Below are 134,722 nucleotides of genomic sequence, written 5' to 3' on the forward strand. Positions count from 1 at the left end.
GGGGCGTTTTGACTACACATGGTCAGATGGTCTTATAACTTTTTGTCATAAATTTTGCATTAGTTATGATTACACTTCTAAGCAAAATATTTGGAGAGAGACAATGAATTAGGAGGTTGTATGCATTATAACTTTTTGTGCATCAAAAAGCTTAATTTGTCTGTCATCGAACTTGCATGGAATTTATTTTGCATATGAATGTTGTATGTCAATATATGCAAGTTTTGTTGCTTGATATAATTGTGAATCATTGATTCGTTGAGATAGAATGCACTGCGTATTGCATGTGCAAAGTTTTATTCATGGTGAACAAGTTGTTTGTCATTCCTACATGTGAATTAAGCCTCGCCAAGTAACATGTTAATACGTGTTCCAACAAATATGGTTGGACGGGTTGTTTTTAAAAAATATCAGTTTGGTTCTGATCAAAACAAGTTCTCACCAAAATGAGTCGTAATAGATTGTTTTAAAAGAAACATCAGTTTGGTTTGGTCAATACGGGCTCTCAAAAATATGGGATTGTCTTAAAATGGTTTGCAGATCAAGAAAAGTATTACATTACACCTACAATAGTGTTGGCTTTATTGTCTATTGAGCTTACACCTAAAATTTATAATATAAACCACTACTATTTAATTAACATGATTGGAAGATTGTATAAAATTTATAATATAAACCACTACTATTGGTTTTATAAAATTTAAAGTTATTTCTAGGCAAATATTTTTAGATGCCACGTCAACTATCATATGATTACAAAGTATTCATTTTTCCACAATGGACGAAGTTCTTTAACCTGATCCGAACACATTTAATTAGTGTGGACCCCACAATCATCAGCTTATTTTGGATCATCATCGTTAACGCAGAACGTAGTAGTGTGAACACCCGAAGCTAATATGATATCTTCACATGAGGTTGATGTGTTTGTCCCTCTTTGGTTAGATGTTGTCTGACTCAAGCCACTCGCGACTAGTCTTGACAATCCACCACACATATACGAGGCTGAACATTCCTTGGTATACTCATTATTAATTTGTGTACTTGGTCATCAAAACAACCACTTATGTCTTGTGCTCTAGTGTAGTTTGCATCCTATCACACACACTTAAAAGAGGCTGGACGAATGATTAATAATTTGTATCGGTTTTGTAAATACATCAGAGTTTAATATGTTGCAGCGGGAAATTTCTTATGATAAAATATTTCTTTATATAAACAAGGATTTAAACACCGTTGGTAGTACGATACATTTGTTTTGCATAATCTTGTTTGCTAGGAAACAAAATGAGCTCACAGATTCTTCTATATCTTCAATGAGTTATCTCCTTGTTATTCAATCATAATTTACCACTGACTACTACTGATTACCTGAAAATGTTGGAAAAGTAATACATTAGCGAAAAGCTAGTGAATAACATTAGCAGACACAAAGTCTTTTATGTTGGCAAGAATTTAAAACTCGTTTAACCGTAATTTGTATTAGTATATCTACACACTCAGCATAAATGTTTCACCTGAGTGTACAACCACATATCACACTAGTATTTTTACTCATATTAACCGTAGTTTTGTGTATGCCTACAACTGAGTCTCTTTACTAGCCATGTTACTGCCTTTTATCCGTGGCACGTGTATAAATTGGATCCAGCTATACGTGCACTTAGCGCCTGAATACTTTTTAGTAGATTCCTTTACGCATCAAACGTTTTGAAAACGATTCAAGCCATGTGTTTGGTTTGTAAATAATAATATGTAAAATGCTTAACGCCTTTGCGTTAGTTGTAGAGTCAATGTGTATTCACCATTGTTATGATCGGTATGTATAAATTGATCTATGTTGTGCACGTTATCTCGAACCTGTAGTTACAAGAATAACTTTGTATGAATATTTAGATCAACGGATTTAGTTTTAGACCTTTAGTCTAATTTGTAACTTTAAACCTTGATAAAATATTTGTTTTAATATAACAACATGATGTGGGTGTTGCATGCTTTCGCCTAATAGGTTCGAACACTTTCATCGAGATCTATAGAAAATTAAACGGGTCTCGTGGTTGATTGGGATTTATGTGAATTACTTTCCTTAAACAAGAGTCTTAAGCACTAGTGTTGTCACCTTTCGAGTTACTACATGGTCGTCACTTTCATCTGTTTCATAAATCATCTATATTATAAATATTTTTTGTTTAAAAGATTTATGTTTCTTTCTCTAGAAGAAACTTCAATTGACAATGACTTTTGTATGTAAAATTTTACGTTTCTTAATCATAAATAAACGTTTATTTTTGTAAACATTTATATATAAAAGCTTAAATATATTTATAATAAGTTTTCAAGGTTTAAGTTATATATTCGACTAGGATCTAAGCTATTTATTGAAATGACTTAAAATAACTCCTACCTCAAAATGTGTAGCACTTTGACTATACGTAGGGTGTCGGGGTATGAAACTATATAACTTCAGAGTGGCGTCGGTATGGCACAGACTTGGAGAAAATGAGAGTGGCTTGGTGTTGGGATGAATAGAAATGAACTCTATAATTTTCTATTTATAGTGTTAGGAAACTTAAACAATAATCATGAGGTGTTACTATAACTCAACATGTGTTGTTCTTGTTATGACTCGCGTTATTCTATGACATGTCATTCCATCCGATTAGTCATTAGCCATGTGTCATTCCAACTGATTAGTCATCAGCGATGTGTCAATTTCATCCTATTAGTTGTCAACAATGTGTCCATTTTCTATATTTATTTTAGCTAAATGATTAACCGGTCCTTTAACTTTCGAAATTGTTAAAGTTGTATTGAAATTTTTCTGTATGTTACACACACACCACATAAGTTAGTTACCAACCTTTCAAAAAGGTGAAAGTGTGATCGTAAGTTAATGGATTGTCGAGCATCGTAATGCTAGCTGCACTATAAATTCTTGTGGACATGCCTTGAGAAATCATTCTTCGTTTGGTTGTTTCTGGTATTAGTATCAATATATATATGAATGTTAACTTTTGAATTGTGAGAATCCACATTTAAAATTGTGCGAGCCGACATTTTGAAATTGATGAAAAAACGACATATTGAAATTGTGGGAAAATTTATGAAGCATGAGATTTTGAAATTGTGAAAATCGGGGTTTGGGTTTGAATTCGGTTTTTCCTCCCTGACGAGTTGTTGTTTAGCAACCGCATAACAAAACATTTGGTTTCGCCCGAATAAGCGCAATCTAATAAAGATTAAAAGCTGAAAACAGATTTAAGCTTTGGTTGATTGATAATCTTAAGGGAGAATAAGATATGATTGACGAAGGATAAGGGTTATTTGCATGTGACCTTGTTTGGATTTGGCGAGTTTCATTTGGGCCATGCACCACAAATAAACTCGCTCACTTGCTAACGGGACGATTAAAGAACTCTTGTGATGTAATTTGATGAGCATGTTGTCGTTAAAGGCTGTCAGGTTAGATTCATTTTCTTGTAGTGTAGGGATATAAAACGAGGCATGTTCGCGGGTTGGTGGATAAAACCCATAATTTTTACATTATCCTGAAAGTCGTATCACACGTATGAACTTGAACACTACACGTTTAACTCGAAAGAATATACATATTACCATTTTTTTTCATATTAATGCTTTATAATTCTAAATTTACATATTATTATTATTATTATTATTATTTTGAAGAAATTGTGTTTGAACTTTTTAACACTAAAATCTTGGTATAAAAAACCCAAATAGTTTAATTAATTGCATAAAACACAATAAAAGAAAAGGTAAAGAAGCAAGCATATGAGTTAAACGAGTAACTAGTTAATTCATCGGGTTGAAAAAAACACAATTTGTAAAGCTAAACATCTCTCCACGAGGATTCATTCTGAAACTTATCCAAGCCAATTAAAATAAACATAACTCTCTCATTTCGTGTTAGTTTCATATTGTATAAAAAATTCACACATATAGTAAAAGTCTTGGGAATTCAGGGGATTATTGACGGTTTGCCAACATGTTTTGCTTCAGCCTGGTCGGGATAGACGATAGAGTAACCTGGTTTGGAGAGCCTTCGGGAGAATTCACAGTTCGTAGTGCCAAAGAATTGTTGGTGGAAAATAGCTTGGATAGGCCTGACTCGGTTTTTGAGTGGAATAATTGGATCCCGAAGAAGGTGGGTTTCACTTTCGTAGCTTGGAGAGTTGTTATCAATAGACAACCTACTTTAGATGCCTTGGTGAGAAGAAACATCTCGGTAACGTCTACGGTTTGTCCGGTATGTGAGAAGGAGGAGGAGTCGGTCGAACATGTTTTTGTTTCATGTGAGTTTGCTCAAATGACATGGTGTTTGATCTACCAATGGTGTAAGGTACCACCGATTTTCGCTTTTTGTGTTCGGGATTTGGTGGAGCTTTATAAATTTTCTACATTTCCTAAAGCAAAAACAAAAGCGTTCCATGCGGTTTGTTTAATCACGATGTGGTGCCTTTGAAAGAAACGGAACGCCTTAGTCCATAATGGGAAGCCGGTTAACCTTCTTTGTTTGATTGAAGAGATTAAAGCTCTTGGTTATCTCTGGATCAAGCATAGGTCTAAAAGGAAAGGTTTGACATGGGAGGATTGGATCAAGTTTCGGTTGTAATTAGTCGTTGGTCTTGTTTTTGTTGTCTGGTAGCGGGCCTTGGTGATGTCAAGCCAAGTTGTTTTTTGTAACAGTTATTGGTGGTGCTAGCTTCTTGCTAGTATATTAATAAAAATTTTGTTTGCCTTTAAAAAAAATACGTTTTTAGATGTAAAATGTCAATACATACATTATGCATTCATTCACTTTTAGTAATGTATCATGTATAATTATATGATTATGAAGCCTCAATATGAATCTATCTAGATAAGTTTAAACTCATTTTACTTATCTAATTTATTTTGTATCAAGCTTCATTTTAAGCCAATAAATTATAACTTCAAACAACGACTAACTAACTTGTTGCACATAGTAAGTCCGATCCTTTTAAACACTTTTAATAACTTGAAACGTTTTAATCATATTCTAAAGTTACAATGAAATAAATATTCCAACACAAATAATATTGTAGAATCACTTATTTATTAAACTGTCACGTCAACCAATTTTAACGTGTAAATATTACGCGGGACGACTTTTCCAAAAATCCGTACAACAATCCGACGGAACCCTAACCACCGTCCCGTCGGTCAAAACATCGTCGCCGGCAAGTTCAAATCAAACATAAACACCTTCTTCTCCGTCTTCAATTTCCGATCATCCTCCTCCACAACCGCGTCATCACCGGAACGATAAAACCTCACCGGAAAGCTACTAAACTCGCCATTGTTCTCAGCAACCGGCGGCGTAAATCCGGCGAATCCGAAATTCATCTTCGCCTTCACGCCGCGGAGGCGGAATGCGGCGGCGTCGTACGCTCTTGCGGCGTCCTCCGCCGTGTCGAATGTGCCGAGCCATAACCGCGTTTTCTTCGCCGGATCTCGAATCTCCGCCGCGTAACGGCCCCTCGGACGCTTACGGACGCCGCGGTAGTGGAATTCCTTTGGCGGTTTGGTTGACGGTGGTGGTGGTGGTGGTGACGGTTGTTCGGTTGGTATAACGCCGGTGAAGTTGTTGGTGTTGCCGTTACGGCGGTTAAGTGTGTTGATAGCCATTTGTGTTTTGAGTAGAGAGAATATGAGTTTCAGGCTGGTTAAGTTCCAACGTGTATTTATACTCCGTTAGGGCTTGCCTTCTGGACGGAGACATGGCTGTTTTATTTTAAGTTTAACACCTTTAACTTATTATTATTGTTAAGTTTGCCACGTTAGTTTTAGCTGTTGCTAAATCGCCGTTTAAACGAAAACGTGAATAAAAATTAATATAAACGGAGTGGGCCGGCCTCAAAATTTCAACTGAAAAAAGGTAATTTACACCGCTGGACAAAAAAAAATAAAAAAAGGGGCCGGCGTCAAAATTTCAACTGAAAACGGGTAAATTTACATCGTTGGACAAAAAAAAGAAGGGGGGGGGGGGGATCCATGGCCCTTGAGAAGCTTCGCCATGATGTTAATTAAACTATTTTCGTAAATACAATTATAAGATATGTGAATTTGCTATATGCGTATCCAGGGTCAGCTCAACGAACATGGATGCCTAAATTGAAATAAAATTTTGAGGCCTTTTTATGACAATTGTTAAAAAAAATATTTGCTTACTACAAGTTTTGAATTCATGTCCTGTACTTTGAATTTACTTTACATATTATAATATATCTATATAAAATGTTCTTTTGAACTTGGAGACCTTAATTAAGTATAGGCCTAAAGCCCTAACTTGTTTTTACTGACCCACGGGCCGACCTTGTACGTGTCTACGTTTGCGCAACGACGATAACGTGATATGTGAATTTGAGGTGTTTGAATTATGAATAAGCTTGCGTTAATAATGTTACGTGACCGAAAAACCATCAATGAATTGGTATCTTTTATGCGAGTATAGAGATACATGGATATAACAAATCCGCGTATGTTACGAGTATGCATGTGAAATTATTCTAACATTCCCGAGTATACAAACTAAAAGTATAGCTACTTTTGTTAACATTCCCGATCGAGTATCAAAATTAAAAATATAGCTACTTTTGTAACTGTTCAATTTAGTGCATTTTCCATCACCTTTTATTTAATTTAATCAACTCCAAATATAAAATAATATTTTATTTGTAAGTTTAATCGTGCAAACACATCTGCAGAATGCTTAAAACTACTTTTTATACTTATTTTATAACTAATATTCTTTAAATATAAATAAATAAGTTTTTAAACATTTTTTATGCTAACTAAACTTAAGGGTTGAAACTGTATCAACAGAACCACCGTATCATTATAGTTATAGTTTATTTTTCCTAATAGGAAAATTGGATTTTAATAATCCCAACTTAATGCAGTTGGCTGATAATAATCCCAACTTTGAAAGTAGTTGCCACTGGTCCTAACTTTCACGCTATTTATTTCCATTGGACATCCGTTAAAAAAAAACTTAACGACGTTATGTTTTTTTCCAAATTTCAAATTGATATTTTAGGGTTTTTGATCGGAATGAGAATACGAGTTGATTGATGTAAAACTTAACTCGAAACGACGCTTCAAACAGCTTGGTTTTTGTTAATTAAAAGTTTAAACACCGAAATTGAAGCTTCCTTTAGTCGTTTGGACCACCGTTTGGAAGTAAGCTTTACATCAATCGACTCGTATTCTCATTCCGATCAAAAGCCCTAAAATATCAGTTTGAAATTTGGAAAAAACATAACGTCGTTAAGTTTTTTTTAACGGTGGTCCAATGAAAATAAATAGTGTGAAAGTTGGATCAGTGACAGCTACTTTTAAAGTTGGAATTATTAAAACTAATTTTCCTTTATAATATTATGATTTTAGTAATAAAAAAAGTAAAAGCATTGTGTACGCGCGTGGTGTTGTCTAGCGTGTTTGGTAAGGTGTGAGACCGATTATAGTCTTCCAATATTCAAAAGTGTCATGCTTATTAAGAGAGAAAATTGACTTTATCTGAAAACTCTAATTTAAGTGCCAATTTTTTTCGGCCTTTTAAATTTAGTTTTTGTACGTATTACAAATAGTGACACAATTAGTTTAGTAAAATATAAAATGTACGGCTTATAGATATGACGATAATTGAATCATGATGTATATATAATTAGAGAAGATTCATGTACATTTTAATCTTAACATGAGAACGTAGGAAAATCATACCAATTTATAAAAAAATATGAACGTAAGAAACAATAACAACTACAATACCAATATACAACAATGATTTGTAATAACAAAGAAAAAAAACTAAAAATTACAATAAAATAATCAAAATCAAGAACAAAATAATAACAGCACATACCAACAAATACTTATAACAACAAAAGAAAAAAATATAATAATAACAACAAAATATAAATCAGCAAATACTTATAACGTCTCATACTCGAAAATTAGCAAATACGAACAAAAAATAACAGCAAACACCTATAAAAATAAACCTAATAATAACAACAAATTCGTTCTCACTGTTTTCATGTTAAGAATAAAATGTATTTGATCTTGCTTCTATATAATTGTTCATCCTCAATTTCTCATGTCAGAAGGCACATACTTCATTTCCAAAGTAGGTATATATACAACTTTAAGTAAACATCGTTTATACATGCCGAATAAATGCGAGCAACAGAAATGAACTCATCTGAACCGGTCGCTCGATTTAGATAAACAACGTTTGGCACCCATGAACTCCCACGCTACTTTGTCAAAAAAAAAAGAGTTTGATCAGGTTCTCAGTCATGACAACAGTATAGCCGAAACTTGGACGAAAACAATGTTTAGGGAAACTAAACTGGTAATTAGGATCATCATCCATGGATAACATCGTAATTTAACCCAAACCGGTGAGGAAAATTGTGATTTACTTAAAAAATTTAAATTCATGGAATGAGAACATGTTTATAAATATTTTATATAATAATCGATTCTTATATTTTTTTAAGAACTCATTTACGACCCAACCCACCTAACATGTTAATATTATGAGATTTGAAACATCGATCTCTAAAGAGATTGCATTACACCACCATAAGACTATGTATCATTGTGTTAAATACCCTTTGGTAATAGTTCTTATACTTCTACATCGAAAGTAATAACTAGACGTGTTATTAATGAATGCACGTATAGATGTTGTAAGTTGTAACTGACTTGGCGACATCTCAAGTAATAGAACTACGAAGCCATGAAATATTGGACTTCACTTTTTTATTATCATTTATTTTGTACTTTAATAGTTTAATGAATATACAGTATATTAAATATTACAAAAGAGACCCATATTTAATAGTCCTTTATTCTTTGAACAAAAAAGGCCAAATCTTTTGAACAATACAGTTTTGGAAGGTGTAAGGTTTGCAATACTCTTGACCCATTTCTATATGTTTAATTTATAGTAATTAATATTGACATCACTATCTTGTTGGCTGGACTTCGATCCTATATAAATATATCTTGTTTTATACTTTATCAGTTTGTTGAATTTTTTATTTTAAGATACTTCTAGAATATAATTAGAAAGAATATTTCAAACACATATTAATATAAAAGGAAGTCACAGAAAAAGATATATACACATTATAACTTTGAAGTATGTACTTTTAATTGATATATAAAAATAAAATATTCTCTTTTTTTAGGTCTTTTTTTATACTTAAAAAAATGATTAAGTTAATGAATCTCTTTAAATATTAAATGGATATAAAAATGTTGGGGAGCCAATGATTTGGATCGGTGAGGGACACGGTTTGTTTGAAAAATAAGGTGGCGGCTGGTATTAATTGTTTGGATTCTATAGTTGACTCCGCGCTGAATAACACGGTGGCTATACCCTCTTATACTAAGGCTGAGGGTGTCGGGGGCTTTAATGGGGGCTTTAATGGGGGTTCCAACCAATAATATTATGACGTGTGGCAGAGAGAGAAACTGGATAAGGGGGTGTTGGAGCCCCCGTTGGAGCCCCTGGCCCTGGTGTGGAGGGGCTCCAGCAGGGGCTCCAGCGAATTTTTTTTTTTATTTTTTTATAAATATATTCAAACAACGTATTATTAAAAAAACTCATAAATTATTAAAAAAAACACACATTAATAAAAAAAACACATTAATATCTAAAAATAAAATAAAAATTAAAGTACTAAAAAAAAACATTATTCTTATTCTTCGGCTTGGTCTTCTTCGATCAACCTCTTCCGGATACGTTTATTTTGCATTTCCATTAGCATTTGATCGACCGGATTTAGGTTACTGAAGTCTCTAGTAAGAAAGTCCAAATCTCTCATTCGAGTTTTTTCCTTTTTGTCATAAGAGACCACCTCCATGGTTTTGTTGAATTTATTGAGGGATTCAACAAGATTGGCGATATTTATGGCTTCCCCCTCAGCCGGTTTTTTCCCCTTAGCGTCCCTTCCCAATGGCCGCCTCCTCGGTGGTGAAGACGTTTCCTCCTCCGCAATGTTTAGGTCGAATCCAACGCGGCAATCCGACCCGGTTGAAGTGCTATACGCTCCAGACGAACTAGTTTTAGTCCGTTTCGGCCCTACTTCCGCATCAAAGTCCGGCGCCAACAGCTCAACCCACTTGGAACACTTTTTCAACATGTCCCACAACTTTAAATCGTCCCACGTCTTCACCATCCCATACCTCCGCAAACACTCCTGCTTCCACTCTTCGACCGTAAAATTGTAAACCGCCAAATCATCACTGCCACTTGGTCTCATACGACCTTTTCAACCTGTCCCACAACTTTAAATCGTCCCACGTCTTCACCATCCCATACCTCCGCAAACACTCCTGCTTCCACTCTTCGACCGTGAAATTGTAAACAGCCAAATCATCACTGCCACTTGGTCTCATACGACCGCTGTTCCTGTTGAAAAGATTAGTAAACAAGCCGACAGATTTTCTGATTTCGGACCACCGACCCGAAATCATATCGGCGTTCCGCTCTGTACTCCCAACGAGCATGTAGAACGTCTCCCTAACCTTTGTCCAAAAAATCTTTCTCTTTTGGTAGTCGGCTGCAAAATGAATAAATAAATTAGATTTCCATTTAACTTTTTTATTTAACTTTTTTATTAAAAATCTTTTTTAAAAACGTTAAAACAATTACCGCAACGCCGATCCTCAGAAATGACTATCCAAGCCCGACACAAGGCTTCCTTCTCATCCGATGACCACGGAGTGGCTTTCCGTTTCGTCCTCGGAGTCGAAGCCGGTCCCGACCCGTCCGTTGCAACTGGTTTTTTCCGGTGGACGCGTCTTTTTGGTCCCGTAGCTTCACCTTGTGATTCTTGTGTTTCCGGAATAACAAAGTTAGGAGACGGTTGTGTGTTGGATGGTTGAAAGCCGGATGATTCTTGCGGCTCCGAATAAAACATCGGTTGGTGCGGTGACGACCATAAATCGTCGTCAAGATAATCTGAATCAAGGTTTGGGTACCAATTTCCAGCCATTTTTTTTTAAAAAAGTTGAGAAAATGAATTGATTTTGGGTGAAGGTTTGAAGTTTTGGTATAAAAATGGGTGAAATGGAGTATAATTATATATAAAATATATATATATATATATATATATATATTTTCGGCTACCAACGGTCCAAAATACCTCAAAAGGTGTGCTCCTCTCTCTCTTCTCCCGCTAACCAGCTCACGCCTCTCTTTTTTTTCCCGCTAGCGCCCCGTTCGCGCGCCTGGTGGTGTGGTGTTAGCGCCTGGGGGCGCGAGCGGAGGAGCTCTAGCGCCCCCGTTGAAGCCCCACACCCCTCAGTCTTAACTCTCCTACTCGCTACTACTACAATACAACGTTCATTATTGTACTATTTTTCAAAAGAGAAAAATAAATAAAGAAGACCTAGCCAACCAACCAGAAACATAGCAAAACAAAACTTCATACAAGTGAGAAACATTAAACTTAAATCATTTTTTGTCACACTATAGAAATTTTGTTCAACCATAAAATTCCATAGTCTTTATTTCTTTAACTACCTGACACATTCGTTATGTTGTGAATAAACTTTATTGTTACTTGCCTTCCAAAATGTTCCGGCTTGTAGTATATAAAATGAGCTTGTATGTAGAAGTTTTGTTGGTTCCGGCTCATGTTTATGAAATTGTGATATCTCATTATGTTTGTATTAAAGATTTAAAGGTATAGAAGGATGGAAGATCGCACCAATCTCCAATATTTTGCCATATTGTAGAGGACCAAGTCACCAAACACATGATAGAATTGTATATTGTTCTACCGATTTTGGTACCTGCAAGTAAAAAGGGCATGCCTTCGAGTTAATTTGAATGTTCCTTTTCACAAATTATCTTGTGTTGGTAACCTTTCCAAGATTTCCATCCAACAAAAAATATTTACTTTTTGGGAATCCAGTCCATTTGTAGCATGACTCGTTATCAGGACTCTGGTTATGATTATCAATTTTGGCCCAAGCATAAATGAATAGAGAAGTTTTCATCAGATTCCTCGGTCCAGATTCAGTTGTTAACGCTACGAGAAATGTTAACTTGGATCAACATAGAATAACACTTGTCTAGCCGTTGAAAAATGTTGTCCGAGATACGTAATTAGGCGCCTAGCCTCAAATTAAATTAGGCTCAACAAGCTTGTATCATTCCTCATATTAACAATATATATTTGTGACAATTGCAAAGAAGGCTCAGAAAATTTCTTTCAAGATCAACGTATCAATCCAAACGTCCAACCAAAAATTAATTTTCCTTCCATTGCCGAATGCCAACCACCCCCTTTACACATCTATTTATAATTATACTCAACATATCTAATTTGTTAATTGACCACACCAAACACTTGAAGCCACTCTTCTTGAAATATGATCCCAAGATTGAGGAATCTTATGAATTGCACATTCCACCATGCACCATAAACTTTGATCACTAGTGCGTATTCTTCACCACCATTTCGACAAGAGAGTTAAGACCATCCGTAGTGGCACTTTGTGAGCAGCGTTTTGAATGATAACGCCACTTTGTGAGCAGCGTTTTGAATGATAACCCCCCCCCCGGCGTTTTGGGTTTTTTTTTTTCCGGTGTTTCCTATATAACGTGAGAAATGACACAACTTTCAAAAACTATTTTTCATTTGGTAATACTTGATTGTCTAGCAATGGCTATTTTGTACAGTGGGTGAGTTGCAGCAATGGTAGAAATATGGGTGAGTTGTGACTACACCTGTTTTTGTAAAAAACCATAACTCTGACTAGGCGTCAAGTGACACATAATGCCTGAAGGTGAAGAGTTATGACTAATCATGGTCTAAAAAGTCATAACCCACCCCTACCAATATTTTTAAGATATCATAGTTTTCCACGCAACCTAGTTAAATGTTTTTTCTATGAGTGACCTCCACAAAAGAATATCCTTCTAAATCTTTCTAATTGATGTTTTAACCTAAGCTTTGTAGATAGAGAAGTCATATATTGGAAGGCTATCTAAGATCTATTTTGACAGTGGCGGAGTCACATTATCAACACCGGGTTCAGCCGAACCCCGGTTATTTTTCGGTTTTATATATAGCCTATAGTGTTAAATTAACGAGCGAATCATTCTTTTCGCGAACGAACCCAGTATCTTTTTAAAATAATATATTCGAACCCAATGATTATAAACAATATAGTTATAATTTTTAGTAGTGAATATTCTTTTTACAAAATATAAAAAACATTTAAAAAAGCTATAAAAATGATGAACAAACATTATATATGGGCCACTAATAACCTATATATAGACTATTAAAAAACCCAAAATTACTCATACAATGAGTCAATAAGTTAACCCAATTAAAATTCTTACACATAATATCTAAGTTAAAAAACAAACAAACAAACAAAAGCATCGACCATTGCCTCAACAACCGATCAACTTCTTTTATCGACCATACGACCAGTGTCTCGTTGCCTTCAGCAGTTCACCTAAAGGTTTCAACCATCGCCAATAACTAATAGTTTTTATATCTATGAAGCATGTGAAGACAGATTTGTGTAATCATTTGTGTGACGCTTATATGAATGATGTTTGTATTTGTTATATTGAAAATGAGTTCTTTCAAAGTGGCGATTCAAGATATCGTCTTCAAAACATGAAGCGTGTAGTGAACAATTATAATATGTAATAGCTTTTTATTTAATACGATTTTGTATTTTATTGAATGCTAATGATATATATATATATATATATATATATATATAATTGTCATAACAGTGATGTTGCATTTTATTTATCTGACCGAATGATCGACCCGACTTGATCCATTCGGGCTTAAAAACTTCGACACCGGAAAAAAAATGAAGCATTGAAAAATCCCAAACCCATAGAAAAAAATTCTCGGCTCTGCAACTATATTTAGATAGTGTTAACTGTTAAGCGATCGCAAATGGACAATCTCTTTGCATTCCATAATCATAACTTGTCTTCAAAAGCTTTTGTTACGGGTCCCCAATTGTTGGTAAATTCATATTTACCCCAACTTTCAAACCCAAGTACTTGAATGGAAGTGTTCATTTGTTACATTAATGAAGCATAACGTACGACCCATAAGTCTAGCTCAGTTAGTCTCGTCCTATTATGAATAAAATTCATTTGTTCATATTTCTCTTTAGACATGAAGAAAGAAAGAAACACCGTAATAATCGTGATTGGCGTGACCAATCATCCAAAGAAATAGCGTCATCCACATAGAACAGGTGTGAGACGACACAACCGGCTTGTCGTTTGGAGTTTTTATAATTTCATAAACACCTATTTTGACAGACATTAAATATTATTCGATGGAGGGCCTCCATTGACAAAATAATAATGAAAGGTGAGAGGGGTCCATTGTCTCACTCCCCAATAACATTGGAATTTTAGTGTGGGACAACCATGATAAAAAATAAATTGTCGCACATAGGATAAATAACCCTTGATCCATAATCGTCATTTACTTCGGAATTGCATTTGATTATTCAGAAATTCCCAATCCAAGGAGTCAAAAGCTTTTCAAAGGCGAGTTTGAAGAGCTTCGTCTTAGTGTTGGACTTATTTACCCACAAAATTAACTCGTTGATGATAAGAGGGTCATTAAAAACGTTCATGCTCGTAATTTAAGCAAACTGAATATCTGAAATTACCGAGCCAATCACCAATTTTAGTCGGTTTGCTAGCACTTTGTAGACGCAACTGATTAGGTTAATGGGCTAGAAGTCAATTAAACATTACGAAAATGGTTTTCAACAATTTGCGAGATCGTCACGTTTTTTGGTCTCCGAGATGAATGTCAATTAATTTTTTTTATGTTAAACTTTATAAATGACAGTAGTAAGATTTCACTTAACCAAAATAAAAGTGATCAAAATGTTAGAATTTGAAAGAGTAAACAAAAAATAAAAAGTCACCATTCTCTTTTCTTCTCATACGTGCATCACACACTTCGTGCAACTTTTTTCTAATCAAAGGGTATCTAGTTTTCAACGAACTCGAAACTCAACCTATCTTCAGCTTCACCATTGTAAACACCTCAAAACGCCGGATCGTCACTTATTAAATTTACACTTTACACACTGAAAGATTTTACAAATTTACACACGTAGTCATAATATCATTATTAGAAATTTATACACGTACTCATCCAAGACCACGACAGATAAACTCAAATCTACAAACTACGTTAGCGGCGATAATGAAACAACAAGTAAAATCCTTCCACACATCAATGACCAATTCATTTCCAACAAAACAACACCACATATTTTTATACAACACGAAACAAACTGATACAGACCGAGTTTCCGCCACGTCCCCACCACAACACATGAGTTTAAAACAACTAGTTTGGATTACCAGTGAAAAGAGAGGTCAATTTTCAATTAAACACAACACTAAAAAGACTAAACTACCGATAACTTCATATAAACATAAACATGACGAATATATCAACTATACCTAATAATAACAACCCCAAGTGACGGGGTAAAATAGATAAAAATGATAAAAGTTATCTGTAGATAAATCGCTATTCTTCTTTTCTTCTCTACAGACTCTCACAGCCAGCCGCCTCTCTCCCGCTCAATCGAATCGAATTCACTTGTAAGCTCACCACTAATTATTTATAATACGCTTTACGTACGAATCTGTATATTATAATCGATACTTCCTCCTTTATTGCTGGCAATTTTGTATGTTAATTACCGAATTACCTGTTGTTATTATGTTATACCCATTTTTTCCGTTGATTTGTTCAATTTGTTAGATCTAGACCTTGAATACATTACTATGCTCTTGTGTGTTGATAAATTGATGTGGTTTTTGGCTTAGGGTTTGTGTAATTGTTTGTTAAATTGCAAACACTAGCTTTTTAGGGTTTTAGAGAATTTGTGTTTTTAGGGTTAGGCTTTGGTTGTTACAGTTTATATTCTGGTTTGTAGTTAACGGATATGAGTTCTTCTACATTGTAGCACTAGGCCTGCAAACGTACCCGAACCCGAACCTGATGTTCAGTGAACCTTTTGATAGGAAGTTAGTTTATGTTTGTTTATTTAGTAATCATGAACATAATTATTTGTTCATTTAGTTAAGCGAACAAGACTCAGTTTCTTTACGTTCATTTATGTGTTTGTTAGTTTACGTTGTTTTAAGTTTGTTTGGTTTTATATTTATTTAAACCATTTTGGCATATTACAATGTTATCTAGTTTTATAAAATTATATTATCACCCATTATACACGAACATAAAGCAAACACGAACATACTATTTTTTTGATGAACGGACATGAACAAGATAGCTCTGTTTGTTTAACTGTTTGTGTTCATTTGTTTGTACTTTTAAAACTACACTAACACAAATGTGCTCTGTTTGTGTTCGTTTGGGTTTATTTACAAGCTAAGTAGCACTTGCTACTTTTGTTATTTTCTATTAACTTTATCTAAAATGAATTATTTTAGGTTTTTTGTTCTATCTTTAAATAATATTTTTATTCGCTGTCTTATAACAATCTTAAAGGACACGAGCTAAACTGATTTCACTTTTTTATTTTATAGAACATGTCAGAAGATAACACTAATATACATGACACCGAGGCGTTGACTGAGAACTCTGTTCCAGTTGAAGCTCAAGTTCTTGAGAATGAATATGTGGAAGAACACGGTGATGAAGAAGTAGAGCCTCAAGAAAATGATGAAGAAGAACAAGGTGGTGCTGAGGTGGCGGAGGGTGGTCCTGTTGCAGAAGGTGTTATGGAACAGAAATGGCCAGGGTGGCCCGGAGAGAATGTTTTCAGGATACTGGTTCCCGCGCATAAAGTCGGTGGTATAATTGGTCGTAAGGGAGAATACATAAAGAAAACTTGTGAAGAAACTCGGGCTCACATTAAGATTCTTGATGGTCCTCCTGGTACTAATGAAAGAGCTGTAAGTTCATCACATATTATGTCTGGTTATTGCATTTATAGATTTTTATATTTTTTGTTGATTGATTTGTTTTATTTCATGAATCTATGTGTGATATATGTCTACTAACAAAATAATGTATCATAACAAAAGAAAGATATAATTATTAACTATAAGAAACTGAGATATAAAGAGTTTAAAATTTAACACAGTAACAGCCAAAAAAACTTGAAATTAGTGAAGATTAAAATCTACAACTATCAACATCTAACAAAAATGAGGCTAAATATAGGTAAAAAAATTTATGTTATCCCAATAACTTAAATGAATGTGTGCAGGTTTTTTTCATTTTAAAGGCAACATTACAATTGTCAAAGTGGCTCCATTTAGAAGAGCCCAAGATCCAGATTGCAGGTAACTTCAGAACTGGATGGATTGATGTCTTGCCACTTGTTAATAGTCAAACAAGTCAACAAGTCAAACAAGTTAACAAAACCCAAAAATCTTATTTACATTAAGAATAAGAAATGTAGAGAGAGACTAGAAGCAGAGTATGTAGAGAGAGAGAGAACAATAATCTTGTTTGTTATTATTATATTAAATTACAAGATTAGTTCTTGTGAGAGTAAAATGACTAAACTACCTTCATGTGCAACACACATAGCTGGATTTAACAGATAAATCTAGTGTTCGTTAGATCAAATGACAAAAAGCGTGACAACAATATTAACATTAAGGATAATTTCTGTTATTTTTTTAGTTGAAGGATGAAAGGTGAATTTGCTATACACCTAAAGGACGAAAACTGTAATTTTTTCTAAACTAAGTAGTATTCTATGAAAGTTATTAATGTTTATTTTTGATGCAACTATGTGACTGTAATAAATGTTTTTTTGATACTAAGTTATTAGTAAATAATTAAATGTTTCTTTGGTAGGTGTTGATATCTGCAAAAGAAGAACCAGAGGTTCCTATATCTCCTGCAATGGATGGTTTGTTGAAGGTTCATCAGCGAGTCCTTGATGCTGACAAGGATTCTGCTCATGGCCCACCTGGTGGGCCCGCCTCTATTTCTACAAGGCTACTTGTGGCGGGTGCACAAGGTGGAAGTTTGATAGGGAAGCAGGGTGCCACCATAAAGACCATCCAAGATTCTTCAAATTGTAAAATTCGGGTTGTTGGAGGTGATGAAAGATTATTTTTTTTAATCTTCAAACTGTTTCAGAAGCTCGTAGCTCGGCTCGAAAAAGCTCCTTTGTTTACGAGCCTAACACAGGGTTGGATTGGCTCGTGGCTCGCTTGATAAGTGGCTTGTGGCTTGCCTGATTGGCTTGTTTAAATTAAACCCCATGTTTTAATATATATAATTAGTAACATATAAAAATATTGAAAAGAAAAACAAAAATAATACATGTTATTTGAATCTGTATTTTGATTTTTAAAAAACTGAAAAAAAACAAAAATAACACACATAATGTTAAAATCCTTTTATAAAATTTTATTGTGTGTATGCGAATTTTTGTTGTCTTTTATATATACATTTGTGTAGAATTTTTTTTTTTAATAATCTTTTTAACAAGTTGTCTTGGCGAGCGACAAGCTGGCTCGAGCTTGACTTTTAATGTTATTAAATTAAAGTAATTAAAAAGCTAACATGTCAGCTCAACAAGGCGCGAGTTGGCTTGAGGTTTTTTTGTGCTGAGCTTGAGCTAGACTTTTCAGTCAGTAAATATAAATGGGCCAGGTTGAGCCGTATCTTTTAAATTCGAGCTCGACCCCAACTTGCCTTCGTTCGGCTCGTTTACAGTCTTATTCTTGCTTCATCCACTCTACAGTGACCCACATACTAATAACTGGGTTAATTAGCATATTATTCTTTAACGTATCAAACATTTAAATTGGCAAAAAAGTAGCAAAAAAAGAAGTCGCCTGAACGTTTTAAGTCATCGAAGTGTAATTTTTAATACATAAAACTCCCTTAAACCAATGACTTCAAAAATTTAGATTATCACTGACCAATAGTAATCAGATTTGAAATATTAACTTATTGATATGGTTTTAATTTTATTTATTTTTGCAGAAAACCTCCCAGTTTTTGCTCTACCTGATGACAGTGTTGTTGAGATACAAGGGGACCCGACTGGTGTGTGCACGGCTTTGGAACTAATCGCAACTCATTTAAGAAAATTTTTAGTTGATCGAAGCGTTATCAGTATATTTGAGTCGCAAGTAAGTAATATTTCTAAGTAATAAAACAACCTCGTTTATCTTATTAAAAGACTATAATTTTGTTTGCCATTCGACAGATGCAAAATGCTCGTCCAAATCAAGAGATGCCACCTCACCAACCTTGGGGAGCTCCATCACCTCAAGGTTTCCTAGGTGGTGGCCCTAGTTTTGGGCCAAATTTTGGACCCAATCAGTTTATGCCACCTCAGCACCAGTTTGACAACTACTATTCACGAGCAGACTTGCCTCCACCAATGGATAAACAGCCTCGTCAGGGTCCACCTTATGGTAGGGATCCAACCACCGGACCGCCTCATTCTTCAACCGTGCAGCCACAACAGTCGATGGTTACAAAGGTATTATTTATGTTAAATTGGGGTTTTATTATCTTAGAGAGGGCGGGGCACCCATATGGGTAGAGTGTATGGTTTCCAAACCACATGGCAACACCGCCGCCACCCTATGTGGTAGGGTGTATGGGTTCATTTCATGGCAAAGGTTTGCCACAAACTAGATTATTTATAAACGAACCGAGTGAACACAAATGGAGCTTATTCATGTTTGTTTACTTAAACTTTAAGCAAGCCGAACAAACACAATTAGAGCTTGTTTATGTTAGTTTGTTTCTTTAAACGAACCGGATGAAAACATATGGAGCTTTGCGTGTTTGATTGTTTAACTTACACCAAACAAGGGTTTTGTTTGTTAAGAAAATGAATGTGTTCGTGTTCATTTATGCTTGTTTGTTAACAGTATAAACGAACGGATCAAAAGCGTTAATGAACGAGCCTAATCGAGCTATAAATAAATTAAAGTAAATGTGAACAACAATGTGTTGGGCCTAGACTGTTATAAAAACTAGAATAAACTATAATGGTCCTAAAAATATAAACGTTTATATTAACAAACGTATACAAACAAACATAAATAAACGTAAACCAACAAACAGAAATGAACGTTTCCGAACATAAGTGAACGGACATGTCTGCATGTTTGTTTATAGAAACTAAATGAACAAATCTTTTTGTTCTTGTTGATTTCTATATTTAATAAACGAACTTTCCACCAAACGGTTTACTGAACGTTTGTTTTGTTTACAGGCTTACATAGTTTTCAAATTATGTTGATTACATATAATCATGTATGATGTTTTCTTTTAGGTCTCACAAAACATGCAAATCCCTCTTTCCTATGCTGATGCTGTAATTGGTACCTCGGGGACTAATATTAGTTATATAAGACGGGCCAGCGGGGCTACCATTGCGATACAAGAAACACGGGGCGTTCCTGATGAAATGACAGTTGAGATTAACGGGTCAGTGTCACAAGTTCAGACAGCTCAGCAGTTGATACAGGTATTATTTCGTAGTTCATTTAGTGGATCAAAATGTTGGGTTGGGTAGCAGGTCAAAATGGTCAATTTTTCATACGGTCGAAATGGTTCAAATGGGCTTGACTGGAAGTAAATTTTTAGTTAAAATATGTTTTTTTTAATAAAAGTGATTTAGGAAAAAGTGAAAAATTACTTTCTTTTAAATTATAATTTTGCAGTTCGGGTGACTTGTTGCCCGTTTGGCTCACTAAAGAAAATATAAAATTATAATAAACATATTCAGGTCTAATGGGGTGCGTGGGTCGCATTTCGGCTTGAATATTTGGATGGGGATTTTTTTGTTTCAAATAATGAATTTGGGCGAGTTTTTATTTGGGTTAATTTTTTGTTTCATGTACACCCCTGTTCGGGTTGCATGAGTTGCAACCGTTAAGTTTTATTAAATACTGTGAAGATTTTCAATTTGGTTGATTACTAATAATATTTTTTTGTTCAGAATTTTGTTGCAGAAGCTGCAACTGCGGCTCAAAATGCTACCGCAGCACCACCTGCTCAAGGCGGCTATAATGCTCCTTATCCTGGCGATTACCAATCTCAACCGCCTCCTGCCACCCACGCACCGCCTGCTGCTGAGTATGGTGGAGCCGTGTACGGAGGGAATTATGGGTATTGAAGTGTGTTTTGAGTGAAATGCTCTTGCGCAATTTTCTTTATGAATGGAGGTAGCAAGGGTAATGTTGTAACAAGAAATAGTTCGTTATTAAAACACACTGGCTTGTTTGGCCTTTCGTTTCTTAATCTTAGCCTGTGCTGTCTTTTGGATAATGTTTTGAGAAAACGACATTTTTTTAAACTTTCAAATGGGACCTTCTTTATGTTATTTCTAAGATAATAATTTGAATGCCAGGTTAAAAACTTACAAACTTACTATCAACAAAATAATCAACTTTATAAATCTGATAGCTAAACGTAATAAACAAGTTTGGTGGTGCTAGTTTTGTTGCGGTTGGTTTAGGAATGAGGCATAACTAAAATAGAGCCAAAGCCGAAGCGCCAGCTAGTATGATTTTGGTTTCAGATGATTGTTTTTTTGTTCACTTTCATTGTAGACTTGGTATGTAGAGAACATGACATCAAAAAATCCGCTAAAGACTTGATTAATATTTGACCTATATTTTTGAACTTGAAAAAACTTGTGCCATACTTTAATTAACCGTCAAGAGGGAGGTAAAAAATGCATAACAAGGTATGACAATGCTATTAAAAGAGAAAAAAAATAAAAATTTCATTTATAGGGTAATGACAGGTCTAAAGTGCTGGTCATCTGCTGCTAATTCACGGAGTCTGCTAATTACTTTGTGAGCTACATCACGATATGCTTTTGAAACCGCAGAATTCGGATGAGATACAACTACGGGAACACCTTCATCGGACCCGCTTCTGATCTCTTCCTCTAGTGGTATCTACATCCATAATGACAACTAATTAGTAAAAACACATGAGCTGGTCAACACGATTAAGTTGGTCAAAGGGAAAAAACGCACTTCACCAACAAATCCCAGTCCCATTTCTTCGGCTGTTTTACGTGCTCCGCCTTTTCCAAAAATGTAAGAAGGGTTGCCGCAGTGTGGACATTTGAAGTAGCTCATGTTCTCTATCAGTCCCAATATCTGCAAATTAAACAAACTTAATACTACTTTTTTATGATTAAATGTATTATACATACATAAAGTGAGGTTTCGTCAACGAACACTAAATTATTGCGAGAAAAAAACATCGTTTAACTTTTTCTCGAAATTTCATACAAACATCTATTATATACCAACTAAATTGTTCGTATGTTTTTTATTTTTAAAGTTTACATACACATGTGTAGGCTTTTAAATAAATAAAATTTATTTATCTTTGTTTTTGAATTTCAGGAGAGATGAGCAACATTGCATTACAGCCATTTTCTTATATTTAGAAAAATCTAGATTGAAAAAATAAATGACTTTTTTCTTCTTCTAGTTCTCATGAAAAAACTGTTTTTTGCCCAGAACCCTCCCCTATATATACGTATGCATGTATTATGTTTGTATATAGCGCGTAAAGATATGAAAATTATCATTACAGGAACAGAGACTTTGGAGAACATTTTGACTCCTCTTCGAGCATCCATTAACGCAACATCTTGAGGAGTTGATACAATCAATGCTCCTGCCACCAGACAACAAATGATAACATGTTAACGACTTGAACCTTTAAAAGTACGTTGAAGGAAAACCGTGGATAGTATATTTGGATATTTGGAACATATAAAAGAGCACTATTCTATCTGATATGGTATATTGAATATCACCATATTCATTAACACTTGTTGCGTTCTATATTAACATGTTTAAGTCCATAAACAAATTAGTTATTCATTAATATATATTTTTACATCGTATACCTGATGATTGCAACCTCTGTGACATAGAGATCTGAGCATCACCAGTGCCAGGTGGCATATCCACCACGAGAATATCTAACTGGCCCCACTCGACTCCTCTCGTCAATTGTTCAAGAGCTTTCATCACCTATAAACAATGCTTATAAGTTATAACTTAACGGCAACACTTTTGACCGTTTATCTATAAATGGCCTGGTTTAGGTTTCACTTTTATCACCAACGGCCAACCCCTCCCAATCTAACCTGAACAACAAATTATTAATAGTAGGGGTGTAAACAAGCCAAGCCACTCATGAGCTACTAATTGAGACCGAGCCTAAAAATAACTTGTTTTGAAAAACTAGCCAAGTGGCTCATAAACTACTCGAGATTGGCTCGCTAAAAGCTCAATTGAGCCCGAGGTTCACTTATCAAGCTCAAAGCTCGGGATTCAGTTATCAAGCTCAAGCTGCCTAACGAGCCTAATATTCTTACAACTATTAAATATACTAACTATTATTATAATATAAATATAAAATGATTATATGAAAACTGCACATACATACATACCATAGGACCTCTCCAGACAATCGGAGCATCTTTGTCAACAAGTGATCCCATTGATATACACTTCACTCCATGGTTTTCAATCGGAATCATTTTGTTTCCTGAAAATCAACCAATATTCGTTAACATTATCGCTAACCGGGGGGGGGGGGGGGGGGGCGCAAATAAGTCATTTGATGCTCTAAGATTACATTGAAATATCATCATTACCTTCACTTACTTGAGGCTTCCCATCTAGTTTCATCACTGTAGGAATTGACGGTCCATACACGTCAGCATCCAGCAATCCAACGGGAAGCTGACACGTATTAGCCAATGAAACAGCCCAGTTGACTGAAAATAAAAAGTCAAAATTAGGGCTTTGTTAAACCAAGATCTTAATAAGAATACAAAATGAAATCAGTTACCGGCGGTGGTTGACTTGCCGACACCGCCTTTGCCGGAGGCGACGGCTATAATATCTTTCACGCCTTCTATTTTCAGATTATTGTTATTCGCACCACCACCACCACCAGCGGCAGCAGCAGTAGCATAGGCTCTGAAAGCTCCGAGCTTTTTCTTAATTTGAAACAAAAGAACAAATTGTTGTTAAATGAAAATCGAGGTAATTATTATTAAATGATTAAGGGGAAGAAGGTAGCTTACATTGATGATGAATCGATTCATGGGTGTTCTGAATTTGATTGAATAAGAGTAATTGGGAATTTTAAGCAGCTTCGTTGGGGATGGAGAACCCAGAAAGTTTTAATAAAATAACTTGTCACAGTCTATATTAGTACGAGTGTTTACTGACGATGGCAGTAGATAGATGGTTTTCTCTTTATCAAAATAGATCGAAAGACGAGTGTATCGTGTGGAAAATTTGTTGGTAGTTTAAAAAGAATAACAAAACTCATTTAATTGTGGGATGATTATATAGCATCTATCTGACAAAACCCGTCAGTCTATATCGGTTAGATTTGCTATGATGACATGTATCGGGTTATAGCATTAGAGCTAAACAAAAAGAAGTTTGTCAAGACAAAAAATACAAGAAATTAACAGTCGAATCGTATCCTCATTCGATCAAAAGTCCTAGTATATCAGTTTGAAATTTGAAAAAATTAACGTTGTTAAAGTTTTTTTAACGGAGGTCCAGGAAAACAAATAGTGTGAAAGTTGGGACCAGTGACAGCTAATTTCAAAGTTTGAATTATTATCGTTTAGCTGCATTAAGTTGGAATTATTGAAATCTAATATGCCTTTTAAAAAAACAACACGTTACAGTGGGGAGTCAAGAACAAATTCAAACCATCGAGTAAAACCAAACGTCTAGTTATTTGTTGTTTGAGTTCACCGCGAACATGTTCAAACTCAACATCATCCACAGATTTTAAGCCAAATGTTTTTATGACTAAATGGAATTCATATAAATCATATTATTGCCCAATGAGTTTAAAGTTTACACCATATTTGTTTCCATCACTAGCGTTGTGCAAAATCTCTTTATCGACTGCTCTTTTTAAATCTGGTTTCAAAAAAGGTATCAGTTTGGTCTCGACATCACTTTTATCCAAATAACATCTATACTCATTGATATCAGTATTGGTGAGATAATTTTTCAATTTTCCTTTTTGAATCGAATATCATCATCTCTATGCTTTGATCGCAAGATATGTTTATGCGTAACAAATATCTGAATGAATACCGACTTCTTTATACTATACATTTAGAAGATTTCCGCATGCGTGAATACATTTGGTATTTATTTTTGTGGATTCCCAAATATTAAACGAATATTACGTTTTGCTATCTATAATTGTGGCATTAGTTTGATGTATATGCTTAACATATATATATTTTTTTATTAAATTTTAATTAGATATTAAGTTTTTATTAAACTTTAATATAACAAAATTGTGGTAATTGACTCTTTTGTGAGTTTCTTAACATGTGCAAGGACATTTATATAACAAAACCCATTGATGATGAAACAAAACATCATAAACAACGATGGAACCAACCAACAGACAAGTGCTTTGGATTGGTGTAAAATTGCAATTTAAAAAAACCCAAAGGTACTAGGTAAAACAAATTAAAACAAAACAATACTTTAATCACAAAATCGACCTTTCAGTAAAGCATATTATTGATCTCCTGTGAAGAGGAGAGTTGAAGCAGAACCAACAGCAAGGAGAAAAATATACGAAATCGCAATTGATGGTTGGATTGAGACAAAAGGGCGTATACGTGTTTGTGTAAAACAAAAAGGAAGGTGGGTGTTTATGAAAGAAGGGGGATTTTCTTTCTAACGAGAAAAGATTCTGGATATTGACCAACGGACAAACAAACATGTTATTTGAGCAACTAAATGTAAATTTTGACATGCCTAGGTTAAGTTGAATGAAAAAACAAAACAAGGGGATGTCAATGATCCAAAACATAATAAACAATGTTCAAAACACCATAACTATTAGGATGAAGAAGATGTACATCAAAAACTTATTTACATATAAAAAAATAAAAGATTATTTACAAAAATGGAAAATGAAAACTCTTAAACAAATCCAAGGTCGTGTTGTTTATCAAAATAATCATGTATTCTGAACAGCCACGTGTCCAACCAACATATAGGTGCTTTGCAGTGGCGGATCCATAACATAATTTCAGGGTAGTAGAATTTTATTTGTCATGACGTGTTAATGAAAGAGGTTGTCGGCTCAAGTTTTTTACATCTGATAGTCGATGCTTTTGGTTTTCAAACATGAGTGCGCCAACACGATTTTCAAATAGTGACTAATCGAAGGAGGAGAATAAAGAACATGTCGGTCTTTGATTCTTAGGTAAGAAGATATTGTAGTTTGTTATGGAAGCTAGTCGATTTATTGATTGACAAGTAGTATACCCAAAATTAATGAAAGATATTTAATTGCTTATAATTATATATGCACAAAATTTTGTGGTGCCCTTAAAATTTTCATTTTCACATTGTTTTTCCCACTTGGTTATCTCAATTCTAAAGTTTATGCCTTTTTTTAAATTTCTTTAGTAAAATAGGAAGAGTGGGTATCATCTTTTGTTGGGCAAGTTTTCGATTTAATAACAATATATATTCTTGGTGAATAATACATAATAAATTAAATAACATGAAAAAAAGAATAATGGTTGAACACAAAGGTTAAAGTTAAGTAAATGTGAGAAGTATGAGAAGAATTTGTGACAAGAAAAACTTAAAAATTAATTCAAAAAAATAATAATAAAAAGTTATAAATCAAAATATAAATAAAAAACGAAAATAATTAAAAACTAAAATGTTTCTGCCATAATTTCCGTTCAAAAAAAATAAAAAAATACCAAAAAATAACAAAAATTGATGAAAAGACACAATGACGAGGTCAAAGACACAATGACGAAAATGAACAAAAGACACAATTATAATTAACAGATTATAAAATATAACACAATGCCGAACAAAATATGACACAATATTGAGTAATATAACACAATATAAGTAAAAAAAGACACAATATCAAGGAAAAAAACAAAATGATGAAAATAAACACAAAACACAATGATAAACAAAAAGACAAGACGACTTTTTCACTTACCATTATGTTTTTTTATGAGAACGAGAAAGACGGTGAAAACATTTTTGTGTTTTTACTTTTTTCATTTTTTATTATATTTTGAGTTATGATTTATTTATTTTAAAATTTTTTTTGGGTTTTTTTTTGTCTATAAATCATTCTCATCCTTCTCATTTTTGTTCCCCTTTATATAATAACTTGACCATGAACACAAATTCAATTATGCATGTGTCAACATTACTGAAATCTTTACTTATTTAAAAAAATCTCTTTACTACACACCTTAATACCATACGATTAAAAGCACTTTGTTCTAAAAAAATCAAAATTCTAATATGTTGACACAATCCGTTCCCTTGTTCCTTCTTATTCTATTTTATTGGTAGAAAACTTACCATTTTACTTGATACCCACACCTATCGATCTAGTGACAATTAGACACTTTTTATGTTATTGTAGCAACAAAGTTTGTTGTGGTGTTTTATGATGTTGGAAAAATGTATATCGATCACTAGGCTCTCCACAAGGGACCTGACCCTATTTATATGCATCGCTTCTGGTTTGGATTGATGTTAAGTTTAAAGAAGATAAAACACTAATTACTTGTTACTGGGGTATGGTATGCCTGCCAACGTATCATAGTCATACACATGTAAGACCCAACACCAAGTGATGAGTTGTGGTACACCGATCATACGCCGAATTGGTAAGCATGGAGCAACAATTTTCGGATAATTGATAAAACTATCCGAATCCGTATCCAAAATTTCGGCTATCCGAATTCTAAAAAGAAATTGCTTACTGTTTTAAAATTTAAAACAACAAATATCATAGTATCTATTGCTCAAATATTCTAACAGTTTCCAAAGATTAAAAAAAAATCGATTTTATGGTTTTTGGTTCGGTTTTACCCCAACCCAAACCGAACCATGCATACGCACCCCTATTTCCATATTTATGCATAGAGGTGGCAATATGAATGGTTGGGTTAGATTTGGGTGATGGGTTAGAATGAGTTTGAGTCGGGATGAAATGTGTCATTGTGAATTTTTAAAATAAAGGGTTATGATGAATATGTGTGAAGGTAGGTAAAGTTAGTCCATCTTGACCAAGCAACGGTTAAAATACAAAGGGTTTCAAAAATCCCTCAAAACTATTTCAAAAAATTAATAAAAAAATAATAACTCGAAATACATATAAAAAAAACAAAATGTAAAATAACTAAATTGTTTTCTCCATCGTCCTCGTTCATTAAAAAAACCACGGTTTTGTCTTAGTTCAGGTTCGATTTTTTCTTTTTTTTTTCCAGTTCGGTTTTGCTTTTTTCTAGTTTCGCGGTCGGTTCGTTATCCGTCCGGTTTCAATTTCTCGATTTCTATTCGGTTTCGTGGGTTTAGTTTGAAATAAAATTGGATAGATCTTGTTTTAGCCCATTTAACTCATAAACAAAATCATCCTAACCTATAACCAAAAATCACTAGAATTTTCCCAACCATCGGTTTTTCTTTTAAAAAACTATTGAAAGGTTTATTGCTCTTTTCATACCCAAATTATTATTATCTTTTTCAAACAAACTGATGCTTTGTATTCCTAGAGAGTTTGTCAACCTTGAGTTTCTTGTATAATTATTATTATTAGGGAAAATCCCAATATGTCTACTCATCTTCTTCAACTTAAAGATTTGTCCATACCCAAGAAAAGTTCCAAGATTGTCCATCCATAATACCGGCGGATTCTTACATATTCTCCGACGTCCGACGTTTTTTCCGACCAACCGTCAAGCACCACCTGTTACTTTTAAGGGAGGATCCGAGTGTAACTTCAAATATACGTTTGCCGGTGACTGTAATTATTTTCGTATGTTCCCGTCGTTACGACGATCAGAGCCCGTGTCGGCGTCGAAGTCGAAAACGGCGGTATGGGCAACAAACACGGATCTTCCATGTTTTCCGGCGACCGTGCTTATCTAAATCCAGTGAAAATATTTCGCCGGAATATCAAAACTTACGGGTAGGCAAAGATAAACACGGTCGTCGGAAAACATGGCAGGTCTGTGTTTTTTGCCATACCGTCGTTTCCGACGCCGACAAAGGCTCTGACTGTCTGAAACGACGGGAACATACATATATAATTAAAGTCGCCGGCAAACTTTATTTGAAGTTACACTCGGATCCGCCTTTAACAGTGACAGGTGGTGCTTTATATACGGTTGGCCGGAAAAAACGTCGGGTGTCGGAGAATATGTAAGGATCCGCCGGTATTATGGATGGACAATATGAGAACTTTTATTGGGTGTGAACAAATCCATGAGTTAAAGAAAATGAGTAGACATATTGGGGATTTTCCCTTATTATTATTATTATTTCTTTATTTTTATTTGTGATGTGAGTGGGAGATGGAAAAAAGAGAAAATCCTCTTATTGTATATTGTTCTCTTAGGCTATGCGGTATGGAAACTATTTTGCCGTTGAAAAGCTGAGGTGGCAGGCGGTGCCGCTGGCAAATACCACCCCGCCTTTGTTGGTGCCGCCCAACGGTGAAGAAAGTGGTGAAATTTCACCGACTAAAACACTCTCAAATCATAGAGAGAAAAGAAGATGCATGTGGTGGTTGAAAAAGGTGTTAGGTTATATATGAGATAGTAACCAGATCTTGTTTTTTGTTTCGGCTGGATATTTAGGGTTGGTACCTGTCAAGAGTGGTAGCGAAGAGATGAAGAATATAAAGGTCTCATTTGGGCTGAATAGTAGCATGTTTTGTAATTTCACTTAGTTTTATTTATTAGTTAATTGGGCTTTGTATTTAATCTGGGTAATATGGTTGGTAGAGGATTTGGGTTAAAATAATTATTTGTTTTTTTTAGTAGTTCTAACAATATATTTTTATTAGTTATAATATCATATATTTTGATTGCGGCGATTCAATTTGAGTTGGCTTTAGACTAACACCGTATAAAAAAAGAACTTCGGTTTATATATCTTAGCTATAAATCATTGTTTTTTTATCAGTTAGTATTTTTATGTGATATTAGCTTAGTATATTAAATGTTAATTATATTAAATTAATTTTTGATATATAAATATTATTATTTTATTTGAGAATAGAGTGAAATGGTGAATTGGCGACCATTTCCATTGTATAGTGGGATGAGATAGGGTATGATGTGACGCTGATGTGACACTATAAAATAAAAAGCAAAATGACAGATTGTCATACAAATCAATGATTTGTCCATCAGTTAAAAAAATTCCCAAAATGTTTACACGTATATTGTCGTTCACAACCTTTTTTTTCCTTACACCCAACCTTATACTAAGCCAATAATGATTCACCATTTGGCATTTGACCTTGTAAGAACACATGGACCCACTCAACCTCCAACATGGACCCACTCAACCTCCATTTTGTTCTTTTCTACAAAACTTCCACTGCACATTGTCATCGGTAAACATTAGAAACTAACGAGCGAAATTATTATTATTATTATTATTATTATGCAGCACGATCTGAACTGAACGTCTATCACTTTTCCGACCATCCGGCAAGGGAGCACACCCTCATCTTAATCGCAATGGCACAAGAATTCCGACCAACATATTCAAACCCTTCTTTACCCGACCACATAGTCACATACGTACTATTCATAAATATACTTACAACTTCAACACTCCTCGACCATCACCACCGCACCGGTACAAATGTGTAAGTAGCAGTAGATAGGGGCGTCGAACATGGTAGATTCGACTTTATTGTTGGTTTAGAATACATGCGGGTAGGTGGGAAATGGAACTCACCGTCGGAAAAAAAATGGCAGATTCGAATTCATTCAAGAACAACTTAAATACATGTGGTTCCGACCGTGACACGGTACTGACCGTCAGTTCCGACCGGGACAGACTCCTCGGAACCGGAGCACCTCCTCACTTTTACTAAGACAACACCGTCGGATCAACCATTAACAAAACACGTGGTGCTTGATGGTTGGCTGGAAAAAAACTCGGATGTCGGAAATTAAGTATGGGAACGACGATGCTACAGTAGACATTTTTTGAAACTTTTTAAGTCATAGACAAATCTTTGAGTTGTCATATAACAATAGACAAAATGGGTATTTTCTCTAAAAAAAATACATTTAGTACTCTTTTAACATGTCAATCAACCCTTTATTTGTCGATGAATGTAATTTGCCAATGGAGATGATATGATGGAAAACATTAAATGTACCATAAACTTTGTAGGCAGGATTGTATTCTAATACTCTCTCCGTCCCATTTTAAATGTCCATTTTTCCATTTTTGATTGTTTCAATTTAAATGTTATTTCTATACATATAAATTCAATTTTCAATTGTGCCCTTACTATTACATATACAAAAAGTAGTTGATTTTTTAGCCAAGGAAGAAAAATGATTTTTAGCCACAATAACTTAAAGGACGTTATTGTCATTTTACAGCTTATAAAATAAAATTATCAAACATTTCTTAATTTGTGTGTTTTGGGTACAATGACATTTAAAATGGAACGGAGGGAGTAGTATCTAATGAATTACTCTCCCCGTCCCTCTACAAGTGTCATGATTTGAAAAATACAAAATTTAAGAAAATTTGAATGATTACATTTTTTGTTTAACAAATGACTATAATGCCTTTGACATATATAAAAAGATAAAATTTAAAAAAGGGAAAATTCTCAAAATAAGCGTTTATGAAAACGTTTTTCAGGTTTTAGGTGTCATTTGTAAGAAATTCACAAAATATGTATTATAAACTAGTCGTGCCGAGTAGTTTATGATTACACATAAGTAGTTTGTAGAACCAGTTAAAACTTGCCACGTGCCCTTAAACTAACCGTAACGAGCAAGTTCACTAATCATTTGTTCGTCACGACTAAATAAGTTTCATGCCTCATAATCAACGCCTACGAGTAATTCATAAGTCATTTAGTCGCGACGACTAGTTTACCTGGTTTACATTCCTCACACGAGTAGTTTATTTAGTAGTTAACTCGCCGCGACTAGTTTAACCTTACAATCTACTCGTCGCGATTAAAGAACTTATGAATTACTCGTTGGCATTGATTATGAGGCATAAAACTTATTTAGTCGTGACGAGTAAATGGTTAATAAATCGGCTTGTTACGGTTGGTTTAAAGACACGTGTCAAGTTTTAAATGGTTATACAAACTACTCGTCACGACTAGATTATAATACCTATTTTGGGAATTTCTTGCAAATGACACCTAAAACCTGAAAAACGTTCTTATAAACGCTTATTTCGGGAATTTTCCCTTTAAAATAATTTGAATGATTGCATTTGTGTAAGGGTAAAATTGAAAATTAGTTAATACATTTTGAAAGTGGACATTTGTTATGGGACAAACTAAAAAGGAAATGTGGACACTTTCAAAGGGACAGAGGGAGTACATATTTTCATTTCATTTGTTTATGCTTTATTTGTATTATTATATGTATACGGTTATTAGTTCTAATGTGGGGGGTTTCACTACAAAATCGATCCGAGAGCAAATTCAAAAATCTAAGAATGGGTCGGATTTTGCAATGGAACAGAATAGGTGGGTTCCATTAAAGATTAACCTCTTTGGACGGCAGGCGGTAACGGGTAGAATCACAACATCGGATGCTCTCTTCAAAAAGAATGTTGTGAATGAAATAAAATGGTGACCACTATGTGAAGGCGAAAAGGAATTGGCGGTTCATGTGCTAACGTCTTTCTATGTAGCTACGGCAATATGGCAATTCATTAGTAGTTGGTGTGATATAAACCCGGTGTATGCTTTTGATATACGTGACCTACCAGAGATTGATTCGCTTTAATTGTGGAGTAGATAAGAGAAATCAGAAGGCGCTTCAAGCTAAAATCCTTACGGCGTGATAGTGTATTTGGAATGCTAGAAATGAGAGACTTTTTTTTATAATAGAAGAGTCTGGGTTAATATAATCAAGGAAGACATCAAACATCTTAGCTTTTCTTTAGGTGAAAAATTTGGAAAAACTTGTAGAAATGAATTGTGAAAGTTGGTGCGCTTTTCGTTATGATTTTCTTGTTTTTGGTGTGTTTGTGCTGGGTGTTTATTGTGTCTAGTCTAGCCTCTTGCGAGTATGGTTTTTTTTTTTTGCATTTAATAATATTAGCCGTTCAATTTTTTATTTTTACTTTTATTTCTGTCAATACAGATGAGTTTTAACTCGTACAAATTGTTTCAATTAGATGTGCTTCGAATTATGTTTAAAAGTCGAGCTAGAGTCAACTTAAGATCACCGGTGATGGTGAACACAACCAGTTGAGGGTTAAGGGCGCCAAAGAAGGCGGCCGGTTAAGGGTTTTGATAACCTTAGGACGTCGGAGAAGACGACTGGAATTCGGGGGTATTTGAAACCCTGAGAACGTCGGAGAAATCAGCATGTTAAGGGTTTTGAAACCCTAAGGACGCTGGAGAAGAAGACCGGTAATGATGACCGGGTTTGGGCTATGAGACCAGTGGTGGTGGCGGTGGCGGTGGCGGTGGTATACATGTATGTGTGACACACGACTAGAAGGGATAACAAAGTAATTACATCCTCCAATGTAAATAAATATGACCTGTTAATTCCGACATGTTTATGCATTAATGACATTTTTTTATGTGGAGAGTCGAAAATCTTTCTAAAAATTTAACCCAAACCGAATAAATTAAAAACCCAACGTTTTTTTTGAAAGATCAACGAATCCTTCAAATAGACTACCGGTTAAATTTCGTCTTTCGATCTGGGAAAAACCCGGCCAACCGCCAAAAGTGATTTACAACCCAGCCATGCATATAAATAAAGTTGAAAAGCTAGGGTTTCATATTCTTCCTTTTACACCGTACGTCTTTTTAATTTCCCTTTATACACGTAAACTAATTCATTCAATCAATATCAATTTGTTAGATGGCGATGATCTCTTGTTTGTTTTTCTTCGCTGCCTCTCCTACTCTTCCTCATAAGATGATGATCAGAGAAAACATGGTTCTGCCTCACAAAGGTTTTGGTAGCACACGATTTTATGTTTACTGCTTCTCACCAATCGAGGTTAATTTGCTTGTTTGAAATTATTATATATATATATATGTTGTATTTTGTGTGTTTTATTATAGTTGTTTGTCTCGTTCTTCTTCGTCTTTTATTTTTGTCTTCTGTTTTGTTTATTATAACTTTATAAGTTATTACTTAGATTTATCCTAGGGTTCTTAATAAGATCAATTGGTTAATTTGTTCATTTTTAAGTTCCTGATATTTTCAGTACCACATTTGATTTTGTATTTTGCATTAGAATTATTTTGTCCATCTCAACACGTACTTACGCTTTTAATATGGTGGGCTCTTCCTTTTAATTTATTTTCAACTTAATAGTTGTTTCTAGATTCATAATATTGTTCATTGTTGTAACAGGATAGATTGTATATATTGTATTGTCCTTAACGTATGTACAGGAAGGAATCATCCCGCCTTGTTCTCAAGGCTAAGGCTGCTGCTGATTCCAACTCAAAACCCCCCGAGATATCAAAGGAGTCAGCAGTCAATGTATGTGATGACGCTCATTTTCTGTTTTTGTTATTTCAAGTATTTTTGCTTAATACTTGTAATTCCTTAAACCGGTATATATATTCATTAATTCCAGGCTGATGCTACAAGCTTTAAGGATCTATTTACCGATGATTTCTACCGCCATGTCGCTCGCTATGACGTTTTCAAGTCTATTGCACCTTAGGTGTCAAACAACATAGAAGACCCACGTGCGAAAGCCGCAATAGTTGCTATTATGGACCATATCAATGGGATTATCAGGGAAACTGCTTACTTGTGTGCGTACTACCTTGTTATGAAAAAGGTTCAGTCTGTGTTGGAAGATCAAGGTTCGGCTGCAGCGGCGGAGGAGGAGTGTTCGGATGTCGATGAAGGGGGTGATGATCTTGAATGAACGGTTTTACGTCTACTGGGTATCAAGTAAATTGTCTTTCCTTGTTTGTTTTTTTTATGACTCATTGTGGCTCGCTCTGTTGTTTGGTGTGGTGTGGTGTGTTTTGCTCTTTGGTGGTTTTAACCAAGTGGTCTGTTTTGAAACTTGAACCGAATGGATGGATGAATTTTCGTTTCTAATCTTTCCTTTCACTTTTAATTAAGTTGTTTATGATTGGTTAAATTTATTATTTACGGTAAGATAGCCATAGTTGAAACAAGAGTTGCTTGAAAAAGAATAGAAGAAATGAAAGTATTAAATGTGTTTGAAAAGTACAAGAAACGAAAGTATTAATTTACTAAACTTTATTAAGAAACCTAATAAATGCTAACTACAACAAATATTGATCATTATATATAATAAGACTAATATTTAATATAATGAGATATTATAACTTGTTTAAAGGTTATCTGGGTTTAGTGAAATTCATATCCATGAATTCGGATAAAATAAAACCTTTATTTACAAATAAAACAATCTGGTGTCTTGAGAGAATTTAGGGATATTTCGTTTACATATATTTAAGATAAGATAAACACGTGTATTCTAATGTAATATTATTTTTATATCGTACATGAATTCATAGATTTAAATTAATGTATTATTTTCACGTGTAACGCCAGCCTCGGTTGTTGTCGGACAAGTTCGGGTAACTTCATAGATTTAAATTAATGTATTATTATTTCATAATCAATGGGTTTGAAAAGCTAGCTAGGGTTTCATATATATCCTTTAACACCGTCTTTTTAATTTCCCTTTACACATGTAAACTAATTCATTCAATCAATATCAATTTGTTAGATGGCGATCATCTCTTGTTTGTTTTTCTTCGATGCTTCTCGTACTCTTCCTCTTCCTCATAAGATAATGATCAGAGCAAACAGCACACGATCTGTGCTTTCTGCTTCTCATGAATTGAGGTTTGCTTGTTTGAGTTATTATATATATATATATATATATGTTGTATTTTGTGTGTTTTATAGTTGTTTTGTCTTTCGTCTTTGATTTTTGTGTTTCTGTTTTGTTTATTAGTCAGTTAATATTACTTAGATTTATACCCTAAGGTTCTTAATAAGATCAATTGGTTTAAGCTTCTGATAGTTACACTAGCTTGCTTCTATAATGTTTTCAATACCACATTTGATTTTGTATTAGAATTATTTTAGTGGGCTCTTTTTTTTCAACTTAATTGTTTCTAGATTCATAATAATATTGTTGTAATAAGATAGATTGTATTGTATTGTCCTTAACGTATGTACAGGAAAGAATCATCCCGCCTTGTTCTCAAGGCTAAGGCTGCTGATTCCAACTCAAGTACCAAAGAAGCCAGCAGTCAATGTATGTCATGATGCTCATTTTCTGTTTTTTTTTTCTAAGTAATTTTGCTTAATACTTGTAATTCCTAAACCCGGTATATATTAATATATTTTCATTAATTCCAGGCTGATGCTACAAGCTTTAAGGCTCTATTTACCAATGATTTCTACCAACGTGTCGCTCGCCTTGACGTTTTCAAGTCTATTGCACCTTCGGTGTCAACAACATAGAAGACCCACGTGAGAAAGCCGCAAAAGCTGCTATTGACGACCATATCAATGGGATTATCAAGGAAACTGGTTACTTGTGGGCGCACTACTTTGGTATGAAAGAGGTTCAGCCTGGGCTAGAAGATCAAGGTTCGGCTGCGGCGGCGGCGGAGGAGTGTTCGGATGTGGAGGAAGGGGGTGATGATCTTGAATAAACGGTTTAATTACCTCTACTTGGTATATATCAAGTAAATCGTTTTCCTTGATTTTTTTATGACTCATTGTGGGTCGCTGTAATGTTTGGTTTGGTGGTTTTAACCAACTGGTCTGTTTGAAACTTGAACCCGAATGGATGGATGAATATTCGTTTCTAATCTTTCCTTTCACTTTTAATTAAGATGTTTTATAATTGGTGAGATTTATTTACAGTAAGACAGCCATAGTTGAAACAAGAATTGCTTGAAAAAAGGTAGAAGAAATGAAAATATTCAATTTGTTTGAAAAGTAGAACGAAAGTATTAAGTTTGTATTACAAGAGCTGTGTTACAACAAATATTAATCGGCCATTATATATGAGTTCAATACAATGCTAAACAAGTAACCACTACACACTTAACTTGGCTTATATTATCAATCATAAACGAGTTCATAAACCCCCCAGTAGCCTTATGCTTGAAACTGCAATGTAGATCTCGATGAACCTGCTTCGACATCTTAAAGATGTAGATCTTGCATGTACATCGGGCGGATTCCTAGGGAGTTTCTTAAAGATATAGTAATACAAAGCATGTCCAAAGCTAGCTAGGACGTTGCTAAAAAAGATTTCCTAACAAGCAACGACGTTTGACAGAAAAAGGATATGTACACTACAGAGGACGACAAAATGGACGTTTTGTTACTAAGAAAATGGGGGTGTCATTAGATAACTCACATGCTGTACCTTAGAACAAAACCCTATGCTTGTATTGATGTTGAGTGTTGTGGCCGGTGGAATATGATGATTAGGCCTCTAATCCGTTACATATTAAAAGGGCGCTGGTCGAATCCGTTTCACAATTACAAGAACACCTCTCCCTCTACAAATGACTTAAAAAGCCAACATATTATATATGATTCAAGTTGATGAAATTAAACACTTTGTACACGACATTAGAAATAATCCTCCGGTCCAAGTGTTGTCAAACACGCAAACAAAATTTACACGACATTGATGTAAATGATCCGGTGATAAGACTTAACAACTCTAACGGGGTGACTCGATAACATTTAATACATACATATATATATATATATATATATATGAGAAAAGTGAATATGGGGTTGTTACACATCTAACCTTAGATGTGAAACCCCAAAACTACGTAGTTTTGATAGGATAGATAATATAATAAAACCTAATACTCCCTTCGTCCCAATTTAAATGTCCTAGTTTGACATTTTCGGTCTTTCTTGTTTAACTTTGACCGACAATATTTTTGTTTGTGTTACATAATACTTGATGTAAAATATATGAATGGATTGGGTTTTAAATGTATTTTACATTTATATAATTTTCATCAACTATTATATGACACGAACAAAAATATTTACGGTCAAAGTTGCGAAAGAAATACTTGAAAAATCAAATTAGGACATTTAAATTGGAACAGAGGGAGTAATAAACACTTATTATTAGATATATATATATATATATATAGAGTAAGGTTAAAATAAAAAAAACAATTTTTTGTAAGAAGTGTAGGAAGAGATCTTGACTATTGGATTGAGTATAAGACTTAAGGGTAGTTTGGTCTAATATTTACATAGTTAAATGAGGTAAATATTAGGTGGTTGATTAAATCCCTATTATTAAGCATATGCACACTCAAGTCATACGATCTGACCATTATTTCTGGAAATTACATTGTTATTAACCCAAACAAAAAACCTTATCGTGGTTGATTAAATCCCTATTATTAAGCATATGCACACTCAAGTCTTCGTTTTTTTATCGTGTTGGTTATTTGTGTTTTTTTGTTGGATTATACTATTGCCAATCTCAAATTGTGAATTTTTATTATTTTGGTAGGTGATATGGCGTTCAAAAATTGCAGGACTAAAACACAATGATGACAGATGAGAGGGTTATAGAACGTAACACACTCACACATATGTTTTCGGCGAGGAATTAGCTTGTATTTTTTGGTTAGTGTGTTTTAATTATTGGTGTGCTTTTAATTTTCTTTGTAGTTTGAAGATTATTGTGTTATAATTATTGATGTTATGTCAAGAGTAATATGTTTGTGTGTTTCCTTTTACTGTGTCTTTGTAAGTGTGTTTTTGTTCCACCGTAGATTAACGGGCAATAATTGAAAACTAGAACTCACTATCGTCGTCTGCTCCAATTTTATTTTTATGTCACCAATATATGTAATGGTGGAAAACTAATAAAAAGATATTATATTGGTAACCATCTTTTGGAAAATCAGATATTGATTGCATAAAAATAGGAGATTCCAAATCTACTGTGATTAAATTACCTTTTAACACACCAATTTAACCCTTTAAAATAAAACACTCCTCAATTTGTTCCACCTTTAAATCTTGACCATTGACCACCGAGATCTAACCATCAAGATTACTTCCTACACTTTTTAGACACACTCAGTTTTTTAGGATAACCCCTCCCTATATATATATCAACTTATTGCAACACGGGTCGGCACCTTCGCTACATTAAGTAAACGCCAGCTTGCAGCTACATACATCCTCTGGTGAAACTTTATATCTTCGAATATCGTTAATTAACTGATCATGACCAACAAGACATTAAATAAAGTAATTTTCTGTTGAACATCTGAAACGTGATCCCGGTGATCTAATTACTGAACAAGTTGCCATTAGTTATATGTGTAAAGTCTAATTATTCCATCATAAAATAAAAGCACATCTTGTTGAGCACATTCACTCTATGTATATTCGATGGTGATATATCTTTCAACCTTAACTTTTGAATATTGTTTTAAAAGAATCGATCAGACCATATTTTAGTTTAATATATAGACGTTTTAGTAAGGTCTTTGTAGGTCACAAAACGACCATCTAAACGGATTTTGCACCTTGATATATAGTTCGAGACGGGTGCGGTAAATCAAACGACCGAACATAAATAACATTAAGATAAAATATATGAACGATCTTGTTGTCGGTTAAAAGATTGATAGATTAAAATATTGAACCGACCCACCCAAGATGAGCTCCCCTTGAGTGGTGATTTACAGCATACAAACACACACAAATAAGAACAATGCATTTCCCTATTTATAGTCTAACTAATACAAATAAACTAAAAGATCTTCTATTGAAGCTAAACGCGTGTGCCGAAGCTCTCGTTTCGTGTCTGGTTTCCGCGCCACTTCACTTATTAACTTGACCATAATATATTTAACGGGTTTCATAATTTGATATCGAAAGTCACTAAAATTGGCCTTACAGTCTCGTCTTTAGGAATATTCCTTTGGATTCGATCAACGCGTTGTCATTTGTGTGGTGAGTCTTGCAAATCATTTACTTATAGCTAGCGTGCCAGAATATTGCAAACCGTATATGGGAGCATGTAAGCTCTTGGTGTAAAATGATAGAAATTACATTATCGCAGGGCGGGCGTTAAGGTTTATTTCGAATGAACGGTTTGGATGAGATCTAAAACTCAAGGGTTAAAGTGAAATTTAATTACTTAGAGTTCGTTTAGTTGTATTTTATTGTTTTTTTATACAAAAAAAGTTAGAAACGGTATCGGGTAAACCAAGTCAGTCAGTTTCTTCAGCTCCCACCGTCACCCATTATTAGCGTGTGCCAAGCGCATACGCAGGTGTATAAAAGGCACCATGGCGTTTGGTAATACTTTTGGTCATCCAAAATGCATAACTATTGTTGGTTACTTGGATGCAGACCGGGCATGTTGCATTGAGACTCGCCGATCTACCTACTATGGATGTTTCATTTTCCTAGGTGGAAATCTTATATCCTGGAGTGCCAAGAAACAACACACCTTCTCTTAATCTAGTTGTGAATCTGAATATCAAGCCATGGCCAATACTGCATCCAAAATAGTCTGGACCACTTATTTATTACGTGAGCTTCATGCCTTGCCTCTGAATCGTCCAACTCTTTTATGTGACAATAAGAGTGCCATCATTCTCGCCCAAAATCCGGTTGCTCATAAAAAGGGCTAAACGCATAGATCTTGACTATCATTTTGTTCGTGAACTTGTATCTTCGGGTAAACTTTACACCAAATTTGTGCCCACCAAGCTTCAGGTTGTTCACATTTTTACTAAAGGTCTTCCTCGGCCTCAATTTGAATTCTTCAGAAATATGCCTCGACTCAGACCACCATTGTTTCGCTTGGGGGGGGGGCATATCTATAATCATGACGAAATGTTTGTATATGTTAGTGTATCGTATTGTCATTTGTTTATTCTTCATATACTTAATACTAACTTGTTGCATTATATAAAGAAAGTCCATTTAGCCTAACAGGCACGAATTTTCCATTCAATAGTATCAAATAACATATTTGAGCGGCTCCTATTCATGTACGCAGAAGTCAGTGACAAATGGCAGATCGACTTAGGAATATTTTTAACGGGGTCATAATTTTTGTAGTTAGGATTTCAATAGGCCAAGTAGCCGATAATTTTTTTACCGCATTGAAACGTATTTCCCTAGTTTTCGATATGTTTGGTAACAAAAAAGTAAAAAAACAAAATGTTTCCAATGTCTTCCTCATTCTAAAAAAACAAATTTGAGGGGAAAAAATCGTTGTGTCTTTTTATTTATTATTGTGTTTTGTGCTTATTTTCGTCATTGATTGTGTCTTTTTGCTTTCACATTGTGTCTTTTTTTTTTCTTGATATTATGTTATATTACTCAACATTTCGGCATTGTGTTGTATGTTTTTTGCGATCTATTGTGTCTTTTTTTAGTTATAATTGCGTCTTTTGCTCATTTTCATCATTGTGTCTTTGTCTCGACACTGTATTGGCGGTTTTTTTGGAATGGGAATGATGAAGGAAACATTTTTGTTTTTGAATTTTTTTCGTTTTTTATTTATATTTTTCGTTGTGAATTTTTTTATTAATTTTTTTGACGGATTTTTTGTGTGGCCACAAATCCTTCTCACACTTCTTATTTTAACCTTACCCTAAGTTTCTAATATAGTTGGTGTTTTGTGACTTTGTCACATCAATTAGTGAGAGATTTGTGTCAAACTATGTTATGTATGGATTTTGTTGGTGATATTAGTCATCAAGCTATTTTGGTCGATTGTGATTTACTTATGAACCAAATGAGAAATCACAATATACATTGATACAATTTAGGAGTGGACTAGACACTTGAGCAACAATATTTCGGTACTAAGGAACCTCTATGGTAGTCATGGGGTTCCAAGGGTAGCAACATTGGCATTTTGGTTGCTAAATGTCGATAGCTACTGAAGGTCGGTAGCAACTTTAAGTTGGCGATGACTATTGAGTTTGCTTCCAAATGGAATTACCGATAACGATGTAATTGCAACGTTAAAACCCAATGCCATAACTCTTTATGAAACGTTGCGATGTTTCACCCCAACCAGTGCAATTTTCAACACCTACAAGGAAATTATTTGGTATAATTTCATACATCGAATTTCATACTTCAATTTCACCAAAAATAACTTCCCGTTCATTGATAGAAACTAATTGTCTTAATCGATTATTGATTCCTTATACAGGCAAAAGACTATAATTTGAGAGTGAAACTGACCAACGGTTACTACACTCACGTTTCTGTTCCCATCGTGAATGTCTCAAGATACTTGACACCATAAACACACATGCATGTCCTGTATAGGACAATATGCCACAACGCTACATGGCATGCCATGATCTCATAAAAGAAAGACTACAAGTATGATTCTTAGATTAACTCATTAGATTTCGCATCAATGTCAAGATGTGAGGAGCATGCTCTTTTACATAATATAGTAAGATACCATGCACAAAATTTCTAGCTCTAGAAACTATCAAAATACCCAAATTGAATTGTTAGAACTAAAATCACTATCAATCAAAAGAAAACAAATTGAAGCAGTGATCACTATAACCAATTTTATGATCTAAATGAATCATAATTAGTATCCTAACAAACAATGGTATTTTCAAAATTATATACAATCTTGTCGCCAAGATTAGGTATCCTTGCATATATATAACAGCCACACCATGTGAGAAAGTCATCCCGGTATTTTCTTTCCTGGAATAGAATATATACATTTAGAAAGTACACGAAAATATGTAAAAAATAAATAAAGAAATATGTAAGTACATAAATACCTGTTCTCGTCTCTTCAGCTCTGCAACTTTTGCACCTGCTAAATACTTTTGAGTAAGCACACATCCAAAACAAATAAAGCAAAATCGTACATAAAAGTAAGCTTGATCATATGACATATATTTTGTATAAAAAGGTCATCCTTATAGAATTCTATGAAGTTAGATTCTAATAAAAAAATCACCAAAATAGGCATTTTGACTTAACCTATTGCAGAAATAGGTATCGACTTTAACTAATAAGACAATACTAAATAAGCAAGGTCGGTTAAAAGGACTAGGTTTCAGCCGGCACATAACAGCCAACCAAAAATTACATGCATGAAAAGCGGGGGCTAAATTCAGCTGTCTAATAAAAGCATGGGCTACATTTCAGCCCATCTGTTAAAAGCAAAAGGGAAATCCCAGCTGCTGGCTTTTAGCGGGGCTAAATTTCAGCTGTTTGCTAAAAGCAGGTGCTATATATTAGCCGCTTGCTAAAAGTGAGAACTAAATTTCAACCGGCAGCTTAAATGTAGCCGACCTTTACACATTTATTGGTTGTTTTCGTGGAAACGTTTCAAGGTTTTTTGTGCCGGCTAAAACCTACCTACCTTAGCCGGCAGAGCTTATATGGTGTTTTCTGATTGTTGGTTTAGAATACGTCCATTTTTTAAAAATCTAAAAGTCAATGCCTATTTTCATGATCTGAACACAAAAAGGAATTGATGCATCGAAAACCTGTAATTTTCATTCCTCTTGGTGCTCCAATGCACGAGAATTGCAGCGATCACACTGAAAACAAAAGAAATGGTCATTAGTTTTATTATCTTTTTCTTGAAAATTGAGTATGACCCTTCACCCCTTAATGATATGTCTATTTGTATTAATTTTATATATAATTAAAATAGAAATATTGCTATAGAGGCAATGATCTGTACTAATAAAAAAAATTTCTAAAAAGTGCAGATGTAGAGGCAATGATCTGTACAAGGAGAAGCCAGAAGAGATACCTACAAGGTTAACCATGTCGTTTTAGTAAGAAAATGACGTCACAATTTGAAACAGCCAAGTTCCATCAGATTACGTCATCAAAGACCCCCCTCGTTTTTTTCCCAGTTTCCAGACTCTGCACAAAGCAACCATGAAGAGAAAACAAAACAGATATATATGTATGCAGTTTCTTTCAAGTAGTTCTTAGGGGTGTAAAGTAGTAAACAAGCCAAGCCGCTTGTGAGCTACTTGAGATCGGCTCGCTAAAAGCTCAAATCAATCCGGGCTTAAATGACCTCGAATCCAAAAATAAGCTCGATTAATAAACAAGCCCGAGCTTCACTTATCGAGTTCGAGCCTATTAGTTATATAAGTTTTATCTAATGTTCTATATATATATATTAATACAATAACTATAATAAATTTATAGTTATATGAAAAAAGTATAAATATATCTATATAAACTTGATAAAAATAAACGAGCCGAGCCTGAGCCCTAGTTCAAGCTCTTGTAATTTAAACGAGCTGAGCCTATAAATAAGCTCGTTCAATAAACGATGCCGGGCAAGCTGACTCTATAAAATAAGCTTTTTTATTAAACGAGACTGATCTTCACTTAACAAGCTAAACCTGGCTTAGGAACCTAAACTTTTTTATTTAGTATATTAAATATATATTTATATAGTAATTATTATAATATATAAAAATATGATAAAAACAACTGTATAATAATATACATATTATTTTACATATAAAAAATATATCTATATAGTATAAATTATACAAACTTAATTAACAAATAATAAACGCCGAGCCCCAGCTTCAAAAATACTCACGAGCTGAGCTCGAGCTCGATAAATAAAGCCCGAGTTCAAGCTCTTGTAAATTAAATGATCCAAGCTCGAGCCTAGTTGAGCTCAAGCTCGGGCTTGGCTCGTTTACACCCCTAGTATTCCAGATTAACAAGTCAAGCCCAAGCCGAGCTCAAGCTTGAATATCACTCACAAGCCAGCTTGAGCTTTATAATCTCATAAGTCAAATGATCCGAGCTCGACCCTAGTTCTGCTCGGTCCATTTAGACCTTTAGCATTCCAGATTAACTAGGCGAGCTCGAGCTTGAAAAACTACTCACAAGCCGAGTTCAAGCTCAAACTCTCATAAGTTAAACGATTTGCGCTCGAGGCTAGTTGAGCTCAGACTCGGCTCGTTTGCACCCCTAATATTCCTGATTAAACAAAACTGACATGAGACTACGATAGTGACATGAGCATGTCAAAGCTGATACATAAATAAAAGATTTGCGGGCAAAAATGGAATTTTGTAGAAACTAGACCGACCTGATTGATTTTCAGGAACAGAATGAGAATGAACTGTCGTTTGCGGAGAAACTGTATCTGGAGCAGTTGAATTGGGAGCTGGGAACGTGAAATCATAATCATTTGATGTAATATCAGAAGCAGTAGAAGTAGCATCGCCAAAACCGTCTCTGATAATGAATCCGGAAGTTATACTCGAACTGGATGAAGCACATATCATACCTTTTAGCTCTGAAAACTGGTCTGACATGCTGTAGATCATCCTGAGCCACACTAGATAAACGTGGCATTAGTTAAATGAAACACATAAAAACTTAGTTACTATTTAGTGATTATTTTTCTTTTCCAATTTGGCTTAAGTTTAACATTTATAAAACTAGGTCATTATTTAGTAGATACATGTATATTTCATTTGCCTCACTTTAAAAATTAAACATCTATAAAAGAATTACATAGAACTAATAAAATTTGAGTGACTTTCGAAGAACACTTGGGAAGCTTGATTACTACTGGGTGAAGTTTTTTCAACATTTAATGCTATAGATATTAATATAAAAAAGAGAGATTTTTTATTAAATGATTGATGCTACAGTAAATATTACCTGTTGAGTGCATCCTGAAGTTGAAGTACCCGTCTTTCAGTTTCTTCAAACTTTTGGCGCTTAATTTCATTTGATTCCAGGGCTAGAATGTACTTTCTCTCACATGCATCAGCTCTTTGTCTCTCAGATTCTACTAAAGCCTACATGCAAGTAACCGAATGAGTAATTTATTTTAAAAACTGAATAATGTTTGAAATACGGTTAAAGTTTAAAACATACTCCTAGACTGGTTATGATTCTATTTTATATAAGACTAGCATTACCTTCAAATATTCCACTTCTGCATTTAAACTTTGAATCTTTTCGTTATCTTCCACAGAACCTGTGGCTTTTTTCCCAACAGACAATGGTTCCATTGGATATTCATGTTCATTGCCAAGATTTCGGTCATCCAATCCAGCCTGCAAGATAAAGTAATTCAAAATTTGACTGATTCATCATGACTTTTTATATTTTAACATAACAATCACAACTAAAATCCACACAGCTTGTGCTTTGTTAAAGATCAAAGCAACATGTGCTAACTTGCAACAAAATTTACTCTAGATGTGTACATATTTGCTGACATGTCATAATTCTGAAATTACATAAAGTACCTTTCTTTCATTTTCTTCCAACTTAACATGCATACCATTGATTGATTCCAAAGCTTTAGCATACTTTGTTTCAGATTCATCAGCTCGTTGTTTCTCTGATTCTATTAAAACCTGAAAATCAATACGTATATAAAATGGTTAATTCATCAATCTATTAAACTGAAGTTATGAAAAAATATCAAACATTACCTTAATGTGTTCCACCTCTGTTGTTAAACTATCAGCTGCTTCCTTTGCAGACCCGGGTTCCTTGAAAGGCATCATTCCATTCAATTCAGTCCATATGATAAGGTAACTTTATATATGTGACAATATAAAAATAAAACCTTTTCATGTTTGTTAAACGAATCATAATTACATTCCACATTAGTAGTAATTACATTAGAGCTAATTACGGGTGTAATCAAGCCAAGCAGCTAATGAGCTACTAGATATCGGCTTGGTAAAAGCTCAAATCGGGTAAATGAGCCCCAGCCCGAGCTTAAAAATAAGCTCGCTTGATAGATGAGCCCAAGCCCGAGCTTCAGTTTTTGAGCTCAAGTAGGCTCACAAGCCTAAATAACTAAATAACTTATATTTGCTTTGCAATAAAAAATATAACTATCCACACACACACAATTATACATTAATAAATTATTAAATAGTAAGAAATGAGCCGAGCTCTCATAAGTTAAACAAGTTCGAGAGCTCGGCTCGAATCGTTTACATCCTTAGAGCTAGTTTGCTCTCAGGTATTTGAGGTTATTTTATGCATCTAGATTTCTTTTAATATTTACATAACATAAAATTCCTATCCTTAAACAAACCCTCAATACAAAGTTTGAAACTAGCTCATTAGAAGACTTCATTCTTGCAGACGGTTTTAAAAACTCAATGTGTTATAAGACACGTTGCTCAAAGTTCGTTTCTCCACTTGCTTTAAATACCTCTAAAGTGTATATATTTGGCTCTATTTTATGGTTAGATAGACTTTATAAAACATAGTCTAGAATTATAAGTACCCTTTTTTCCGCTTGCTGAAGCTTAAGTACCCTTCTTTCCGTTTCTTCCAATTTTGCATTCATAACTTTGATTAAATCCAAAGCTTCAGAGAACCTATTTTCGACTTGATCAGCTCGTTGTCTCTCTGATTCTAATAAGGCCTGTGCATGCCGAAAAGTATATGAGACATGAGATGAGTAATTTTCAGATAAAGAGAGTAAGATAGTTTCAGTAATCAAATTTAATGTATTATCTATGAATTCCAAAAAATGGAAAAAAATATGGTAGACAAGTAAATCAATTTAAACAACCACATTGCAGTGCATACAAATTATCTTTATATCACAAATACTAAGGGGTGGGGAGAGACGGGAGAATTTTACTTAACCAACATTACCTTGAGTTTTTCAAGTTCTGAAGTTAAACGGTCAATCTTTTCAGTTTCCAGAACACTTGGTGCTTTTATCGCATGAGAAGAAGTTTGGTCAGATACTTCAGAAGCATGCTTGTTTTCCTTAGTAAGCAATCGATCTTCCAATTCGATCTGCATGATAATGTAACTTTATATATCGTACGGTATGAACATAATGTGTTTGCATGTTTGTGAAATCAATTACAATGACAATCCAAACAAGTTAGTATGTATTCAACAAGTTGAAGTACATTTCTTTCAGCTACTTCCAACTTCATCATTTTGATCGTTTCCAGGGCTTCGACATGTTTTTTCTCAATATTGTCAGCTCGTTGTCTCTCTGATTCTAATTGAGCCTGCACGCCAACAAGTATACTTGATGGGTCATTTAAAAATCAAGAGAATAATGTAGATCTGATAAATAACTAAAAGAAAATAAACATCTTGCTTCAAAGCTAATACCATCAGGTAGTTTACCAAGCAAGTGACTACCCATTAAATATTCTTCAGATATTAGGTAATACTGTTAATGCAATGGCCCTAACTCAAGTCCCAGCCAAAATAAAACCAGATCACATGCTTTTAACAATCACACAGTTCCCCTCAACAATGTTGTATACAACATTATACATTGCTGTTTTGGTTTCATCGTATCACACATATTGTAATTATTGCAACATATTGCATCTATAGTGTATATATAAGCCATGATTTTATGGTGAAATAAATAAAAGCAATCATAGTCATGAACTTGAAGTACCTTTCTTTCAGTTTCTTCTGACATCATAATTTTAATTGTTTCCCGGGCTTCAGCATACTTCTGCTCATTTTCTTCAGCTAGTTTTCTCTCTGAATCTACTATAAACTGTATGCCAACACATATATAAAACACTAAAACAGGTGATGTATTAATCTAGAGAAGAGAGAGAAAAACAAATAGAATAATGGATAGAAATCTAAGATCAGATGCTCTTGCATACAAGATAATATATTACAGAAACTAAACATCTTTTAAATATAGCCATGTTACTACCCTTTTAGATTTCGCATATATTTCCTATTTATTGTCAAATCATCATAAAAGCATCATTAATATGGTAAAAGCAGATTAACGCTCCTACATCTTCACACTGGAAAATGTCACTGATAAATTAGCACCAAGAGCTATCAGCACAAATGAAAACTTGGACCTCCTTATAGGTCAAATTGGGTTATGTTTCATCACTAATGAATCAAACGTTAAGTTAAAAAAGCAAACGGGTCAAAAATGTCCAAAAATATTTTAGTGCATACAGCATTTTAAATTTCCTCATACAAAAATTAAATTATTATTGTGATAATACAGTTTGTATGATATTTACCACAAAATTATGGTATAAGTTTATTGGTCATAAAGGTACTAAAAAGTCGCTGTTTTTGACCCATTAGTCGACCTTACCACCTCTAGTTCTCACACTAATATAGTATCAAAGGAAAACGGATTCAGACATCTCTTAACAGTGTAACATAAAGAAATTAGGGGGCAGGGAGAGGAGAAACATTAATATTACCGACAAGTTTTCCACTTCTGCAGTTAAATTGTCAGTCTTTTCCACATCTTTTGTTGCTAACTCATGTTCCTTGGCACGCAGTGTTTCTTCTAATTCAGTCTGCGTGATAAAAAAAGTTCCAAATTAATAGATGGGTCTACTTGTCTTTTCGATGATAAGATGACAATGTGATAAAAGAGTCTGACAGGTGGGTGACTTCAAAATCACTTTCTAGTTTATTTGCTGGTCGTTAAAAAAAACAAATATCGTTAGCGAAATAAGAAAAAATAAATAGGGTGTTTATAGAGATTATTGGATTAGCTATGTTCTTATCTGTCACTATCGTCTAGAGGGTATCTATGTGTAAGGGGCTGTTTGGTAGTCTCTTAATGATTAATGATTAGGAGGCTAAATTTAAATTGTTTGGTTCACTAAAAAGACACCTCTTAATGGGTAAGCTTTAGAAACATGTTGAATAATCAGTCAGGTCTCATTATGATTAAGCACAAAATTGCCAAACAATCCCTAATATCTAACTCGATATATAGAGGCCTATGCGACCTTATTATGTATACAATCAACCATTCTAGTTTAGTTGGTATTACGCATTTATTTAATATAAGACCTAAAATATGTGATTTTGAAGTAGGATAATACTAGATTATCTTCTCTTTTATTTCACTTTTATTTCACCAAGAATCATTGGTGTTGTCGATCTATTATAGCAGTAGATATGTTAAAGGTTGAAGCTTGACTGCTCTAATCTGCATTAAATCCTTGGTTTTGGGTCTGCCCGCCAGGTGTTCGATAAAATGTCTCAATGAGTTAATCGGTTTTTTTGGGTGTACGGAGGGGAGGGCAACTGGCGGTTGCTCTCCTTTCTTCTCTTAGTTCCGGTTTTTACTCCCAAAACTCAGCTCGAGTTTGTTTGTAGGCCTTTCGTCTCGGGTTATGACTAGGCCTCGGATTGTCAGCGGAGCCCCATCGGGGGAGGTGGGCACGGGCCAAATAAAAGGTTTTTGGCCGTGCCCTTTTAGAGGATTCCATTGCTGCCCTGATGGATTGGTTGGGTCCAAGGGAATCCAAAGGTTAGTGGCACATATAAAGCAGCTTCACTTATGGACGGATGAGAAAAAATGCGCGATGAGGGATGCGGTATCCGGGGATTGTGATCTTTTTGTTGCGTTGGCAGATGCTCTAAAGGTTGCCAAGCAATGGTTGTGCGGTGAGTGCATGTCTTTGCAGGCTCTCAATCGGCACTGTCACCATGAAGACAAGGTTATCAAGTTCAAAGGTGATACGGGAGGGGTGGAAGACTTTCTTGTGGGGATCCCTAAGCCGCGACTTGCAATAGATGTAGGTGCCTTGGGCGGAGTCGCTTTGGACGCAACCCTACTGGACCGTATTTTCGCACTTCCGTTGAAGACAGTAAAGAGCATTCCTCCGAGCTGTCGCATGGCATTTGCCCATGCCTTAACTGGTTCACTGTGCAAGGTGGTGTCTAGGCCTGAGTCCATTGAAGCGTGGGTTAAACTTTTGATTTTACCTCGTTGCACATTACAAGTTGTCAAGCCTTCCAACCGACAGGAGCGTAGGTCGGGGAATAGGAAATCCTTACAATGTTATTCTATTCGGCAGGCCCTGACAAGGTGGGGTGATGGAAGCGGATGTGTTGATATTATCCAATCACTCTTTAACCAACCGATGGATATGGGTTCAAAAGCCGATGAGGCCTTATTCGGGGGTGATCATTAGAGGGAGGGCCTCAATGCTAAGCAATGTATTCGAAAAAACGCCGATGGGCACTTCACGGCCGCAGTTAAAGTTTTGTCCTCTTCGGGTGTTGCTCCTCTTGGTGACGCCACTATGAAAACGTTGCTTGATAAGCAACCCATCCTGCCCCCGCCCGCCTTGCCTTACTCTCGGTGGCCCCTTTGGTTGTGGACGTTGAAAGTGTTCATGGGTGTATTAAATCATTTCCTAAAGGGACTTCTTATGGTAGAGATGGGCTTAGGGCCCAACATATTTTGGATGCCCTATGTGGGGAAGGATCCGCGATTGTCGTGGGGTTGCTTAAGGCTATCACTTAGGTGGTTAACTTGTGGTTAGGGGGGAGATGCCCTGTTGCTTTGGCGGAGTTTGTGGCTTCTGCCCCCCTAACGCCACTGCTTAAGCCCGACAATGGAGTTAGGCCTATTGCCGTTGGGGCGATTTGGAGAAGGCTTGTATCCAAAGTGGCTATGAGGAGTGTTGGGAAAGAGATGGCAAAATACCTTGGTGATTTTCAATTCGGGGTGGGGATCCCGAGTGGAGCGGAGGCGGTGCTTCATAGCGCGAATAGATTTCTTAATATGTTCCACTCGGATGGGTCGTTGGCCTTGCTTAAAGTAGATTTTTCTAATGCCTTCAACCTGGTGGATAGAACCACACTCCTGCATGAAGTTCGTGTCAGATACCCATCTATTTTCCTATGGGTTAACTTTCTTTACGGGCAACCGGCTAGGCTATATGTAGGGAATGATTGTATCCAGTAACGACTGGGGTTCAACAAGGCGATCCTTTAGGACCCCTTCTCTTTGCATTAGCTTTACACCCACTCATTCATCAAGTACGAGATGGTTGCAAGTTACTTTTCCATGCATGGTACTTAGACGATGGTACGATTATAGAAGACGCCACTGAAGTGGCTAAAGCCCTGGATATTATTAGATCCAAGGGGCCAAGTCTTGGGCTTGAGCTTAATATTAAAATGACCAAAGTATATTGGCCGTCGTGCAATGGGATAAAGGCAAAAGTGGGTTTATTTCCTATCGGGATTGGGAGACCGGAGTTAGGGGTAAAACTCCTTGGAGGTGCGGTTAGCCGAGACGCGGGGTTTATCAGTAGTTTGGTCAGTACCAGAGCTTCAAGAGCTGTGGAACTAATGAGATGTCTTACTCGCCTGCGTGACCCTCAATGTGAGCTTCTCTTGCTTCGCTCATGTATGGGGGTGGCTAAGTTGTTGTTCGGACTCCGAACATGTTAGCCTATGTTTGTTAAGGAAGCTGTCTCTGTTTTTGACAAAGGGCTTCGAGCGGCGATTGAGGATATTGTGGTATGCGGGGGTCCGTTTTTTTGGGATTTTCAATGGAGATTGGCCTCTCTCCCTATCCATTTCGGTGGTTTAGGGTTATATTCAGCTGAGGATGTTTCCACCTATGCTTTCGTAGCCTCGAGAGCACAATCTTGGAAGTCACAGGACCACATTTTGCGTGACTGTGGTGTTGATGGGTTAGATTCCGATTTTGGGTGTGCAATGGATTATTTGCATAACTCTATTCCCGATTTTGATCTTGGCGGGTTCGCTAATAAGGACACCGCCCCCCCTAAAGCCCAAAATGCTTTGGCGAGTGTCCTTTATAGTAAAACCGTCCAAAGTTTGGGAGAAAAGTTTGGCATGTCCTCTCGTCAGAGAGCGGTATTAGAATGTCTTCAGGCTCCTCATGCTCAAGACTTTTTGATTGTCACCCCCATCGAAGGGTTAGGCCAGCACATGTCAGCAGTGGAGTACCGTGCCATTCTTAAATATCGGTTAATGATCCCCTTGTTTCCAGTTGATGAGCCCTGCCCGGTCTGTCGTAAGGCGTGTTTAGACAATTTTGGTGAACATGTGGTTCATTGCAAAGAACTCCCGGGATTTAAATATAGACATGATTTGGTCAGGGATGTCCTTTTTGATGTGTAAAAACGAGCGGGAATTTCGGCAAGAAAAGAGGCTCCTGTGAATTTCTTGTGGGATCCGAGTGAAGGAAGGTCTACTCTCCGACCAGCGGACATTCTTGTGTTTGGATGGGCTGGGGGGAAGCATGCTTGTGTGGACCTTACCGGGGTGTCCCCTCTTGTCGGGCTTAGGGACACCGGCTTTGTTGCTAGACAGGCCGTGTTAAAGGCAGAAGCAGGAAAAATTGCTAAACACGAGAAAGCGTGTTTGGAGAATCAACACGCCTTCATTCCTTTTGCTTTTGATACATTTGGGACTCTCGCTCCCGATGCTGCTACGTTTCTAAAACGAGTTCAGCGGGTCGTGCACAGTAACTCAACGACGCCAAAGAACGATAATTTTATTTTCAGTAGGATCGGTTTTGCCATTCAAAAGGGGGTGGCGGTGCAACTTGTTGCCCGCTTACCTGCCTCTTTATTGTAATTGGATCCTTTTATTTGAAATGAAGATATGTTATTGTGCGTTGATTAAAGAAGCAAGAAAGAGTAACATATGATCATCGGAGAGTCGGTCAACCTCTCAAACATCAACCAACATATTTGGTTTGCTTTTTTGTTCAATAAATATAGCCGAGTCCAATCACAATGTAAATTTATAACCATACATAGAAGTAATCACATACCAGTGCAAAAGAATGACAGATTAACTTAAAAAAAGGTTACCTTCAAACGTATTTCTAGCTCTAGACGTTGTTTAAGCTCTTTCACTTGTCTTTGAAGATCTACATTCGCTAGTTTTAGTGCACCAGTATCCTTTGCAGCCTATACACGTCCAACATAAACAAGTAATGCTGTGATGACCGATGCAATATACTTCAGGATGGAGAAAATATGAATACAACAGTAACGGCAAACTAGAGTTTATAAAACATTGCAACCAAAATGGCTTCAAAGTCTTATGTAAGCCTTGACCAGATTGCTAAATCTAAAAAAGTTATCAATATATGTACTTTAAAAGGTATATAATAACATCCGATCATTACAACTTTGTGAATAACTATATTAGAGAAAATTCCCAAAATAAGCGTTTATGAAAACGTTTTTCAGGTTTTAGGTGTCATTTGCAAGAAATTCCCAAAATAGGTATTATAAACAAGTCGTGACGAGTAGTTTATAATTACACACGAGTAGTTTGTAGAACCAGTTAAAACTTGCCACGTGCCGCGACTAAAGGACGTATGAATTACTCGTGGGCGTTGATTACGAGGCATAAAACTTATTTAGTCGTGACGAGTAAATGGTTAGTAAATCTGCTTGTTATGGTTAGAGGTTCGTTTATTTAATAAACACACAAACAAACATGAACAACATTGTTTGTTCATTTAGTTAAATGAGCAAACATGAACACATGTCTCGTTTCTTCAATTATGTTCGTTCATTACGCTCGCTTATGTTCATTTACGTTCGTTAGTTTATGTTTGATACTTTGATTAAGTTTGTTCGTTAGTTTATTCAATTAAACTTGTTAGGATCATTACAGTTTAGTCTACTTTTATGAAATTAAAATAACACCCAGCACAAATTAGTCTGGTTTTAATATGTATTTAGGCCCAACATGTTGATGTTCACGTTTACTTTTGATCAGTGCTCGCTCGGTTATGTTTGTTCATATATGTTTAGTTATGTTTGTTCGTTTGCACTATTAACAAATGGACATGAACACACTCATTTTCGTCTATATGCCTAAATTATATTTATTATACAACAAAAGAGCAAAAATATACTACAACTCAAAACCAAATTCCATATATAAAATGAGACATACCGACTTTAATCTTTGAAGTTCTCTCCTGGCAACTTTGCCCCTCCATCCGCATTGTGTGACAAGTGTCGCCTTTTTGAGCTTCTTATAGCTTGTATAATCTCTATGACCGCGCCATTTGGCCTACAAGAACTGACTCGTATTAGGAAAAGAACCTACAAACATTTAGATTTATAAGAAGTATGTGAATACCAGGTACTGACTTCTAATTTAGTAGCTGCCATGTGTCGCCTTCTGTATCTGAGTTCATAACGAGCAGCCATTGCTCTCAGAGCTGCCTGAATGAGTACAACTGCATGCCTGAGTCGGGTGAAGGATGACCTCATTGTGTATCGCCGGAAATTACTTTGGATTTTAGTTGACACAACAGTCTTTCTCATATCTTGATATGCCTTAGCAGCAAGTTTTCCTAGTAAAAGTAATCCAAGAAAGAGTGGGGGACAGTGAGATTACATTCAATCTGAATTCAGTAAGTGGAAAGGAAGATCATGGTGTATATTTAGCACTAGGTTATGTACCCGTGTCTTACACGGGTTGGACAATTTAAATTTTGTAAGTGATAAATTTTGATAAATAAAGTTGAGTAATACATTATGTAAGTATAAAATTAAATTATAACTACTATTCACAAACTTAAAAACAAATCATAAATCTTTAAATACTTCTTTCGATACAACATTAGATAATACACTAAAAACATGGTAGCAACTAAAGTAAAATAGTATTATGAGAACATAAACGGTACAATCAAAACAATACGAACCAACCATCAATAGAATAAAATGTTCGATTAGTTGAAGAATGTACAGTAAAGAAGAATCAATAAGGTTTTGATTGACAAAATATGAATAGAAAGAAAGATATTACGGTTATAGGTGAAAAGAAGGCGGGTCGAGTTCAATTAAAGATCCATGTGTTTTTAACAATGAACCCGTTGAATAATGAAAATGTTCAGTTCATCAAAATGTTTTAAAAATAAAGCTAATTTTTTTAAAAATTAAAATACGTTTTGTAAAAGCAATTAGAGAAAAAATTAAACAAAAAATATATAAAAAGAAATTTAAAAAGTATGTATATTAATGTATAATTAATAGGAGAGAGAGGCGGGAAGAAAGAATAAAAATGCATAAGAGAATGACATGTGGCACAAAGAAACTTTTATTTATTATATAGTATAGATTAGAGGCGGCAAAACAGAAAGGTGAACGGGTAGCACGTCAAATGGATTCGGGTAAGAACATGTACTTTTCTAAGGTGGTTTGACCCACAAACATCATTTGTCCATTTGTTGAATTTTTATAAATAATCAATGTATGAAAATAAGGGTATGTAAAAACAACCAATTAGTAAAAAATGGGTTAAAATTAGGGTATGTAGGAGGTTTATACGTAAAATAACAGCCCGATAGGTGAAGAAATTATGAAAGGTTAAATAGTTAAATTTTATTTCTGGTTGTAAATAAAGCTTATTTGGTAGTACATAGGCGCGCCCCTCACGTATGTGATGCCCCCCTCGCACCTGAGCTTTTAAGACCAAAATGCCTTGAAACGCCTCACGTTTTTTTCTGAAAATAAAGTCCTAACTTTTCTTTATCTTGTTATAAAAAACCAACAAATAAAGTTCTAATAAGACAAAAAATTGGGGGTAAATCACTAGAAAGAAAAGTTGATGGCCAAATGAAGATAGTTGTATATAGCATAGAAATGTGCCAATAACCTCTAGATTGTTCAGAAAGAACAAACGATTAGTGTGAGTTTACTTTAATTACAAACCTCTGCATAAAGTTTGCAAGGCAACTGCAAGATTCGCCATAGCAAGAAAACACTTTCTAATATTATAGCTCCTTGTCATTCTCTGAATAAGAATGACTGCAGAGTTAATCCTTTCCACTCTTCGTGCATCTAATGCAGCCATGTGGCCAGCTCTAAGAAAAACTTTTGATTTTCCAATCTGTCAACTCATATATATGAACTAACGTAAATAACTGTAAGTTACAAATTGAAACAATAAACAGAAGTGGGTTTGCTTATAAAGTAGTGACTTTATTACCTGATATCCCCGGATTCCTGCCTTTTCTAGAATCTTTCTGCATCCATCTTTTTTGTCATAGCTGTTAGTACAAGCAATGTGTAAACAAATCCAATTTTATTTTACTTTAGTTAGATTTCTAAATAAATTTTACTATGTCTGGCAAACTAGGTAGGCCGGGCGCTTTCTTTGAACCCATATACATTTTATTTTTGCCCAAATCAACCCAATCTTCGAAAAACAGGTCATATTGCCGCCTATAAGTTTTACTTACTTTGGAGACAAAACCTCTGGAACCAGAAGACCAAATCGATTAACAAAATCAGCAAAACCCTTGTCGGTAGGGTATCCGGCACAGCTGATACGGATTGCTTCTAGAACCCCCTAAATGGCGAGCAGAAAATACATTTAGTTTAAGAAGTTCAAAATTTGCATTCAGAAGTCGTTAAGTTTACTCACCCCATAACGTAACTGATGAAGGACGTTGACATTCTCAAAAACAGTAGGTTTAAGAATGTTATTTGGCTTCACGCATCTAATGTAATGTGGTTGTGTGGATTTAAGAGTCTCCATCAACTGTTGAAGTTGTAGCTGCAATGATTAAGAAAGATGTAGATATAAATTCTCATATTCAGGACGTTAAAAGTTAAAACCATTAATACTCATGCCTATTCTCTTTCTTTTTTGTTTCACCTTTTCATCTTTAGAAGCAGCAAAATTTTATATCATAGTTTCCTACTATTTACCATTGTCTACTTGTTTAATCTAAGACTGTAAATGAGCCGAGCCAACTACCAAGTTGAACTCAGTCTCGAACTTAAACGGGCCAACTCGGCTTGGCTCGTTTATTTTAATGAGCTGAAAAATCGAGCCCGCCCCGTAAAAAGCCTGAGCCAGCTCGTTAAATTTTTTTAATCTTTTTATTTTTATTTTTCACACATAAAAATGTACAAACTAGAGAATTTATAACATTATATTTATTATTTTTTGTTCTTGTTTTTCAATTTTATTAAAGATCGAGAGGCATACTATATGCATCATTTTTGTCAATTTTTTTATATGCTGTTATTATTATTATTATTATTATTATTCTTTTTATTATTATTATATATAAGCATTTGGGGCTTAATTCAAACGAGCCAACGAGCCAGTTATCGAGCAACACACGAGCCGAGCCAACCCTGGCTCGGGCTCGGCTCGTTTACAAACGAGCTTTTTCAAGAGAACTTCAAGCGAGCCGAGAGCAATCATAGTTTAATCCCTGAGTATATAACAGGAAACTTACTTTAAAGCGAGAACCAATTGATGAGAACTTGGATGACTTAATTGCATCCTCGCGCGGTGGAGGAAAAAGCCCAGCTACAAAAGAGCACTTGGAAGCGCTCAACAAATCTTGATGTTCAGGAACAATATAATCTTTGTTTTTGTCTAGGAATTGATCGGACTGATAGTGAACCTGATCAACAGGTCAAACACGTAAAACATAAAGAATTGGCTGAAAATGAAACGCATCAAACAGATTGAACGTTTAAACAGGTCAAAAATCGTTTAACGTGTTTTCTAAATCCACAATAGACAAAAATTGGTTTACAAAAATATATTATATTTTAACAATATAGTTTTTAATCATTACATTATAATTTAAAAAATACAAATTGGACGTAAATTGTTGGCAGGCTAGACTGAACACAATTGGACTGACACGTTACCCAACCGACCAAACCTTTTTTTCTGCCTCTAGATATTAGTAACATTCTTTTCTAGAAGATATTAAAAGCTTAAATCACCTCTCCAGCATAATGAGCAATGATGAAGTCAGAGTGTGCCATTTTTGGTTTAATAAATCGTCTGTGATTTTTGAATGTCTGATAAAGCTTCTGTGAAAATGTTTCAGGAGTTGACTTGGGAAACATACTGGAAAAAGAATTTGTTACTCAGAAGCTAACAAAAAGATATTATCAATTTGTGTGCGCATCAAACATCAGAAAATGAATATGAAAGCACACAGATGTCCATGCAGACTTATAATCAAATATGCATAAAAACAAGAATATAAATAATCACGTAAAGTTGCATACCATGCTTCATCAAGCAGAGCAATGATCCCACCAGGTTTCTGAGAAAAGAACTCAAGCATTAGTTTAATGAATAATAAGAAAAAAGGTGACACGTAAAGTTGCATACCCTTTACAAGTTCTTTTAATAAATAGAGTAAATGGTCCTTTATGTTCCAATAAGCTTGCGCGTTTCATCCCCGGGCGTTGCACCCAAGGATGAAGCTTGCAAGCTTTTTAAAACATATAAAACCCTTGCTGTTAAACCTTATTTTAAGGACGAAATCTGAAATTTGGTATAAAGTTAAAGAACAAAAGGTGTAATTTACTCTAATAAATATTCTGTAGGCATCAAAAGAACCTTTTCAATAAGATCTAGGATGTCTCTGTTATCTACAAACTCTATGTAGCTCCAGTCAATTTCATCTTTGGTGTATATCTCTTGCTGCATCCTGAAAACATGCTGTTTGAAGGGACCCTCAGTACATGCGCACGAGTAGAATATTAACAATTTTGTGAAAACAAGAATTGAGCCACACCTGATTGAAGTGTTGTTGCAGCTTCTCGTTAGTAAAATTTATACAGAACTGTTCAAAACTGCACAAATTACAAACAGAAAAGTGACTTAATCATCACAATCATGTTTAACAATTGTCTTGAGAGCATAACTTTTACCTATTGGTTTTGAAGCTCTCAAAGCCATATATGTCAAGAACACCAATCAGAGAATTTGATTTTGAATCTTGCCCGATTGACACATTGATCTTATCTACCAACCTGTGAGTAAGAAAATCATGCTCGCGAGCCTAATAATTATATAAAACTTTATTAATAGTTAGTGTGACACAGAAAACTATGATAAACACTAAATGATATGTAAAGAAGATGGTTGTAGTGAAAGTAATGTTTATTACTTGAAGGTGTGTCTAATACAAAGGGGGAACCACCTATATATACACAAGTAAAACCCTAACTACAATCCATAAAGGGCCCGTGGGCTTTAGCAAACTACATGGGCTAAAACCCTAACATAAATTACTAGCAATACATTTAACACTCCTCCTCAAGTTGGAGCATAGATGTTAATCATGCCCAACTTGTTACAAATGAAATCTATCTGAGCTTTCCGGAGCGGTTTAGTTAGAATGTCTGCAAGCTGAAAGTTTGTCTTCACATGAACCGGTTGAATGGATGGAGGATCAGTTTGTGTGCCTACTACTCGATCTCTGATAAGGTGGCAGTCGACCTCAATATGTTTTGTCCTTTCATGAAATACTTGATTCTTGGCTATGTGAATGGCTGATTGATTATCACAGTATAACCTCATCAAGTCATTAGAAACAACCCCGAGTTCTATGAGAAGACGACGTACCCATGTCATCTCTGATGTTACATCTGCCATGGCTCTATACTCCGATTCGGCACTCGACCGGGAAACCGTGTGTTGCTTCTTACTCTTCCATGATACAATATTTCCTCCAACAAACACACAATATCCGGTGGTAGATCGTCGAGAAATCGGACAACCTGCCCAATCTGCATCTGAGAACCCTGATATCCGACCATCTCCTTCTTCCGTGAAGGCACCCACACGACAATGACCCTGATCAGAGTATAATACACCCAAACCAGGTGAGGTCTTAAGATATCTTAAGACACGAAGGGCAGCATCCAAGTGACCGGTGTATGGTGCAGCCATAAATTGGCTCAGAACACTGACAGTAAAGGAGATATCCGGTCGTGTGACGGTTAAATAATTAAGTTTACCAACCAATCGTCTGTATCGCTCAGGATCTTTCATTGGATCTCCTTCCTTTGGGAGGAGTTTCTTCAGTCCCCTCTCAGTTTCAGGTCAGCGACTTAGGTCGATTGAGGTATTTCCTTGGCATAGAAGTATCTCGCTCTCCACAAGGAATACTTCTCTCCCAACGAAAGTATGTCCTTGATATGTTGACCGAACGTGGCTTACTAGGTTGTAAACCTGTTGATACCCCAATGTTCCTAAATTTCCTACCAGTCTTTGTTCAGTGAGTCAGGTTACCAAACAAAACAACTGTTCTGTGACCTTTTACCCAACTCACTGCGTTTTTCATGAACTAGGAACAAATAGAATAGAAGACAATTTTAGGTTTTCCGAGTTGCTGATGGATCCTATGCCGAGAACGGGACATGAAGATCCATCGGCAAGACGTACCGGTGCATGGGAAACGTTTTGAAGACTAGAAAAAATACCCCGATTCCCAGTCATATGATGTGTGGCTCCAGAATTGATTACCCACGATGAGTCGAGGCTAGAAAACTTACCCGGATGTGCTGAGTTGGTTTGAGGAGGATTCAACTGGGTGGCAAGAAACCGTTGAATCAGATCATACTCCTCCTTAGTAAATGTATACGTGTGTTTTTCGTTTCCCACAGTATTTCCGGCAGCGACAGTAACTTTTCCGGCAGTGAACAGTAACTTCCGGCAGCAAACAGTATTTCCGGCAGCAAACAGTAACTCTTCCGGTAGCGAACAGTAACTCGTCGTGAACAGTAAATCCGGCGTGAACAGTGACAGTACTCCGACAGTGGCTGGCTGGACGGGTTTGAAACAAATCCGGAAACCGGTGCTGGGGTTTGTTTCAGATCTGGTGGCTTAGGCGCTTGAACAAACTCGAACACAATAACCGAGACAGATGGAAAAAGGTTGTCGTATCAGAAAACTAACAACACATGGAGCTTCGGACGGGAAAGATAATAAATCTGGAAAAAATACGGTGACCGGAAAGTGGGTCACGCGGCGGCGCGTGGGCGGCAGTGACGACGGCGAGGTGGTGCATGGGAGCGCGTGGGGAGGCGGTTGGACATCGGATTTTCAGGGAAGGCAAATCGGAGGGTGGTGAGTACGATGATGGCGGTGGCGGTGAGTTGTAAAAGTCTGCCGAAAAAAGAATTGTTTCGAACAGCAGCTCAAACAGTGACTTGGAACTTCAAACCGATCTGAACTTGAACAGGTCTTGGAACGGAAATCGGGACGGGAACCGGGATTCAGGTTTGTACCAAGAGCCTTGGCTCTGATACCATGTAAAGAAGATGGTTGTAGTGAAAGTAATGTTTATTACTTGAAGGTGTGTCTAATACAAAGGGGGAACCACCTATATATACACAAGTAAAACCCTAACTACAATCCATAAAGGGCCCATGGGCTTTAGCAAACTACATGGGCTAAAACCCTAACATAAATTACTAGCAATACATTTAACATGATATATACATTGTTATATATAAAAACAATTAAAAATACCTATAGACTAATTAATAAATCATAAACAAGCCGAGCTCGAGCTTAAAAGACTACTCACTAGCCGAGCTCCAGCTTTAGAAATAGAGCTCGAGCTCAAAAGACTACTCACTAGCTAAGCTCCAGCTAGCACTCTTTTAAGTAAAACTAGTCGAGCTCGGCTCATTTAGTAAACCCGAATGTAAAAGAGACTAGAATAATAATACATCTGAACGTTGTGATTACAATAGAGTCGGAACCCTCAATATATAGAAAACAAACCAGAAACCCTAGACAAACCTATAACGGATCCATGGGCTAAAGACAAATAAATGCAAATAATAAACTAGTGATAATACACCATGATAATATTTAACACGGGGCAACATGAGAGGTTGAAATTACCAGTCAAACAAACGAGAATATAAGGTCTTAGCCAAACCATCCCTGGTGTAAGTTGCACCCTTGGGATCCAGCCTTCTCTTGATAACTTCTTCAGGAGTAACCATCACACGCTTCAATAACGCATCTTCCAATGCATGTAAATCACACCTACACACACGCATTAACATGTACTCAAACAAACTGGAAACCGAAAGAAACAAGCATATCAAAGCTGTAACCATACATTAGCAACTCGGCTGTCATCTGAAGATGAAATTTGGATTTATCGTCTTTCAGAATTGCTGAATCAATCTCTTCCCCTATGGCAAATTCAAGATTACCTAGATGCAGAATTGAAGCCACAACTCTAAAAATTGCATCCTGGAAAATTGGTATGTTATGGTCACAGCTCATTACAAAAAAAGAAAAGAAAAAACAATATAACTAACAATCAGTTTGAAGATTTCACAACCTGTTCCTTTTTGCTTATTCCAATAATATCCATGGCTTTCTTAGTGGCAAGATAATCCTCAGCATCATTCACACCAACAAGCTCATAACAATTTGACTGATTGAGATAGTGAAAAGAAGTAGGATCTCCTAATTTATATTTCTTAACTTCCTTGAAAGGAAAGAAAAAGTTAATTAACATTCTCTAAGTAGATAGTTAGTTGGTTACATAATTATGTAATGGATGTTAATATTACCTCAGGAGGTGCTGCACAAAGGAGATAGAAGCAGTGGTAATTGCGTTCAGGATCAGAAATTTGGCAAACACGAGATCTTTCTAGAAGGTATGTCCGGATGGCTGCCCCAGATATTCTTCCGTGTTTATCAAACTGAATCTCAACAAACTTTCCAAAACGACTGCAGTAAGATAACAAAGAAGAATCAGGATAGTTTCGGCCAATGCAATTAATAATGAAAAAGTACAAGAGGTGGCAATTTTTACCATATACCAAGACAACAACAATCATACAAAGTAAATTCCACCCATAGCGAGCTAGTGGTAGGGTCTGGGGAGGGTGGGATGTAGGCAAACCTTGCCTCTATCCCTGAGGATTATGGTTACGTTTTACTTCTAACAGGTCAAATAGGTAAACTCTAAAAGTTAATTAAAAGTTGATTAATTCAAAAGAAAGAAATGAATCTGGATATAATGAGGAGACGTTTAAAACACAACTAACGAAAAAGGGAATATTGATTATGGAACCTGCCCGTCTATCTGTAAAAAATGGACAGTTTTTTATGTATCAAATCATAGGTATTTCATTGGTTCATAAAAGTAAGCACCAAAGTAATCAAAGATACTGAAACCCCCAAAATGTTGATAAGAATTATTTTGATGGATCCATTCCAAGACATAAAAGAAAAACTCTAAATAGAGACAAAAATAATTCTAATTTGCTTGTTCCTGAAAAAAATTTATCGTCCAGACATATAGAATTGAGAATTCTAATTTCTGTCAATTTAAAGAATCAAGATGATGTGCATAGAAATCAATTATTTTGCAAGGAGAACAAGATAAAATACTGGAGTCAATATTTGGATGAAGGTGCAAATTTTGACATAAAAAAATGCACCTGGAATTGTTATTTCTAACAGTTTTTGCATTGCCAAACGCTTCCAGAACGGGATTTGACTGCATTTATAAAAATTTAATCAATACAATTGGATAAGATAGCATGAGAAAGCAAAGATAACAACTTATTATCAAAGCATCAATGCGTCTTTAGTGCTAAAGAAAGAGTAGTTTAGATTCCATTCACAGTTGAATATCAAACTAGTTGCATTTATACTAGATTCAATGTATGATTCTCCAATAATGAGCTTGACATACTACCTTCGTCAAATTAGTTTGCATTTATACTTTATTTAGTGAAACATTTATAAAGACAAAACAAGGGGTGTGAGCAAGCCAAAGGGCTTGCTATCATAAACGAGTGTATTATATATTTATATATATTAAGTTTATTTAATGTATTAAATAAAGCTCAAAACGAGCAAAGATTGAGCTCGAGTTCTCGTAAGCTAAACAAGTTGTGGCCGAGCCTGGTCGAGCTCGGGCTCGGCTCCGCTAGTTTGTACTCTAGACAAAACAAAGACTTGGAAGTTATTGTGCAATCTTACTTCCAAAACTTGTTGTTCAACCGTTCGTCCTTCAGTGCCTTTATTACCGCCAACATACGCAAGATATCTCATAAGCATTTTAGTAGTTTCAGTCTTACCCGCACCACTTTCACCACTAACCAGAATTGAGTTGCTTTTTCCTCCATTAACCATTTCCCTGATTGATTTCATGCAAGCATGTCAATGTAATCATTTCCATGATATACAAAAAGAAATATTACCTGAAAGCAACGTCTGCAATTGCAAATACATGAGGACTTAAAGCCCCAAATTGTGCACCGTTGTATTTTTCCATCATGTGAGTATCATACAAGTGAGGCAAACTTTGAAATGGGTTAACGGCGATGAGGATATTGCCTGTATAAGTCTGCCACAATGTCAACGTACGTTATAATATTACGGGTCGATCAATTGATTCCCATACATGTTTTTATTTATTCTTAAAATACAGAATTAATTTAATTAAACGATTGGTCCCTGTGGTTTACCCATATCACGGATTTGATACATTTTTTTCAGAAATTACACCTTTAGTCCAGCTTTTTCAAAAACAGTAGCACATTTAGTCATAGCCCACAAATTGTGTTATCTTTTGCTGGTAAATTTGACCAATATACCCCTTTACTATTGTGTTTGTGTTTGTAATTTCTGTTTTTACTAGTAAAGGGGTATTTTAGTCATTTCATGCCTATTTAACAGAAAAGAATAACCCCGTCTGTGTAGCGGGGACTAAAAGTGTAACTTTTTTAAAAAGCAATGGACTAAATGTGTGATTTTCCAAAATAATGTATCAAAACCGTAATATGGGAAACCAAAAGGACCAACCCTGTAATTAACTCTAAAACGTTGTATGGATTAACAATTGACTTTTGACAACTTTCAACCTGTTCGGCATGTTTCAATTTGACCCGTTATGAGTTACATAAACAGTGAGGTTGGACATCCTCTTACATAGATTTTATCTCGTTCGTATCTGATAGCTAGGTTATGCAAAACTCCAGGCTCATGCAAATAAGAAAGTTTGGTCATGTCATCCACTCCACCATCAGGATACTCCATTTCTTTGGGGTATACTTTTGATAGCTTTGTAACAACCTATACAAAGTAAATGTTATGAGTTCAAATGGAGAAGAAAACATGAACCAAAACTTGTAACATTATAAGACTACGCTTTATACCACGTGAAAGTGGTTGAGTGAGTGCCTCATCTGCACCACGGCACACCACTCTGGGTGTGTGTGGTGTGGTCATGGATGTGGATGTTGATCTTGTGGGTGTACTCACGATAAAGAGGGGTGTGAAAGAGCTTTGAGGGTGAGAAAATTGATTTGGTGGAGCCAATCACAAAGCAACACCTCTCAATCTTATTTTTAAATTTAAAATTTTTTTATTCTAATACACTTCATTTGATTTTTCTCAAATAACTAGTACTCGGTAACTTAAAAAAAAAAACTAAATATGCAGTCTTGTTTATTTTTGATAGCTGAATGTTCCGATATAAATTTTAATGAATACAGAGTTGTTTTCGAAAAAAATATTATTTGTCTCATAAGCGGTTTTGATACGTACTTGGGTCGACATTTCAGATGATAGGTAGTTTATAAATAATAAATAAAATGCATAAAATAATTATAAAAAAAGACCACTCACTATCACTTACCATAACACATGTTTATGATAGTGATAGTAAAACTCCCGCTGCCTAGGTGGCGCCTACATGGCAGCAATTTTACTATCACTTACCATAACACATGGTCTAAGCCTGAAAGTGAGTGATGTTAAAATCAGAAACTGGTTAAAACACTGCATAAAAAACTAATATATATAAAAACGTGCATAATAACTGTTTATTCTATAAGATTCCAATCAGAACAACTTTTCTTTAAAAACTTTTGGGTGATTCTTTGTTAGCTTTATACGATGCTGGGTCAGTGTGTTTAATTAGCCTCAAAGTTGACATCCAGCTTTTTATTCTTATAAGATGGTGAAGTTGGAAGACAAAATAAAAATTTGTTAATATTTGACTCGAGCATAAGTAGAACATCTTACTTTCTTCCCATCAGAGGTTCGGATTTCAGCATCCGTTCCGTCTATTTTCAACATTTCTCCATCAATCCAAGCCACAGATGGTTTTTCCAACCATACTTGAGAACCTACAGTTATTTTTTCCGCAGACTCCTGTATATTGATTCAAAAAATCAATGAACTAAAGTAGTGTAGCATAAGAATGGAGTACGCAAAACAGTGACGAATAAAAAGGAATTTTTTTTTTTTTAATAATAAATTTCATCACAATCGAAGTTTTATATAATTTACTATAAAACGATTACAATAAAGTGGCAGGCAAAAGGGCAACAAGCTGCGCAAGAATAAACATTCTAATTATGATAATTAAACGCCTTGATTTAAAAATAAAGCATACTTTATAATTGCACTGCTACTGGAAACTAACATAAATGGTCATAACAGTCATTATGCACAACAAAAGAAGGAAAAGAAACAGTGAAAAGGTATCTACGTTTGTCACATAATCAAATGATGAAAACTTGACAAAGATGTGGTTAAAACTGAATATGGTTTACAAAGCCTAAAATGAAGTCTCACGCTTATTGTCCTTGTTCAAAGCTAAGCAGAATCATTGCATTTTCTACTATCAAAGATTCTCTTATATAAGCAAATCATATCTACAAGCTTTCTCTACATATATATACCACAAAAACAAGCAAAATTAGTTGAAACCAACTATTGTCTATCATCTAAAGAATTTTGAATGTCAATTCACTAAACCATATTACATATTCTAAAACTGTAGAAGAAAATCTTATATCTTTGAAGATCTAGAGTGCACATATGATTTAGCAGCAAAATTTAATTGCTATGTTGAATGATACTCCTCATCCTCATGAGTCAAAATAAGGTCTAAACCCCTCAAATCAACAGCATGTTAAATGCATGCAGGTCAAGTAATTAAGAGACTTCGATCATCGTTTATATGCTTATTTACAAGTAATACAATGTTAAGCAAACAAAAAGAGTAACATACCATCTGAATATGACAATAAAACCTCTGTCACAGTGAATAATTCCTCATCCGTGGCCTCGCAAGTCGAGAATGTCCCCAATCTGAACTGTAAAGAAGAATCTCTTCACCATGAAAATGAAAGTGCATTAACTGATTCACCGTACATTAAATATCCCTAACCGATAAACTCAACATCCGCATTACACATTTCCATGCGATTCCAAAATCAACTCTCGTACACTTCGAATTCTTCCATCGGTTCCCAAATTTCACATCAAACAACCAAAAAGTTCTTCCAGGAACTCAATAATCAAATTCGTGAAACAGTGAAAAAAAATGTGAAAATGATTATCAATTGGAGTATTGGACAGCCTAGGGTTTCGAATCCATTTCAATTGCTTGTATAAATTCAATCTCAATTCAATCAATCAGAACAAATTGGTGAAACAAGAGATAGATAGAAGATGAAACCTAGGGTTTTGCCGATAATGTGGATCGTTATCGGCAGAAAACTGGATAAATTGAATCATTTGAACGTAACCGTACGTACGACGATGGTGATGAGTTGGAGAGAGAGTGAAGCTGGAAATTGGCGATTGGATTGGATCGGATCGGATTGGTTATCTGCGAGACATGATCGATTGGCTAGGGTTTCGGAGCCGTTGTAGAAACTCGCCGATTTCTGGGAGCTCGTTTGTGGTGGTTTGTGAATTCGCGCCTTTTAGCTAACGAAGAATCAAATGGTGATCATACTATTAATTTAGTCTCCAGCTTTAAAAGTACACATATATAGTCCCAACCGTTTAGAAAAGGGTAACACCAATTACAAATGAACAGAAAACCGAATTAACCAAATTGAAATCGAACCGAATTAATTGGTGGTGACAGTGGCGGATCTAGAAAAAAAACTCAGGGTTAACCTAATTTTTTTTTTTGAACCAAGGGGCGGTAACGGATCCATAGTTTTTTTCATAGGGATTAGATATTTATGCCATATGCATGTCTAATAAACTAATTGGTTCGGGTCGGGTCGAATCATATTTTCATTTGTATCATTGAGGGCCCACAAACCACCTGATCATATTTTATTTTTCGAACGGATATTTGGATCACTGATCGACTGTGAGCGGGTCGAATTATATTCGTATCTCATATAATCATCTATTCATCTAGCTTTTTATTTCATAGAAAGAATATGTTTATATATTATAAACATTATTTCTATACACAGTAAGCATTAGGAAACGATAATTACTAAAGTAAAATTAAATCATTTTAAACCAAAAAGAAGTCAAAATTTGGTTTATCAATCTGTATCTAGTTGACTAGTCATTTATCTATAGTCCAAGTGATTACGACGAGTCATCCTAATACTTCGATTTATCATCTATAGGTGGGTTTACTCCTAAAATAGAATAAAAATGATCTAGTGGGTCAGATGATCATTGATCCAAATTAGTTGAAAGGAGAATATTTTAACTAATACATAAAACCAAAATGTTAAATAATAATAATAATAATAATAATAAAAGGCAGAAAGTTGAGTATGTATTGATAATATGAACCTACATATTACTTTACTTTTACATCTACACTTAATAGACCTACCTTTTATGCATTTTCTATATTTAATTTATACTTTTTAAACAAGCATCTTCTTCAACCTCCAGATCTCCACTTTAAGCTCCTGGCATATTCTCAAATACCCTGGAAATTTTCAGAGCCCAAGTTCACTTTGTCTCTAATGGTATCCTAATATTTACTCAGGGGTAACCTATACATAAAACGGAGAAAAAAGGAAAAAAATTACAATTAATTTTACACTTCACCGACAAAGTTGAGGGGTAACCCGGGTTACCCCTAAGCCTTATATAGATCCGCCCCTGGGTGGTGATGAAGATTATGAAAACTGAAACTAAACTTTGAAAATGAACAAGATTATGCATGAAGATTGAAACTAAACTTTTAGTGTTTTTTAATTAAGAACTTTGTTGAATTTTAAACTTTAAAACTTTAGCAGCTTTGTATTCGTATGGTTCTATGTAACACGCACCTTTTTTTTAATTCAATGTATATATGTGGTACGCTAATTACAAGCTTAAAATCATCATTTTCATTTCTAAAATTTTATTTGCAATGTCTACACATAACTGAAAACAAAAACGACTATAACTGAACCTAAACTGAAAACTAAACGGTTTGTACATTTCAAAAAAACGATTACTTCGGTGTCAGTTTCGGTTTCGTGTAATAACCGAACTGAACCGTGTTCAGCGCTAACACCAATGGTCCCCAAAATGGATGTATGTTAAAATCATACGTTAAGTTTCCCTCACGTGTCAAACATGTGAAGTCAATTCAAGTGCCATCATATATAACTATGCAGACTTGTTTCACCCCTGCTCATTGATCTATGTGATTTTCATTGAAGTCACACACATTAGTAATCGGCTTCTTCAGGAACCCCTCTGAAAAAAAATAAATGACTGAGGATTAGAGAATGTAGAATCCCACAACTTTGTTACTCATGTTCAAAAGAAACAACATGCTTGAGCCACCAATGATGTCAATGAACACCTTAAGCATCCATTGGGTGTTAATGAGCCGGCAGTGGTTGGCGATGAACAAGTTAAATAGTTCTTAAAGAGAACTTTGAGTACGACTTTGATGTAGTAATTTTTTGGTGTGTAGACCACGATAGTAAAATCCTTAATTACGTCAAAGTCGAATTTTGAATTTATAAAAATGATAATTGTTAATAAACTACACATATATGCAAATGCACATTTCATATACACAATATGGTATTGGTAAGAACCAGATAGCGTCCTCTAGAACTTTAACCATCATCAATAGATTGTTAATACGCATTCTCATATTTGTTTAGTTATATAAAGAAAAGTAAATTAATAAAGCAGAACTACAAACAAGAAGCTAACCAGAGAGAGAAGAATTGCCTATTTTGATTCATGTCCTTATCGAATTTACTATATATTGATTTTCTTTTAACCGCATAAGTAGTATGTTATAAATTCGATTATGTTACACACAATGTTTCTTCTATTTTTGTTTTATGTTTATGTTACACACAATGTTTCTTCTATTTTTTTTTCTGAAGAAAACATAATTTCAAGAGTCAAAAGCTCGGACCAAATGTATAAATTCTCTAAACCTCTAAATCGAATTGCAAACAATTTTTGAAATCACAATCCATATCCATAAAGGCATAAACACAAAATAATAATAATAATAACTGCCCAAAAATTTCAAAATGAAATCTTAAGTTGAATTTTTTTTTTTTGCTAAAACCCAGCAATGCAATCACTTCAAGATCACTCACTTTACTAGTGAGAGGTAGAGGGTTCAAACCTCACTATCATCAACTTAAATGAAAGATATGAGGGATGACCCTGGCTTGCCAGGGTTCGAGTCCTGATCTCACCCGGTTTTACCGGCTCCTCGCTGTCGTGCCATTAGGCGGGTGTGGGGGTCGGGTTTTATCCGGTGAATCCCTCAATAGGGTGGACCGCTAGGGGCTTCGTCCGTCCGGAATAGTGGCCGGCCAGGGCTACCTTTGGCCAATGGGGGTCGTGTACGAAGTACCCGGCGTTACTTAGTTGGTCGTTCAAAAAAAAATCACTTCAAGATCAATTGGTTTGCAAAACTTCATAAGAAATCATTTCGATATCATCATTCTTCTTAGAACCAGTGGCAAGTCTACAACGAGCAACAATAGCCTCTAAAGAAAGTTTATTCATGCCTTTTAAAACCTTGAAGCAAATAAGAAATCTAGTCGTTTTTGTTTAGTGATATTGGATATGGAATATAGAATGTAAGTATATTAGCACCAGTGGTCTATTGGTAGAATAGTTTCCTGCCACGGTACAGACCCGGGTTCGATTTCCGGCTGGTGTATTTTTTGTCACTCATTTATTCTTCCATTTTTTCTGATATAAAGAGAAAATAAATATAAATGGAATAACAGAAATAATAACTACAGCTAGCAATTACGAACTGCTGAGTATAGACGAAAATTTTTTTTCTCTCCAACAAATTGAAACATAAAACCTCTTTTTTAAGTCGTTTTATTACAAAATTGGATTATCATCATCATCATCATCATTATAGAAATTATAAAATTTTGTATACACCCTTCATACATTAAATCATTAATTATCTATATAATTATAAAAAGTGTTATGGGTGGGCTTAATTGCGTAAAATATTAAACCTTTTTAGAGTTATCACGACCCACTTGACACCCTCACTTTTTCATGTATATCACATGTGAACTGTTAAAATAAACGAGAATAGTTTTAGTTGAAACAAATATTGAAGAAGCTCCAAATGACATCAAAGTTGTTTTTCCATCACCAATCATAAATATACAAAGCAAGACTATATTGTTGGATTGTATTTCAATCATAGGAAAACCGATTATACAAATTTTAATACGTGGAGGTGTGATGCAACCTAGCAATGTGATTCACCTTTTATACATTTTCAAATTGTAATCTCGGTTAAAAAAACCTTAAGGCGTTCTGTGGTGTTTAGTTTCAAAAGTTGAGGCGCGGGACGAGAGGCAAGAGCCTAAGATACATGTGTTACCTTATGTCCCCGTTAATTTGGTTTCGGTTTGATTTCAAGGTTTAGGTCAAAAGCAATTCAAGTGAGTTCTAAATTTCACGTAATATACAAAATGATACAATATTAGTATATTTCCTTTACCAGGGTACTAAAAGAGTAGTCCTAAGAGGAAAATGAATTAAAATTAAGAACACCATCATTAACACTTTGAATATGTTTAGCACTTTAACAACCACTTCTACATTCACTACAGGATGAGAAAAAATGTGAACCAGATGGAAGGAATTGTGAGGGAAGGATTAGGAACATTATATATATGATATAAAATATCTAAAAGTTTAAAATATATCGTTAAATCTTATGACCTGGTTTGCTTTTAGCATGAAGTGTAAACCAAACCATTCACTACGGTTTGAAAATAACGACCGACTGAAAGTTAAATTGAAAACCGACCGTGAAACCAAAACGATGACCGGTTTGGATGATTTCACAGTTTTAAACCGAACTGTAAACACCACAAATTATAATTGTAACTTCTCATAACTAAGCACGAGGTGAAATTTTGTAATACTACGGCGTAACTCACTTTAAATTCGTTGGAATATGAGAGTGTAACAACTATCGTATGTAGGTAGAACATAGAAGAATACAAAAATTTAAATAAAAGTGTTTATCAATACTACGGGAATAAAAATATAAAATTTAAAGATCATTCAACCTATGAATATATCCAATTTGATTTTGGATTGAAAATTGGTTAAAAACTTAAGATTGTGGCGCATGTGTCTTGACTTATGTCCACGTGTCTTAAATATTGCAAGTGAAAAAACGACAAAGAGAGTAGTTCGCAGGTGCGGCGTTCGGCGGGAAAATATTTGTTTACCTTTGGAGACCAAACATTCGGACCCACCAAACCTTCAATAATTACACACGAACGGTCTTTAATCTTCAACTTTATAATCCACACATGCAATCAAAACTAAAACATTCATTGAACTATACATGTAAGTGTGCATAAACATGAACAAACAAGAATTATGAACAAACCAAAGTTAAAGATAAAGCTAGTTACTTTTTGTTTAGAGTTGGATTTTAGGATATATTAGCCTTGTCAACAAACGTAAAACTTAGGAGTTCACTTGATTACGTTGTCAATATAAATTATGATAAACTGATATAAGTCATGTTTTGAATTATTAATATCTAAACTTTACTTTAATAAAACAATCTACATATCTTGGGTTTCAAACCATGGTCGGCCGCAAGCCGACCTACGACAACTCAGTCATATAGTAGACTTTTACATTCTACAAAATTTAGCAACAACTTTTAATTATATATATTTACTTACCTTTTTTTCCCGCATGCGTTAAAAACGTTTCTTTTGTCTCATCTACCGACAAAAAATATTATTTTTTTCTAAAAAATACGTATATTTCTTTTTAAGCTTTTTAATATTGTTATGTGCTTTAATATGATAAAAGTTTTTTTTATTTAACCCGTTTATGTTTTTCAATATTCTTATTTTTTATATTTGTATATGTGTATGTTTTTTTCTATGTTTGTTGACTCGAAACATCATAGATGTCTAAATGAACAAATACGTATGATTTTCTCTATGTATTGATTCTTTATTCTCAAATTCATTTTTTGTGATTTTTTATTTCAAACTTAATTTGGTTTTTAAAAAGGTACCAACGATTACTTTTTTTTACCTTTTTAAAGACCAAGTTTTGATATAAGAAGATCATGAGTTCAGACTTTATAGAATGAAAAATAACTAGTCTTTAATTTTTTTATTTTTTTATTATTTTTTTTTGTTAATAATAGGTTTTTTTAATAATTCAATTTCCAACATTAGAATTTAGAAATTACAAACACAAAATAACATATTAAACAACACATTAAATAGTCATGACATTACTCTCTTGTCTCTTTACAACCCTACAAACATACTTTCCTTGTCTCCCATTACGCCTTTAAATAAAACCATTATTTTTTGTCATCTTTTCAAGTCCCCTCGTGTGCACCCATCACAAGCTTCCAATCTTTTCCCATGGCATCCACCGTAGGAACTGGCTCACCTTGTGGTGCATGCAAGTTTCTAAGAAGAAAATGCACTCCTGATTGCGTCTTTGCACCCTATTTCTGCTCCGAACAAGGTCCCGCTCGGTTCGCCGCCATTCACAAGGTGTTTGGTGCAAGCAATGCTTCAAAATTGTTGCACCAAGTGGCGGATGCTTACCGCAGTGAGGCGGTGGCTACTATTGGCTATGAAGCTCAAGCTAGGATCACAGATCCTGTTTATGGTTGTGTTGGGCATATCTTCGCCTTACAACATCAGGTATATTGAATATTGATATTCATTTCAAAACTAATAATATGTTAAAAGCTGTAATAATATATTACGAATAAAAGATAATCAAAGTATATATATTTAGATTTTTGTTTTCCTTCTTGGTTGTAAGCATGGATTTCAAGATTTTAAAGGTGTTTTATCATCTAACAATTAATAAAGATGCTTAAAGGTTTCTAATTTTAATATCATAAAGTAGTTTAATATCTATCTAACTGTAATCCATTTAAGAAACTCTATCCTCCACTATGATATATATTTTCTAGCTTTGTCCTATAGGTATAAAATATGCAAATTCTTCATTATTTCATTCATGAACCATGCTTAATTAATTAATGAAACTTTAGGTTGCATGTTTACAAGCTCAAGTGATTCAAGCCAGAGCTCAACTGGCACAAGAATGCAATGATTCAAGGAATACTGAAACTCAATGGTCTCCTAACATGTCTTATCAGAATTACATGAATGCTGCAAATTTCATGAACTTCAACGCATCACCGCAAAGTTCGATGGACTCAGTTGATCATAGCAATGAAGGAATGCCGATTCACTACGATCATGGGTTATTCGAGAAGGGACTTTCTGAGAATGATTTGGGCGAGCTTCAAGAACTTGCAGTGAGAATGATGAGGAACTGATCATGTAGATTAATATTGCATGTAGCTAGTATATATGATCATCTTGTGATCAAATATATATGGCGTTAATTATGGAACCAACATATATGTTAATAGACTTTAAGTTAGAGATGAGTTAAAAAGGCGCTATAAAGATTTCATCTTGAGATTACTCTTGATGAAAAACTTAAATTTCAAAACTTCATGTTAGTTTATTATATGGGCTATTGAATATGATTAATGTTTCCCTATCATGAGTTTGATACCGATCAGAAAATAGTTTTAAGTTGTTTTTGAAAATTAACTTTTTTGAGTAAAATATATGTTTCAAAGTACGTTATATTTCTTAGAAAAGGCCATGTTATACTTTTAACAAAACACATGTTGTTGGAATATATCTATAATATATATAAACGAAAACATAAAAATCCTACGTGTTGCGATATGGTTGCTCCCACTTTTTTTGGAGTCACCAGATTAACATGATTTTTAAATAGAAGTTTTCATGCATTTGACCCGAATTTATGAGTATAGGTCTCATCAAACCCAGATATTTCTTAACCGGGTTATAACATCTAATTAAATTAAAAACCAATCTCACCAAATATTTGATTTAAAAATCCTATAAAGTATGTATATACTAAAAATTAATATCTGATTTATTTAAAAAAATATATATATTATTTATAATTAAAAAATCAATTTTATAGTAAAAAAAATAAGCGGGTCTTGGGTCTCATCAAACTCATATAACTTTTAAACCGGATTATAACATCTCATTTATTTGTTAAACAAATTATTATCAAACCATAAGTATATTATTAACTTTCATAAAATTAAAAGAAAATAAAAGTTCAAAAAATAAATAAATATTAGAAACAAATAATATAAAACAACCCCCATAAAACGGGGGATAAAAGGTAGTGTATATATATATATATATATATATATATATAATCTTAATAGAAGTTTTGAAAGATGTTTATGAAGAAAATGTTGAGAGAGGGAGAGAGCGAGAGGTAATTGAGTGCGTATTGAGTGCCCATTCTCATACAGGGGTATCATATTCCTTATCGCTATTTGGACCGACTATTGGCCTCCAACCACTCAAATGGGCAAAAACGACCGAAAATTGAGACAAAGGCAGTTAAAAAAGAGACAAATCTCTTTCCCCCATTGGCCCGTGTTTCTTCTCTTCGTCTGTTCCCACCGGCCCACCTCTTGGTTCACATTCGGGCCCAAATGACGTTTCTTTACCCGACGCGTTTCCCATCTTCCCAACATCCATCATTCTCAAGCCTAATCCACCCATGACGATCAATGTCCGGATCAAAGAGCCAACTAGACAGAAACACTATTGGCAAACCCACGAACACTCCAATATATATATATAAATAATAAAAAATAAATGTATATAAGCTAAACATTCATCCCAACAAATGAAATATGAAGCTGACCTCGAAATCCTTAATTGGTACGTTTAATTTTTTTAATTAAAAGACACCTATTTTGTTCCTATTATTTATTTCTAATACCATTAAACCTTCACAAATCAACGAGTTCATACAATCATACCCCTCTCTTTAAGACTAGAGTACACCGTTAGCATGTTGTTTAAATAATGGGGTAAAATAATAATAAAAATAAATAGCCCTCGCAAAAAAAAAAAAAAAAGGAAAAATCGGGAGAAGCGAAAGCCAATTGACTTTTTGGACGAGAAACCCTTGAATTTTGGGTTGCCTCGAAGTTTCTCAATGAAAACAGTATATTAAATTTTTTTAGTACATAAGATTATTATCATCATCATCGTACTCAGTATATCCCATCAATAGCAAAGCTATGGTAGGGTCTGAGAAGGGTAAGATGTAGGCAGCCTTACCTCTACCCCATAGGGATAGAGAGGCTGCTTCTGGTGAGACCCCCGGCTCGATAGTAGTTTTGCATCAAGCCTTAGACATAAGGCACATAGCACTCAATCATCGGGACAACGGCTGATCGGTGCATGTACCCTTATCTTTCAGCTATCAACGCCACTACATGATGCCTGATTTAGTACATAAGATTAAAATATACAAATTGTTATTTAACAACAATAAAATATTTAAAATTCTCCTCCGGTGCCTAAAGATATGGTAAACATGTAAAATACTTGTATTGTTTGACTTGTAGATGTTGAATAGGTAACCTCACTCTTATCACGGGTTACATTGTGCCATTGTGGTTTTATGATTTCTCATGTTCCCAATTATTACAAAACTTGGATCTTCGTCCAACTGTCCAAGAGGTTGTATTAAAAAGGTTTAATTACAACACTTATATTAGTGTTAATTGGATAAATAAAGGTTATGCATGTGTTAAAAAGGTTTAATCAAATGAAAAACAAGTTGATCCCTTGGTTCATTGGATTGACTGATCTGCTAGCTCGTATGAGTCATTGCCACGTAACTAGCACATCACACGCCACGTTCTCATAAATAAATGGAGTTATCGATTTGTTAGATTGAGAATTTGAGTTTATTGTTAACAAAACTGAAAGTAAAGAATACCAATATTCATATTGACATATTGTTAGTTCAGATTAATATTAATCGATGATTAATAATTTGGATTATTAAAATTCAAAATTTCCAAAATATAAACTTCTATAAATTATTAAAAAGTGTCCCTTACATTACAAGGAGAAAAGATCATGTGCTAAGGGAAACGCCTAAAAAAAACAAGCACCCTTGTCCCACATAAGGCCAAAAGGAATTGGTGCAAGAAAAGGCTTCCCAACCCACATTAACATGTTTTAAATTTTTTTTTGTCTATGAACATTTCAATTTTGAAAGGTGTAAAGCATTTGCCTTTTTTTTTCATTTTTTTTAACTTAAATTGAGCCATCTTGAAACTAATTACGACCATAACCGAAAGCAACAGATTGAAGGTCTTCATCATGGTCTCCAAATCCCCATTGCTGCTGGCTGCTGCTTATTTGGATGTCCCAAGAATCAATGGAGTAACTTGAACCTTCTTCAAAACTCGAAAACGATCTATCTTCTTCTTTCAAAACCTGATTCGGGTAGTTTTCGGCCATAGGTTTTAAGTTCATGACTTCATTCATCGAGTTTGGATCAAAGTGAGGCATGCTAGTCCATGAATAATTTTCTGATTCTTGAAACTGGTTCTTGATGTCTAGTGTTTGTTGGTAAGAAGGGTGCCTCACATTGGTGGGATTCATATTTACTTGTCTGTGACCTATTTGTTCCTTTAAAGAAGCTATTTGTGATTGTAAACTGACAACCTGTAGATCACAAAGTTATAAAGTCATCAGCAATAAGATCAAGATATTTAGCTGTGTAGTGAAGATCAAGATTCTGCCGTTTAGTTGGAAAACTCAAGAACAAGATTAGGGTTTTCATTCGGGAATAATACAAAGCTCAAGATAAATTTTCAGTTAAATAATCAAGATCAGAAAGAGGGCTTTATGTTGGAACAATCATAAACTATATTCAGGGTTTTCGTCGCTTCAATGACATGAAACCATGATCGAAATTCTTGGTATAAACTTATAGATCAAAGAATTTTCATGTAACATTTATCGTCTCGATCGTGTCAATCAATATTATCTGTTTTAGCCACAAATAGCTCACTAATTTGATTCGATTATGTTTGTATAAGTGAACACTTTATAGAGTTCGCCTATTATTGCTCCCACTAGATCACGCTTAACCATGAAGTTTAACTCTTATCCACAACCATTTCTTCCAAAACGTTGTGGTGATATTTTAGACGGTATACATAACAAAATAGGACCATACGAAAATGGCTAGTTTAAGACACTGAACAACAAAGTTTTATTTTGGAAACCATCATTATGGGAATGTACACACGATATAAAAATTACATCAATTGATCGAGATATGGTATGCCACAAGTGAATATTTGCAACAAGAAATGAATCTTAATTTTTGGATGACCGATCCTTTTAATCCAGTCCATATAACGTGTCATATTCCTCATCCAAACAAAAAAACTTTAATTATCAATCAAGTTCCTAAGTTCCATATATCACTTTATGATCAAGATCTTATAACTGTACTATTAGGACATATTCACATATACACAACTAAGAGTACAAACCTGTTGTTGCAGTGCGAATATATGCGAAACACAGCCATAAATGGGATCTTGAAGCCTAGCTTGAGCTTCATACGCTATAGTAACCGCAGCTTCGGATCGATCACAAACAGGCAGATGCGCAAGAAGCTTGGATGCATTACTTGCACCAAACACCTTATGAATGGCTGCAAAATGTGTAGCACCTTGTTCATGACAGAAATAAGGGGCAAACACACAACCCTTCATACATTTTCTTCTCAAGAACTTGCAAGCACCACATGGAGAACTTGATCCTGTCATCATAATACAATTAATCTTTATGAAAAGAAGTTTAAAAGGGTTGTTTTTATTTGTTTTGTTATAATGTTGATGAAAACATTATGATCACCATGTTTATAAATGCAAAAGAGGAAGTGGTGACTAGCTAAACTGCAAAAATTGTTCCCTTGATGGCCTACAGTTTTGTTATTTTAATGTCTTTTTGATTAATAATGAGAGAAATGTTTTTAATATTTAAGTCCACAACCAAAGTACCAAATTCTTAAATTAATTACTTTCCTTTGTTTTTCTTATTCATGAGATTCCATTTTGACCCTTAAAGGACAAAAGAGCTAACATGAATAAAACACATCATCTCTTCTAATTATTGGGTGATGGATGATTACAATTTTATAAAATATGAATTTGCTAGATCATATTTACGTGTGTGTAGAGTGAGGTTCATTAATTTATATATGCGATGACATAATTGTAAATATGGACCTAATTTACGTATAAAACATGATGTAAAAATGATTATGCGAAGAAAACTTATTACACGTGAAGAAATTAACCTAATTACGTGTGAAGAAACATAATTACGTGTGAAGAAATATAATTATACATGAAGAAAATTCTGTAACTTATAAAATAATATATACATTTATGACGCCACGTTTTTTTAAGTGAAGTCAAGGATTGCGAATCTCTCGTATGTTGTTGCATTATAAGCTATTATATTGTATTATATCATTTATCTATATATGCATATATAAAGTGAGGTTCCCTGGGGAACTAGAAATCGTTAGTTTTACATGTAAAAAAGTTTATTTCTAGACATTCTAGTAACAAAAACAAAATCATCTATAAGATGGGAACCGTCTATCGCGACATTTTACTTAGAAAATGTTTGTAAAATGAGTTTATTGGTGTTGTTTAGGAGTTGGTTTTGTTTTGTTTTTGTTTTTGATTTTTTCAAATGGGCGAGTTGATGGTTTAACTTTTGAAAGGTGATATATAAATCTAGAGTCAGGAGATTTATTAAAATACTTTCAATTTTTTTAAGTGTTTTTAACTTTTTAAACATGCTCTAAATTATGCTGTCTGGCCATGCCAAATGAGTGGGACCCGAAGTTAGCTAGTTTGCGGTGACATGCCGCACGAGTGGAAGAGGAACATCATCATTGCCCCTTTACAACCCACACGAGTGGCGTTTTGTTATTATATAGTACTAGTGTATGTACAATCTTAATAATTTTTAAAATGTTTGTATTGATGACGATAAAATGGGGTTGGTAGAAGTGTTTGCTAACCTTGTTGTAAATGTTTTATATTCGGCATAAAACCGAACCTAATTTTGTGGATTATCGTTCTTTTTTTTTTAATTTTAATTTATACAAGCTTAAGAAATAGTGTAAGCTAGATATTTTAGTTAAAATGTATAATAATTAAATTAATTAACAAGAATAATATAGGTATCACTGATAAGAAAATCAAGCCCAAATTAATTGTTTTGGGACAATAAAAATTTCAACACAAAAATTACAAGCAAAACAACAAAACCGAAAAAGCTGAAAATCAAACTGAATTTAAACCGAAAATAAATAAAACGAACCAAACATTATTTAAATACACAAAGACTGAAATTTTAATTTTGCTTGCTAAAAACCGACCCAAAACAACCCACCCTAACATCTATCCTTTAGGCGCGAGCTTGGCCCTTGTAGTGCCCACATGTTGAAATGGGATTTGTCTTGGGTTGACACAAGCTTAGCTCGTGGTTGCCACATGTATAAAAGTGATTCGTGAAGTTAGTGGCCTTTTCCCAGTTTAACTTGACCAAACGACCATTTATAATTTTCGTATAAACGAATAGTCAAAGTCACCATACCATACACCTTGTAGGTGGGGTTGCTAGTACGTGTATCATCATTACTTTTGTCCTACAAACCCTGTATTATAATCAAATTTGTGTACTAAGTTCTGTTTGTAGTCCTCCTTTAAGTTGGAAGTATAAAACCTTGTCAACTTCTATTGCACGTAAGCCACAGTTTGCGTAATCTAGAAAGGTATTGTTTTTGTATTAGAGAGAAACATACAAAAGAGCGTGAGTCAGAAAAGAGAAAAAAATAGGATGTAAGAGAAATGGATTGAGTCCGAATTGTAATCCAACTCAACCCGACGCCTTGTCAGATCAAGTTAACTACTATTATTTATCACTAATGGCTACGTATTCAAGTATGTGACCAATGGCCACCGTCTTATAAAAAAAATGGGGTTTCGTAAGTACACAAGAGAAGCTATTTATCTTTTAAATATAGACCTGTTAACATACATACGCAAGTCTTTGTCAAGTATTGCATACGCTGATACACAGTTCCTATAGGATCCAAAGCCAATCTTGATGAATTGAGGTAAAGAAACCAACCACAAAATTTCATTTTTGGTTAACAATTAAACACTGGTAATAGGTTAAAAAGGTACAAAGATTTTTTTAAATGCATATTTCTAATAGAAAGTGTAGTTTGAATGGGGAGCATTTGTTCAAAGTCCAAACCATAAGATAGGGACTAACGTACATGGTTTAACTATAATGGATACTCTCTAATCCGATGACAATGACACTTTTGGACAGTTGATTCACGGGAACAATATCATGGAACACATGCAAAAAACAATGTTTAGTTCCTGCACAAAAGGTTGCATGTGACCCAGATACTCTATACGACTGCCCCCATATAGTCTTTGTATCATTCATAGAAACTTGAAATGCAAAAATGTATCGAAACATAGGTAGAAATAAGCGCGTCGCAACAATATTTTTGGAATTTAAAAAACCATTACGTTGTAAAAAAAAATAAAAAGCATACTAGTTTTAAAAACAATAATATGGATAAAAAGTGCGTCATAACACTGCATTCAAAATTTTGACACCGTTATATTTTAAAGAGTTATAAGAGAATGAAATATTGCCAAAGCCGATTGTAATATAAATCAATGGTAGTTTTGAGGAGTTGTACCCTTATAACTGGATAATCTTGTCTCCAACTCCAATGATTATAACTATATTAACCAAGTCGTTAACAAACTAACTACTAGATTAACACCTACTTAAGAAGTAATCCAAATTGTTAACAAACTAACAACTAGGTTAAGAGACTAATACTTAATACCCGATTTTATAATTACATAGTACACCCCTTAAGTTTCTAAATATCTCAATTTTTGGTACAAGACTACATACATACAAGCATGTTTTGCTAACCTTACCGTTATAAGAAGCAATGTTTCGTACATATAATATTCTCATATGCTGGGCCCCACTTATTAGAGCCTGTAAAATGATAAATTGCGAGCGAATGAAAACAAATCAATTATTTTTTAGGCGCGGGTATACCTTTAAGAACATCCCTTAAAGCATAATAATGGCTATCACATTTGTGATCTGCAATCAAGTTGTTTGACAATAATATTCTTTGAAAATGTTCACCTGTGTGTCTCTTCCAGAGAGTGAACTCATTTACTTTATTGCCATTGTGTTGTTCTTCCTTCCGCTTTAGAAAATAAACGCTACCTGGAATAAATAGTTCCTCTTGGGGAAATGTTGAATCGGGTTTTTCGTTTTTAATGTTGTTGGATTTGGTTACTTCTGGTTTGGAGGTTGAAGCGGTGATATCTTGTACCACAATTGAATCTTTTCTACCGGGAACATCTGTTAAGGTTCAACAAAAAGTAAAAGTTTTGGTCAAACATGATGCAAGTTAACAACTCGGTCAATAAAACGACCCATGAGATCAGGACGATTCAAAATCATATTTTTCATAGGAGAGTTAAGGTTGCAAATGTTGATCAAAAAGTCAAAATTTTGGTTAAATCCAATGGTAGTCAACAGTTCAGTCAACAAAACACTCCAGATCAGAAAAATGCAAAATCACATTTTTCATAGGAGAGTTTAGGTTGCAAATGTTGATCAAAATGTCAAAATTTTGGTCAAATATGACGGTAGTCAACAATTCAGTAAACAAAACACTCCAGGAGATCAGAAAAAACAAAATCACATTTTTCATAGGAGAGTTTAGGTGGCAAGTGGGTACGGGTCAAAACGGGTTGGGTTGATCCATTACCCATAACATCCTTTCTACAAAAAGAATTACTTTTTCTATAAGTTGGTCTGTGAAACGTGAAAGAAAATTTATTTTATTTCGACAATTATAAAATTATTTGAATAAAATGATTCAAGATGTTTTGTGCATTAAAATATAATTCAGTGAGTTACCGACCCATTTAACATGTTTTCCCCTTTTTTTTAGTTATAGTTTAATTTTCCCCATTTGGCCCGATTAAAATAAAACATGACCCTAACTAAGTCAGAAGGTAGAATGATAATAACAATAAAAGGACTCTCATATACATTAGTGAATATATTTGATTTACCATATTATGTCATCTGAATTACTATGTTGTAAATGTCAAAGAAAAAAAAGGCTCTCAGGCCTAAACCAACCTATTATATAAATAATCTTTATTTAATATGTTAAATTAATATTTATATGATAATTATTATTCTTTAAAAAATTATTATAATAATTTATATTATGTTACATAATAAAAAATACAATTTTAATATATATATAAAATAACTAATATATATATATACACACACACACAAATTATTTAATAACATATATAAATTAATAAACTAGCCGAGCTCAAGCTCAAGCTTTCGTAAGCTCAACGACCCCGAGCTTGGGCTCAGCTCGGCTACACCATGAGAGATTTACTGGTACGTTTGTTTTTGTTTGATTTTTATTTGTTTCACCATATTAGCACACAAACATGAGCATCTTAAGGTTGAAACTTTTGGTTATTGTATTTAAAGCTTAAAAAAAATTATATTGAGAAACCAATGCAAGTAGAGGTTACCGATAAATTTTGCATCTTTTCCAAACTTGGTATAATCAACTAGCTTCTTAGCAACGTCTTGTACGGAAGATAGAAATAGCCTTGCATTATCAACTAAATCCAAGACGCTTCTCCAGTCCTGCTTCTCAAATACAGTTTTCCTGATAAACCCCAACATCAAAATAATAATTATTGTTTTGCCTTGTATTACCATTTGTGATACGCCGTATGCGGTTAGGCCCTTGTTATACGTGAGGTAAAAGTTTGGTGGATGTTACTTACCAATCAGTTTGAATGATTTCATGCCTCAATCTCATCAGAGTGGCTACACTTAGCCTTGGGATTATATCATCCTGTATGTCACCAAACAATGTTCAATGAACCAGAAATCTAAAATTCTTACAAATTTGTGTAGATAGATCATGAACTCACAGTTGACATAGTTCTAGCATGTACTCTAGGAGAGTATAAGACCTAAAATTCTGAGGGTAACGAGAAGGCTTAACCTTTAAAGGCATAGAAGATCAATTGGAATGTTTCAGGGCTAAAGCTCGAATTATCCGAGTTCAAGCCTAAACTGGAGCTCGTTTTGCCCGAGTTTCATGAGTTTGATTATGTTTGCAAGCCTAAATAAGCCTATTATTTATATTAATATAATAACTATAAAATACAAATGAAATATCTAAGTACAAAATAAATATTGTGATATATTTGAAGATGATAAATTATATAAGTACAAAATGATATAATTGGTTTTAGCAAAGTCATGTTCGTTCATTTATGTTCAGTTACGTTCGTTTATACTGTTAACGAACAAACGTAAACGAAAACGAACAAGAAAAATCTGTTCAGTTAAACGAACGAGCATGAACACGCTCCATTCGTGTTCGTTCGGTTCGTTCATAGGCCTACGATCTACATGCAACTAGCCCCATAGCGATCCACAAACTTCATGAAACATTCATAATCAAAATGATCAAATAATATACCAACCTGCATACAAACGGTTGTGACATAATCCGAGCAGCTTTCAGCCACCTCTCTAGAAACACAAGGTGGGGTCCCATATCCGACAGCTGTCACAATTTCCGGGCTAAACCCCAACTCTGCGTGTGTCTTCTTGCGAAGCATTATAGCTAGCACTGAAGCAATCGCACCTCCAAGTGAATGGCCCACCAGCCTTAACCTATATCCCTGTAGACGGATTAGAATCTTAATATTCTGTTTGACTAAAAATGGGTCAATTTTGTTTACAACTTTACGCTTGAGTTTTGACATTCAATGGGTCGATAGAGGTAATAAAACATGGTTAAAAACAGAACATGCCGAAACTTGATAGTCTCCAAAAACGCATTGAAACCCAGATTATTATTTTTAAGTAAAAATATTATTGAGGCTGTGGAATATGCGGGTCCCATCCGCAAAACATGGATTGGATTTTGGCTTAAACCATACCAACAAATCCAGATTTTGAGTTTTGAAACCATTCATTTTTGGTTTGGGTTCTGTTCTGTTTCGGTTTCGGCCTTTTCAGTTTTACCATCTGGGCTTAAAATTTTTAGGCCGAAAAGAAAAATTGGCATAAAAATTGTTATTGGGCTTAAATTGTTAACAAATAATTAATTGTTATTTATTAATTAACCACCTCATGCTTATCAAGATATTTCTTAACGGTTCCTATCTCGTGTGTTAGAAACCAACGAACAGCCTCAGCAGTGCCAAAATGAGTTGAGTAGCCTTCAAAATTGACTTCTTCATGACTCGAAGAAACAATATCGGTAATAAGGTCAGAAACCGTATGTGTTCCCCGAATTCCAAATATCACAAGTTTATTTCGCGTATCAATTCCAATATAGTATCCAGGTCGCAGCATACTAGAGTCCTACACGAACTTTACAACATTACTTTCTCTAAGCATGCTGTTTTTGGCCAAAGCAGCAGCACTACCCCTATATGCCCCTTTTGCTAGTTCTACATGGTATATAAGATCTTGCACCTATACAAAATAAACGAATCAAACATTTAGTGAACTGTTCGGCGAAAATTTCAATTGTGTTTGTTTATTTATAAACGAATGAACATGAACATGCCTCGTTTGTTTATTTATGTTCGTAGACGTACATTCATTTAAAGTTGTTTATGTTTGTTTAAGTTCATTCATTTATATATTCATTTAAAAATTTTAGGTCCATTACAATTTAGTCTAGTTTAATGGAATCAAAATATCACCCATTACAGTTTAGTATAGTTTTATTGTTTTTTAGGCCCAACAAATTGTCCACGTTTACTTTTAATTGGTGTTCACTTAGTTTTCGTCTGTTCATGTCCGTTCATCAATGTTCAGTTATGTCTATTCGTTTGTGTTCGCTTATGTTCGCAGATCGTTGTCTATACTATTAAGTACGAACGAACACGAACAAGAAAACTGATGTAGGATCATCTGGTCCATTAAGTCGGCCCGGCCTAACCCAACTGTTTATTTTTATTTATAAATATGGTTGTTAGGTCTTGAGCCATTTGATTGCTAGTCGAAACTGCATCAAAAACACCATCTGTTTAATTGTTTGATCGTTTGTTCAATTCAAGTAAAATAAACGAACATAAATTAACACAAACACACTCATTTTCTTAACGGACGAGCATGAACAAAAAATCACCGTTCGTTTAATTGCACATATACGATCATTTGTTCGGTTAAAGTTAAACGAATGAACATGAACTCACTCATTTTTTAACGAAAGGACACGAACAAGAAAAACCCATTCGTTTAATTGTTTGTGTTCGATCGTTTGCTAAATTAAAGTTAAGCGAACAAACACGAACACACTCATTTTCAAAACGAACGAACACGGAAAAGAAAACCCCATTAGTTTAATTGTTTTTGTTTGATAATTTGTTCGGTTAGAGTTAAAAGAACGAACACGAACATACTCATTATCTTAACAAACAAACACGAACGAGAAAACCTAGTCCATGCTCAATCGTTTGTTCGGTTAAAGTTAAACGAACGAACACGCTCATGTTCCATTTGTGTTCATTCGGTTCGTTTACAGGCATAGGTTCAAGCGTTTACCACTTTGTCAGAGGAAATCTTTACACCCTTAACATCTTCAGATGGATATTTAGATGCTTGTTGAAGGTAAACGAGGTATAAACCTATTGTAAGATCACTCAAGCTCCAATCTTGAACTTCAAGTTTACTCCTTTGAATGCTTGCAAGGATTTCTGCAAGGGATCAACTACTAGGCGGAATTTTGTTTCCATATGCATCTCCTGTGAAATAAAATTAGAATCCAATGCAAATTTTTGGTAAATTGCAAAGTGTTTTCTGTAAATGTGCAATTTCAACCCGTTTAATTAATGAGATAATAGTGATTTGCAATGACAATCAAGGCGTTTATTAATAAATAAAGACACAAGAAAACAAAATATTTTAAATGATCAAGACAGCTCGCCATGTTTTAAACGAACCAATTTGACCCGTTACCAACCAAGTTATCAAAGCCCATGTTATCGGCTTTGGACTCGAACCGAACCAAAAGTTCAGTTTTTGAGTTTTTCATAACCGTTAGGTTTCATTTTTTTTCTATTTTCGCTTTGGGTTTGGTTCGGTTTCGGTTTTTTCGGTTTTGCCATTTGTGCTTGAAAAATTTAAAATACTTGACCCAAGATATGAACTTGGGCCTAAATATATATATATATATTTTTGTTAATCAATAATTAATTAATTATTATACCTTTGGGCTAAAATATTCAGGTAAAATTATTTATTAAATTCTTATATATTACTTGAAATTCAAAATAAAAAACTAAAATCCATCGTATCGGTTCGGTCTAATTTTTTCAGTTTTAGTTACATGCAAAAGCAAAACCAAATTGAAAATTCAGTTTTTATGAAAAAATAAAACCAACCCATTAGTTTTTGTTTGGGTTCAATTAGTTTTCAGGTTGTGGATCAGTTTTCCCGGTTTCATGCACATCATGTTGAAGACACGGTGTGTTGGATAGATCCAACTTCAAGGCACAAAACACACATATAGGGGTGTAAACTTGGCGAGCCGCTCATTAGCTACTCGAGATCGACTCGTTAAAAACTTGATTCGATCCAAGCTTAAACGAGCTTGAGAAAAAAACTGTAAACATACCTGTGGGCAAAGGCCACTTACACAGTTGCAGAGCCGGTTCAAATGTTTTGGTGAGCCAAGCTAGCTCTGGCTTCCACTTATTATTGGCTGCAACATCTTCATCAGAAGTGTATTTGCTAGCCCCGGAATTTGACATTGTAAATGAAACAGATGCATCATTTGCATCTATAATGTTAGCATGTTCTAACTTTTCTGCTTTCGAGCAGTGTGATTGATATCGGCTGGGTGCATTGTAAATAAACGGTGGATATGATTCCCGTTTTCTTAACAGCTTTAAACTCAAATCTGCAGCACCAAAATGTCATGAATTTGTTAAAAAGGCAAAAAGTTTGAATATGAAAACAAGAGCCCAAAATCAATTAACTAACTTTTACACAATCAAAATGTTGTAAGTTATTTTGAAACGACATAAATGGAAATTAGAGTGACTGACTAGGGACAAGATTGGTATCGTACTGGTATCGGTACCGAAAACACCGATGCCAAATTTGAACAAAACTGGGTAGTGGGTATCGAATACCTACAGAATGTATTGGTTCGTTACCGGTATTACAATACGTTACCCCCTTTGGTGTTTATTTTCCTAATCTCCATTGATCGTATCAAATTCAATCGTAACCAAGGGTAATCAAGAAACCAAAAATCGTATAAAATCCATTCGTAATCAAGATCCCATAATACCAAAACATACACCGCAACAGTATTTATAGAAAACAAGACAGAAAGGTATGGATACACCCCAGAAAAACTATGCAATCACAATCGGTACCAAATACCAAAATACCGGTGCCGACAACGAAAATATCGAATACCAAATTTGAGAAAAGTGGACACCGTATACTGTATCATATGTACCGATTCAGTACCGGTATTCTGGAAGGAAAAAAAAACTTCATCCCTAGGAGTGGTATTGGCAAAGAAAGTGAAAGTTAAGAGTGTCATTGATCAAACTGTCCGCGTTCATTATTATCAGTCAATGAGTCATATAGTTTATATTATTAAAATCTATTTGCTTTCATAATAACAACCTTTAATCTTCTATCTAGGGCAGATTCACATCTTCTAATTATTATAACTTCCATTTATATATGATATGTTTGATTGAACATCAACATATATTCATATTCAAAAACAATTTGCTTATAATCATCAATTTATTCACATTTTCAGTAAACCTTATTATTTCCACTTCGAAATTGGATCGTAAAATTCACTATAAAACAAGATCATCAACGAAATTGGCTCATACAATGCCGATTCAGAGAAGAATACAATTAACAAATACTTAGGGTTTATACTGAATTATGAGTAGTAGTGTAATTGGAAGCAAAAAAATAAAGGTGAAAGAAGAGAGATAGGTACCTAAGTCGTACAACAAGCGTTTGGCGAATTTACGAGCAGCCATTGATGATGAGCTTCAGGACGTGTACAGAGTGACTGTACGTATGTGATCAGTGTGTGTATGTAATGTTAGTTAATTGTTTATTTATTTTGCTGGGCTTGGCCCATCGTAAGTGGGCTAACCAAACTTCATTCTACTTTTTAACTTTTAACTTTTCATTCCAAAATCAGAGTAGGGTTGTTCACGAGCCGAGCCGAACCGAGCAAAGGCTTGCTCGTTTCTTGGCTCGTTCACAACCGAACTGAACACCTGAAATTCGAACCGAGCGAAAACCGAAACGAGCCAAAATCGAATCGAGCATTTTTTGATCGAACATCGAGCGATTTCGAGCATTATTTGTTTCTTTTTCACTTTAAAATTTTCAACAAGAAACAAATTTAAAGGTTGTAAATAATATATTTTATAAATAAATTAGTAGTTTTTAAACAAACGTGCAATAGATTGTAAATTTTTATTAAAAATAAGTCTGAAGTGAGCTATAATGATCATGTAAACAAACTTCTAGTATTATAAAACTTAAAGCGAATAAATAAAACTATAAAATTGACGGGATATGAAAATTTTAAAGGGGTAAAAATAATTGTAAGCTTATATTTATGTGTTTTGTCTGTTCTTATATAATTATAGATAAAATAAATTAAAAATATTCGAACCGAGGAGAACGGCTCGTTTTCAATCGAGCGAAGAAACGAGCGAGCATTTTCCGAGCAATTTTTGAGCGAGCGGCGAGCGAGTTCGAGCGACGAGCGGTTTGGACGGCCCTAAATCAGAGAATTATAAATCATTTTCATCCCATCCCACGCACCTTTAAATTATAGTCACTTATTTAATTCAAATAAATAATAATAATAATAATAATAATAATAATAATAATAAAATGTAATAATAACTTTGATAAAGATATAATAATTCCACAAAAGTAATTCATGTGTACAAATAAATATATATAAAAATAATATTAATATAGTACCTACAAAAGAAATTTATTTATGTAAATGAATATAAATGAATAATAGTCTTCCTGTCCATTTTGTGTTTAATGCAAAATTTTGTTTTTGGAGTGCCTTCAATGGAGACATGAATTCAACTGATAATGAATCCATCGTTTGGGATATTGGACATGCAATATAAGACGCACCATAACTGAACAATTTTTAACAAAATTTGTGTTATTGTTGATTCCGCTTTGAGTTGACTAGCAACCAACGTTTGGAGAGAACAACCGGTAAATGTTAGGGTGTACAAAGTCAGTTCAGTAATGGAGGCTTGACTGTACCCATCAAGTTTCGATTATAAAAGATTGCTTAACCATAAGTAGAACTGAATGGTCGGTTAATTATAGGCCATTCAATGAGTCAAATGGACCAAAAATGTAATTTACTTTATTTTCTATTTCATTGTATTGAGAAAAAAAAAGTAGGAACATTTTTGAACCTTCTCAAGTAATAGCATTAATAACATATAACTCGTCATATCAGACTGTATTTTATTGATAATTCGTCAAACAAATATCATAAAACATAAATACAAAGAAAACATATAAAAAGTTGGTTCAAATTTATTCAAATACTTATGACGTTCTACTTTTTATAAACGTATTTAATATAATGGTCAAATCAACATTGGTTTCTTTTAAGCATACACAACACTATATTAACCAAATTTGGTACGATTATCCTTTAAAAATAAGTCCTTAATAAGTACAATTATGTACTAATTAATAAGTTAATTTCTTTTCATTCTCGACTCCAAGTGTTAAGACTGCAACACTAATATCTAATTTAATTAACTGTGGTCCAATTTACAAAGGACGATAAATAAGATTAGTAATGATAAAATAGTGATACTCAAATCTTAGAGTTCGAAGAAATTGTCATTCTAGCCTTTATTGGGCGGTAAAGGGTAAAACTGTTACCTTTTAGTGAGAAGACTAAAGTTTAAATCCTAACATAAGGGTAGATTAGTTTGCTGATGTAGTCTATGAGTAAGAATTATACAGATGGTTGTTCAACAAAAAAAAGAGTTCAACGAAATTAAATATACATCATAAACCAAACACATTTTTGAGAAATCATTTTTGTTGCTAGGCAAGGTGTATTAAAGACAGAATCCGAAAAAATTGTTAATCATGAGAAAACCCGTGCCAAGAATCAACATGTCTTTGTTTCTTTTGCTTTTGAGACATTTGGGTCTCTTGCCCTAGATGCTATTAAGTTTATAAAAAGAGTTCAGCGGGTCGTACACAGTAACATATCGACGTCGAAAAACTGTAACTTCGTTTAAGTGATCAAATCATCGTGTTCATCAATATCACGCTCATACATTAGTCATTATTGTGTTAGCACCTTACCTCACATTTACAAATTTGGATACTTGATCCTTAGCAGATTTTTGTCCAAAACAATTTGGCGTCCACCGTGGGGCAATTGGTGCTATAATCCATATTATTCTCATCAAGCTTCATTTTTCCATACCCTGAACACTCACAATGGCCTCTCAATCTACCTCTGCTTTGTCAACCATGCCCTCATCAATTCCTCTCTCATCGAGGACCTTGCCACCAATGCCTCCGCCAATCACGGCAGCACAACGAACTACTACTACTGGAAGCAGAACGCAACTACCAATCTTCCAGAGCTCGAAAACCACTGCTGCTACCCCGGCGGTTAATACTAATAGTGATGTTTCGTCTATGTTTTCGCAGGTTAAAGCATATATGGAGCAACAGAACAAGACTAACCAGAGAATCCTTCGTGAGATATAAGATCTCAGGAAGAACAAGAGGCCAGCAGAAGATCTCACTCCCCTAGTGCCCAGGATACTGGATTTCACCAGTCCGGGATCCTTGGCTCAGCCTTCGCAAGGATCTTCACTGTTTCAGCTAGGATCCTCTATCTTGCAACTAGGGTCCATGGGTCAACCAGCTCAGGGATCCCCAATGTTTCAGCCAGGATCCTCTATCCTGCAACCAGGGTCCATGGGTCAACCGGCTCAGGGATCCTCAATGTTTCAGCTAGAATCCTCTATCCTGCAACCAAGGTCCATAGGTCAGCAGGCTCAAGGATCCTCACTCTTTCAGTCAGGATCACATATCCTGTGGGTCTACAGGCTCAAGGATCCTCGCGAACTCAGCAGGGGTCATCAATGATACCGCCGGGATCATCTGGGTGGTATGCTCAAGGCTCATATGGTTACCAACCTCAAGGATCTTCAAGAATGCAACATATACAGTCTTCCGAAGTCCATGTTGGAGACATAATTCCCATGCAAACCATAGCTTCAGGAGGACCCACTCCTATTGTCGACTCCTCTTTTCCAAGATACTCGTCTGGAGTACCAAACACCACCCAGCAGAGAGGTAACTGGTACGATCCTATATCTTTAGATACTAACCATGTTCCCATGTAGGATTCGGGCATCAACCAAGCAATGGCTAGGGAATTACAAAAGCTAAAGGATATGATATCCAGTGTCCCGAGAGTGATACGTCCAATTCCTGAGATACCGGAGGGGAGTCACAAGTTATCCAGATTCGCTCCGCCCATATGTGATGCTGAAATTCCGAAGCGATTCCAAACTTCCAACATGAAGACATATGATGGGAGCACCGACCCTGAGGAACATGTTGCCCAATATAGGGAAAGGATGGAAATTAATCCAATTCCTGAAAGACTCAAGGAGGCTTGCCTTTGTAAAGGATTTGGAGCCACGCTAACGGGAGCTGCACTGAAATGGCTACTAAGTCTTCCACCTTTTTCGGTTACATCTTTCTCTCATTTAGTCCATTTGTTTAACACTCAATTTTCCTGTAGTCGGAAATTTGAGAGGTTAACTAGTGATTTATATCGCGTTATCCAGCCTAGTAATGAATCCCTTAGGGATTTCGTTACAAGGTTCGGTAAGGAAGCTCTAGAAATCCCAAACCTTGATATGACTACTGCTGTTAAAGCATTCAAGATGGGAATTCAAAAGAGCTCCCCTTTTTTTGATGATTTAGTGATGACTTCATGCAGGACATTAGATGAAGTCATAAACAGGGCATTAAGGTACATCCGCTTGGAAGAAGATAAAAAGATCCAGGATCGTCTCGGGGGACAAACAAAACAAGAAACACCCGAGAAGAATAAAGGATCCTGGAATAGGAACAACAATACAAAGCCATACGCCAAGTTCAACAATCAGAACGTGCGGGCAGTTGAAGAAGGAGATGACGATGAAGATTACCCTTGCATCTCCGACTATTGTTTCTCTGTAGATACTCATGGCTTGATTTGTGCCATGAAGGATCTGGGAGAAAAAGCAAGGTGGCCCCGGAAGAATGAGAAGGTCGTCGGCTTCAAGGACAAGTCTAAGTGGTGTGCCTTCCATGAAGACTTTGGCCATGCGACAGACGAGTGCATTGGCTTGAGGAAAGAAATTGGGTACCTCCTGAGCAATGGCCACTTTAAAGAACTCATGGGAAGGAAGAAATCCAAAACCCAAGATCCTGAAGACCTCCCACAGAAAGCAACACCACCACCACCAGATGCACATGTGATCAATTTCGTCTCCAGGGACTACGAATTATTTCGAGATTCCTGTACCATAGAAGAAAATCCCATAGAAGAATTCGAATTGGTTGATGAGAGAAGACCGCTCATCCCCACTACTCGGGTGACTGATCAGAGAGTCTTTTTTAACTCAAGGATCCAGGATCCTCAGCAAAACAAGTCCGATGTGCCAGCAGTTAATTTTATCTCAGGAGGTTCAGACATATGTGGAACTTCTTTCTCTGCAGCAAAAAGATTAGCCAAGGAGATCAAGATGGACAACGGAGATCATCCAATAGTCTCAACCACATTAACAACCGACAAGAGAATCTTTTTCGATGAGGAAAACAAGCTGAACATCCAAGATCCTCACAATGACGGTTTGATTATTACATTATTTATCTCGAACCATTATGTACGCAGGATCCTAGTGGACGGGGCAGCTCGGTCAACATTATCCAGCATGACGTCCTCAAAAAAATGAACATCCCGGATTCAGAAATCATTCCTAGAACATCGGTGCTAGTCGGTTTCAGTGGTGAAACCAAGAAGACATTGGGGGACATCAACCTCCCAATTTATATCGAAGGGTTAAATACATACCAAAAATTTTGTGTTATAGATAACCTATCTTGTTGCAATGTTATTTTAGGTAGGCCTTGGCTCCATGGAATGAAGGTCGTAGCTTCAACTTATCACCAATGCATCAAGCTACCAACTCCTTGGGGAGTTGGTAAAGATAGTAGGTGACCAAGCGGAGTCTAAGAACTACTATTCATCGTCAATGAAGCCAACAGCTAAGCAAACTATAGCATAGCAACTACAGCAACATCCTAGGGACGTGCTGGAAGCTCGGGAGAAAGACCTCAAAGAAGTATCATTGGACCCCGAAGATCCAGAGATAAAAGTGTTCCTAGGATCCAGTATCCCCAGCAAAATAGAGGAGGATATAATATCCTTCCTAGCACGAAGGAGATCAACTTTTGCCTTCAAACACTCAGACATGACAGGTATTTCGAAAAAGGTAATTACTCATAAACTCGGCCTTGATTTATCTGTTAAACCCGTCCATCAGAAGCGAAGAAAATTCGCTCCGGAGAGGAACAAGATAATACAAGAAGAAGTTGAAAACTTCTTAAGGCCGGTGTGATCAGAGAGGTTCAGTATCCTCGATGGCTAGCTAATGTGGTCGTTGTTTCAAAAAAGAATGGAAAGTGGAGGGTATGTGTCGATTTCACACATTTTAATAAGGCATGTCCCAAGGATCCTTTCCCATTACCACATATAGATGTCATGGTGGACGCGACGGCTGGACATGAAATGCTCACCTTTATGGATGCTTCCTCTGGATTCCAACAAATTCAGATGGAACCATCTGATCAAGAGGACACAGCGTTCATGACTCCAACCGGCATATATTGTTATAATGCTATGCCGTTCGGACTAAGAAATGCAGGAGCGACGTACCAAAGACTAGTAAAAATGATGTTCAAAGACCAATTGGGCAAGACTATGGAGGTATACATATATGATATGGTGGTAAAGTCGAAGAAGGCAGAGGACCACCTTAAAGACCTCGAGGAAGCATTCAATATCCTTGACCAATATAACATGAAGCTAAATCCGTCCAAATGCCACTTCTGTGTCAAGGCTGGAAAGTTTCTGGGATATATGGTCACAAAAAGAGGAATTGAAGCAAGCCCAGAACAGATCGAAGCTATTGTCAATATCAAATCTCCAGCAAATTCCAAGGACGTCCATAGACTTACCGGAAGAATAGCAGCTTTGAATAGGTTCATCTCAAGATCCTCCGAGAAGTGTAAAGACTTCTATGATATCCTTAGAAAGAACAAGAAGTTTAAGTGGACTGAAAATCATGAAGCTGCTCTCACAGCCTTGAAGGATTACTTATCCTCAGCTCCGGCTCTGATGAATCCTGTGGATGGAGAATCCTTGTATCTATATCTTGTTGTTTCAGGAAATGCAGTGAGTGCAGTCTTGATAAAGGATCATGAAGGTGAACAACATCCCGTATACTATGTAAGTAAAAGTCTTTTAGATGCGGAGTCCAGGTATTCTCATTTAGAAAAGCTAATTCTTGCACTTATTATGGCTTCTATTAAACCGAGACATTATTTTGAAATTCACCCTATTATTTTGAGAACTAACTATCTTGTAAAGAATGTTCTTAGAAAACCAGAGTTATCAGGTAGAATGGCTAAGTGGGCTGTAAAGTTAAGTGCATATGATATACAATACGAGCCAAGAACAGCGATCAAGTCTCAAGCATTAGCGGACTTTGTGGCTGATTTCACTAGTGATCTACAATAAGAAGCTGACTTGGAAGTGCAACAACTAGAAAAGACCAAGGATCCTTGGATACTCTTCACTGATGGAGCATCTAACGTGAGAGGAACAGGATTGGGGATCCTACTGAAATCGCCACAGGGGGACATATTACCCCAGTCTATAGCTTGTGAGTTCCAGGCGACAAACAATGAAGCAGAGTATGAAGCTTTAATCGCAGGTTTGCAATTAGCCAAAAACATGAGAATCAGGTATCTTCAAGTTTATGTAGATTCTTTATTGATAACTAACCACTTTAACGGCTCCTACGCTGTTAAAGGTGAGAAACTAATGAAATATTTAGATGTTGTGAAGGAATTGTCGAAAGCCTTCGAAATATTTAGTATTACACAGGTACCGAGGGAAGAAAACGCTGGGGCAGATGCCTTAGCAAACTTAGCCTCATCTTTGAAGATTCCTGAGGATTTGAAAATCCCAATAATCCACATTCTCACGACAACAATAGGAGAACAGGAAATTGGGGAGATAACAAAAGATAAAGAAATCGTACTCTAGGATCCTTTATCCTCAAATAATAAAGGATCATGAATCCATCATATCAAGAACTATATTCAGACCGGAGAAATTCCAGCCACAGAAAATCCCAAGTCTTTCAAACTCAAGGTATCTCAATATATTTTGTTAAATGATATGGTATATAGAAAATCTCTTGCAGATCCATATTTGAGATGCATTAAGGATCCTGAGATCCAAGAAGTACTCAAGGATTTTCATGAAGGAGATTGCGGCAATCACACAGGTGGAAGAGCACTATTCTCCAGAATACTTAGAACTGGATACTTCTGGCCAACAATGAAGAAAGATGCGGTAGAGTATTCAAAGAAATGTGATGCTTGTCAAAGACATGTAAATATCCTTCATCAACCAGCAGAGCCTCTATATCCTATATCCTTCTCATGGTCTTTCATGAAATGGGGTATGGATATTGTAGGCAAGCTACCAAAAGCACCAGGTGGAAAGGTCTTTATGCTTGCTATGACTGATTACTTCTTCAAATGGATTGAGGCAGAAGCATTTTTACAAGTCCGAGAAAGGGAAGTAATATCTTTTATTAAACGAAATATTATAACTAGATTTGGTATTCCCGCTGAAATTGTTTGTGACAATGGTTCCCAGTTTATCAGGAAGAGAACCACTAATTTTTGTGACAGTTGGGGCATCAAGATGATTACCTCTACTTCAGTACATCCTCAAGTTAATGGCTAAGTGGAGTCTAGCAACAAGATAATCATCAACAACTTAAAGAAGAAGCTAGAATCCAAGAAAGGAAAGTGGGCTGAAGAGCTACCTTATGTCATTTGGGCTGACAGGACAACACCCAAGAATGCAACGGGCCAAACACCCTTTTCGTTGGTATTTGGATCAGAAGCAGTAATCCCTACATAAATAGTGGTTCCTACAGCCATAACAAGCATCCGTGATCCTGAGGTCAATGAAGAAATTCTTCTTGAAGACTTGGATACTGTTGAAGAACTCAGAGACCTAGCCAAGATCAGAATGGCAGCATATCAACAAAGGGTAGCTGGGGCATACGACAAGAATATCAGAATCAGAAGATTTCAAGAAGGAGAAAGCCTTCCAAAATACTACCAATCCGGCTGATGGAAAGTTAGCACCCAAATGGGAAGGACCTTATCAGATCGAGTCGGAGGCAGGAAAGGGGGCATATCATTTACTCACGATGGAAGGCAACAAGTTACCAACAGCATGGAATGCTATCCACCTCAAGAAGTACTTTTTCTAATCAGGATCAATTATCCTTTAAGGATATATTATTCTTAGAGGATCAAGGATCCCAAAATCGGTAATATCTATATGATTTCTTATTCTTTACAATTTCCTATTATTAATTCCAGGATAACATATTCTTAACAATTTATCATTTCCAAGTTTTTAAGTAACAATGCAGATTGCAATAAGAGGTTCAATGTCTAAGAGGTTGGCCACATCTCCTTTACATATAAGGTACTTTACTACTTCCCTTGGCGTTGCCCACGATTGGATATGACCCCCGATGGTCATATCCCCTACGGTTTAAAGGTTTTCACCGTTCTCACGGTCGCCAGTTGCGCACGCTATCCAACATATAGTTCGGGGCAGCGAGACCAGTACACGCTTAGTGGCTGACAATTTCGTTGTCTCCGGCTATATGGAGGATCCTACGAATTATGGTAGACGTACCATATCCTAAGGTTTAAGGGGTTTTCACCTCTTCTCAAGGGCCTTGTCGCCAGTTTAATCCTAAGATTTAAGGGGTTTTCACCTCTTCTCAAGGGCCATGTCGCCAGTTTAACACCAGTTCACGGGCTTGTCCCCAGATTACACGGGCTTGTCCCCAGTTTATTTTATGGGCTTGTCCCTAGTTTGTTAGGCTTGTCCCCAGTTTATTTTACGGGCTTGTTCCCAGTTTATTTTATGGGATTGTCCCCAGTTTGTTGGGCTTGTCCCCAGTTTATTTTATGGGCTTGTCCCCGGTTTATTGGTTTTAATCCCAGATAATATCGTAAGTTATTTGCATAAGGTATCATAAATTAGATTCTGAGGATCACCGAATGATCAATACTTATGGATTCAAAATCCTTTAATTCAGTTTTATAAGGATTGCAAAAGGATCAATACTTATGGTAACTTAGGTCTAACCAGACCTTACAGTATGATTTCTGTTTATCGGTTTACACTTATTTGATTTCAGTTTATATCTTCATAGATATAAGGATTCATTATTCTCAATCTATTTTTATAAGGATCTAAGATCCTGGTTTATTTGTGCAAGGATATTTTATCCTAAAAACTTTTTACTAAAGAATATTTCTCAAAACTTTCAACAAGTCTAAAGCTATATCAAACAAACTTTCAAAATAACAAGTAACAAGCGAATAGTCAAAAGTTTTCAATTATTATTAAACATAAGTCACCTGGACTTAGCTAAAAGTTTTAACCTGGACTTCGCCGTTCAAAATATATACCATCTATCCTGGTTAAACATGTGTTACTAGCTGTTCATGATGTGCAGGGAGAATAAGAGGAGATTGGATACATGGCCGGAAAGGAAGTTCCCAAGGAAACTCTATATATATATATGATAATTATATCTAGCTTGTCAAATCTCATATGTTTTTGCAGGAAGTCTGAATTCAAAGGCAAAATGACAGCTGCGATATTATCACAACTGCCATTTTGGGGGCAATTGTTAGGGCACGGAAATTTGACACTGTGGATACGTTATCCTGACATATGTTCTTGGGTCAGTTATCCTTAGACAGATCCTGTCAGGATCAGTGGTCCTCAGTAATTGGTATTATTAACATTTGTTTCTTGTGTGTAGATTGTTATTTAATAAATATAACAGCTTCAAGACTTATGCCACCGGGTATCTCGCTATTGGACTTGTCAAATACGTGGTCAAAGTCGTGGATGAAGATAGTGGGAATGTGGCGCATTTATAAGACTTCTTGTTGTCTCACAAATAACTGAGTACTGAGGATATGTTATTCTTGAAGACGTGTCTGGATCAATTATCCTTCTGAAGAGTTCCAGAGCTATGTCAGGATCATGGATCCTCGCTATTTGGTGATGTTAACGGTTGTTTCTCATATGAATGTTGATATTTATCAACATTAACGGCTCCTAGACTTATTCCTCCACTTATTTCGCTACTGGACTTCTATGGCACGTGGTCAAAGTCATGGAGCGGCTAGTGGAGGACTTACGTGTAATTAGGAGATATTGTTATTATTGTTATATTAATTAAACGGGTAATGATCGAATAGGAAGGACACTTGTATTCTCACACACACTAGAGCAGATTCAATAATTCTCTCTATACACTAGCTTACATTGTAATTTCGATCATATACTCTACAAACATTTGTAACCACTTTTCGTTGATTAATAAACTTGACGGTGATAGTTTTCACCGTCCGGGGGGTTTTTGTGCCGGAGACCGAGATAACCATATACTCGTAGACCAAAGGTTATCTTGTTGATTATTGACTAAGATACTTCGACCAAAGATTATCCTATTAATCCTTGACCGGAGCTATTTTACCAACGATTACCTCGATAAGTTTTGACCAAAGTAAGACTATCTTGGTTAAGGGCTTTTTCCCTCGTGATCAAATCATCGTGTTCATCAATATCACGCTCATACATTAGTCATTATTGTGTTAGCACCTTACCTCACATTTACAAATTTGGATACTTGATCCTTAGCAGATTTTTGTCCAAAACACTTAGTTTTTTATTATAGTTGTTTTTTTCATCATTAAAGCTAAAAATAAGTAATCCAAACAAAATTTCATTTTCGATGTGACCTTTTTTAAATTTTGTTTAGGCTTTCAAATTTTCCAGAAACTCTATCAAACACACTTTCAAATTGAAGGAGTTATATTATAATGATGTATTACAATTAATAACAACTATTTATATAAGTTTGAAATAAAGTCAAAATAATATAAATAATATCTAAAAGTAATAATAAAAAATTTTAAGATTCCATGCAACATATACAAACATCCAACTAACGATATCTCCGTTCGACCGTTCCAGCCAATTATATAGTAGCTATGATCCTTCAAAATCTAACCCTATATAGGAATTTGAAAAGAATATATATATATATATATATATATATATATATATATATATATATATATATATATTTTGAACGGCCAACTAAGTAACGCCGGGTACTCCGTACGCGGCCCCCAATGGCTAAAGGTAGCCCGAGCCGGCCACTAGTCCGGACGGACGGAGCCCGTAGCGGTCCACCTATTGAGGGATTCACCGAATAAAACCCGACTCCCACGCCCGCCAAACGGCACGACAGCGAGGAGCCGGTAAAACCGGGTGAGATCGGGACTCGAATCCTAGCAAGCCAGGGTCATCACTCATATCTCTTATATAAAGTGGTGTTAGTGAGGTTTGAACCCAGTACCTCTCACTAGTAGATTGGGTGCTCTACCATTGAACCACAACCAATTTATAAAAGAATATTTTTTTATCATATGCTTCTTGTATGTATATTAAATATAATATTCCATTTTATCTTTTGATTAAATTTCCATGATTTATTGGTTGATTAGTTCTCATGTTTAATCATGACACAATAAATTAATTATTATTTTATGAAGATGTTATTGTGAATTTTTTGAGAAAATCCAGGTGTTTATTAAGGGATGTTTGAGTTGAGTGTGAAAACAACTTATATAAGTTGTTTTCAAATCTCAAACATAAAGAGTTATTCAATATTATTCTGATTATTTCAAAGTCTAGAATCATTATTTAAAAGATATTTGGTTTATTTTAAATATTTATCATACTACATATTAAAAACTCATATCGACGGTTTTTCTTATTTTTTTTTCTTTTATAATCTTTTTGAGTTTTTTTGTTTAACCAGTTTGAGAAAGATCCCATTAGACAAATGCAACCCTTGATAATACTCAAAAAAAAAATCTTCATACTCACACGTACACAAGCTCTCACACACATCACACTCACACTTTATAAAACTACGTTTAACAAAATCTTGCTTTAATTTAATGGCAATCTCTTTATCTTGTCGTAACTGGCGGTTGCAAACCTGTCACACAATTGACGGTCGACGTTGCCTGTTGGCAATATTTTGTACTTAAAAAACATAGCTAGATCATTTATTCTTAAAATAATCCTCGATTGCAAAACGATTGCAAAATTTAATAATTTGTGGATATTTTTGGCATTGCATTTTAGATCGCATATACCAAGTGTTTTTCAAGGAGTGACAAGTGACAACAAATGTAGTAGACGATCTTGTACACATGAAAACTAACACAAAGCTCAAACCGGGTAAATATCATGATAAAGACTTATTATTGAATGACATCTTTAATCAAGGCGAAGCTTTTAAAATATTAATATTAAGTTTAGAGAATTGGACTCAATCAACCCTTCGATTTCTTTTTCTGACATATGCCACCCTTGATAATCAATCCAACCCATCTAAATCCCACACTACTTTAAACATTACAAGTGAGCTAGCATAAAAGCCTAGCATGTGTTTGCATTTGAATTTTTTAACAATCAAACAAACAAAATGTCGATTTCCTTGTACCCCACTACATATCTAAAACATAAATAATTATGGTCCAACATTTTGTAGGACCAGACTCATTTGAGCAACCGAATCCTAAGACATTACAAGTTAACACAATCCTTTTATCCTTGCATTTGAATTATATATTTTATAACAATCAAACAACAAAATGTCGATTTCTTTGAAGCCCACTAATATACCTAATCACAATTATTTGTGGTCCAATATTTTGTAGGACCAAAATAATAACATAAAAACATATTATGAAACTTAAGTTTACAAGATCCCAATTATAAATACGTATGAGTAACATGTCTTTTGAATCATACATACCAAACCATTATCGAACAACATGGACATTCTAATTTCAAACTGGTCTAGCGTTCAATCTTTGCCCGAAAAATATACTTTCCCGCCTGAACGAAGGCCGGGAAACAACAAAATTCCAGCATCCCAAGACATTCCGATCATTGATCTTGAAAAAACCAATGGCCCTGAACGAGCCCAGATAGTTCAACAAATTATTAAAGCAAGCCAAGATTTTGGGCTCTTTCAGGTAAGTCATGATAACTTTTATATCGATTTAACAGGGCCGGCCTTGAGGCATGGCGGGGCAGTCGACGGCCACAGGCCTGAATTTTTTTTTTTCAAAAAAAATTATATGTATTTTTATTAAAAAAAAATGTATAATCTAGTGGTAAAGAGGTATGATATCTAACCAAAAGGTTGTTGGTTCTAGTCATATTTGAGACATTTTTAAGCTTATTTATATACAAAAGTTTTTTACACAACTCAAATCATAATCAAGTAAGCTCATTTAAAATTAAATTGTTTAAACCCAACAAAATGTTTCTTTTACTTGAGGTCTAAAAAAAATTTCGCCTTTGGCCCAAAATTCTTTTCGCCTTCTCGGAGCAGGCCCTGCAATTTAGTAACATGTTTTGATCGATTTTTGCAACGCGTACACAGGTTATCAACCATGGAGTTTCAAGGGAATTGATGGATCAAACAATGGCTTTGTTTAAACAGTTTTTCGCATCACCTCCAGAGTTCAAAGCAAGATTCTATTCAAATGATTTGAACACGAGTTGTAGGCTTTACACGAGCACGTTAGACTATGATAGAGAAGAGGTTCATTATTGGAGAGATAACATAACCCACCGTTGTCATCCTCTTGAATATCATATCAACCACTGGCCCGATGAGCCTCCTCATTATCGGTATCATAATCTTGATCTCTCAACATGACAACCCACCCCGTTATTAGTTTCTTTTTCTTTTGGAAGCAGTTGTTTAGGAAGCACACAAGTAGTTCTAGGTTTGTCTTGGAACTTCTTGTACTTCTAAGCATTTCGCTACCTAGTGGCGGACCATAATTTTTTATGAGGGTTTTTGAGATGGATTTCTATCGCTAACTATTCAAAAAAAAAAAAGTTCGGACTGGTTCGGTGTTGTTAGAGTCGAGTCACAAATAACAAACAAGATTAAATTAAAAATTAATCTATAACAAGTATCAGTTTTCTAGCCAACACACCACGTAGTAATATTATAAATATTCAAGCATTCAAGCGGATGATCAAATAATCTAATCCACTAAACAATAAGCTAATAACAAATCTAGAAAATAATCAACTAATAAGTAATAAGGTAAAATCTAAAGAAAAGTTTTAAAAAAGGCTCGAATTATCCAAATTTATTGTCTAAAGACTGAATTATAAACTAATTGTTTCATGGGACGGTGTAAAGATTTCATGAGGGCAGGGTTAAGGGGTGTTTGGGATTTCTGACTGATTCGAGAGAGGGAAGATCTACCCTGCGTCCTGCGGACGTTCTTATTTTCACAGCCTTTAACTTTCCCAAACACCTTATAAGTTGTCATAAGAAGATAAAATAAGCAATCCCAAACACCCCCTAAGTCATATCTCCAAAGAGTAGATACAACGTTGTTGCTATCTGTGTAAGCGAACACGGTAAGTTCGCTTGGTTGATTCCATAGAGTTTTTCACCAAACATAACCATGTTTTAACAATACTTTATAGACTTCGCTGGGTAGCGAACTGACTATTAAAATTTTAAAGTCTCAAAAAATCACCTAGAAGTACCAGTATTGCTTGAAATCTATCAACTACGACAAAAGTTCATGTTAATACTTTTATGGTTCCTACTAATATATGCAGAAAAGTTGTGGCGGAGTACTCGATTGAAACAAGGAAGTTTTTAATGTCGATGCTGGAATTAATCAGCGAAGGAGTGGGACTTGAATCACGATATTTTGAAGGTGAAATAACCAAGAACCAGTCAGTATCGGTGAACCATCACATTCCTTGCCCGGATCCTAGTTTAACAATAGGAATGCAAGCGCACTCTGACCCCAATCTTATTAGCATGATTCATCAAAGTGATGTTTGCGGACTTCAAGCCCTTAAAGATGGTCATTGGGTTGGCGTTGAGCCTATTCCAAGCGCGTTTGTGGTCATTCCTGGCATCCAGTTACGGGTACATTTCAAGCTAAGTTCACATATTATTCATTTTTTATATAGTAAACCAAAAATTGATCAAAAGTGTCTTAATGGAATAGGTTGTAAGCAATGGGAAGCTAGCAAGTGCTGACACCGAGTAGTGACGGATTCAAAGGAGTCAAGGACCACTATAGGTGTGTTTCTAATTCCTTCGAACGACATTTTGATACGTCCTGTAGATGGCTTGGTTGGTTCGTCGCCCATGTACCGTGGTTACACGTACACAGAGTTTTTCAGTACGTTCACGGGTAACAAATGCGAGGCTGAAGTGGCTCTTGAGTGTTTTAAGGTGTGAGTACAAGCTTGTTGTATATATGGTGGTTTCTATGTCTAATATAATGTGTGATATTTGAAGTCTTAAATCTTATGTATGTGTGGAGTGTTGTCTACGATAAAAATGTATCATATATGTAATAAGGATCATGATATATTGTAAAATACGCTTTCTGTGTTAGATCAGTATATCACCATATACAGCATAATGCATCATCTAGGATTTTTTTCCCCTTAAATGTTATGTATGTATGTGTCATCACCAATTTTGATAGTTTTTCTTATGGTTTCCTTGTGTGTGTGGGGGGTTCAGGTTCGAATCCTGGCTCATGTGTGCGTCCAGAAACATGGGCGACAATGAAATTTGAACTTGGGTAATGACGTATGGCAAGTATTATGATCTTTTGGCACCGCCGCCACTGCGACAGACATCTTTTAAAAAAATATAGGAATTTTATAGTGGCACTCTTTTTCTTTTTTATCAAACTTGAAAAAAATCTTAATAATATATACATTCATCCTATCTTTCATATAGGGATGGCAATGGGTCAGGTTTAGGTATTCCCAAACCCATACCCGATTATTAAAGTCCATCCCAAACCCGTCGGGTTTTAATCGGGTAATTACTCGTCGGGTTTCGGGTTTCCTATCAGGTTTTGATAAAATACCCGTCGGGTATACTCGGCTCAAAACCTGTCGGGTTTTGACAAAATATATATAACTAATCATTTACAAAGATGGTTACCATAATGATAAAATATCTCAAATAATTAACATAAACAAGTTTCGACAAATAATATATTTGGAATATAGTATATATATATATATATATATATATATATATATATATAATATAATAAGCTATATCGGTTCATCGGGTATATAATCGGGTAAATGGGTTTATGTTATCGGGTAATCGGGTATATTAGAAATCCCAAACCCGTCCCAAACCCGCGAAAAAATTTTAAACTAATCCTAAACCTGTCCCAAACCCGCGAAAATTTTTAAAACTAATCCCAAACTCGTCCCAAACCCTAATGGGTCGGATATTACTCGTCCCATTAATGTCGGGTTTCAGGTTTTTCCATCGGGTTCGGGTTTCATTGCCATCCCTACTTTCATACCAGACAATCTTGGAGAATATACGAGAGTTATCTCAAAACAATAGATAAAAAAATCCCTGATTAAAACGTTAGGTGAAACTCAGTGATCTTATAGTGGTATAAAAAATTGAGTGACATAACTAATACAACACTGAAACTCACAAGCACCAAATATGTCACGCATATATTTGTTTCCAACTCTTCCAAGCATATTCATTCATAGAAACCCTAAAATTTTGTAATAACACATCCAAAGAGAGCTTATACATGCATTTGCACTAATACACTTTAACATATTCTTTAGCTTGGCAATTTCACTCTTTACAGCATCGACATTTTAATCATTGGTTCCATTTATTTGGAGAATTCTTGCCTAGAAGATCTTCCAAAAGCTTATCATCTAAATACTCAAATTCTACCACCCCCTCTTTCTCCAATCCGCCATTGCTGTCCCTAGAAGACGACACCGATGAACACGACATTGATGACGTCGAGTTTACCCCTAATGGCGCCATCGAAGCCGAGGTGGAAGAGTTAACATTTCGGTAATGGCCATCGTTAGGGAAATTAAGAATAGCTTGGTGACCTCTTAATGCATACGCGGCTCGATCATAAGCCCTAGCAGCTTCCTCCGCCGAGTCAAAAGTTCCAAGCCATGAACGCACACCGTTCCTTGTAGGATCGCGTATCTCGGCTGCGTACCGCCCATATGGCCGCCTTCGGATTCCTCGGAACTTGTTTTCTTTCCTTTCTCGTTCATCACTTCTTGCGGGTTCGTGATTTGCATCCATGGCTGTCAACAGTGGAGATTGATCTTTGTGTTGGTATTTGTTGGCATTAATATTAATAGGTTATTCGACCAGAATTGGTGTAACAAAGTATGGGTCGTATGTGGTGGGTTGAATTAGTATATGTTGATTCAAACGTTTGACGGACCAGCCGCTATTTCTTGAACCTTCTTGATGCGCTGGATAATGCATGTCAAGTTGCATGTGCATATGCGGATATTTGAAAGTGTGGTGTTATGCAATTAAAACAACACAAATGAGTTAGTGGTGGACTGATAAAGATAAAGGTGAGACTTGGTATACCATGTGATTAAGGTTTAATTTATGTCTTCGTCATTTAGTTTTAGAGGCAAGAGGGTGATGATGAAGACTAGGCGAGTATGAGACTTTCATTAGTTGGATCCTTGAGCTGAATGAGTTTTATCCCACCATATTGTCGTGTCTTCAGACAGTATTCACAAGCGTTGGCCTTAGGTGAGGGTTTTCCCGGATCGAAAGACGAGTGTATCCCGATGCGATGAATTTAGCCAGTAACCCATTTAAATGATTCGTTGGGTTAAAAAAATATAATTAAAACATCAAATTATTTAAAAGTTATTATATTAAACATTTGCCCTCGATCCAAACTACTTTTATTTGATACAATTTCTGTAAAACTTGTTAAATGAAAACATTAATCTTAGTCGTTCAATAAACACAATTCAAAACTTTTTGTCACGAACCAAATATTTGAAGATCGAATTGCTTAATTGTGCTTAAAGCTTGGGCTTGTTGGGCTTGTCTCGAACTTTATCAGGCACGGCCTCGACAAGAAAAGGAGACATGTATGTCTAGTTGTGCTTACAAGACGAACGCATCGTTGGTAGTGAGCTTTTGCCTAGCCTGATGAGTCCAAGGCATGACAAAACCAGTATACCCTGATCATAAACGGACAGTTTGGCTGGCCTTTAGACACCATACAGAGTTTGAGAGGATTGCTTCGTGACGCTTTGTAACAAAAACAAAAATCTTTAATAAAAATTTTCATACTATAAGTTTAGTTGATTAATATTTTATTCTCATTTTAATTTCTATATAATTATACGACTAAGTAACCTTGGCGGGAGCTTAAACTCCATCTGTTTCACGAGTAAAAGTTATCGCACAAACAAAAACATATATGTTGTCCTGTCTCCTTAGTGGAATTAAATCTAAGTGGATACTTCCCTGTTTGATTATTCTTGGTCTTTTTGTGGTTTAATTTTACTATGTTTATCATTTATTTAAGTTTAGAAACATAGTGCGTATTCAACTCATCCTTGATAATCGGGTTTAAATTATTACAATCAAAGCTATACTAGCTACTAGTCAACAGATACACTTGCATGCTCGTGTACGTACGAAATCAAGTTTATTAAAAGAAATAATATATACTTTACACATGTCACCAAGAATCAAGTATTCATCATAGGATGAAGCTTACACGGGTTGAGTGTCATCTGTTCAAAGGAGTAGACGTTTAAACAAAGCCTCCATCTATTCAACGGATTCAAATTAAGATGAAACTTAAGCTTTTTAATTTTGAAAGATGTGTTTCCGCATATTAGGATTTGTTTTCAACTTTGTTTAAATGTTAGTTTGATATTTGCCTTTAGCTAGTGTTATGTGAAGACGATGTTCAAAACAAGGGTGTGAGGTAGGTTTAGGAGGCGAAATTGTGTCCGATTGATGGGTTAGCATTTTAACGAGTAGGCATGCTAGTAATTAACCAAACATAAGACTTCTAATTATGCATGTAACCTGAATATGACCTTTGTAAACCATTTTATCAAAACAAACTGAATCGGGCTTTGACCATACAAAGCATGTTTTTGGGTGCAAACGAATTGTAATCGAGTTGTAAACGAATTGAAAAAGCGTAAATGGGTTTAAGTAAAGTTGTCAAACAGTTAAACGAGGTAGCAAGATGAATTGATTTATTATTAAAAAGAAGGGGGAGGGGGATACAAATTTTACAGTACGTAAAATTATATTATTTTAAAAAGAAAATAGAGGGATTAAAGAAAAGTGTTCAAGTAAAACAGTAAAAGGTGTTTGTTAGGTAATTCGATTTGAAAAGGTTCGGTTTCTGAATATTTCTACATTATAAAAATAACTTTGAATAAGCACGTAGTTTGTTATTTTGAATGAAAGTAGCTAGTGATACTCATGGGAAATAAGAATTAGATGCTTGATAAAATAATAAAAAATGATTAAGCTTGTAAGATACAGTGTTTATCAAAAGTACATAGCATTATCATATTAACTAATTTTGTGAAGAGACCTACGGTTCGTATAACACTTATATGCATTATTTTAACTATGATACAATGAGAAAAGATCAAATAAGAAGTTTGATTATTCTAAGAATGCTAGAAAGAAGGGTATTTTTGTCTAATACCTTAATATTGAAAACTCACTTAATTTAATTTCAAAAACCCACTTAAAAATTTTCACATATCTCCTACAACCACCACCGCCACCACCTTGCTGGAAAAGTCTTCGAAAATTTCGTCGGAAAATAAAACACTATGAAAAACACAATGTAAAAAATACAATGGAATAAACACCATGAAAATAAAAACACAATGACAAAAACACAATGAAAAACACAATTAATTTACACAATGTAAAAGACACAATGCAAAAAACACTATGAAAAAATAAAACACACTTGTATAACACAATTTTGTAAAACACAATTTTGGTAAAACACACTTTGTAAAAAACCCACAATTTTTTTTGATATAGCAACATGGTACTTATATAAAAGATACAAAAACACTCGTTATGGTGAAATTGTTTTGAAAAAAAAATGTCGTATAAAAAAGTTATGGGCGTTTTAAAATGATGGGGGTATTTGACATGTGTCTTGCATGTGGAGAGAGAAAGTCAACAAATGTGTTATCCCTATTATGCCCTTACTATTGTTTTACACTTGATGATCTCTCTAATCTAATCTCAACCATTCAATTTTAAAATGAATGGACAAGATTATTTCCAATTTTTCTTAGAAAAACTAATCTTCTTATTATAACTTAACCCATGATACAAATACTCTAATTTAAATAATCTTTTTTTTTCTCTCACAATATCATGAAACCACTATTTTCAACCATTTAAAAAATCTATAGCACTCCCATTTTTGGCAACATTATCAATTATCATACTAAACATTTGTAGTCATAAAGCTCTACCAAGGGTTATGTGTTATGTGACGTCCAGTCAGAGTTATGATTTTATACAAAAACAGACTTTAGTCATAACTCTCAACTACCAGGGATTATGCGCCACGTGGCGCCCAGTCATTATTAATTTTATTTGTTTTTTTTAATACTAAATCATTTAAATAAATTAACATAAAATTAAAAATTACATTAAACTTCCAAATAAAAAATATATTAAACTAAATTAAAAAAAAAATACATCAAATTAAAATAAAATAACATAAATAATACTAATAAAACTAAAACTCATTTATACTTTTCTAAAATTTTCGCTCGTCGATTGGCTTTTAGAGATTGGACTATCGGGTCGTCTTCGGATAGCTCGTTTGATAAAATCTCGATGTCTTTGTCCATCTCATTCCTTCGAAGTAGGTCGACGGCGTCCAAATTTACTTGAAGTCGTTGGGTTCCAAGTTGGTGTAAATCTTGGAGTCGAGAGTTCATTAACTGGAATTGGCTTTCCAATTTGGGATTCGAACCCGTTGCCGACGACGAACCGGCCCCTTTCCCCTTTCCTTCGCCTTTGGTTCTTCTACCCCCGGCCGAGGCATGTCGGTAGTATTCACGGGGTCATTATCGCTAAAGTTGAAGTTTCGAGCGTCGGAACGGGGCGTGTCTGGATCAACCGAAGACGATGTTTTAGACTTTTTTTTACTCGGGCCACCGTCGGCTTCGGCATCCAACACAAAGCCCCATTTTGGGTAAAACCTCAATAGGTCTTTCCAAATGCCAAAGTAGTTGAAGGTCCCGCCGACCTTATGTTGAAACTCAACCAACGCGGTATTCATGACTTCCGCGTCCGAGACACCGCTACTCCTAGTTCGACTCATCCGAGAGAAAACCGTATGGAAAGCCATGCATTTGGTGTTTATGTCGCCCCATTTTAACAGTAACGAATCTTTTTCTCGACGCGAGCCCCGCAAAGGTTGTGAAACCTCTCTATAATTTTGTGCCAAAATACCCCCGTTTTTTGATAGTTCGCTAAAAAAAATAAAAACATTACAAGTTTAATGTTTGTTATAAGAAATTTAAAAAAATATACATATGCATTTTAAAAACCTACCGCATTTGGCATCTTCCGATATCTGGCACCAAGAACGAGCACATAGTACGCACTCGTCGGGACTCCACTGGATCACCGTCGTTCTAACCCGAGGTTCGCCGGCGGGCTTCTTTGCGTGTTTTTACGAACGTCCGCGTTGGCTCGAACCGCCTACGGTCTCCGGGACGGGTTGTGTCTCCGGCACGAACTCGACCTCGGGTTGGGTCTCCGGGGCGGGTTGGAAACCCGAACCCGCAAAAATGTTTGTCATTGGGTTTTGGAAACCGAGCACCGCATTTGGCATAGAGTTTTGTAGAAGTGCAAAGTACGCGGCCATTTGCGGGTCATACATTTGCGGGACGGGTACGGTTGGCGTCGGGGCGGTAGATTGGTTCGGTTGTGGATTTTGGTTGGCTTGACGGGCATATTGACCGAAACCGAGAATATTTTGGTTGTTGTTTGGAAACATGATGGTAGAAATATTAGTGTAAAAGATATAAATATTTGTGTAAATTGGTGTAGATTGGAAGGAGTGTGTTAAAAAATATGAGTTTGGTTTGTTTATATAGTATAAATATAATTAATATAATTTTTTTTTTAAAAGGCCAACGGCTCCAAAGGCCAACGGCTCCAAGACCAACGGCTTTTTGTTGGATCTGCGTGCCATTCTCCGCGTTTTAGATACAACGCACAAAAAAAAACCAACATAATGCAGGGGGGGCGGTGTACCCCCGCGTTTTCACCAAAACGTTGGCCACTACACCTGGTCTAAGTGATAAAATACTATACTCATATCCGACAAATTCTTATTTCACCAACCTAATTTATAACACTCCCACTTCAATTCCAACTTGTCTAGTGTAAAGTAAAAGATACCATTTGATTGTTTAACAATGTCAAATCAAAGGAAGGTAGAGATAATGATCAAATCACCTGTAATAAAACAAATAATTTGTACCAAGGTCACAGATGCATTGCACTTTGCTTGTAAAAGTATTCTCTTAATCCTATTGCTAATCCTTATTAGTAATTAGATGGTTAGACTTTGGTCTTTCCTACTTCTAGAAAAAAGTGATGTCATAAAGAACCAGACACATTCATGCATCTCAAATATTTTGTATGCCCTTTCTGTTTCATTGATTTGCATTTCTGAAACATAAACAGATCAGGTCAACTTTGCATATAAATATACTAGATAGGATTTTATACACACTACACCCAATAATTAAATGAATTTAAGTAAAATGTCTTAATAAACTTTTTATGAATCGTAAACACTTATCGAATTCGGTCGTAATTCTCTCTATCGGGTTGGGCCGAGTGTTACAAATGTTAAGTGGAATATAAATAGAAGGGTCGATTTAAATGATAAGGTAATTGGGCCAAATCCAAAGTAGTGTAACGGGCCATTTGTTTAGACAGCACCAAAAGTAATTCAGGTTGGGCCTGAGGCTGACTACACTTAGCCCACAAAGTTTGATCGTTAATTCTCAATACTATATACATACAAACAACACACACACAATACACACACACATTATTATAATAGCTAGTATTATTTAATTAATTAAAAGGATAATTTTGATTCATAGTTTAGAGTTGTTACTAGGGGTGGGAAATGGATTGGATCAAAACGGGTTAAGGTTGGAATTGGTCAACTAAAAAATGGTTGTTTTGGTTTGGATCGGAACATGTTAGGGTCAACAAGTTTGGGTCGGAACGGGTCCGGGTCAGAATGGGTCAATGTTGGAACGGGTCAAACGGGTTTCGGGTCTGTTTTATTTTATTTTTTTATTTTAAACGAGGACAACGAAGGAAACTTTTTAATTTTTTTTTAACTTTTTCCGTCTTTGATTTATATTTTGAATTATGATATTTTTATTAATTTTTTTGAATATTTTTAGGGGTTTATATTAAGATCAAAAAAACCAAAACTGAACCTAATTGTTCGAAACCGATAAAATCGATCAAAAAAACCGAAACCCAATCCTCCAGTGCGAAAATTCGTGTCGTCTCGAAACCTGATTCGAGCCAAAACCTAAACCGAATTCGTTCCAATACAAAACCCGTTTCAACCCGAACCTGCCACTTTTCCTTAAGATACTAACCCACATCGACTCATTTACTTAAATTTGTCGACTCATTTTGACCCGTAAATAAGATGGTGGAATTTCAAGTGATTCAACTAGTTAAAATTTATGACTCAAATCAACCCATATGATTTTTCTAACAACCTAAATTTACCCATTTATAATAGTTTGTGTCAAAATTATCACCCTCTGTCTGTAGCATAATGTTGAACAGGTAACTTTGAAGAGTGAAAAGTTTTGCGTTAAAGTGACGATAATAGAAACTTGGGTGTCGAAGTGGGATTGGTGGCTTTTCCCGGAAAGTCTTCACAAATTTGAAAGTCGTCAATATGAGCATGTCACTAAACACTATAAAAATCAACTGATGCATGAACCTACACCATTTTCCATTTTTTATTTTCCAAAATACAAGACTATAAAATATTTAATTTTAAATGATTAGTAATATGAAAAAGATGTATCCATAACTCTCAAATAGCTAGTGGTTGCTTGTTTCAAAAAACACTTGTAAAAATTTCATTTTAAATTGGCTTGGTTTTGTAAACGAGTCGAGCTCAAGCCAAGACTAGCTCACTCATTGGCTCACTCGTTTTTGTTCGCTTAGTTTTATCGAACTTTTAACATTTTATAGTATAAGAGAAAGGCTAGGCGTTCAATCTTTAGGGACAACTCTCCATCATTATTAGGTCGAACGTAAATCAAGACCTCTTATTTTCTTCCAAGTTGCTAACAATCTTATCTAGGCAAACCAATCTAAGCCAAAAAAATTTAGACGGAGTTGATGTAGCTCGGTTTTTAACCAATTCGAGCTCTACCTCTAGTTTTCAGCTAGGTTTAAAATCCGAGTCAAACTCAAGGTCACCTTGCGGATTGACTAGGCTCTTAAAGATTCTCAATATCAATAAAGCGACATCATGTGTTCTAGTTATTAATGTAGCAAAATCAACTTAAATGACGTTATTATTTCATGGTTGTCAGATTCATTGATACGAAATTGGGCACATTTAGGCTCCACGCTATGGGCGCCTTTGGGGCGCGGGTGGTGCCAAGCACCGCAGAGAGGCCCATAACCGGGGGGGGGGCTTGAAATGACTGGCGTCGTTCTCTCTCTCCATCTCTCTCTCTCACACACACACATGTGTGTGTGTGTATATATAATAGGGACGTCCAGTGGCTTTAAACCACAACGGGACATTATAAGTTGGGGTTTCGTCGTTTCGATGCCGTGCTCGTGTGACGCTGACGTGGCACTGTTAAGGGGCTTTGATGCCACCACCACCATAGAGTATAGCCTTATGGCTCTACAGATTTATTATACACATGTGCATATGAATGATAAAAAGTTGAATATTTATACAAACTAGATGAATCTAGTTATAAAAGTACAAGTTTAGATTTTAAATAGGTAAATTGAAAATAAATAATTTTACTTTTTGTGTATTGGCTGATAATAGTTTTATCTTTAAAAAATTATGCTAACAGTCCAACCTTTTGACTATTTTTCTCTCAATTTACCTCAAATATAAACACTTAAAGTCATAAATTATTTTTCGAATTTCAAACCGATATTTTAAGGTGTTTAGCCTACATGCCTACACTATATTTTTTATTGGTAAGTGTTATAATGCAAGGGGTGAATGGTCCCTACATTGCAACTTGTGTACCAATAAAACAGCCCGATACAATGACCGATTAGTTTACCTTAATCAAATATCACCACATTTGCGAAACTTTATATGATAAGAACAACTTCCATTTTTTAAACTTGACACTACATATATAAAAGTAACTGAAAATCTAAACAACTACATCCATGTCCACTTGTCCATACTAGCTGGCTAAATCTGTCCACGTAGGCGCGCCTCCAATAAACGATAAAACAGCCCACCTAATTCAATCTTTGACTTAATAAAGACAACTTCTAGATCAATTTGAAACAAAATATTAAAACATCTCGCAATCTATTCGTTCAAACATCACCACCTTAACTAATATTTCTTTAAAATAAGAAAAGAAAGCATTTCCTCATGTAAGTAAAGAATAATAGATTCTCATTTAAACATACTACTTTAAGGTTATTATTTGTTGGTTTGAATGTTCGGTTTCAGTTAAGATGTATTAAGTTTGGTCACGTATAAATTACTCAGAATTGAATTAATGAAATTTTATATTCAAATCGAGCTAAAAAACTTATTTAATAAACAAGCTTAAGCCAAAGTAATTTATAATTACACATTTACACAATGTAAATAGATAAATCACAGAGCTAGTATTATGTAAATACGAGTTAAAAATATGATCTAATAATTTTTTTACAAATCCTAATCACACTACGATTAGCATCTTACACACACTGAAGCGTTTAACTATTATATATGAAGTTTGAAATAAATCAAGTTTCATTCTTATCTTTTTAAACGACTAAATATTGCAATATACAAAGGTTGATCCTTTGACATCCTATTTAATTTACACACAAACCATCTTACCGCCCATTAAAGTAGGAATATATAGTTTCACTCTTATTAAGTTTGAGCCTATCTAGTTTATAGTTTTACTTAAAATAAAAAAGTAGAGTAATATGATGAAAATGACTGTTTGAACTATTATCTTTTAAATTATTTAAGTAAATTAAATTAGATTAAAAAACAACTTGATATACTTTTCTTAAAACTGTTTCAAAAGTGTTAAAATTTATAATAATTTTTTTCCACCAATCGTATATTAAATTACCAGCTTTGTTTGGTATGATATGAACTGATAGACGTCACGGCGAATCTTTTCGATGCTTAGTTTCTTCTTTCTTTTTTTTACCACCTATAAAATAAATGAGACAACGAACCAATAAAGGCAAGCTGAACTACAAACGTAACAAAGTAATTTCAGAAACATAAGAGCCAAAACACAAGACCACTTTTTACAAAATTAATACTACGTTCAAGTGAGCAATAACCGAACCGAATTGAATAAAAAACCGACAGACTTGAACTGAAAGGCAAAAACCGAATTAACCGGAAAGTGTTTATTAGTTATTTTTTGTGCCCGTAGTTAATCGAAATTAACCCAACCGAATCATTCATATATATTTATAGCTTTTATACGTTCATCTCATGTGTTTCATGTTTATTACCACAATTTCATGTATTTTTATATTTATTTTATGTATTTATATCTTCATTTCTTGTATTTATACTCTCATTTAATGTAATTATACCTTCATTTCATGTATTTCTAAGTAAATGTTTTAACCTAAGTTTGATTTTGATTATTTAACCGAAATTAACTTAACCACACCGAAAAACTAAACAAATAAACTAATCTGATTAATGAAAATTGATTGGTTAATTCGTTTGTGGCTAATGACTGAACCGAACCGCACACACCCTGATTGATTAACCCTCCTTTTCCGGCAGGAGTTTTGACTTTTTTCCGACCATTTAGCGACGAATATATCTCCTACTATATTTTGGATATCGACTAATAACTTTAAAATGCATTACTTTTAATTACTTACAAGTTATACATTCTTATTTTTCATGTAAATTATATATAAACAAACAAATTGTTAATAAAAAAATCTCTTTTTGATAAAATTAAACATGATCTTTGTTTGTTACAAAATCAGTTAAAACAGATGGATCATCAGTTAAACAGGCGCACTAGATGGCATGTTTTCGGGTGATCTATTGACTCAAGCTAGTTTGACCACCAAGTGAGGTGCATGCTGTTTTGAGTTCAGCAATCCAACACTTGAGTGGCCTCGAAGAAGGGAAGCTGAATCTTTTAGTGTTGGATGACATCCCGGGCTCACCCATAAGGGTGCAATAAGGTTCAACGATGGTCTCGGTTCCATCTTTCAAAAAATTTCAGTGATTTATCGTAAAATTTCTCCTCAAGTTTTGTAGCAATAAAGTTTTTCCACATTTAGTTTGACATGTTTTCCATATGTCCTACTTAATTTTGCGCTTACTTAATTTCTTCAATTAATGTTTATTTATTTCGTTTTCGAATTTCAAAATTTTAGCAAAGCTATTAAAAATCCTCTGTATAAAGGGTTCTGTTGCGTTTATTTTCGTATTAAAAAATTAGTAAACATTTTTCATCTTTGAGATTTTTTTTAACAACAAATTTATTTTCACCTAAAATTCTTGCAAGAATTGGAACTCATCACCTCCATTTTAAAAGAGTGAACGTCATACCAATAGACCCTTATTCTATCGTTTTCTCTCCGCATTGAAACTCATTTTTGAAGTATTCAATAGAATATATTCTTGATACGGTACGTTGATCTTCATATTAAAATCCACTGTTTTATTTTCATTAATCAGTCATTACATGTTTTTTTACACTTATCCTTAAATTCAGGGGAGAAGAACTTGCTACAGCAGGGAGCTAATAAATTGTTAGTTAAATGACGTCTAAATCTTGGTCCGGCCCGCCGCCTTGCGTCATTTGACTCACGTGCTCTATTTCTAGAGTAATCACCTTCACTATTTACAACTAATCTCTTGTACATCATGCATCAACATATGTAAAATTATTTGGATTAACTAGTTTTGTCTCTGGAAAATACTAACCTTCTAAAACCTTCAACCTCAAGTCGAATAAAAAATTAAATTCCTTAACCATTTAAATAACAACCTTCCGGTTCCATGAATCTAGCAATAATATTGTACTAATTAATTAATCCCTTTAGACTATACTTATTATATATGCGACTAGGTTAGTTACGCGTGTAACACACGGATTAGAATAAGTAATTTTTTAAAATAATAATATAATGTGAAATAAAAAAAAATGTATCACACATATAAAGATGTATTATACAGTAAAAAAAATTACACATTATGCAATTTGGAAATAAAAAGTTGTTAGAAAATTTATAAATCATAAATTATTTCTTTGTTATTTTCTATATCAAAACTTAGTTGTAAATATATACTTTTTTAAACCAACCTGTTGAACAAAACTCATTCGAATCTTAAACTGTTTTGACATGAACAATGTTTGATGCTTTAATCGGTTAAAGAAAAACACCCGTTTCGTATTGTTTACTTATAAAAATCTAATATTAACAACTAATGCAATATATTTTATATTAAACAAATTAACATACTTGTGATTGTATTAATTTTTTTAAATTAGGATGAAAGTATTAAAAACTGAAAATAAAATATTAAAAAGAAAAATGTACTTAATATAAGAGAGGGGAGAGAAAATTTTGTAAGGATCAACATAAAGATGACATTGGCAATTAGAAAGCTTTATTTATTAGATAATATAGATTAAATCAATCTCTATACATAAACTTTATGAATTACCAAGTATATCTCTTTTATTTTTTTAACATGAAATACAAGCTGAAAAGGGTAAAACAGTATATCATACTACAAACTAGATATTTGTTGTCTGGTTTATCCGTAAACATTTTTCAATGTCGTTAGTCAGGTTTACAGGTTCTCAAAGGAAAACTCCAATATCAAATGCCCCCTACCTAAGTTTGAATCCTCTTATAATAGTAGTGTTACATACATTTATAAGAACTAAACCTGAGACATCCCTAGCAAAAACCTTGTGAAAAACCTGTTGACCACATGATGACCCATCGATGTATAACCCTTCACACATGATAATTCCTTCTATTGTCGTCAAGAAAGTTGTTCACCGATTGTTTGACGTTGAAGTATCAACACTCACAACTCTTTTTCTTTTCATTTTATTGACCATCAATATCTCTATATACTTTTCCACATTCAACTAAGGAGAAACTTGAACCGTAATATCATATATATTATTAGGTTTCCCTGTTTTTTTGTTTTCCTTTTATTTTGAAAAAAGTCGACAATGGTTGTTGCATCATTTATTATTGTTTTACCCGGCACATACCATGTAGACATCTTTTTTATTTATTTTAAGTAAAACTAAATGATCAATGTTTTTATGTATTACAAATGAAACTAAATGATTGATAAAAGAGGTTTGAATATGTTCGTCAATTACACAAGTTTGATACATTTTCTCATAATGCCTATGGATGCACGATAGTAACTTATATTGACACATCATTATAATCATGTGTATGGAACCCATTAGAACAAACACATGAAACTTTAAAAGTTTGAGGCAGTATTGTAATGATTTTACGGTCTTAAAGCCTTTGCGTAAAAACTCAAGAAAACGTCAAATCGTTAAAAGTTTGTTGTAGTACTATTAAAATAAGTTTGATGCACTTTTAATAATACACAAATATATTTAAAAAATAAAAAAAATAAGAACCCAAACACAAAAATAAGAAAGATTTGTTAGTTGAAGACAAGTCTTTATATCTTTTAAAAACTCTTACCTTATACCCCAAGTGAGAAAAAATTAAAACACTACAACTTAAAAAGTAAAAAAAATCAACAAAAGAATATTAAACAATCCACCAATTTTTAATTAAACATGTGTGTAGAAGATGAACTTTCCAAGGGTATATAAAGCTGCAGGACGACTCAGTTTTGTACACCCATCACAATTAACACTAATGGCAGACATTTCTTTCATTCAACATTATTATCCCACCTCACATTCCAATTACTCACCGGAATCCTCTTACTCATCCTCATGGGATGAACTTCTTTTCCAACACAATTCTCTTCCCTTTAACCTCGACGATTCCGAAGACATGCTTCTTTTCGACATGCTAGCGACAACCCAATCGTCCGAATCCAACTCCTCAAACACCATAGTTGTCAAGGAAGAAGAAGTAAGCTCAGAATCCAATTCCTCTATAGAAAAACCCTCGAAAGAGAAGTCGTATAGAGGGGTGAGGAGGCGGCCGTGGGGCAAGTTTGCAGCCGAGATAAGGGATTCGACAAGGAATGGAATACGGGTGTGGCTTGGGACGTTTGATAGTGCGGAGGCGGCTGCTATGGCGTATGATCAGGCCGCATTTGCGATGAGAGGGACCGCGGCCGTGTTGAACTTTCCAGTGGAGAGTGTGAAGGAGTCATTGATAAGAATGGAATTTGGGGTTGAAGAAGGGTGTTCGCCGGTGGTGGCGCTAAAGAGACGTCACTCAATGAGGAAAAAAAAAGTGAGTAGAAAAAATAAAAAAGTTGGGGGTACAAATAATAATGATAATAATAATATTGTGGTATTTGAGGATTTGGGGGCAGAGTATCTAGAACAGTTACTGACATGTTCGGAAAGTACCATGAAGAATTACTGACTTGTGGTTTTGAGGTCGGAAATCTTTTAGGGAACAGATCATCGTATACGCACATTTACCTTAAAAATCTTGTTTCTTTTGTTTTGTTTTATGAATTTAAGCCGCCGTTTGTATCTTCGTATAATTGTAAATTTAATGTGTAGTTTCCTGATGAGGAAATTTGATCCAGGAATAGAAAGTTGGAATTTATGACTTATGAGAAAAGATTTAATTATGACATTTTGTGGGCTATATACGTTAAAGAAATGTCGTCTAAGGATATTATAAGGGTGGTTGGATTATGTTTAAATGCATTTTGCAACCATGTAACTTGGATTACGTTGTTGTCTTTTTGTTGAGGGTAGGTTCTGATAATTCAAGTGTTCTATATGAGACGGAAAAAAAAACTTTTAGGCTCCAACGAATTTATTAACAAATTTTTTTAACAACGATTCACGTTATAATAATAAGCAAAGCAAAATCATAATATTAGGATGACCATACCATAATAACAAACCAATGATTCGTGAAGCCCGGTTAGCATTCTTGATAGGAAATTGTTTGATCACCTATTCGTAATTTATACTTTCTAAGATTTTCGTTCTCGATAACTATCATCACCAATCCGTTAAGTCTTTCTTTGGACATTGTGGATCGGAAGGAAGATTTCAATAACTCAAGTTTCAAAACACTTCTTTATGTAGATGTCATAGTGAATAAAATAGTCAACAAAATTCTATAAGCTATTCTTGCATTTGGAAAATAATCGAGGTCTTTCAAATTCTTCAAAACATCTAGGATCGTTAAATAAATTCAATGGTTTGTAATGTGTCACATAACTTGAACTCCAGAAAAAGTTCATTAACATTATACATCGCTGTTGTTTCTTTCTTTATTACTTTTTAATGCATCGTTATTATTATGTATCATTAGTTAAGGTTTGTGGATCAATCCTTTTTATTTGGGTTCAACTCGATAACCTATGAGGTTTTAGTTCTTATATAAATGGCCCAATTAATAAATTTTAATACACACATATACATTCTGCCCCAAAAAAACCCGTGCTCCGGCCGGGTATCCTGTTTGCCAATGCTTAAGGGCCGACCTTGTCTTTGTTATTTTTTGTTCACATTTAATTCATAACTAATTTAAATGAAAAAATTATAAAAATTGCATAAGTACTTCTACAATAAAACACAACCATATTTAATGAAGGATAAATAGGCCGGCGTCACATTAAAATCAATGCCTATAACTATTTACTCAACTTTATCTATTTGTTTGAATTAGGAGTGACAATCTTGACCCATGAGTTGAATGAGTTGTATCAAAATGTATAATATGGGTCAGAATGAGTCAAACTAAAAAAAGAAAAAATGAAAATGATTGAAACGGGTCAAAACGGGTTAACATTTTTTCGGTTTTTTTTCTTTTCTTTTTATGGAACGAGAAAAACGGGAAAAACTTTTTGGTATTTTTACTTTTTACGTTTTTTATTTATATATCGAGTTATAAATTTTTAATTATTATTTTGACCCATTTCAAAACCCCTCACCAAAAAATTCAAAAAAAATAATCAAAAAATTATAACTCGAAATATAAATCAAAAACGTAAAAAGTAAAAATACCAAAAAGTTTTTCCCGTTTTTCTCGTTCCATTAAAAAAAATAAAAAAGAAAACCCGAGAAATGTCAACCCGTTTTGACCCGTTTCAATCATTTTTCTTTTTTAGTTTGACCCATTCTGACACATATTATATATTTTGATACAACCCATTCAACTCATTGGTCAAGATTGCCACCCCTGGTTTGAATGTTTTAGTCTTATGGTAAAGTATATAAACTTAAAAGTAGTATTAGTATGTATAAACTGTTCTAATTAAATTGTTTTTATAATATTTTAAACAAGATCGTTGTATTAGTTTATACGTATCGAATGTAAAGATTGAATTTGATATCATTTAAATTAAAAATATACCGAGGCTTTGACCAAGTGGTAAGAGGTTATATCTCTTTCGTCATGTTCTTGAGTTTTTTAACAAGGAAAGAAAAAGAAAGGAGAGGGAATGATAAGAAAGGGAAGGTAAGGGAATGAATTTTTTTTTTAATTAGGGTTGTTCTTGAGTTGGAAGGAAATTAGATGAAAGGAAAGGATAACTATATTATCCTTAGTAATCAACCCATTTTAGGGAGGATAATTTATTGAGAAAACACATCAATTTAATCCCTCTTAATTCCTCATATTCATTTCCTTTCCATTCTGAGAACACATATTTTTTAACTATCCTTAGTTTTCCTTTCATTTTCCTTATTTAAAAAAACTCAAGAACAGTGCGATTTGGTGGAAACCCATATTCGATATCTGAAAGGTGTATATAATTTAGGGGTAACAAAAAGGTTTGGTGTTAAAAAATTAATAATACTAAATTAAAAAAAATATATATTTGTTTATATTAAATTAGAAAAAACCCTCACTAAATTGACTAATTGTGGAACTATGATGTTTTCTGTTTCTAAGTGACATATAATATAATATATTAACGCTAATAATTTCATCAAGAAACCAACTTTTCATTTGATTCTTCCCTCTTTGATACCTTTAGTCAAAATCTTTTTCTGAATAATTACAAATAACCGACTTTTCTTACCTCACAAATACGAAACAAATAATTTTTTTTCCTTTACTTATAAAACTTTAATAATTGTCTTCATATGCAAACTGCAAGCATATGTCACGTATGTAGAGGGGATATATGAATAACGAGTTTATAAAAATATATTTAATGTGTCAATAACATATTTCATATATTTTTGTTATTATACGCCAATTTAATAGTTTTATGACCGTTTCTAATTTTATTCTCTTCAAAGTTTTCTCATAAAAACTCAGTTTTCTATTGACAAATTAACAAGGAATTTTAATAATAATACATTAATAATAGTATTATATTGACACATAAGAGAAAGCTTTATTGATACATCTCAATATCTCATTTATCAATTCTCAGAGAAGAATCCAATCATCATCAATTGGGCCCATTCTTAAATTTTGGATGGATAAGCAATCTAATAAATAGCTATACCGATTAGAGGTGAAAAAAAAACCTAACCCGAAATAAAAACCCGAAACCGGTTTTTTTAATACCCGGGTTTTTAATACCTGAATCCGTATCCGACCCTACCCGTAGGGTACGGATAGGGTATGCATTTTGGCACTAAAACCCGAACCCGAACCGGACCCGATTTGTACCCGGTAATACCCGAACCCGGAACCGGGGTTTTCAAATACCCGAAACCGGGTATTTCAAATACCCGATGTATACCCGAAAAATACCTTAAAAATATCCGAAAAATACCCCTAAAAGTGTAAACTTTTAAAAAAATCCAATCTATACCAAAAAAATACCGGAAAAAACCCGAAAAACCCGTAAATATGGGTTTTTCAATACCCGATAATAGGGTATTCAAATACCCGGTTTTAGAATATCCGGTTCTATACCCTACCCGAACCCGATGCATAGGGTATGGTTTTTAGAGACAATACCCGACCCGAACCCGACCCGATTATTACCAATACCCGGTCATACCCGAACCCGGTTCTATACCCAAACCCGGGTATTTAAAAAGCCCGATTTGTACACCTCTAATACCGATCATACAAATGAGCCCAATGGGCCATTACCTTCTGTTTTTTTTTTCCAGCAAATTCTTTTTTGGTTTGAAATAATGCAAAGTTGCAAACTAAAGTTACAAATGTAATACATTTTTTAATAATTATTGTAGATACACGTGACATACAGATTTTCATATTATTCTGTTATGTGTTAGTTTGTAAATTGATTAGATTTTTTTAATACATATTTGTACTTCATTTATGATATACAATTGATCAACATATTAAATAATAAATATATAATCTTTATACACATTTTTTCGCAACACTTAGCTAGAGTAGTTTTACAAAGCATTTATCTTACTTTTGTAATAGCTAAAATTCAAATTCCTAAAGTTGATGATTAAATAGAGTATTTTGATATTTTTCCCCTAAGAGGAATCTAGTCTACATATGTCGATCACACTTATACACATGTACCATGTCTCACCTAGTCATCTCCAAGTGTTCATATTCTCCTTGCATAATCTCATACATGTCACTACACACTTCATCTTAATTTTCCATTATATATTCCTACTTCATAACACCTATTCACCACAACACACTACCAACAATGGCATCCAAACCATTGTTACTTCTAGCATTCTTACTTCTCTTCACCACCTGCCTTGCCCGCCAACAAAACCAGTGCCATATTCCAAACTTCGAGGCGCTCGAGCCCTCCGAAGTCCTCGAAGCCGAAAGTGGTTCGACCGATATCTGGGACGCTACTAACCAACAGTTCCAATGTGCTGGTGTCAACTTTATTCGACACCGCATTGACCCCAATGGACTTCTCTTGCCTTCCTACATCAATGCACCCGTCTTGTTCTTCGTCGAAAAAGGTATATATGTATATATACTACTATACATCTAACAAGTCCCATACAAGTCTTTCATTTCTTGAAGAAAAACAAGTAATTTGTTATTGTCTTTTGATCGGATATATTTGCCTTCTGTTTCGATGTAATCACTACTTTTCACAAAATTAGCCATTTACATGTCGTGGTATTCATGGGGTTATATTGTCGGGATTGCACGAAACCTACGAACAACAGTTTGACAGTAGAGAATCGCAGTTTCGGTTTCAGGATCGTCATCAAAAAATAGAAACTTTAAACCAAGGTGATGTGGTTGCCATCCCTACCGGTGCAGCCCACTGGCTTCATAACGACGGTGATACCGAACTTGTTGTCGTCATGTTTCTCGACACTCAGAACATTGATAACCAGCTTGATCAAAACCTTAGGGTACATAATACATATACACATCACATTACACTATAATATATGAGAAATTTCTCAAAATACCCTAATTTGATCAGATATTTCCAAAAATAACATAGGTTTATAAAAAAAATTCGAAAATAGTCTATTTTTTTGTCCGTTGGATCCGACGTTATTTCAACACCGTCCGACGGAATTTTTAACATTCAAAATCGTGCCACGTGTCAACGTATCAATGTATCCGACGGAATTTTTTAAAAAAAACCTACATCTCCAACTTTCTTATCTCTATACAAAATCAAGAAAATCCATAATGCAAATCGTTTAGTTTTTCGAGGAGAACACAACCATAATGTTTAATTTCAATCTACAAATCAAAACCCCAAACCCCGATTTGAAAAACCTAGGGTTTGCCACACAAGTTAAACAGTCGGATCCGACGGAAGCATGAACTGCACCGTCAGATCCGTCTGCTTATTATTACGTTGGTTTGTTTCATTAAGCCGTCGAACAAAAACGTAAACCGTCGGATCCGACGGAATAGTATACTTTGTGGCGCATCCTGCTAGGATCATTAATCTGTCGGATCAGGGACGGTTTCCGTCGGATCAAACGCAATTTTTAGGCTAGTTTTGGAATTTTGGTTGATCTTGGGATATTTCTTGAAAGGTTTGGTCGAAATGGGCTATTTTCGGAAATTTCCCTAATATAATTTACTAATTAATGATCAAATGTTGAGCTAAAGGATTGTAGTTTGAATACAGAGATTCTTCCTAGCTGGAAATGCATATACTCAACATCTAATGGAGTTGCCACAAGGTAAACTTACTGGCAACATCTTTAGAGGGTTGAGTCCTTGGATCGTAGCGGAAGCATTCAACATCGACACGCTGACCGCCGAGAAGCTTTTCGGACCGAAAGACGAAAGAGGTCACATTGTTCATGCCTTTGATGACCTTCAATTAAGCAGACCACCACCACAACAAGAACCAGGGCCGGCTATAAGGGAGGGACGGGTGGTCGACGGACCCCGGCCCGACATCCCGATAGGCCCGGATTTTTTTTAAAAAAAATTATATATATATTTTTATGAAAAACAGTATGTATATATAATGTTTAAACTTAATTACACAACTATTAGCTTGGTTTAGTGGTAAAGGGGTATGACTTTCAACCAAGAGGTTGTGGGTTCTAACCTCATTTGAGTCATTTTAACCATATTTTTATAAAAAAAATGTTCTTTACACAACCAAGTCATAAGGCTCAAAAAATTAAGGGTCATTTAAAAATTAAACTGTTTAAACCCAACAAGATACCCTTTTTTATTAAGGCCCAAAAAAAATTTCGCCTTTGGCGCCAAAATTTTTAACCGTTCTCGGAGCCGGGCCTGACAAGAACAAGGCGGACAAATCAATGGTCTAGAAGAAAATGTTTGCAGTTTGAGGCTAAAAGAAAACATTGATAACCCTTCCTATGCGGATTTTGTAAACCCGCAAGCAGGAAGGATTGCGAACCTCAACAGCTTCAAATTCCTGGTTCTAAAGCAACTCCAACTAAGTGCGGAGACAGGTGAACTCTTCCCAAATGCAATTCAATCCCCACACTGGACGGTTAACGCCCACAATCTTGTTTACATAACCGAGGGAACATTGAGGGTGCAGATAGTGGACAACGAAGGAAACTCGGTTTTCGATAACGTGCTACGCGAGGGACAGGTGGTGGTGATCCCGCAGAACTTTGCGGTGATCAAGAAAGCCGGAGAGCAAGGGAGCAGGTGGCTTTCTTTCAAGACTAATGATAATGCTCAGATAGCGAGCCTTGCGGGTCGTGTGTCGGCGATCAGGAACTTTGCCGGTGGATGTGGTGGTGAACTCGTATCAGTTGTCGATGGAGGATGCTCAACGGCTTAAGTTTAGCCAGCGCGAGGCGGTTTTGTTCACCCCAAGTTCTTTTGGAGGCCAAGAGAGTGCTTCAGCTTAATTGAAGTGTTTACTTTTTTTTTCTCAGTTTGATGAGGGAACGTTTGATGAGTAATAAAGATACAACATTGTTGTATAATAATCTAAGGACTTAAGGAGTAGTTTCGGTTTGGTTTTACGGTTTTGGCTTGTATGTACTTCATGAAAAATGCATAAACATTAAACAAAAAGTTGTCCATAATACACAAATATGCTGTCAAAAGACCTTTTCAAATACACCAAAAATAATCCAAAATGTCCACAACAATAATTTTTAACTCCTTGACAAGTAATATTATCATCGGCTGTTTTAGTAATCTCATTGTGCAGCTTCATTTCATTTTCTCCAAGTTTTTTTGTAGACTAAAAAGATGATACTTGCATTTATTTGTTTAACTCTAGGTACTTAAGTACATCGTCTATGGAAACGATTAGTTAAAATATGTATTTATACAGAAGAGGAAACTACATGAAACATTCTGATACATATCTAGATTACCCAGTCAAATGACAATTAATTGTAGTCATAACCCAATCAAAAGACCAATTAATTGCTGTTATAAGTAGCTCTAATAAACTCTAATCAAGGGAGAAACTGATGGGTTGCTATTTAATATTTTGTCTTTAACTAAAGATATGTATAGTGAGAATAGGCAGTCGAGCCATTGCTCAGTTGCTCATGTGATATTCATAGATTTCGGGACACCCCGGCAATATAACCCCGTGTATACCCCGGCCTGTAAAGATTATAAATGTATATCAAATTCAAATGTAATGATTACATCGAAACATAAAGCAAGCGTGCAACAAGCTGCACAGCTACCCCGTTTTGAATTGTGAAACTCAATCTGATTTCAAACTATACAATGGCCGTCTATAGAAACCACCGTTTTGACAAAAAAAAAGTCAAGTATTAAAAGCTATTGGTTAGAACAGCCATTTAAACAATATGTGGAAGACCATTCTGACCATAGGGGGCAAAGTTTGAAAATTGTTGGCTAAAACGGTTGTTCGGCCCATATATATGTGGATGCTTGTTTCTGGCGATAGATTGTCAAACTTTAAAATATTTTTGGTCAAAACAGTCGTTTAATGTCTATCCGGAGGTCTTCTAAAATGGCGTAGGATTAGATGTGAGACGGGTGCATGTATATCTAGCCTTTAGACTTGTTATATATGTGTGTACGGTATACATTGATTGATGAATGACAAGACAGGTGCGTTGAGGTAGGAAGGCAAGAGCAGTCCACCAGGTTGTATCCGGTATCGAAGAAAGCGGACACCAGCACACTAGAGGATTTTTTTAGCACACTGTATATCAAAACCATCAACTACCTTAATCCAGAAGCCCTGATCTATTACTAGGCTTTTTAAAAAATTATTATTCTTACCATAACCTTGGACGGTCACCCACTTCTTCCCTACCTTAGGCTGGTCGTGTATACTATTGTAAAGAACTGTATAACTAGTACGGAGTATAAAATTACCCTAGACAACGATGGTATGACACTTCTGCATCATTTTCTTGTTCGGAAATGCTATGTAGCTAGTCCGATACTTGTACATGTATTGACAAGCTTGTGTCTAGTGATTAGGGAAGTATCCCTTTTATATATTATCCTTAATTAACATTACAAAGGTAAAGACATATATAAGTTATTTGCTACAAGACAAATACCGAAAACTAGATAATACATTTATTTAGATAACTGCATAAACATACATTAAGCTCTTATTATTACTCTCGAGTTATTACACAACTCTTTTACATGTTTTATTATTCTTCCAAATCTCACTTCACTTAAGCAAAAGCCTTCCTCATCTGTTGGCCCCAGAAAGAACTTGGGTTGAACAAAACCGTCTCTCGCTGGCTAAACTTGAGTTGATGAGCCTGCTCTTTAGACAGCTGGAACGAGTTTGCTACCACATCCAACGGCAAGCTCCTGATCGCCGACACACGACCTGCAAGGTTCGCTATCTTAGCATTATCATTGGTCTTGAACGAAACCCATCTGGCCCCTTGTTCACCGGCTCTCTTGATCACCGCAAAGTTCTGCGGGATCACCACCACCTGTCCCTCACGAAGCTCATCGTCGAAAATCGAGTTTCCTTCGTTGTTCACAATCTGCACCCTCAAGCTACCTTCGGTTACGTAGAGAAGAGTATGGGCGTTAACCGTCCAGTGTGGGGACTGGATTGCATTCGGGTAGAGCTCGCCTCTTTCCGCACTGAGTTGAAGTTCCTTGAGAAGAGGGAATTTGTAGCTGTTGAGGCTTGCAATCCTTCCGGCTTGCGGGTTTACGAAATCTGCGTGGGAAGGGTTGTCAATGTTTTCTTTTACCTTCAAACCGCAAATGGTTTCCTCAAGACCGTTGCTAATTCCTCTTCCAGCTTGGTAATATTCGGGTTGTTGTCGCGGCTGGATGATTTGAAGGTTTTGTCCAACATTAACAATGTGACCTCTCTGGTCGTCCTGCCCTTGAAGCTTCTGGGCAGTCTCTTTGCCGACGTTGAACACTTGGGCTAGGAACTCCACCGCTAAACCATTGAAGATGTTGCGGTTGAACTGGTACGGGTGCTGGTGCTGTTGCTGCTGGCTTTGTGATTGAGGGTTTCCAGCTAGGAAGAATCTCTGAAACGTTATTTATTCACTTTAGTATATATCTTTTAACATGAACTCTTATTGTAATGTAATATATTATTACTTACCCTGTAGTTTGCATCAAGCTGGTTATCATTGTTCTGAGTATCGAAGAAGACAACCACCACCAGTTCGGAATCACCGTTGTTATGAAGCCAGTGAGCTGCTCCAGTGGGAGTGGCAATCAAGTCACCCTGGTACACGTTCTCTACTTTTTGATGACGATCTTGAAACTGGAACTGCTGCGGGCGTCCTCTACGGTCGAACTGTTGCTCCTGAGAGTATTCGTAGGTTTCCGGACATCCAGCCAATATAACCCCATGAACACCCTGACCTGTAAATATCAAATAATTAAAAATTATTGAAAGTTAATCCCGAAACAAATTATAAACATATAGTGAGTCAGTTTTGAAAGAAAGTACAAGTTAAAGAGGTATCTGGAAATTAAGAGTTTAATTAAAAAGGATTTAGTTAATAGTTTGAAAGTCTAGAATAACTATCTGTTTAGTTTTTTAATTTTTATTTGGTATGTGTATCAAAAAATTATAATAAAAAGAAAGAATAGATTATGGTTGAGATCAAATTACGTGTTTTTGGCCTTGATTTTCAAGAAAAACCGTTACTTGTTTTCATTCAATAATCTAGAGACTTGATATTGGACATAATATATGTGTATACTGTATACTCCGTACTATATATATACCTCTTTCGACGAAGGACAAGATGGGAACGTTGAGGTAGGAAGGCAAGAAGAGTCCACCAGGCTGAATCCGGTGTCGAACAAAATCGACACCAGCACACTGGAACTGTTGGTTATTATTGTCCCAGATCTCAGTGAAACCAGCTTCAGCCTGGATAACGTTGTAGGGCTCAAGCGCCTCAATGTTTTGAAGCTGGCACAGGTTTTGTTTCTGTTGCGGTTGCTGGTGTTGTGTGCGGGCAAGATCAAGACTGTAGGCAGTGGTAAGGAAAAGAGAGAAAGCTAAAAGCAAACAAGCTTTGGATGCCATTGTGTTTGTAGTGTGAAGTGGGATGTGATGTGGTGAATTGGTGTTGTAAAGCAGGGTTTTTATAGTAGAAGATGAGGAAGAAGGAAGTGACATGTATGAGGTTATGCCAGGAGAAGATCAACACTTGGGAGATGACTAGGTGAGACATGGTGCATGTGTATAAGTGTGTGTGTCTTTATGTGTGATGAAGATGATGTTCATAAGTATATATCCAACGGTGATGAACAATAACCATATGTAGGCTAGGTTCCTTTTGCTCATATTGATAAATTTGAATTTTTTTTTTGCCCTTTATTGTTTAACAAATTTTTCAAACAATCAAGGCATGTTTTATCATGTTAAGTAATTACCTCGACTAAAAGTTTAATATATCCTTTCCAAAAATAATGTTCTCAAGAACTTACATGATTCGGTCAGTGTAAATCCTTGAGAGGTATTCATGTAAAATCATGATTCGAACATATGGTTTAGGGTCTAGATTATATGATATATTTCATGTCTTAGTTGAATTGTTGATAATAAACTTTGTAACTAAGATTACATCTTAAGGTAATAATGTCAAGAATGTAGTTTATTCATGTACATAACTTAGTTGAATATAATTATGTAGGATATGATATGCACATGAGTTGTGGAATTAAAATGTTGCAACAAGGCAAGTGATGAATTTGACCCGTTTGTATTGTTAAGATTGATTTTGGGATTTACGAACTCATGATGTGTTTTTAAGTGGTAATCAAGTTGGGATGATGGTTTGTGTGGTTTTAACTTCATATGATTTGGAAAGATTGATTAAAGAGATGTACGAGTTGCTCGTTATTGAACGGCCAAGTTGGAAAGCTAAAAATCAAAGCAGGGGTTGCAGGCCTATATTCGGCGTAGCCTAAGCCAGAGATGGAGTACCCTAAGTTGGGCTACGCAGTGGCTGCCACCTTACGCTGAGTTGTACGCCAATGTAGTTTTTGCACAGTTCATCACGAGTCTTAAACACTTACATTCGTGGTTATATTACTTAGCTTAGGCTAATGATTAGATTATGTTTGTGTGTTTTCATAGATAAATGGCTAAGGGATAATCTGAAAGATAACAAGAAGGATTGATGCTGTAGTTAAAGTCCCAAATGATAAGTTTTAGACATGTTCATTGCAATTATGTCTTTAGATTTGCTTGTACGTTTTTTAACTAATAATATTAATATTAGTCTTAATGTTGTAATACCTTAGGTGAAGATTTAAACATTAATTTACATGAATCCAAAGTGGTTCCTTAAGTGTTGTTTTTTGTTAAAAGTAATATAATGTAATTGTATTTGAAGAGTGTTGGTATCTAATGAAAGGAAATTTTGGGACCAATTATAATATATTTGAACATTACTAGTTGGCACCTTTAGTAAATTTATTACTTCACTCGTAAACTTATTTAATTCGTAACAAAGTTACGCTAGTGTAAATGTGTAATTATGCTGTAGAAGTATTTATCAAAATGCCACAACGTTTATTTTTTTTTTTCATTTATTTTGCGATCTTCTCACGGAATAATGACCTAGTTTAGCCGTATTATAATTCAAAATTCGAATACTTCATCAAATTTCCAAAGTTAGGATTATGCATGTAATATATGTAATTACTACTTGGAATCAAAAGAATCTAGCCGGCATATTCCTTAGTGCTCATCACAACCAGATATATATATATATATATATCTGGATCATTATCACCATGCATATATACAAACACACTTGTACCATGTCCTCCATGTGTTGATCTTTTCATGGCATAACCTCTTTGAAGAGGTAGGTCCCAGCAGAGCCCAGTTGGACCCGCAAGACTCACCTTAAACAGGGACGTCTGCGCAGAGACCAACTGGATCCGCAGGACCAACCATGCTCAGAGAAGTGACGTCCTTACGCGCAGTATGCAAGCTGGTCCCGCAGGAAATGCCTCCCATGGTGAAGGACTCCGCCTGTTCCCGCAGCCTCGGATACAAGCCATGAGGGAAGGCCACCCGCGCAGCATGGCTACACGCACAAGGCACTTAGCTCTCAATCGTTCAGTGTCACCTGAAGGAATGAGCCAAGCCGGGAGCAATCCCGCACAGAGGCGGGAGGGGGAATACTCCCGCCCAAATAAGCCAGTCCGTATACTGAAGGATCTTTTACTGTACCTGACGAGGTATGGGCAAAAGATCTGATCAGAGATGCGACAGCTCACTGACAGCAGCATGGCAGACAGCACGCCACAGCACTGTGACCAATAGCCGCCGCCTACCCACCAACTCCTGCCATACCACGTGCCTAGCCTGTAGTTGGCAGAAGAGGAAGAGTGCACGACACGCCTGCTCTGTGTCAGCCGCTACCTATCCACCACTCACAGGCAGGGCACGTGCATAGGTTACAGTTGGTAGCGTGTTGGGCCGGCTAAACCCCTTGGAAACCTACCTTCGGCTATAAATACCAGAAATGGTATGATCATCTCATCTTATCATATCTTATTACATTATCATCATAATATACCTGATATCTGCTCTAGCAATCTCTTAATATACTTTTATATTTAAAGAGCAATCTAGTCTGATTCTCACGCCGGAGGGTGGTCACAAGGAGGAACCCCCCCCCTTCTCAGTGACGAGCTCACGGTGTCTGTTTTGCAGGTTATCAGAAGAACCATCTTCCAAGGGTCTAACCCCTCGTGGGAAACATCTCTCCAACCCCCAGGTTACCAGTAACCTGCCCGGGGTTCGGTTAGTGTTTCTTCATTGGCGCCATCCGTGCATAAAGCTAGAACTACAATTCTCCAGTTTTTTCAAAACTTTATACAAAAGATGGTTAGAGAAATTCCGGTAACCACAACCCCAGCTATTGGGGGGAATAC

The 134,722-nt window shown here is 35.1% G+C and overlaps 5 protein-coding genes and 7 pseudogenes across 8 annotated transcripts; 5 read left to right on the forward strand and 7 right to left on the reverse strand.

Annotated features, from left to right (window-relative positions):
• Positions 1-5,007: 5,007 nt before the first annotated feature.
• On the reverse strand, positions 5,008-5,796 carry LOC143586607 (ethylene-responsive transcription factor 8 pseudogene; annotated as a pseudogene).
• A 9,778-nt stretch (positions 5,797-15,574) lies between these two features.
• On the forward strand, positions 15,575-21,399 carry LOC143586594 (flowering locus K homology domain-like). The gene is made up of 7 exons (XM_077068110.1): positions 15,575-15,685; positions 16,637-17,005; positions 17,922-18,168; positions 19,065-19,213; positions 19,291-19,569; positions 20,374-20,568; positions 21,043-21,399. The coding sequence occupies exons 2-7, from the start codon at positions 16,640-16,642 to the stop codon at positions 21,217-21,219; spliced, it is 1,413 nt and encodes a 470-aa protein (XP_076924225.1). The 5' UTR covers positions 15,575-15,685; positions 16,637-16,639; the 3' UTR covers positions 21,220-21,399.
• Positions 21,400-21,732: 333 nt separating this feature from the next.
• LOC143586595 (iron-sulfur protein required for NADH dehydrogenase, mitochondrial-like) lies at positions 21,733-24,278 on the reverse strand. Its single transcript, XM_077068111.1, has 8 exons — positions 24,172-24,278; positions 23,934-24,084; positions 23,737-23,859; positions 23,530-23,627; positions 22,981-23,107; positions 22,660-22,745; positions 22,091-22,216; positions 21,733-22,009 (listed from the first exon to the last, which is right to left on the reverse strand). Exons 1-8 carry the CDS (start codon positions 24,190-24,192, stop codon positions 21,836-21,838), a joined length of 906 nt encoding a protein of 301 aa, XP_076924226.1. The 5' UTR covers positions 24,193-24,278; the 3' UTR covers positions 21,733-21,835.
• Positions 24,279-44,015: 19,737 nt separating this feature from the next.
• LOC143586596 (myosin-17-like) lies at positions 44,016-68,059 on the reverse strand (annotated as a pseudogene). Its single transcript, XR_013144734.1, has 34 exons — positions 67,796-68,059; positions 66,802-66,930; positions 65,704-65,847; positions 64,974-65,119; positions 64,753-64,909; positions 64,206-64,264; positions 63,330-63,489; positions 63,095-63,244; positions 62,867-63,003; positions 62,644-62,790; positions 59,655-59,756; positions 59,519-59,576; positions 59,341-59,442; positions 59,004-59,041; positions 58,713-58,839; positions 58,211-58,381; positions 57,385-57,516; positions 57,200-57,309; positions 56,947-57,007; positions 56,670-56,847; positions 55,101-55,306; positions 54,901-55,020; positions 53,799-53,897; positions 49,398-49,496; positions 48,608-48,712; positions 48,099-48,203; positions 47,833-47,979; positions 47,456-47,596; positions 46,644-46,703; positions 46,455-46,565; positions 46,122-46,259; positions 45,859-45,998; positions 45,278-45,519; positions 44,016-44,076 (listed from the first exon to the last, which is right to left on the reverse strand). The product of XR_013144734.1 is annotated as a myosin-17-like (transcript).
• A 6,358-nt stretch (positions 68,060-74,417) lies between these two features.
• Positions 74,418-75,355, forward strand: LOC143586608 (LOB domain-containing protein 16-like). Its single transcript, XM_077068119.1, has 2 exons — positions 74,418-74,705; positions 75,065-75,355. The coding sequence occupies exons 1-2, from the start codon at positions 74,418-74,420 to the stop codon at positions 75,353-75,355; spliced, it is 579 nt and encodes a 192-aa protein (XP_076924234.1).
• Positions 75,356-77,909: 2,554 nt separating this feature from the next.
• LOC143586609 (LOB domain-containing protein 17-like) lies at positions 77,910-79,738 on the reverse strand. Its single transcript, XM_077068120.1, has 2 exons — positions 79,457-79,738; positions 77,910-78,617 (listed from the first exon to the last, which is right to left on the reverse strand). The coding sequence occupies exons 1-2, from the start codon at positions 79,736-79,738 to the stop codon at positions 78,225-78,227; spliced, it is 675 nt and encodes a 224-aa protein (XP_076924235.1). The 3' UTR covers positions 77,910-78,224.
• Positions 79,739-82,699: 2,961 nt separating this feature from the next.
• LOC143586610 (uncharacterized) lies at positions 82,700-89,623 on the reverse strand (annotated as a pseudogene). The gene is made up of 7 exons (XR_013144737.1): positions 88,741-89,623; positions 87,669-87,868; positions 86,241-86,591; positions 85,589-85,789; positions 84,878-84,948; positions 84,617-84,756; positions 82,700-83,405 (listed from the first exon to the last, which is right to left on the reverse strand). The product of XR_013144737.1 is annotated as an uncharacterized LOC143586610 (transcript).
• Positions 89,624-103,310: 13,687 nt separating this feature from the next.
• LOC143586611 (hyoscyamine 6-dioxygenase-like) lies at positions 103,311-106,092 on the forward strand (annotated as a pseudogene). The gene is made up of 4 exons (XR_013144738.1): positions 103,311-103,670; positions 104,084-104,334; positions 105,292-105,610; positions 105,693-106,092. The product of XR_013144738.1 is annotated as a hyoscyamine 6-dioxygenase-like (transcript).
• A 1,258-nt stretch (positions 106,093-107,350) lies between these two features.
• LOC143586600 (ethylene-responsive transcription factor ERF098 pseudogene) lies at positions 107,351-107,800 on the reverse strand (annotated as a pseudogene).
• Positions 107,801-120,579: 12,779 nt separating this feature from the next.
• Positions 120,580-121,664, forward strand: LOC143586613 (ethylene-response factor C3 pseudogene; annotated as a pseudogene).
• Positions 121,665-125,350: 3,686 nt separating this feature from the next.
• Positions 125,351-128,386, forward strand: LOC143586614 (11S globulin seed storage protein G3-like; annotated as a pseudogene).
• Positions 128,387-129,988: 1,602 nt separating this feature from the next.
• On the reverse strand, positions 129,989-132,067 carry LOC143586597 (11S globulin seed storage protein G3-like). The gene is made up of 3 exons (XM_077068112.1): positions 131,546-132,067; positions 130,911-131,176; positions 129,989-130,833 (listed from the first exon to the last, which is right to left on the reverse strand). Exons 1-3 carry the CDS (start codon positions 131,943-131,945, stop codon positions 130,003-130,005), a joined length of 1,497 nt encoding a protein of 498 aa, XP_076924227.1. The 5' UTR covers positions 131,946-132,067; the 3' UTR covers positions 129,989-130,002.
• Positions 132,068-134,722: the final 2,655 nt, after the last annotated feature.

This window comes from Bidens hawaiensis, unplaced genomic scaffold (assembly GCF_021521415.1).
Source record: "Bidens hawaiensis isolate Kalapana, Puna unplaced genomic scaffold, B.hawaiensis_p1.1 tig00034716_1, whole genome shotgun sequence".
Lineage (NCBI taxonomy): Eukaryota > Viridiplantae > Streptophyta > Magnoliopsida > Asterales > Asteraceae > Bidens > Bidens hawaiensis.

Excerpts from the sequence above, each read along its gene's own strand:
- LOC143586609 (XM_077068120.1), bottom strand. The coding sequence starts at position 79,738 with ATGATGACAGGATCAAGTTCTCCATGTGGTGCTTGCAAGTTCTTGAGA. Across the intron at positions 78,618-79,456 it reads TATTCGCACTGCAACAACAG|GTTGTCAGTTTACAATCACA; the intron begins GTTTGTACTCTT and ends TGTGATCTACAG.
- LOC143586608 (XM_077068119.1), top strand. The coding sequence starts at position 74,418 with ATGGCATCCACCGTAGGAACTGGCTCACCTTGTGGTGCATGCAAGTTT. Across the intron at positions 74,706-75,064 it reads TCTTCGCCTTACAACATCAG|GTTGCATGTTTACAAGCTCA; the intron begins GTATATTGAATA and ends ATGAAACTTTAG.
- LOC143586594 (XM_077068110.1), top strand. The coding sequence starts at position 16,640 with ATGTCAGAAGATAACACTAATATACATGACACCGAGGCGTTGACTGAG. Across the intron at positions 17,006-17,921 it reads CTGGTACTAATGAAAGAGCT|GTGTTGATATCTGCAAAAGA; the intron begins GTAAGTTCATCA and ends TTTCTTTGGTAG. Across the intron at positions 19,214-19,290 it reads TCAGTATATTTGAGTCGCAA|ATGCAAAATGCTCGTCCAAA; the intron begins GTAAGTAATATT and ends GCCATTCGACAG.
- LOC143586597 (XM_077068112.1), bottom strand. The coding sequence starts at position 131,945 with ATGTCACTTCCTTCTTCCTCATCTTCTACTATAAAAACCCTGCTTTAC. Across the intron at positions 131,177-131,545 it reads CTTGTCCTTCGTCGAAAGAG|GTCAGGGTGTTCATGGGGTT; the intron begins GTATATATATAG and ends TGATATTTACAG. Across the intron at positions 130,834-130,910 it reads AGCTTGATGCAAACTACAGG|AGATTCTTCCTAGCTGGAAA; the intron begins GTAAGTAATAAT and ends ATAACGTTTCAG.
- LOC143586595 (XM_077068111.1), bottom strand. The coding sequence starts at position 24,192 with ATGAATCGATTCATCATCAAT. Across the intron at positions 24,085-24,171 it reads TGAATCGATTCATCATCAAT|AAAAAGCTCGGAGCTTTCAG; the intron begins GTAAGCTACCTT and ends TTTCAAATTAAG. Across the intron at positions 22,746-22,980 it reads ACAGAGGTTGCAATCATCAG|GAGCATTGATTGTATCAACT; the intron begins GTATACGATGTA and ends GTCTGGTGGCAG.